Source organism: Ambystoma mexicanum, chromosome 4q (assembly GCF_040938575.1).
Source record: "Ambystoma mexicanum isolate Mex_15411 chromosome 4q, UKY_AmexF1_1, whole genome shotgun sequence".
NCBI lineage: Eukaryota > Metazoa > Chordata > Amphibia > Caudata > Ambystomatidae > Ambystoma > Ambystoma mexicanum.
In genome coordinates, this window is record NC_090928.1 from 376,799,581 (window position 1) to 376,943,759 (window position 144,179).

The window sequence follows — 144,179 nt, forward strand, 5'->3', positions numbered from 1 at the left end:
CATTGGGTAGTAATTGTATTGTTGCTGTGCTGCAGCTAACCAACCATCCACAACCTTTTGGAGATAAGCCTGCCGTTCCATCCAAGTTACCAAAATTGGACAAGATTTATTATTTGCTAGTTTATTAATGGTCTGGGGCTGATTGATGGTTTAGAAAACGATAGTCACCCCTGAACCACTGGTACCCCAGAAGTTGATTCATCACAGTTGCCTTCTCTTTTCAGGAGAGGCCACCTCCACATTTCTGCATTTCTTTTGTTTTTATGCTTTTTCTGAATCCCTGTCTCAAATTTCCTGCACGGCACAGACGTCCAATCTCTCCTAGCCCAACTCCAACAATGAAGTTGCCTGAAATTACACACTTTGAATGCAACACTGTTTCTGCATTCTCTTCATGTCAGTCATAACAAGGTGCATGCCCCATCATAATGTTGTTGCAATGTGAGCCCAATGCAAGATTAATGAGCAAGGTCAGGTCAATCTCTGCTGAATAGTAACCACTGCTACACCCTGAGTGGTGGCCCCTTGTGTGGGTGGTCACATAATTCTCACGAAACTGTTCTTCTGCACAAAAGGGTTTTATTTTGAAGTGCAGTGGTGTAGTAATACACTGGTATTTTTTAAAAAACATAGGACATTCACATTTGAGGACATACAAAGTGTAGTACCTAAGTACGAATGATCAAGTAGTCAATATTTAAGACATCTACTTGTACAGTTTGTTCATTCTTTATAGGTTCCTTGGGAAGGAAGCTTAGAGAATTCAGCGGAATCATAAACAGGTGGGGGGCCCATAGTGTGTGGGCACAATCAAGAGTTGAACAACAACATCTAATACATGTCAACACGACAGTGTTTTGGCCATTTTGCGTGGAGCTAGGTGAGCTCTAATGGTGTAGGCCTTCATCAAGTCTCTTGCATCCTCGACATTCGAGACGTCACACTGCTGCTTCAACGATCTTGGCAGCTGAATGCACTGACAATAGACGTGACCGCGCCTGTTGACAAGATGACTACTGCATCCTAAAGAAGTGGATCCTTCCACCTCTTAATCTGAGCCACTAAGCTCCTCGGATTCGACCACATAGGACCCTCCACTCGTAAAGACACTCCTGTCCTGATGAAGGCCTACACCATTAGAGCTCACCTAGCTCCACACAAAATGGCCGAAACACTGTCGTGTTGACATGTATTATATGTTGTTGTTCAACTCTTGATTGTGCCCACACTCTATGGGCCCCCCACCTGTTTATGATTCCACTGAATTCTCTAAGCGTCCTTCCCAAGGAACCTATAAAGAATGAAAAAACTGTACAAGTAGATGTCTCAAATATTGACTACTTGATCATTCGTACTTAGGTACTACACTTTGTATGTCCTCAAATGTGAATGTCCTATGTTTTTTTAAAAACACCAGTGTATTACAAAACCACTGCACTTCAAAATAAAACCCTTTTGTGCAGAAGAACAGTTTCATGAGAATTCTGTGACCACCGACACAAGGGGTCACCACTCAGGGTGTAGCAGTGGTTACTCTTCAGCAGAGATTGACCTGACCTTGCTCATTCGTTTTTTGATACTATTGTACCTACCTGGGCAGAGCAAGGCAGTAACCAGGTACCCTTCAGAATACTAACCCAATGCAAGATGGCCACCACACTCCTGTATGTACAATGGGATTTGGTCTGCCTTCTTACCTCATTACCCACATTCTGTAATTCTGCATACTGGGCTTGAAGAAAGTTGCAGCCCATTCACGTCAGTGGTCTACTCCCCCTGCATTGGTTGCTCCATGTTCAGCGTACCCTACTTAGCAGGAGACTCTGGAGCATTTTTATCTGCCGTCTGTAAAAGTGCCCTGCAAGATTCACAGAATGCTTGCTGCTCCTCACCCGCAGCATGTTACCCAGGAGGAGCCACAGGAGCCGCTCAACCCACATTTGCTCTGCCAATCCAGCTGTCAAACATCCTTGGGGGAGCCTGGAATGGTGCCCCTTTAAGCCCAGCTGCGAGTGGATCTATGGGTAAACAGAACAGCTGCTCGACAGATGCCCTGCACTTATGCAGGAATTTAAAAGAACAACCTGATGAATACTGGAGTGTCATACTCCCACCAATAGAGAGGGTGGGGCATGGAAATAAAAGAAGGATCCCTCTCAAAGGAGGGCACTACCCTCATAATTAAGTACCGGATGAGAGAGACGGGCATCGAGGAAATGGCAGTATAATTTGTAAGGACTCTTTGCAGGGAGCATATCCTCTTGCACATCAAAGAGCTGGTGTTGCCCCCACCGATCCCTGGTCAATGGAGAAACACCCACAGAAGTTACTTTTGTATACCACTGCACTAGGAGCACTGCTGGAGACTGGTACCATAGGGCTAGTGAAAACCAGCTCTCGAGTCTTCATGGAAAGATGTGTTTGTGAACATTCTTCTTACATCTGCTTTGTAACTCCTCTAAAATCTTCCCAACACAACAGGACTTCTCGGGATCCCTTGCATAGTACTGAAACTGTATCAGGTACAGCAAACCTCCTGGGATATACCAGTTCCATCATAATAGAAGTTTAAAAGAATGTTGAAAAGTTCTAAAGCCATAATATGGCACTTAAGCGACTGCTCTGCATGTCCATTCTGCTGGCTGTCCGCCTTGATGCCCCGTATACGACATCCCTTACGGCCTGAGAATGGCCCAGTTGTTCCTTGGCTATTCACTCCATGCACTCCTGCTGCTGTTCCATGGCATGGAGCCTCTCACAAATCGCGGTCAGGGTAATCTGGGGTACCAGAGATGATGTGGCAGGTCTCTGTTCTCTCCCTAATGGATGTGCAACATGCACATGAGTGCCATTGCCATCAGAGCCAGTGTTGGGCTCCTCTTCAGGTTGCCACAGCAGTGCACAACGGCTGGATACAGGAGATGGAGTGTTGGGGAAAGGGGTCATGAGGGAAGAGGCAAAGAGTGTGGCAGGTTAATTCCTTGTTGACTTTGACAGCTGCATTTGTATTGGTGGCAGTGACAAGTGAAGGCTGTGCCGAAGTGGAGGTTGCAATTGGCACAGTGGTGGTAAGGGCAACAGCCACTTGCTGCCCAGTAGTGGTTTTGCCCATAGCAGTGGTGTCTCCATCTGTGTCACTCATGTGTACGGTGGGGATGGTGCTGGTGGTAGGGGCATCAGGCTCAGTGGAGAGCACCGGCAAAGGGAATGGCTGTGGGCAACTTGCCTACTGTTGTCCCGTGAATAGAAGATCCCTGGCCTGCATCCTTTGATGTGTGGCCAGAGGATGTACTGGGCCCCACAACTGCTGCTTGGCTGAGTTCATTCCCTGTTGGGAGATATATGAGATACTGTCCCATCACTTTTAAATTACTATATTGTCTATTCTATGCATTTTGCCTCATTCATAGATGCTGCATGCCACTCATTTGGTACGATGTGCTGCTGTTACACAGGGGCTGTCTGTGAGCGGCATCCTGCCCTATGTAGAGGTGGAGCCAAGTACCCCCAGCCAAAGCTCCTCCCCCATTCTGCCTATATGTTGGGAGCCAGAGTGTGAGACACGTGCAGTACCGGTGAAATTACCTATGCCAAAGAAATTCCTGGAAGTAAGATTCCCATTGAGGAAGCCATACATGCATACACGACAATCTGATGGCCATTTCATCCTGGATGAAGTGAGAAAACTGAGCAAAAGAGAAGATGGGTGACATCATGAAGAAGCAGAAATGATGCACCCAGAAGAGATGCAGAGACAAGAGAACATACATATTCTATAGGCTCTAAAGAGGAGGTGTTAAAGATGAGAAACATTTCGGGATTGAGATGAAGATGTTCATGCTACAGAAATAATGAAGAAGATATCAAGTTATTTTACAATTGTACAGATGCAGTAACGCAAGTAGACAAAGTATTCTTATTAGTCGGGCTATGTAGTGAATAGATTGCGGCGATGCGTCAACTTATATACATAGGAAATGTAAGGACTACGGATGATTCCACAACGTACTTTAGCAGAGCTGGAGCCAGTGACCAGAAAGGCTTTTCAGTGTTTTGCAGTTAGAAATTGAAAACTTAACCATGGAGGTGAATCAAAGAAAGGCTTGGTTGGTCCAAGACCAGGAAGTCAAAGCCACTGTGGGCCTGAATGTTCGAGCAATGGCTACAGAACATGTGAAAAGAACAAATCTCCTGCCTTAAGTGAGGAGCGAGAACATTGAAGATGTCAGACATTCATCATTTAATAGTATTTTTAATGCAGCAAGACTCGAAAATGTGGTCTACATGGTCATGTGAAAATAGACCCTAGGACGAGCTGTATCGGAACCATGAAGACAGAGTATGCCTATACTCCCTCATATTCTCCAGTACAGAGAACATTTACAAGGCCAAGTTCAAAGCCTTAATTGACTAGCAGGCTGCAAGAGTGATGATAGATGACAGACTAATTGGTGAGAAACTATGGTCATGACCAGCACCTGGGTGCCAGCCTGCATGCTGCTTACGTGTGTGGAATATTACAGGGGGGTACAAGCGTGCCAACCAATTATAGAGGGCCACGTAATAGAGAGCCCTATAGTTTGTATAACCAATGGGATATTGTGTATTTGATGACGTTCGTAGAAACCTGCACCAGAGGAGGGCTTCATTGCCCCACCTGATGGTAGAGACCCAATCACCTTCCCTGACAAGTATGGAACGTATACCTAGATGATCCCTGTAAGCCTATCACATTCCCAAGTAAGTTTTTGTAGTTTGCATCGTAGATTGACGTCAATGATGACAAGCTTTTACTATGAAATATGTTTTTTTCATGATGTGTATTGAGTGTGAAGATCGAGCGAATTCGTTGATGTTCGTTGTAACTCCCTGTTTTAGATAATTGATATTAAATCAGTTCGCCATCTTCCTGAGTCAGTTCGATTATTGATGTTGGAGTATATTCTGCATTTCCATCCATCTCAAAGTATTGCTACCTCATCTTAAAGGGCTGGCTCGGACACCCCAGTTCACCTACATGCACATTTACCCTGCTGCAATGATATGTGATGTGGCGTCTGCCGCTTGTGTTTCACAAACAGGTGGGCCTGTGCAAATGTTGACAGGGTCATGTGCTTTGTCTACACAATACAGCTGCACAACCTGCAGCCCACATGTGGGTATTGAACATGTTGCACCAGACATTGCTAGCTACTTGTTGTGTTGTGCTTCGTGACTGATGTGTGTTTTCTCTTGCATTGCCCTTGTGACAAATGCTTGTAGCCAATGGCATTAAGGATGTCTAACAGACATGAGATGGCACCTTGGTATGTACGTTGTGCATCATTTGGCTGTCTCCCCAGAAGTAGTGATCAGAGGCCATTGTGTTTCTGGTGGACATGTGTTGGAGGTGGTGGAACCATGGTTACTAAGTGGTACTGGAGATCTCATGAACACGCTAGGTCAAATGGCATGCCATGTGTAATTTTGCTTAAAGACATTTGCAGACATAAGTTGGGAACTGCATGTCAATGTTTATTGCTAATGCCTTTCTACGTCACTAATTGCTGGGGACACTGGATTGATGGCAGACATTGTGCATGTCCAATGGTGGTAACAGTATGCAACTTCAGATTGTATATGGGTTATTTACTTTTCAGTAGGTTGAACCTTTACTCACCATGGTGTGCAGGTGTTCCGTACCAATCTCAGTCGCACCTACACCCTCCAGACCAGCCATATGGAGGATGGAGATCACTGTCTCCTCCCATGCGTGTGAGGTTAGTGGAGCTCAACGGTGCCCCCACCTGTGGCTACTGTCTCCCTGTGATGTTGCAACAGCAGTGACGTATCCTGGCCTTGAGCATGTTCTACCAATTTTTTATAGCATCCATGTCTCTATTTATAGCCCCCACTGCCGCCACCTCGTCCCGTACTTCACTCCAGAAGGCAGCCTTCCTCTGGTGTATAGAATATTTACTCTGACCACAATAATACTCCTCAGGTTAGTCCAGAAACCCCTCCGCCAGACCCGTCAGCTCAGCCCATTTAAACTTGGGTTCCAGAGAAGCTTTTAGGGTGCCTTGCTTCTTCCCTTTCCCCCAGACATTTTCCACTCTCTTTCACCCGCAGACGGCTACAGGAAATAGGTGATTTTTAATGGATTTAGTTGTTTAAGATGCCCGCTGTGCAATTTCCCATTTCATTTATGAAGCTATTTCCACTGCCGCCAATTCTGGCAAATGTTGGCAGAATTATTGTTCTGTATTCCTCCAAATTGTTTGGCGGTAACAGAATTTCCGCTAAAGAAATTAATTCTGGATGGTGGATTTAGGCGATAATTCCACAAGGCGGAACTACCGTTACCTCTGATGGTTGGAGCATGTACCCGTACATTTCTAATGTGGTGATAATTCCGCTGGACACATTGGCAGGAATGGTAATTCCATTTGACGGATTTACCGCCATTAATACTGCCAAACTCAGAACTAGTCTTTTCACTGTAAAAACGAAAATAATATTTGCTTAACAAATGCTTGTTTTGTTTCTGGAGGGTATGGCTTGTTACCGTGGTAAGGCTTTGCTCATGTGTGTCCTTTTCTCTACATTTGTAAAAGTGCTGTATGAGGGCAATAGTTTTAGCTCCTGAGCACTAACAAGAAAGAAGAACGATGGCATCCACTGCCATCATTCTTCTTCGCTGGCACTACCATTCCCTTCCCTACCTCTATTGTCTACTTGCTCGATTTATATCACTTTCATTTTAACCACATCCACCGTGCACGAGCCAACACCCCAAAGCTGAGAGCAGAGGTAGACTGGATCGAGCCTTCAAAATGCATGGCTGCCGCCCACTCCCAAAGCACGCTTACTTACTGCATCCAGTCATTTTGGCCACTAGAACATAGATATGTGGCTTGAATAGGCATTAGGATCTGGGGTGCGAGTAACAAACAACAATGGTATACAACCGACTATAACTAAATTGTAAGATTAGATGGATTTAAAAGCTACACATTTATGGATTTGTGAAAAGTAAATTGCAAGCATATACCATTTTATCTTGTCCACTTCTTTAAGAGCACCTTAACCCACACCACATTAGGGTGGTGGCCCAACAGAGGTATGCCCACAACATACAATGCCCTGTGGGTGCACAGCAAGAAGGGGTCTTTGTGTTCTGTGTAACGTCACTTCTAATGTACCACGTTGCCTGCAGTCACTAATCAGTGTGGCAACTCATTAATTTGCCCTATGAAGAGGCCAGACAAGGAATGGTCTGTAAATATATTCTTTAGATGTGGCCTAGTGAGGCTGTCTGTGGGCACAGACTGGTTAGTGCTGAGCCTGCGGTTACAAGGAAGTCAAGGGAAGAAAGATAACCCTACTAATGATGAAAATAGTTGCAAAGTGGCTGATCCTCTGCTGGCACTGACTTTTAAGCTAAGGTAGGGCAGGGATATGTCTAACCAACTGACTGACGGTCTAAGGCATGGATCAGAGGAGGTCACATAAATGATGGGAGCATCCATTGAGGCGGCTGCGATGAAATGACTTCTGCTCTGCAGGACTAAAACCTGAGTGGTTAAACCAGCAACTCAGCCCCCAGCCTCTACAAACCACAACAGTGATCTAAATCACGAAGGCTAAACAAGGCCACAGCTGGCAGTGGGATGGCTATAGTCTGAGGAGGGTTGTGAATGTGAGATAGTAGCAAGCAAAATATCAATAGTACAACTATAACAAAAATCCAAGCACCGTTCTATAATATGTTCTATGGGCACATTACAAGTTTGGCGATAATTTGGTGGTAATTCTAGCAAACTACCACCAAAAGCATTTACTGTTATCGCCACTTGGTCCAGTAGGGTTACCACGGGATTACAAGTGCTGGTGGGGTACTGTAGTTCCCCATTTTTGGAGTCAATTAGACTCCATTGGGATTTGATTGTTGGATGCAAAGTGGAGTATTTACCTCCAACAACAATCTGAAGGTTAATCTGCCATTTTTCCTCCAGAAATCGGAGGATTTACCATGCAGAAATTCTGCCGGCAGTAAATCAACCAAAACCTATATTTTGGTGGTGCAGGAAAAACAGTGGTTATTCCGTTTTCACCAAAAAAAGTGACCGTAATGGAATTACAGTCCCTTTTTTCTCACACTGCAAAACTTGTAATGAGGCCCTATGTCCTTTAATTATGAATCATACAAAAAACAATCAAAAAGCCACCACTGTAAAAGAATAAAAACAATGCACAATAGGAATGTTTCAGCACTCTGGATACCTAGTCATGGAGAGGAAACAGGCAAGAAATTCAACAATGTTGATTAAAAGAATTTGTATTGGTAGAAAAAGGTGCAAGATTGACTTAAGCAGTCTCTTGTGTCCCATAAGGTGTAACCGAGGGATGGTATCCCTTGAAAGTACCTGATTCCAATGTAAGGCGGTTCAGTGTCGAACCAGGATTTCGGACTGTTGCGCTTGCAGGTTGTACTGTGTTCAAAGGCTTTGAGTTGCATTGATCCCAGGTGAAGAGTTGATGTCGAGTCACATTTTAGTGGGTGTTCTGTGTGGTTCAAAGGCGACATTGAGCGATGCAGGTTGAGGGATCACTTGGAGTGCTTCAATGATTGAGGGTGCGTTGAAATAATGAGTACCGCCGGTTTGGGTTGGCAAATGACCTGATGATCCAGTGATTCAAGTCGACCTGCAATGTGAAGTTCTGTCAGTTTTATGCTTCGTTCGAAGCAGCAGTTCAAAGTCATTTGTATGGTGTGCTGGTGCACAAGCCGGACAAGTGCCAAGGCCCTAACAGATCAATGCAGAGTTGAGCCATTTTGATAATGCAAATGTTAAGGTGGCCCAAAAGTCCCAGGGAAGCCCGGGGAAAATAGTCAATCCAAATCAGCCTCAATGATCAAGTAGACAAAGTGTACGGCAAAACCCAACTTTATTCATTGAAACGAAGCTGTGACAGCATACAAGTATGGAAATCTCGTTCTCACCATACTTACCAAAAACAATTGCTTAAGTACTCCAAACTTGTCATCACTGACATCATAAAATAGTATCAGTTTATAAAACCTATGGCCTTGTGTGGCACCTCATGTCTGGATGTGCATTTAGGGAGTATGGCAGGTGTCCTGTCTGTTTTTGCTTCTTATGAATGTCCAGTGTTATACATTTATGAGTCACGTGTGATGGGACAATGTTTGGAATAGATTGACCTCTTATTATGGTGGATTTCAGTTAATATTAATGTGTGTGTCATGTTTTCTATTGCTACTGAGGACACTTTTGAGTTATCCTTTATAAATTATTTTGGCTTACTGTTGTATTGCACCTGGCTAGCAAAGGCTGGTTGTGCTCTTATAAAACATTAATTAATCTGGGAGTATAATGCTTGCGTCTTGGGAATTGCTATCTCAGGCCTTCATTCAGTCATACCAATCCTCTCTACTTTCACTCTAACGCTGGAGCTACCAGCTACTGTTTGAGCCATTCACAGGTATGTGTTTCTGTGGATTCAGCCTTTTGATTTTTCCCGAGGCTTTGAGGCCCATGCTCTTTTAGAGACATGTTGGGACTTCCATTTTAAAGAAGATGGCTGCCCACTTACACTCTTGTTTCTGTGTTAGCGAGCTATATTCATGTGCTGTTCATGTTAGATTCACCTTATACATCGATCATGTTACTGTTCATCATTTCTGCAGATGCTATGTTAGTATTCTTCATGTCTTAATGCATATATTATCTATTGTAAGTGCTCTTCATGTAGAATGCACATTTGCTTTGTGTCTAGCGCATGCTTTTCTACAGTTAGGTTAGTTTGAATGCTTTTGCCATCGTCAGCTCACATTGTTCCCAAACCCTACTGTACCTGTGGCAGATAAGAGCAGACTAGCTATCTCAGTGAGAAGCTCTGGATGGTATTCATCTGCCTCATAACACTCACCCATATTTTACTCACCACCCTCAAGCTACCTCCACCTCTCACGTGTTGTCTGTACTCCAGGTCATGTCTCAGCATTCCCCCTCAAAGTCACAATATACCCAATGCTCTGTATAATTGTGGGGTTCCTGAGGATAGGAGAATTGTGACCAAGAAGGTGCATTAGGGCTCTCCACTATTTGGGTATGGAGGAAGTCACCCGTTTGTGTATACTGATGCATGTGAGTATCCAGGTTTATCACTATTTTCATTCCTACTGCTTTTTTGGCAGTCTTTTTGCATTGGCTTTTGTTATTCTAAAGACACAGAATGCTAGTATTACTAGCACCACTAGGGCCACTAGTATTATGAACACATTAGCCAACCAAGTGGGTGTCCATGAGAACAGGTAGGTAAAGTAATCATCATCTACAATTTCTTCCACCTCTTCCACCATTTTTGTGTGCCATGCTTTCAAGGTTGTTGTCGCCTCTGTGAGGGTCCAATTTTGTCTTTCTATATGTGAGCATTCACTTGTGCAGACATTAAATTAGCTGCCCATGCCAGTTATTTTCTTTCAATTCCTTCAAGGCTGGTGCGTCTCGGGATTGTGGTACAGGCTGTCTAATCTCAGTTTCAGAAGGAGTGAAGATTTCAAAACTTGTGGATTTTCAGCCTGACAAACTTAATAAAATGTACCCAAACCAAGATGGCTCCTCTACTGTTCATCCATCTGCCCCTTGCACCTCGATTATCAAATGGTATGTTGAAACAGTTGTGCTTTTATGTTCACTCTCGTCTCTGCAACAGTGGAGCTCATTTTCGTATGTGGCATAACGTGATTGAAAGACGTAAAAAAGCCTTGACTAAGCCATTCAAATGCATTTGTATGGTGGAGAGGAGGATTGGAACGCAGCTTGCGTTTCTCTCGCCACCCTTCCTCATGGATTTTCATGCTGGTACAAATGCTGGAGATACCTATGGGGACCGCTACCCCAAAACAGTAATTCAGTAGACAGAGATATTAGGTAAGAAAACTGCATAAAAATCAGACAATACAAAATGTGTTTTATTACAGTTTTCAAGTGACTTGCTCTGTATCATGGAACTAGCCAGACAACCATCTTACAACTGGGGAGCCTCTGTCCCGCCTGCAGCAATAGTCTACTTGAGATAGATATGGTCTCCAACTGTCAATATGTATGCAAAATATTACGTACTAGCTGTATCCAGCATAAAATATAAAATATGGGGATATAGCAAATACTCAGGCTTATGCACCGGTAGTTCAATCTGTCACCTTCCCAACTGATAGGGTTTGGGGAGGCCTTGGAAAGGCAATGTGGCTGCCTGTTGTCACCCTGATGCAGAGGGAGCATAATGTGTCTGCCAGACAGAGCTCTGAATGGCTGTTTCGACACATATCTAACTGCTCGGCTGTGGCAGCCGACGGTGTTTGAGGGAAGCCGGTGTCAGTTCGTGAACATGGTAGTGCGCGTAGTAGACCTGTGTGTATAGAGGCAGGTAGAGGGGGGAGGAAGCATGCATTTCCAGAGAAAATGGAGGTAATCTGGCATAGGATTACCATCACTGCAACATAGGTGTGTGCGTGTGTTATGTTATGTTATGTTACTTTGCATTTATATAGCGCATTATGTACCATTGCTATAATCTCAAGGCGCTGGTAGGTTGAACGTCCTCGTGAACCGAAGTTCAAGTCAGTAGAGAGAGTAGAGAGAGTCAAAGGTGCGTGTGAGCACCGTATATGTGTGCAGCTGGTGTGGGTGTGCTTTTTTTATGTGCAGAGCGGCCATGCTGGGTTTCTGAACGCACTTACTGAGCAGTCTAATAAGCGCTGCCTCTCCCTGTGAGACTGTGGCATGTGGGAACCTGCAGTACTTCTCCATAGTGTTGCTGTGCTGACTTTGTCATTGTGCCGGATGTCTCAGTGAATACGCCATGTCGGTCACTCGGCTCGCAGTGGCAGACAGGGTGCTCTGCTCTCTATGTCATTGGGCCTCATTCCGAGTATGGCGGTAAGGGATACCGGTCACCGTTAACGAGACCGGTGCCGGTAATCCCTTGCCGCCACATTCCGAGTTCCCTTTGCGCCCTCGTCCCTAACGCCTGCTTTTACAGGCGTTAGGGACGAGGGCGCAAAGGGGCTTTTTAGACAATAACGGTGACCGTAAAGTACGGTCACCGTTATTTGCAATTTCCCCATTACCATTGAGTCCTATGGGGGCTCATTTGGGAATGGGGAAGAGCCATGGGTACGGGTCCGGTGCTGACCAGGGTGCTACTACCGCCAGTGGTTAGCGCCGAATTCGGAATGAGGCCCATTGTGTTGACAGAAGGGTTATTCTCGTTGTCAATGCAAATGGGCAGTCTCTACGAATGCAACATCTAACCTCCTGCAAACGCTTTGCACCACCAGCAAACTCTCTTCAAACATCCTGTCACTCAGTCCGCCTATGGATAATGGTGCTGCCGCTCTGCCATCTAGTGGTGAAAGTGTGTGCTTTCAAGCAGTAGCTGCAGACATCCTTCACATTGGCCTTGCATTGGTGGATAGCTCATGAATTCAATTGACTTTTTTTTTCCAAATGTTTTGGCCAATCAGCAAAATCAGATAAATTCTTCTATTCAGTGGGTAACCAAACTTAGCCCTACTTCAGAGTGTTTCGTACAGCAACAGATAGCAACTTGTTCTAGAAGAGATATGGCAGGAGTTAGGTTTATTTTAGGGGGCGGGCTATTTGCTATAGTACAGACATATCTCCAACGTATTATTACAGGAACATCCTAACCATGCTGTACTGAACAAAGAAAGGTACAGTGTGTATAGTGCATTGGATACTTTAGTACAGAAAGCATGATGTGTTGGGGAGGTGAGGAGATAACGCACACTTTTTAAAACACATTAATATTCCATCCCAGATATGTAAAATTTCAGGCGCTGGGAGAGAATTTGGTTTAAGCCAAATTACACAATTTGTTATCAAGCACGCGATCTGGAATTAGAATGGAGGTCTTCAGGATTCCAAGCCAGCTGCGTACTAGCCACTGGACTGCACAGCTTCCCTAAACGTACTCATTTAGGTCCATGTCATAAATGGTAATCACCTGTGCCAAAGATTGCGGCTTGTCCCTGGCTCTCCTGACACTGACTCCATGTATGTGAGGAGTTCTTCTGCTTCTGCCTCTGCCTCAGCGTCTGCCTCCTGGGAGGGAAACTTCCTGAATTCCCAGCAGTGTGGAACAACAAAGTACCCGAGGCTGTTATTCTACTTGGAATGCTGGAAGGCGCAACTGGGGAAATGATTTCTTGGAATCATATTGGGTCTGCTGTATTTGAGATGACCAGGTTTCTCTAAGCTCTCCAGCTGTGACTGCTGGGAAAGAGCACTTTATTTCCAACTCTCTGCTGGATGGCGGTTGTGTCCTAATAGCCATCTTTGTTTACACGGCAAGCAGGGGACACCGTTTAACCCAATATCTCAGCACACTCAGCTCCACCTCAAGGGCAGGGGAGTTCCCATTCCATATATTTCCTGATAGGGGATGTGGTGTGAGAGCCACCACTCTTGCTGCAGGTGGGACCATGATCACTGTTCTGATCTTGGAAATAATCATTCTTATTCTTTCTTTAGGCTGCAGCTGTGTTGGAGTGGAGTGGTGGAGTGTCGGTGCCCCTGCCAAAGGGATGTCACATACCCCCTTTGTCCCCATTCATACACATATGAATCCCACTAGAATTCCTCTAACATCACTTGGGGGCCCCTAAGAGGAAAACAACCTCTGAGCACCCTCAAAAGAAGGGAGTACTAAAGATTCGAAAATGCAGCAAACTCATCATATTCTATATACAAGCGATCTCCTCAGTCTACTGTGTGTGTAGTATATGCAACATGTGTTCCCCTTCATCCACTTGTAGATCACTACTATTGACTACTACTGACTCCAATTCGCCCCATTTATTGATCATTACCTTGGAAGTGTGTATGTACAAAACAAGTTACCCTTAATTAAAAAATACAAAGAGCAATACATCAATCTGGAACATCCTATCAGACACAATCAGCACTGTCACTAAGGAGAATGGAGTGGAAAATAACCATGGCCAAATACCACCAAGGCTGATCAACTGAATCACTGTTCCCAGCGTGATGTGTGGGATGGAGACAGCAGCCATCTTGGGCCAGAGGCATAGACAGGGTAGGGCCTGAGTGGGCAAGGCCCACCCAAAATCAGTAAATGCCCACTCTGCAGCACTGTGTGGGCATTTACAGATGTCAATGTCACTGCGGTGGGTCTAACGACATTAGCTGCAGGCCCAACTTGGTAGACAATCCTGGCTAGGCCTCTGGCGCTATTGCTTATAAAGGTTAACTCTGCTCAAAAATATCTCTCACTAGTGAAACTTTGGACCTGTTTGCAAAGAAGCACCCACCACGGTCTTGCTTTTCATCTGTTTTAAAATATATATATATATTTTTATTCACATATTTATAAAATGTACATAAAAGCAGAGAGCAAAACCCCCCAAACTCAAAACCCATCCACATAATCATAGGATTAGTACAAATCCAGAAACCTGCCCCAGATATTCTGAAACAGCTTGTTTTTCGTCTGACGTTCATAGATCACTCTCTCCATCCCTGCAAGTGTGGACATCTCATTAATCCACTCTTTCTTCTCAGGACACATCCTTGACTTCCAATGTTTCATGGTCAATTTCTTACCCATTAAGGAGCCCCTAAACAACCACTTCTTCTGTGCAACAGTTAAACCTTCTGCAAGGTCATCGTCACCCAATAGCAACCTCTCAGAATCATAATCAAGGGATCATTTAAGCACACTGTTAAACTCAAGGTCAATTTCTCCCAAAAATGCCTCACCCTTACACTCCCACAGCATGTGTTCCAATGTCCCTGCTCTGTGAGAACACCCCCAACAATCCATATCGGTCATACCGCATTTATACCAACACTCCGGCGTCCAATAGACCCTATTCGGGATGTTAACCTGCCTGGACCTCTCCCCCAATCTGATAGAGGAGAGAGCCACATTCCTACAGACATTCACCCAGCGCACCTCAGTCATTTCACTAGACAACCTTGATGATCCCTCCTGCAATAAAGCAGTATTGCCAGAGGTCAAGTCCTAAAAAGAAAAGTGGGGGGGACTCATGAATGTGGCATCACCAGAAATTAGCATATCAAGGTGTCCTCTGAAAAAAGTGGAGGAACTCCTGAAACAAGTGAGGGGACTCCGTCCAGCCGCGTGTACCCTCGACTTGGGCCCCGAGTATTGCTATTGGCTGAAAACAAAATCAGTTTGTAATACTTGCTCGCTTCATAGCCCTCAACCTCATCTTGGGCATTCAACCATTCAAAATCAGTCACTCCAGTCTCAGAAACATCTGTAATAACTTCATCTGTAACGGTTCTCAAAGTTTGCTGTTTGACCCTGTAAGGTATATGACCCAGCAGAGCAGCAGCCGCGCTTTGAAAAGTGCAGTCAATTTCCTGGCAACTAAACCGAGTTCACTGGTTTTGGTAGAAGCAGCAGGGAAGTTACAGTATTCTGAGGCTGCGACTTATTTACATCAGTTGTGTACATTTTGTTTCAAAGACTTAATAAGAACAAGCAAGCGCAGAGAAGAAACACTATTGAGTTCAAAAAGGAAATGTGAAACTGATTGTTTCTTCATTCTAACAGAGCACATTTGAAAGTAGTTCCAGTGTTAAATGCAGCCAGACCTAACAGGATGTGTGATGTGGGTCCCATTATTGTGCGCCCTGAGGCCCATGGGCATGTGGCGCTTTACAAGAAATAAAATAAATAATTAAATGTAAAAAATATGCGTCTGTAGCACTTTGCGTTCCTGATTTACATCCCACACCCATGGCCGGAACATCTGGTGCCGCATATTGTACACGCCTTACCTCCTATATCATCCTTGATGGCATGTACAGAGCTATGTTGCTGCCTCGCTAGGTATGTGCTATGCAAAATTCCCAAACACATGAAAACACAGTTTATCATCGGCTAAGACTACATTCCCTGCAGGTGCAGGGTCAGAATGGACCCTAAAAGCACTACTGTTCCAACATATGCTGGGAGTGGTTGGAGTCTAAACACTTTTGTTCCTAGAAGATGTTCTACTGTGACAGATTAAGGCCAAAGATCACTTCTGATCCAGCAGATGCTGGGAGGGTTTGGGAATTGAAGCCCTTCTATCACAGCAGGTGTTTGATGTGACATATTGGGATAAAAAGCAGTTCTGCCCAAACAGATAGCAGGAGAAGTTGGAGACAAAAACCCTTCTATTCCAGCACATTTTGAGAATACACTAAAAAGAGGTTGCTTCACCCTTTTTCTCAGCTAATCTCCCGGGGAGGAAACCCTTCAACCTTGGGCATATCCCTTGTAGACCAGGTTACATGATAACCCTCATTAGAGCTACACAACTATGTTTCAGCACGGTTAACCTTCTTCAGGATCACATATATTTATGCATTTCCAGATTCACTTATGCATCAGCCTATTCACAGTGAGGCCAAGAAGCATTGCCGCTTTGAATTATACAATTTGTACCGTCTTCTCTTTATCCACTTATTATACCAGTTTTTACACAATTTAATACATATTCCACTACTCCCTTGACTAACAATATTATATTGGACTATATCTTAATCCCAGCAAAGACATATCTTCTTGTGTAGTTGGAAGACATATCTAAAACCTGATCAAATCCTTTGTTACAGTGTCTCATTAATGAAACAAGTTCTGCAAGTGTGTTAGGATGACTGCTTGCTTCACCAGCACCAAAGCCTGTTATGTCACTGGATTTCATGTTTAAATTCTTTAATGTGAATCGACGCTGTAGAGTGTAGATTTTTGCCTATCATGTAATCACTTGCGAACTTGAAAATGATGAATACAAATGCATATTTCTCTGCATTTATATGAGGGGGGTGGTTTTAGGGTTTTAGGGTTATAAAAAAAATATAAGGGGCATATGGGGAGAGGTGCGGGGGTATCACCCCAAATAATTGCAGGCAAATATTCGAGAAAAAAATTGACATTTTCGTTTTCGGCATTTAAAGTTCACAGTGATCACATAGATCCGATTTTTGTCACTTTTATCTGCTGGCACCTTTTCACCAGATTAAGGTTCTCGTCCCTGGTTGAGGCAGAATTTCACTGTGTGATTTCCAGAGGCAGTGAGGGGGCACCAGGAGAGGGTCCCCTATTTCTCTGTTCCGGTGCCAGGAAGGATCGGTTCAGTGTTGCAAGTGCTATCTATCACTGGGATGAGAACAACCATCCAAGTCCCCCCATCCTGAAAGCTCTGCCCTGGATCTCACTGAAAGAATGATCAGGCTTCATAACCCTCTGCCTTGTGGCAGAGCACTGAAAGTTAAGCACTGAACTAGGCTTGGAAGTTGGAAAACCCTGAACAAACTGTATGCTCATCCTGTGAAGAACAAGCATTTTGATGGTAGTTCCCTGTACTCACAAGGTGCTAGGAACTCTCTTGCTATCCACTTTCAGATGACTAGTCGATTTGAAATACCAAAGAGGTGTTAAAGCCTAACGGTCCTGGTCTCCATTCAGACTGCAATTGGACATTTACTGCACAGCTTACCCACTATATGTGACTGTAGTGATGGCCTACATGCTACTGCTCGCTACATGAGTGGAGACGCTGTGGGTTTACACTCACGAAGCAGGAAAACACTCAGAGTATATTTCCCCCTCCATGCTCTGCTTCGTCAAGTCAACACAAGTACAAATGGCGTCCATGTTAAACAAGCATTGTCAATACCATCATTTAGGGCTTTTGTGTAGGCCATTGATGGTACTAGGTACACAATGAAGTTTTTATCTGAGCATCTAATATCAGTGCCTGACAAATGCCTAATATTTGTACATAAGCCAAAACTGTCGGCTTTGCCGATGCTTGTTTTTATCAGGACTTCGATAAAGGACACGCAGAGTGCTTAAAAAATGGAGTGGCTTAAGGCAGGCTGGGTTTACAACTCCAATTAAGTCATTAACTCTGAAAACAGCTTTGAAAAAACACTGGCAGGTACTTCAAGTGAACATTTGATGTTAAGGCTTGAATAAAGCAAGCTCATAGAGTTCAAATAGGGAGGTATTTTGGACGTGGAGGGCAGGAACTGGGGGGGAATGGCCATATGGATTAGCATGGCCATGGGAATTGAATTGGTGAGCAAATAACCAAACAATACCTACAAGCCTTGTGTCCCTCCTCATATGCCAGTTCTCCTTACCCTTACTCTAATGCAATAGTTTTGGCTTCTAGGTGTCGCGGGCGACATTTAATAGTGCAAACCTAAAACGGGCACCAATCCTGCTGTTTACTATCCGTGCCCTTTAAAGCCTCATGTAAAATAATCACTTGTATAGGCAAGATAAATATAATAATAATAATACTGTCAGAAATCTTAATTATAGATGGTTTACTATTTGTACATGTATCTAATCGTTGCACACTGAAGTGACCCCCATAGGGCACTTTACACATCTCTTCAAAAGTAAACATACAAGTTTGAAAAGCATTAGAAATATTTTTCTGGAAGACTGGGACACTGAGTTTCCATCTGTTACACTCCAGCGGATGCGGTCCTTTTCTTGCCGTATACTTCAGGTTAGGGATGCTGATTTAAAAGAGCCCCTTCGTGTTTTTCTCATTGGTACATGACATCCCTGCATCTGAATGACTTCTTGACTTGTGACTTTAGATCTTTACGTCTGTCTCTCCGCGCGTGATTGACTGTGTGAGGGGATGTTAAACTGTCCTAGATAAAGCACTTGACTTTTAATAGTCCGTTTCGAAAGGAGAACACGATTCATTCAGATGTGTGACCTTGTTGGCGCCTGGCTGTCTGGGCTCTATTTCTTTTTCTATAGCACACCCTCCATTCCTTGCTCTGTTAAGCTTTCAGTCCCTCATTGTATGCAGTGCCATCAATATCCCTCTGTACCTTAACCTGTCCGGTCCCCATCCTACAAATGAATCTTTTCATCAGATAGTTCCCAACATGCCTGTTGTTTCTCAGGGCATTCCCTGTTCAATGCGCCATCAGCTTTGTATCTGCTCGTCCACACGGTCAGTCCTGGATCACGAGGACAAGAGAAGCAAACATTATGTTTTTTAATCTTTTATTGGCTTTACATGGTTAAACAATACAGTCAACCTTTTGCCATTTTCTCATTAAACTTTTTAGAAAAAAAGAATTTTCTTTGCAGTTCCAGACTATCAAGTGTATTATTTTGTTCATTACAGTTCTTGTTTCATTTCATTAATATTTGAAAACATTCTTCAAAGTAATTTTACTAGCACCAAGGTTAATGGAATTTGATTCCCCCCCACCCCAAAATTTCAGTCCACCAATCCTCCATTGATTGTGAGCCGTGTTTCATGGTGAATATAAGTAGAGTTGTGATACGTCAGGTCAGTGCCATAGCCTCTTCCGCTGCCCTCTCCACTAAGATCATCAACAGAATTGAGCAGAAGTCGAGGTGGGCGTGAGCGGTCGGGAGCGGTGCTCCAATACTTTTTATTTTTCACTTTCACTTTTCCTATACTTTTATTTTTAAAAAGAAACCATTCTGGAACGGTTTAGTTTTAAAATAATAGTGTCGGAAGATGTTGAAGCTTGCATTCCCTTAAATAATAGGTGTTTTTGTTTGGGGATTTGGACTGTGTGTGGGAGGGGGCGCAGCGATTGTTTTGTGGAGAGTGGGGCAGGCCGGCAGGGAACATAGCTCCACTACTTCTTTTCGTACACTTCGACCACTGAAATTAAGCCATTCCTCTCAATCAAAAACCGTCTATCAATTGCTAGAGCCACAATAGGCTCCGAGCTTGACTACTGCAATGCTCTCTTCCTAGGCACTTCTGCCAAAAACCTCAATAAGCTCCACGTGACACAAAATAATGCCCGCAGAGCAGCTCCAAGTATTCCAAAAAGGGAACATATCTCCCAGGCAAGGAAAGATGCACACTGGCTGCCAATCAAAGAATGCATTCTCTTTAAAGCCATGGCTATAACACACAAATGCCTGTCTCTCACTGCCCCTCCCTACCTTTCTGAAAGAATCACCACCAACACCGCCTCCAGACCCATCAGAGCACATCCCTCTAATCTAATCTATGTCCCCACCTTCAAAAGGTCAAAAGCAGGAGGCTCCAGTTTTCAACATCTAGCCCCCAAAAACTGGAATGCCCTCCTCACAGCACTTAGAAATGAAAAATCATACCCTGTCTTCCGCAAAATGCTGAAAAGCAAACTGTTCAACTAAATGTGTCTTTATGCCACCTGCATCTCTCTCTGGCTTGATACACTGTTCTTCTGTAACCACAGAACACGCATATCCCTCTCTGCTTCTATTTTGTATGCATTGCTGCTACAACTATGTAAACCTGCACAAGTAACCTTTTCTGTAACAGCGCTACGATGCCCCAGGGCTGCTGTGTGCTATATAAATTCAAATAAATACATAAAAAAAATAAAAAATAGACTCCTTCTGGTATTCTTCATTGCTGGACAAAATAATACAAGATGTTTTAGGGTTTCATACGAATCCTCCCTCTGACACAGTCAACAAGTTCTTACATCTTTGGTACTCGTTCTTTGACTCAATATCTCCCTCCTTGGTAATAGATTTAGCTGGAACCTCATAAACTGGTCCCTAAAGTACCAGTTTGGAAACAGTGAAAGCTATTTAGGCAGAGTATTAAACTTTCTTGCTTCCTGAAAGGGCCTTCCATGCAATTTACATTTCCGATTTTCTTCGTGGGTTGTAATCCAGTCTTGGATATATCCTTTTTTTTAACCTTCTATGGCTTTTCCCACAAGGTAAATTCCGATTTGGCCAGGTCCAACGTGATTGCCTGGCATACCATTCTCCATTCTGATAATGGTATGTCACTATTTGCGGCCAGTGCTTCTCTCAGGACCTTGAATCCTCCTGTTTCGAGTTGTCCAAACATTTCCTATACAGGGAGAGAGACTTCCAGACAACTATTGTCTTCATTGCTGTAAGGCCTAACTCCATTCGGATGGCTTGAATTGGGGTGCGTTTAGGCAAGCGAAGCACTCTCTTCAAAAATATCCCCTCGATTTTAGACCAATTTTCCACAAACGGTTGTTACGGCCATCGATAAATTGCGCAGAACTTTTGTTTTAAATAATGTATCATTATTGGCATTTTGTTTCTCAAGAAAGGAACACTACAACCAATGGAATCGGACGGGCATCTATCAACACTCACGGGTATAGGTATGACTGCCAGGGAGAGTGTAAAGTGGACATCAGTGTCATCCATTATTTTCTCCAATTCCCTGGTACCTTCCAACTCCACTTGAAGCAGGTATTGTATAAAACAAGAATTGGCACTGCCAATAGTTTTGTCGTTTACTGCTGCAAGGCGGAGTGCACAGTTTTAAAGGAGGATGTGATAAGGGGTTCAGGTGTGCAAGAAAATGAGAATGGGAACAGAGCAAAGGATGAAGCCATTTGTAGAAGGTGCCATCGATGAAGAGAATGTGAAATATGAGCGAGAAAGGGTGAGAGGGTAAGAAATAAAGCACGAGTGTGAGAGGAAGGATGAGAGGGGTAGAGTGAGGAGGTAAGATAGGTTGGTAAGAGAATGGGGGGAATGGGTTGGGTGCGGCTGGAGAGCTAGGTGGGGTAGGGTGCGTTGGTGGGGGTTAAGATAGAGGGGGTAACGTATTGAGTGGGGTTAGGATGGGTGGAGGCAGGCAGAGAGGTGGATGAGGGTGGAAGGGGATAGAGTGAGTGGGATAGGGTGGACAGATGGGGTAGAGAGAGGAGGTAGGTAGGGGTAGTGAGAGTGAGGGTAGGGGTATTGGAAGGGGCAGTGTGGGTGGGATTGGTGGGGAAGAGTGAGTGGTGGTAAGTTGGGTGGTTGGGAGAAGAGAGGATGGGGTAGAGAAAGTTGGTATGTTAGTTGGGGTAGAGAGATTGGAGGTAGGATGGGTGGGGGTAGCAGGAAAACAATGAAATCAAAATACAACATTCCACCTACGTGTGCATACGATTCATCACATTTCAGAAGGATTAGTCTAGCTGCACGAAATTATTCAAGCTATACATTTAATTAATCAAGCAAGGTAGAGAACCAATCTAGCTTCAAACAATGAGTCTAGGTGGAACATGCAATGTAGGTGTGTGGGAGTTAATGTGGATGCAGAAGTAGTAGTCTGGGTACTTGAACATATTATTTAACTGCAACATTGAATTACTCTAGTTACCCTATGGGCTCAAACGTTGTCTGCTTCCAGTTCCCTCACCTCCACGGGGTGCCAGGAGAGGTAGTCTGCAGCATTGGCATTGCCCAGGTGGTGCACCACCTCAAGGTCACATTCCTGCAGGGCAAGTAGCCACCTCTCAATCCGAGAAGGAGGTTTGGAGGATGAACGAACCATGATTGGGAGAAGGTGGTCGGTGATCACTGACACTGATTTGCCATATAAATAGAGGTGGAAGTGCCTGCAGCCCCAGAGTACGACTAAGGCCTAGCTTAGAGAGTTCTGCTTGCAAACGCCACAGGGTGGCCATTCCCACCATCATCAAGCTGTGTCAGTACAGCCCCAAGACCAAATGGGCTGGTGTCCACAACAATTTCTGGCTTTCTTCTCTGGTCAAAAAACGCCATGGTGTCCTCTGCAGTTAGTGTGTTTGTTTATGCCCTTGAACGCATTCTGTTCTATGGCGATCCATTTCCAGTTGCCGTCCTCCTTCGTGAGATTGTGAAGTGGCTCCGTTAGGGTAGCAAGGTTACGTATGAATCTCACACAGTAAGTGACAATACCAAGAACACTACGAACCTCCGAAGCATTAGAGGGGTGTACTGCCTCTTGGATATCCTTCACTTTTGCAGGATCCAGAGAAATTCCACTTTCTTGAAACACAAATCCAAAGAATTCAATTCTCTTTTGTAGGAATGCACATTTGTCTTCATGTAGCGTGAGTCCCAGCTGCTGGATTTGACATAGAATGTTCCCTACCCTCTCTAAATGTTCTTGTTCTGAACTGGAACAGACCATGATATTGTTACTTATATTTATTGCTCCCTTGAGCCCTGGCAACTCACCGCAGATCATGTTCTGGAATTCCTCTGCATCTGAAGAGATGCCAAAGTTGAGGCGCTTGTATCTATACAGCCTATGGTGTGTGGTGAACGTGGTAATGTGTCGGGAGGCTGAATCCAGCACCAGCTGATGATCGCCAGATCTTAAGACCATTTTTTAAAAGAATTTTGCACCCTGTAAGTCAGCCAGAATGTCAAGCATTGGGCTGATGTCTCTTTCTCTTTTGATTGCTCTATTAGGGAGGCACATATCGACACAGATGCAAATGGGCTCTCGCTGTTTGGGTTTGCTGGCAATTACGATCGGTGAAACTCAGGGGTTAGCCCTTTTTCCTTCTTCAACCTCCTCTATGATGTCCATGTTGACTAAGTTCTCAAGTTCTTTCTCAGCTAATGCCCTTAGATGGAATGGCACTCGCCGGTGCATCAGTGCTCTCGGTTGTCCTGTTGGTTCAGTGTGAAGGTGGTCTGCATCTCCTGTAAACTTTCCTATTCCGTTTAACACCTTTCCATGTCGAGTCAGTAGTGATTGAATGTCCTCTACGTACACTCCGAAGGCAAAGTTCACAATGTGCGAAGCTTCTGCTGCTGCGCATCCTAGCAGTGTGACCTTGCTCACCTTGGTGACAAAAAACCTTGCTCTAAAAGTGGTATCCTCATGTCGAACAGGTGCTATGAAAACACCCTCCAGGGGCATTAGCACCTTCGCTCCGAATGTATATATTCGTACCTGTGTCTCCTTCAAGGGTGGAGCATCTATTAATCTGCGGTAATGTTCGCCCGCCGTAAGGCTTACAAGCGCTCCAGTATAAACCAACACAGGGATCTGGGAGTTGCAGACGTGGTCTATACATTTTAGTTGACGTCGCTTAGATGCCTTCAGCTCGATCATGCTGGAGATGAAGAACACATCTTCTTCGTTTGTCTCCTCCTCTACAAACTGTACTTCATTTACTTTGTCCAGAGGTGGCTGTTCGATTGATGCAACCTTCCGTGTTTGTCTCTGATACGGCTGTTTTGAGCCTACTTAACCACACAAGTGTGTCGTTGGTGCAGGTGCACTCAGACTCGGGCAAAGTGGTTTGCTATCCTGCATTTCCCACAGATACGACCTTTTGCAGGGCATTCGTTGGAGTGGGGCAGGTCATAGCCACAGTTGGAACACAAGGTTATATAATGTCCTCACCCTTTTCTCTTGTTCCCTGGGAGACGTTTGTCTGATCTGTGGAACTGCTGTCGACCTATGGCACAGGCTTCTTCCAGCTTGATTGATTTCATGGCGGTACACATCTTATCCACCATGAAATGTTGCAAACGGCCGGACCAGCTGAGTAGAGCATGACCACATTTTTTTTTCTCATCGTTGTCTTCCCCTGTTGCTGCAAGGAACATCTCTTGGCGTTTCACCAGGTGGACCACCTGGGCCCTAGGGTCAATCGGGCTCCACATGTATCGAACTCTTGCACGGGTGCAAGGTTCAGGGATGGGCATTGTGCCCTGGCACCTGCAGAGGCACCTCCGGGATCATCTACCATTTGAATGGCCAATCTGGGCTTCATTATGAACAGAAAACTTAGTGGCTAAGTTGGACGTGGCTACTGCTAGATTTGGCTGGTTACTGGAGCCAGTCACTTCCCACACAAACACAGGCCTCGGGAGCAGGGCGCACAAGCACTCTCATCAGGAGCTGCAACTCATGTATGGAAACTGTGTTGTGGGGTATCCCCCCTCAGTGGTACTGTGTGGACTCTTGTGTAGAGCTGATCATGTTGATACTTGAAAACAGAGTGCACAAGCACTCGATGAGGGAGCTGCAACCCAATCTTATCCAGGCCACTGTGGTTGTCACTTTCCATGGGTCTGTTTCTCTCTTCTTTTTTCTTCTCCTCCCACACACACTGAGACTGAGGACCACGTGGGAGGACTGGGTGTGTGTGCACTAGGCGTTGCACTGCCTGTAGCCCAGAGACAGTGGAAGTCAGCCTGACAGGGCTCGGCCTGAGGGTGCTGTTGCTGCAAAACCGACGCTGAGCTCTAATTGAGGAGCTCCACAGCGTACAGCCCGCATGATACAGAGACAGCATTTTCATCACAGAGGCCCCTGTGCTCACTGTCCATGTGACACAGGCCACCTTCCGTTATTTCCTTTGCCTCGTGACCTAACACGTCACAAAGTGCTTAAAGGGGCACGCACCACAGTACTGTGAGAAACCAGAAGGTGTCTCACCCACTAGTCTCTGGGGATTTGTCATCGAGGTGTCCAGGATGCGGCCATCACTTTTGAATCCAGTTCCTGGGGTTGGACCAGTTGGGGAGGATCATCTGGGTGAGGGGTCTTCAGGGAGTGGAAGTGGGACACCGTATGGTGAGACGCTGTGTCCTCTTCCCTATAACACCTTTACCCCATCCTACCAGGTAGGATATTTAGGAACTCTACCCCCCTTTTTCCAACACAAACACTTTCACACGGACAGCCTGCTATGCGAGAAAACAGACTAACACCTGAGCAGTATACCTGACGTGTCCCAATACAATAGTCAGGCGAGGTCAGGAAATTACTGACCATCATACACACCTGACTTTCATTAAGCTTCCCCACACAGATAAAAGGCAGAGCACAAGAGCACACTCTGAGTGAGGTAAAGCATACAGGGAAACAGCAGTTTTGAACCGGCAGCTGAACGAGAGATGAAAGACGGCAAAATAGAAGGGGATCACAAGGAGGGAAGTTCGGTTCACCTTTTCGACAAGGAACTGTTACTTTCCAGAAACCTCAAGAATAGAAAGGGTAAGACCAGGAAACCAGGCTGAAGAGTCCAGCATTGTGTGTTGGAGATACCCGTCAATAATCAAGGCGGGGAGAAGCATCAGCCCCCGGGGTACCGTCCTTGGCTCGAAGAACAAAGCAGCATCAGTGAAATCAACAAAGCCGGTGAGTTGGGGAGACCGATACAAGACTAGTCTGTGTTGAAGTAGAGGTTGCAAGCAGTAACATTGTATGGCGAGCACTAGAACGAACATTGTTAAAACGCGTGTAATAAGAGATGCAAGTAAAGTTGAACTGCTGATGAGTGATTGAAATTTAAAAGCAAGATACAATACCTTTGATTGAGTAGTCTGGCACCACGTGGATGCTCAATCGAAGGTCTCTGTAAGGTATGCAGCTGCGAAGTTGCAAAAGTGAAAGTGAGAAAAAGGTTATATCGAGAAGAGAACGAATAATTGTGAATTGAAGTGGTCCTGCGGCGGGTCGAGAAAAATCCTACACACAGTTGAAAGTCTTTGATTTTGATGAAATAGATACATTTGGTCCGAGCCTGGTGCGGGGAGACCTATTGAAGGTTTTGTGTTAAAGTGGGTTTGAGCCTGGCAGAGGGTGACCAGGGGCGAACAGTAAATCACCCGAGAAGTTGTACATTTGAAATCCTAAGTAGAAAGGAACTTTAATGTTTGTCGTGTTGCATCAGGACCTCTGAAATGAGAGACTTTGGCACAGAAGGCCCTGATGTTGAGGTTTTGAACTGCATCCTCATGCTAGAGAAACCAGAGAGTGTGCTAAGCTTGAGTGTACCGCCTTGTCCTGTGCTGAACACGTGGGGAAGGGAAGCCAACGCCTTCAATATCCTGACGTGTCATTTCTCGAACACTTTTCTTTTGCATAACATTGTTTCCCCCACTGTTTGTATTTAGAAGTAAGGATTGGCAATAGGTTTATTAGTATAGGCCCCTTTTATTTTGATGGACTCTACTAGGACTGCATTATTATTATTTGATGGTCTTAGCCTGCTCCCATCTTTAGATTTAGGATTAGATAGTTTTTTTTCAAACCCAATTGAAGTTCAATAAACACCCTTGAACTGTGACCACTTGTGTCTGTCTTACTGTTTGATACCGTGCCTTCCTTACATTACCCACTGAAGCGCTGCAACAAAGCCCATCGGGAGCCACACAGAAAGAGAGAAACGAACGAAAGCAAAATATCTCTAGTAATCAAAGCAAATCAGGAATGGTTTGTGGGAGCTGAGGGGAGGCACACAAGTGTTATGCCTGGACCCAGGGCACAGGGTCCAGGCGTATATGTGCTGGGGGATACCCAGCCAGTGCACACAGGGCAGGGAGGCACCCTGTAAACCCATAGTCATACGGGTGCTCCACTGGCCTTGGTGCAACCAGGCCATCATGGCCAACGTGGCCGTAGTTGCCCAGCAGGAGTACCGGCACACACATGCAGAGTTGCCCAGCAGGGGCTCTGCTACACATGGGGACATCAGAGACAGCGTTGTCCTCTAACGCACCTGTACACAAGTGTTTCTAGGTGCAACAAGACAAGACAAGAAAAGGGAGACAAAGGGAGGACAAAACAAACAATCTTACTAGGCCTTGTGTCATTCAGAGAGTGCAAGGGGGAAGGGAGAGGAGAAGTGCCAGGGGAGCCAGGGGGGAGAGTGCCTTTTATTACCAAGGTTACATGTGCACCAAAATGTGACATCCGCACAAGCCTTTAGCAGGGACGTGTTGCCCTTAAAGGGGCAGCACACCACACTCCTCCTTTTCCATAACAAAATAAAACAGTGACAAACTTTCACTGGACATGAATTCAATTAACAGTCATGAAAAGCAATAGTTGAAACCATAGGTGCAAACATTGACCACATACTTCGGGACTCAGACTGTGGGAAACACAAAACATATAGAGAGTACTATGTACAAATTGATGGTGACCGTTAGGTTAGGTGGACTGCTGGTGGCACGTTGGTAGTTCTACCACATTTTAAAAGAGCCTTTATTCACCTGGGGTGAGTGGCACTTCAATCAAAGAATTACACCATTGTCAGCTACTGGCACCATACAAAGCATGCTGACAGACTGTAGGAGCTCAGCTTCACATACTGTTTAACTAAGACCACTTTAAGCATGACCGGAATATGCAGGCTCACAGTAGATTACTGAGTCCACGTTAAGCATTTGCGAGGCTGCAGGAGACCAGTTCAACTTGCATTAGTATCCGTTCAGGACGGTTGACCTCACAGTTCAGTGGCTGTCAAAGCCACAACTGGGAGCCCCAGGGGGCACATCAGCCTGGTCCATTGATGGTCGGGGCAGACAGTAGGACTTGGAGGTCTCCCCAGGCAAAAGTACTTAAAACGACTACAGTGCAGGGCGCACAAGCACTCACATGGTGCTGCAACCCTCCAGTGTTCCCGAGTATGCCGCTGGCGGGCCCGCTTTAATTTTTCCTTTGCTCCAACATGGAGCATTTTACACACTCACCGCCGGTGGGCCTGGGATCTCTCAGGGCCTGCCGCCACACCATTCTGTAAACTGGTAGCAGAGCCACTCGCGGCCATCGGGCTGGGTCACACACACCTTTGGCTCGCTCACTAAGCAGGTGAGTACCTTCCTTTCCATGGTATGGACGGGTGGCCCACTCACCCCCATTTCACTCTCCGGGGAGATTTCTTTATTCATTTCGGCAATGCCACCAGCACCGCAGCATCGCGCTCTCCCTCCTTAACGCAGCAAATGCTGCTTCAGTGCTCTCTTCTTTAGCAGGCAACCAACAGCCAGCAAGGCTTTCTTTGTCCTCATCGCCATTGTTATGCCTGGACCCAGGGCACCGGGTCTAGCCTTACATGTGCTGGGGGTTACCCAGCCGATGCACACAGGACAGGGAGACACCCTGTCAGCCCATAGTCATACGGGCGATCCACTGACCTCGGGGGACCCAGGCCATCATGGCCAACGCAGCCAGAGTTGCCCAGCAGGGGCACCGGCACACACCTCCAGAGTTGCCCGGCAGGGGCTATGCTACACATGGGGGATATCAGGGAAAGCGCTGCCCAGCAGGGGCACTGTGTTGGTACAAGACCGTGTAGAGCAGGCCCTCTGCCTGCTATGCAGTGCCAGCATCGTGCTGCAGAACAATGACACAGCCGTCAGGAGTCCGTTGGTATCGACCAAGGAGGAGGATACCGCTCATCCCTTTTAGCATGACATACGCACAAGCCCTTAGCAGGGATTTGTTGTCCTTAAAGGGTCAGCACACCACAACAAGGGGATGGAAGGAAAGGTCTGGAAACACATTTCAGTGTTATAAACTCACCTCCCCTGCTGCCGCCGAATAAAATGGAATGCCACCAAAAGTAGCCCAAAAATAGCCCAACGGTACTTGAAATAGTTCAAAATAACCCAATAAGGCAAAGCACCTCACAGCTGGGAAAGCCTGGCTGACTTGCTTTTTACAAAGCTGCTGACTGAAGCAAATTTTGTCAGAGAGCTCCTCATTTGGGTAGTACGGCATAGGAGTTTGGAAAATAAATTGGACTGAGTTAGCCATTTCATTCCGTGGCATTGCTGGTTGCTATGCCACCAGATATTCTCAGTGTAAAGCCCCATTCACTCTCTCTCGCTTCAGTAACAATGGTTTCAGCAATTGCCACAAAAATTCACCAAAACCAAAAACTCCTGACCTATACTTTATTACTAAGTATAATTCTGGCCTATTTGCCTCAATTCTTGAACGAAAAACCTAAGTCCACACATCAAAAAACCCTTGTTTTATATTCCACTCTTGGGGCGACTCTTCACGAAGCTTCAATCTGCAGGGATGGTCGGACTAGGACAGAAATTACCCATGGGCACCAAAGAAAGTATCCCACATACACGAATCACAATTCATGTTTTTACAAAGAACTAAGCTTTTCTGGGGTGGCATTTCTTTTACAGATATGTGTGTGTCAAATGGTACATTTTAAATATTTTAAAGGTCCTGGAACATTTTGTAAAACTACCATCTGCCTGGTGAACCATGTAATTAAAGTGGCGCATATTGGCACAGAAAGGTGACCCACAGTAGTGCTTCCGGGCAGCCCTTCAGGAATTGCCCGTCCAAGCCTCCATATCAGACTCGTATCCAACTCTTTCTCTCTAGGCAGCTTCCTCTCTTGCCTCTGGATCATTGGAATCCAATGAGTGCAGGTGCCTCCTCCAGGTTAAAGAAGACACAGATGTCATCTCCGTTCTTTATCCTACGGTTAGAAGAGAAAAGATGCTCACCTTCAACCCCTGCTTCAGGAAAGTTCTCTTAAGTGTTTCACAAGCCCTCCTCTGTGATTTGTCCCCTTACACAAATCTAGCAAAACAAAATCCTTCGTGGAGATTGAAAGTGACATGGGGCCTCATTACGACCCTGGCGGGAATCGCCCGTCATTACCGCCATGGCGTAATGAGCGTTTACGCCGTGGGACGATGGCGTAAAGAGCGCCACATTACGACCCATCGCGCACGAGCATTACGCCATGGCGGTAATGCAATTAACGCCATTGCGGAAAAGGCCCCTACCGGCATCGTTAAGCGAGCAAGGTGCACTTCCGCCACCGTAAGTAGCGGCCACCGTAAGTAGCGGCCACCATAAGTAGCGGCGGCCGTAATTAGCGGCGGCCGTAAAAAGTCGAACCGGAAATAGCGTCATCGCGCCGGAACGGGAAACAACCCGTCGGACATCTTGAAAAACACAATCCATCGCCATCCTACCAAACAACACCAGACCCAACCCTGACACCTGTCCCAACCAACCACCCACCCATCCAAGTACCCGAAAATGCCTAAATCTGTGAAAAAGGCATGTGACCGCCAGCGCCAGGAGAGATTCAGCCGGGAGGAACTCTGCATGCTTGCGGAGACCCTGCAAGACAACGCAGGTGTCGTTTTCTCCCCGGACATGACCAGGACAGCGATCGGGAAAAAGAAGGCCATCTGGGCCCTGGTGGCTGAGCGCGTCAGCGCGGTGGGGACCGTACCCCGCACCCCACAGCAGTGCAGGAAGCGCTGGGATGACCTACGCATACGGGTCAGAGCCGTCATCTCAGCAAACCGCAACCTTGCCCTGGGTACCGGCGGAGGGTCGGAATCCCCCCTGAAACTCCAACCGTGGGAGGAGATCTGTGCAACCACGATTGGCATGGAATCCATTGAAGGCGTCGGAGGGATGGAAAGGGGAGCTCCGACATCAGGCGATGAAGGTAGGTGCCTCAAACAAGACATGCCATAGTCACAGCAGTCCAATCATGTGTAGCACAAGGTTGACCTAGAGTGTAAATGCAACACATATCAACACTGCCCATAGCCACATGCGAGCACCACCGTGCATACACTGCTGGCACCCGCATACCTGCATCCACATTCCACACCAAAAGGAGACAACCTGCATGGCACTGCCTGAAATCTTCCTCATCCACTGACCACAATAGTGTCAAAAATGTCATTCCAAAGTACGCAGACCCATCAATAACGCCCTCCCTCCTTTGCTCCACCACAGGCACAGATTCACACCCAGAGGACCAGGACACCCCTGCGCCAAAGAGAGCCAAGAAGGCCATCAACAACGGCCCTGCACCCTCAACCTCAGCTGCAGTGAGGCAGACCCCACAACAAGCAGGTCCCACTGCAGGCATACCGGAGGTCCCACCGGCAAGCACCCCTGTTGGCAGCAGGCCAGCAGCAGCTGCTCCACCTCCACCGACATTGCCTGCCACAGGAGGCAGGGGGTCAGCGGCCAGCAGCAACATCGGGGAGACAGCTGCAACAGCTGCATGTTCAGACTCGGACATGGAGCACGAGGTCAGAAGCCCCACTGACCTACTACATTCCCCCTGTTTCTCAGACGCCAGCCCCCATGAGGGTCACACACAGGGGCACACAGAGGTAGAGGAGTGGCCATCCACCCCATGCCCTGTCCACACTCCACAGGAGGGGAGCAGCCCCTCCATCACTCCACCAGCACTGGCCATGGGCCAGCACGGCCAGCAGTCCCTCCAGGACATCACTCAACGGCAGCGTCAACTGTCCGCAATGCTGGATGAGCATGCCGCGGAATGTGTGGGGGCTAGGTCTAGCATTGAACAGGCCACAGAGACCCTAAGGGCCGAAGTGGCGCAGAGCACTGCCACCCTGAGGGATGCCATGCAGGCCATGTCCAGGGACATCTGTGCAGAACTTGCGGCCTTGCGTCGTGCGGTCACTGGCCTCACCCACACACGACAGGACGTGCATGCACAGTGGCAGCCAGGGACATCCTCCACTGCCAGTTCTGCGCAGAGCAGCCCCGTGCGACGTTCCGGTCGTAACCTGCGCTCCACAGCCAGGGGTGCCCCGGGGGCCGGGAGAGGGGGCTTGTAACAGCCTGTGGCCACTGTCACAGGCATCTGTTGACACCTAGAGGGTGTGTGTTGGGGTGTGCAGGGGGGAGGTGGGAGGGGGTGTGTTGGGGTGTGCAGGGGGGAGGTGGGAGGGGGTGTGTTGGGGTGTGCAGGGGGAGGTGGGAGGGGGTGTGTTGGGGTGTGCAGGGGGGAGGTGGGAGGGGGTGTGTTGGGGTGTGCAGGGGGGAGGTGGGAGGGGGTGTGTTGGGGTGTGCAGGGGGGAGGTGGGAGGGGGTGTGACACGACATTTCATGGTTTCAATACACTTTATTCTTTCAAAAAAAGTAATGTGTGGACATTTTCATTGCGTATGTGTGCTTTATTGGTGTACAGTCCACAGTGTGCATGTCCCAGAGACACACAGTGCCCCAAGTGCAGTCTCCATGTGATAAACACCAGCCGTGTGTGCTAGAAGCAGTGGTCGATGATACTTTGGCGCATTGCACGCCCCTCCTGTGCATCGCCTCCTCCATGGGGTGCCGCCCCATCTGCACCCTCCTCTTCCTCATCGTCAGGTGGTTGCAGTTCTGCGTCAGGGGGCAGGGGCACATTCCGTCTGACGCACATATTGTGTAGCATGACACATGCCATGACGATCTTTGCCACCTTCTCATGGCCATACAGGAGTGCGCCACCAGACCTGCTGAGGCTTCGGAACCGTGCCTTCAATAGTCCGAATGTCTGCTCTATGACCACACGAGTACGTGTATGTGCACGGTTGAAGTCCTCCTCGTGCTGGTTCTGCGGGTTCCGGACTGGTGTAAGGAGCCACCTCTTTAGGGGATAGCCTGCATCACCTGTATGTAGGCGAGAATGTATGTGTCAGTCATGTTGTCTGATCAGGAACATGATGTTCCGCCATGGCTCGCATCCAACTGTTACTTTGGCTCACTTCTACATGCACTGATTGATTCACACAATGCAACCAGTATATGCTCATGGCTCCCATGGCCTGTTTTGCATGCCATCACCCAATGTATGCTGAGGGGTTGTGTGCATTGTGAGTGCCCATCCGCTGTCTCCGTTCTCTGTGTTACTCACAGCCAGGTGGAGTATGCATCATCCCCCCCCCCTTTCTGCCAGGTGAAGTATGCATCATCCCCCCCCCTTTCTGCCAGGTGGAGTATGCATCATCCCCCCCCCTTTCTGCCAGGTGGAGTATGCATCATCCCCCCCCCCTTTCTGCCAGGTGGAGTATGCATCATCCCCCACCCTTTCTGCCAGGTGGAGTATGCATCATCCCCCCCCCCTTTCTGCCAGGTGGAGTATGCATCATCCCCCCCCCCTTTCTGCCAGGTGGAGTATGCATCACCCCCCCCCTTTCTGCCAGGTGGAGTATGCATCGGTACGTCATTCACCTGCCCACTTCCATGACATTGGACTCACCGAGTAGCCAGGATCTTGGGCCTGCATGTCGCTCCATGTAGCGTGGTATTGTGGAGTTCCTCAGGACCATTGAATCATGGGTTGATCCGGGGAATCGGGCACAACAATGTGTGATGATCTTGTTGGAGTCACAGACCATTTGCACGTTGATTGAGTGGAACTGTTTCCGGTTGCGGTACGGTACCTCCATGGCACGTGGAACCACCAATTCCACATGGGTGCAGTCGATGGCACCAATGCAACCGGGTATGCCGGCTAGTGCATGGAAACCCACTTTGGTGTTTGCAATCTCCTGGGCAGTCCGTGGTAATGTGATGTGGTCGTCTGTGTGCTTGAGGAGGGCATCGAGCACTTGGATGAGTGTTCGTGAGAATAATGGTTGTGAAATGCCATGCAGGTGCCCCACTGTGTGCTGGTAGGTGCCTGTGGCCAGGAAGTGGAGTACAGACACTACCTTCAGTAGGGGGGGGGTGGCGGTTGGACTTTCTATCATGCTGACGATTTAGTTGTGTGTCATGTCTACGATGGCGGTGATGGTGTCCCGGTCCAAACGGTACAGGGTGTGGATCTGCTCAGCAGTGAGGTTGAATGGATTGGCTCTGATGCGTGGGATTGGGGGCTGCCTGCGTGGTGGCACTGGCTGTGCTGGTGGGGCTTGCTGGGCCTGCCTTGCCCTCCTTCTCCTCCTGCGTCTCCTCTGTGCTGCCTGTTGTTGTTGTTGTTGTTGCTGTTGTAGCACATGCATTGCTATCAGGTCCTCCAGCCCCAACATTGCTAGTCGTATTGGCATCATTGTGGAGTGTGACTGGGTGTGGGAAGGGGTGGGGTGTGCTCTTTTTGTGCTTCCCTGAGTCTGTATTGCCTTCACCTGTGCTGTTTCTGTGCACCTGTGGCAGCTGCATTCACTTAACATGGCCCTTTACGGTTGGTTCGCGATGGCGTTATTTGCACCATGGCGGTAAGGTACTTAACGGGCTGGGTGATGGCGTTAGGTGCATGTCCGCTTGGGTCGGCATTTGCGTACCTTTCCGCCATGGCGTTAAGTACGGTGTGGCCGGTCGCGTGCGCGCACCCTTGGCGCAGTTAGCGCCAGCGTTAACTACGATGCCGCTAATGGCATCGTAGTTAACGGTCACGGGTCATGATCGGACCTGGCGGAAAACGATGGCGGTAACCATTTAGCGCCATCGTTTTTCACTTAGCGCCAGGGTCGTAAAGAGGCCCATGGACTCAGACTGGTGGATAACGGTGTGGAACCCATGTGTGAGGAAAAGAACGTTTGCCCTTGCAGCCAATCATTTCAAAGAACTCATTAGTGGTTTAACACACGGAATGGCCACCATGCAATTGACAAACACACAATGTTCACTCGCTAGCATGTTGTCAGGCATCCAGTTTGAGTTGCTTCTAAAGCATTACATGTTCCTTCAGCAACTGATAATGCGCATCATGGCCGTGCCCGCTCCTCTCTCGCTGTTCCGTTTACAACTCGCAATACTTCACGGTTATTGCATGGTTCATGCAAAAACCCTTTAGCACTTCCCCGTTCCTTCCAACAACACTGGGGGTTGCCATGGAGACGTTGGTTGCCAATGCACCGTTGTTCCGGGTTACAGCACGTCCGACTTCATGCCGCTCTCTACAGGTCAGGTGACAACAATATAAACCCTGCTCAACTCCGGAAGCGCTGCTTCTGAATCTACATTCATTCAAGCTCTCACGTTCTACGATCTTTTGCTTTGCTTCTCGACCCATTTTGCTTAACGGAACTTCTTTGTGCTTAGCCTTGGTTATGTCGCTTGGTTTCTACTGATACTTTGTTGCTCTGACCTCAGAACGCTACTACGACCTGCCTCGCCTAGTGTCTCTGCCTGGATTCATTTGCTGTTTCTTGGTGCACGGAACGTTTTGTAGGATTGTCTTCTCTTCACGTCTTGTTTACCCCAGTATCTCGGAACTTTGTTGACCCTGGAACGTTTCTTGGATTATCCTTGCTTCCCCTCTGTCGGTTACTACGTACATTGGATTTTGGGTTTCTTTCCTACCAACCAGTGTGCTTGTACTAGAGACTGCCGTGTAAGCACCTTTTAGGCGTCCTCGTGCCGGTGGTGTTAGGTTTGTTTTCTTACTGAGACATTAATGGGATTTTGACGGTCACCTGGAGCCACCATTGGGACTGTTTGTGTTTTGTACTTGATTCATCACGGATCCTTTATTCCATCGGTTACCAGAACTCCTGTGGGTAAGCATTTTTGGTGCATCTTTATTTATGTTAGATGAGATGTTATCAGGTTCTTTCCTGTTCTAAAACTAAACATCATTTGTCTATATCTATAGGATCCCGCCCTGCTAATTGAGTCATTTTGACCATTTGAAAGACACTTACATACACGTGAGTTACAATTGGTACTTTATTTGAATTGTCCTTTTGTTGTAACCACCGTGAAAACTGATTGCGTGTCTTTCCTTGCAGCCAGCAGTCTTCTGGGGCGATATTCCATATTTCGGGCAATCCACCTTCCAAGATAGTCCTTTAGTACTATTGGAAGTTGTATTGTAGGGAAGAATTCTTCACCTACACTGCGTGGTCAACTGCCCATAGGCAAGAATTATTAAGGTCCTCGTGAGGGTCATTACACATGTGCCTACTGAAGGAATACATTCAGAGTTCTTGCCATCTTTCGCCCCCTGGGTTATGGTTTTCATAAACCATTCCTTTCAGGAAGGTTATGTTCCAGAGGGTATCAAAGAAGCATCGATGTCTGTCCTGTTAAAACAGGATAACCTTGATCCCAATGACCCTGCTAATTATAGATCAATAATGAATGTGTCATGATCACTGCTTCCAAGGAGTCAGGACCAGCCCAACGTCCTTGGAAGCAGGCCCCTAACCTTAATCCTAGGCACCAGCCGGTCCCCACTGGGACCTTTTGGACCTTGTCCTGGCGCCGGTGGCGCCAGGCTCATCAATGCCATCGGTCCCGGCACTGGAAGCGCCGGGCTCATAATCTATATGAAGATGCTTGGGTGGACTTACCTACAGCTTCAGTATTGGCCCGAGAATTCTTAGAAAACATCGTTCGGCTACACGGTTTTCCCTCGGTTTTGGTCTCCGATAGGGGAAGTCAATTCATCTCCCACTTTTGGCGAAGTTGCTGTCGTTTAGCCCAAATTGATGTGAGACTTTCAACCAGTCACCATCCCAAACTGACGGACAAACCGAGAGGACAAATCAAACTCTAGAGCAATATCTACGTTGCATGCTCCAACAAACTGAAAACCCTTGGAAGGACATTCTTTGGATCGCGGAGTACGCTTATAACAATTCGACTCATTCGGGAACCGGGAAGACTCCTTTCTTCCTATTATATGGACACCATCCTAGGACCTCGAACCTGGATCCTCCCCAAGAATTCGAAGCACCTGCTGTGGATCACTTGCACTCTGAGATCACTCGTGCTTTTAAGGAAGCCACTGCCCATCTGCAAGGAGCTAAAGCTCAATTCAAGAAAGGAGCAGATCAACACCGTAAAGAGGCCCCTCACTACGCAGTAGGAGATCAGGTCTGGTTATCCACTAAGCACCTGCCTCTAAAAGGACCCCACACCCGATTGATGAAACGTGCTTCGCGTTATTCTGCATCTGCAGCAGAACGCTCACCGAGTCTGTTCCAGCTTTTCTTCTATCCGGGCCCGAACCTGCAAGAACAATACTTACCATTCCTGCATCCAGTCTTCAGCAGAACCTGCAAGAACAATACTTACCATTCCTGCATCCAGTCTTCAGCAGAACCTGCAAGAACAATACTTACCATCCCCGCATCCAGTCTTCAGCAGCACCTGCAAAATAAGAAACTACAGGTTAGCACGGCAACCTTCATACGAAGCGCATTACTCACCTGATCCATCGGCAGCGACCATTTCATCACGCTGCATCTCCGCCTGTGAAAACAAAGGCATAGTTATTTCTTACCGGCACTCTGGGTCTCCAACGCTGCAATCCGGACCTGAAAGACAAAAGGAGAGACATTAGACAGGTATTGACTTACGCCCATCGCGCTCGCCATAATAGGACGCCTGCAAATACTCCGGCGTTTTCCAGCATCTCTTCAGCACGAACCCGCAGCTGCAAGAGAAAAGAAACAGTTAGAGCGCTTGCATTTATTCACGCATTTCCAAGCGCTTCATTCGCATTCCAAGGCTCTGGCTCCAGCTTCGGCTCCCTTCACACCATCTTCTGTCTCCAGAGCCCTGCAAAACAAATAGGAGAAAGCATTATACCAAACCCTGATCTACATAAAAGTGCCCTCGCACCTAAAAACTTTAAGGACAAAAGGTGTCCGGAAACTCACCGCTCGTGCAGTTAACGGCGGTAGCGATCCTCTGATGTTAAGAGGCCTACGTTTTACCCAGTGAAGGAACTGGCAACGGCACCCTGCACCAGACGCAGATGGAGAGCCCAGCATTCACCTATCTAAGGTGAGCATGTTGACCTGGGGGATACTACGTGGAAGCTGGGAATAGAGAGAGAGAGAGAGAGAGAGAGACACTCAACTGCCCAGATCATTAACCCCCATATTCTCTCACCTGCAGAAATCTCACCCTTCGAGTTCGGCACACAGTGCGAAGAGGCTCAGCCCCAGAAGCCAACCGAGACCTGCACATCACCTTTCGAGTCACAGACACCTTCCTGCCTAGACCAGCGCCTCCGTGGGAATCAGGTGAGCGTTACAGAATGTTCCTTACCTGTTTAAGGTCATTGATAAAGTGGCCTGCAATCAGTGTCAGGGCTTCGTTGAACAACAGGGAATTCTGGCTATGGGACAATCAGGCTTTCCAACAGAGCACGGTACGGAGACTGTGTTACTTGATTTGAAGTCTAATATAGCCAAAATCACAGATAAGGGAGGCTTAGCATTGATGTTGTTGCTCAATCCTTCTGCCGCATTCCATTTGGCGAACCATGATATGTTGGTGGAGGGGTTGGTTGATATAGGCAAATGCTCAAACCGAGCCGCAATATGGTTCAAATCATTCCTTGTTGCAAGGATGGCAAGAGTGGCCGAGGATAACTGCCAATCACAGCAAGTACCACTTAACTGGGGTGTTCTGCAGGGCTTCTGCTTGTCGCCATTGTTGTACAATGTTTATTCTAGACCACTGTGTGATCTCTTGGATGGTCTGCGTGTAAAGTTTGCAAACTATGCAGTTGACACCCCAGATCATCCTGGAGTTTCCAGGGTCGTGTGCTGAGGATCTGGCAAGGGTAAGTGAGGTCTTTGGTGCCATCACAATATGGATGGCTAGAAACTTACTTGCTCTAAATGATAAAAAGATAGAGGGCTTATGATCCTGGGCATTGATGTCAAACTGAAAAATATTGACCCCCCAATATAGTGCATTTATGATCAAAAGTAATTTGATCCGGGTCTCGGAACACGTAAAAACCTTAGGGGTTTATTTTGATCCCTGATTAACTTTCAAGAAGCACGTTTCATATCTAAGCTCTTCTTGTGCTTACATGACACATCTGCTTTGGTCAGATTTGCCCTTACCTTTCAGAAAAAAAACAGAGCACTGATTACAGCCACACGATAAATACAAAACTAGACTATTGTAATAGTCTCTTGGTTGGAACAACCCAAACCAATATTAAGAAGCTTCAAGTTATCGACCATAGTCGACCAAAGTCCAGAACGGGTGGTCAATACGGTATGTGGTATGGACTGGAGGGTGCATGTCTCATAGCCCTGTCAAAAACTGCACTGGTTTCCCGTTTGACAGAGAATCTACAATAAAGCTTCCAGCCTGGTTTGTAAATGCTTGGCTGGTGATGTTCTACCCTATCTTAGCTCACAAACCTATTGGGCGCACCTTACATTCAAACAAGGGTGACCTGTTGACCCAGCCACGCTATCTGTTGAAAAGGATTGGAGGATCTAGCTTTGATTCTAGGGCTCCTATTACACTCAGATTAGTCCCCTCAACTGCACAGTTTAAGAAGGGCTTGAAAACATACTTATTCGATAAATACTGTTCTATCTTAGCACTGTGCACCTGGCCACCCTCTGCCCTCCGGTCCCAGGTACCTGCTCACCCTGCCATTCTCCCTCACTACCTCCAGGCCACCCCTTTGCACTGGGGTCTGTATTTGTACCCATACAGTCCCACCCCCTTTTTCTTCCTGCACTTATCAGACATACCCTGTCTGATGCCTTAAAACCAGCACTTGCCACTTGCTGGCTGCACTACCACTGTTTGTTGCCTTTATTATTTATTTATTTATTTATTATTATTTATCTGTTTCTCCTTCCCCCTTCCATGCACTTTTGCCCTCCCCCTCTTCCATGCACTTGTGCGTTCTCAATGTCACTGGGCCTAGTAAGATCATTGTTTTGTTCTCCCTTGTTCCCCTCCCTTGCCTTGTTGCACTCTGAAACACTTGTGTACGAGCGCGATAGAAATAAAATATCAATTCAATTCAAAGGAGATGATTGGGAATCTAGGAGAACAAACTGTGTTTTCCTTTTGTTTGTTTCTCATTGTAAGTCTTTGTAAGCGCCCTGAGGCCTGCGAGTGTGTTGGGGCAATACAATAATCCTATAGATAGATAGATAGATAGATAGATAGATAGATAGATAGATAGATAGATAGATAGATAGATAGATAGATAGATTGATTCAGCCTAGTTATCAGGCATGGGTGGAAGTCTGTCTGTCAAAGCAATTGCAGGAATCGGTTTATGGTCATTACATCGGATCCATTGCATCGAGGTGCCTTTGCATTCAATTTTTCCCATCTAAAAAATGTGCATCTAATGCATTTCTTTTTGGGAGGGTCACCCTGCCAATCCTGAGGGCGAGGGTCCCCCCGCCAATCCCACAATTTTTCACCCTTAAAAAACCACCTAAACAAAAATTAACCCTTTACCCCCAAAAAACATGCATTCCATGCACATTTTTTAGATGTAAATAATTTGATGCAAAGCCATTCGATGGTATGGCTTTCTATGCAATAACCAAATACTGCAGGAATCTAACAGGCAAAATGTCAGCCTCCCTTTTAAGTGCATGGTCCATGGATCCTTGTGCAGAGGTGGGGACTCACAGAAAGCAGCTGAGGAGGTTAGTTGGAATATGAAGACAAATCTCCATTCTCATTCATGAAGATACACAGCTGAGCGTGGCTTGGTAATCGCGGGCCCTGCAGACACTCCTGTACAGGTATACAGTGTCCCCCCCAGCATCCGACACTGGGGGGTCAGTGCCAGTGGATGGAGGCAGAGCGGGAAGGAGGGGGAAAAATTGAAGAAGCAAGCAGGTGTTAGCAGAGAGAGAGATGAGGAGGGGAAGTGGAGGAAATACATTGGTGGTACAAAAGTAGAATGAGAGAAAGAATGAGAAGCAAAGGTGCGAGGTTGAGATTGGAAAGACCTGTGAGAGCATCACAGAGTAAGGAGGATGGGGAGAGAAGTGTGACACCAAGAGTGGGGGGGTGAGGAGTAGAAGAAGAGGAGAATGAGAAAAGAGTAACATAAAGACAAGAGGAGGGTGGCAAAGTAGTGGAGGAAGGAAATTGGGTGGTCTGGGAGCCAAGAGAGGGGGGCGCATGACCGACCAGTGTGGAACATCAAAGAGGTGCTAGGAGAAGGTATCACAGCAAAGAGAAGAGTAAGGAGCAAGGGGGGCAGGAGGTGGAGGTGTTGATGAGCCATCCAGTGATATAGTGGCCTTCTCACCCCACTACATTTCAAATGAAAACAAATAGGCGGAAGTTTATTTTTTCGGTGCAGGACACAGCTCTATGCAGTGCCTTACCACCTTCACTGTTTGCCATTCACAATTACTTAGTGCCTGATTATGAATGTGGCAGTAACGGTAAAATGCAGTATCAGCAAAAACTGGATGATTTACCACACCATACAATTGTAAATCAGTTACTGCGTGTGAAAATACCAGACGCAAAACATCCAAAAACAACGGATGCGTAACCATCCCTTAATGCACCTGCACCGTACCAAATGCAGAGAGTGGCCAATACCAGATGAGGGATTTACCACATGATCCCGACTAACATTACCGGGGAAAAAACACAGGAAATGACTGCCATGAAATAACAGGTGAAAATGAAGGTCAGTGTAGCGTAATCAATCGCAGGCAGGTGCACATAATCAGCCCTCCCAAGATAAGAAGCCTGCACAACACCACTCCCAAGCCAAACAGAACCATTCAGCCTAGTGGAGCACTGCCAACAACCTTGGGGAGCTGCACCTGCTGATGGCCATAGGAATACAGCAATCATGCAGCAAATGGGCCAAAAAGGACTGAGGAGAAGGCAAAGTATAAAATAAATAAATAAATATATATATATATATATATATATATATATATATATATATATATATATATATATATATATATATTTATATATAAATAATTAAAGGCCCCCAATTACCAGGATGAGAAGAGCACCATGGCCACTAACAGAAACACTAATCGTAAGTGTTTATCGGCTGCACAGGACAACCATAATCCACATGCTTAAACACAATCAGAATGACCTTAGGTGCCAACTTAGTTTACAAACTGTCATTCCTCACATATTGAAGTTAGTGACTGTACTCCATTTTCTTGCTACAGGCAGCTGCGAACACGCTGCCGGCATAGTGCATGGGATGGCCAAGCCACATTTTCAAGAATACATATGCAGTTGTTGGCTGCCCTACTACACCATGCAGCAGCACAGATTTCCCTACCAACAATCCAAGAACACATATATGCAATAAAAGGACACATATGATGTTGCTCAAGCTCTAAATATAATAGGCGCCCTGGACTGCACACATGTGCCATGTATGCCCCCCATGTGAGAGATCAAATGCAGAGGAACAGGAAGGAGTAGCTCAAATGAGCTCATTTGAATGATCAAATGGCGTGTGACACAGAAATTATCATCATGCATTTCTGTGCAAGATTTCCTGGCTCTGTACTTGACCCGATGGCAGTGGCCGAAGTGGGCGGGAGCGGTTGGGTGCTCCTCTACTTTTTATTAAATTAAGTTTTACTGTTCCTCTACTTTTATTTTAAAATAAACTGTTCCGGAATTGTTTCATTTAAAAATAAAAGTGTAGGAAGAAGTTGAAACTTGCACTTTCAGTGCACTGCACGGGAGGTTCCCTTAAACAGCAGGCGCATGTTTAGGGGTTCGTATTGCAGTGGCGATGGGGTTTGTGGAGAGCAGGGGCCGGCCAGTAGGGAACATTGTTCCACTACTTCTTTTCGTACACTTCGACCACTGCTCGATGGTGCTGTGCAACAATACCCTCCCTGCGTACATGGCCACAAACAGGGGACAAAGGGCATGGCTCCTAGGTAAGCACAACAACACTGTCACGTCCCACTCCAAAGAGGTGGTGTGTTCCAAAACGGCCTAAAGCAGCTATGAACAGCCACAAATGTACAACTGTGTCATCTCACAGACCCCATGCATATGCTCCATGGACCCAGCCATCCATACACAACATCCCTATATGTAGCTGGTTATGCAAACAAAATGCATGCATTGAGTAATATGTCACCAACAGCCTTGCAGTTGATGCCGTCTATCCACTCCTGCCATAGCTACTGTTTGTTTGTTTTATTCACTTTTAATGCGCACCAGACCCGTGGGTAACAGGGCGCAACAATAAGAAGATTCAAGGCTTCCCTACTGACCCCATTCCACAACCCCAGAGGCCTGCAGAGAGACCCCATAATGTGGCACACATCCAAACACACTGCACCATAGAGCAATCCTTCGGAATACAGGTTCCGTTTTCTACAGAGGACTGGTGGAGCACAGATGTATGCCCACAACATGTCTGGCCACAGCATTATAACATGTTGCATGCTCCACAATCTGTGTTTACTGCGTGATGTGCCAACGTCCCAGAGTGTCATCATCCCAATAGACAGGTGACGACAATACTGTGGAGGATGAAGCCCCAGCCATACTGCCGGCATGAGATGTGCGGGAAGGACAGATCACAAGGGTTAATTGATTTGCGAAGCAGGCACCAAATGGTTGCAGAGTGTTCCTGTCAGCTGCATTGCATTGGGTGCTGGCCTATGGGGAGAGAGATCCAGCAGTCTGGTGTTCATGAGGGTCCCTAGCGCAGCCGAATAAGCAGAGGCGCGTGAGAGTGTGCTCGTGTAACCTGTGCAGTTACCTATTTCTCAGCATACATTCCTGTGCAGATTAAAGTGATTATTTGCCATTGTATCTACTTATTGCAAAATAAATGCAAAATATAAAGCGTTTCATTTTATTCTGAGAGAGTTCATTGTTCTCACACTGGGTTGGTCCTAGTACACACACATGAGTCCCTTACAGTACAGGTAACAATTACCTCTTGTTGGCCAGTGGCTTCAGTGCTCGCAGCTGGCAAGTAGTGTGCAGGGGTGGCAGGTGCATACAAGGTTACATTTGTCTTTCAATATTGTCATGCCTATGTGAATCGGGTGACTACACTGCAGTGTCACTCTGGTGGATCATGCTGGTGTGCGTTTGCTCCTCGAACCCGCCCAAAGTACACATGCACTTCCTCACAGTGTCAATTAAATGCGTAATCAATGATCGCACTCTGGAAAGGAATTCAGGCATTGGGCCTCATCAGTTAGGAGTAGCTTGCGTCCCTAGGCCCAGTGGGCACGGGACCCACGTCTGGGCATACCCGCCCCACTCTGGGTGACAGAATCTGGGTAAGGCTCTCAAAACCAGGACTCGTGGCCGACATAGGGACTCCCAGGACACCCCTTGTTTTTTTGCATAATTAAAGTAACTTTGGTTCTCACCCTAACTTACTAGGGCAATCCAGGCATGGACCCTTAGAGAGGCACAGCTTCACCCTACTCATGAGGTCCAACGAGACCGAAACACGTGTCTGTTGGTACTCTTGTTCAGAGGAGAATTGCCTAGCATTTCGGTGCTGGACTGCTCCAGGGCAGGACAAAGACTGATATGTTATGGATATTTCTCCTCTGTGAAAGAGATAGTACCCTAAACAATCTGGGTAAGACTCTCAAATTCAGGACTAATGGCTGGCACAGGGATTCGCAAGACCCCCTTGCTTTTTTGCATAACTAACTTTGGGTCTCACCCTAATTTAGGAGGGTAATCCAAACGTGGACCCCTTGCTCATTGCTTTTAGATAGGCCACAGCTCCACCCTACTGATGGAGTCCAACCAGACTGAAACACGTGTCTGGGGTTGCTGTCAGAACTCTTGTTCAGAGGAGAATTGCCTAGCATTTCAGTGCTGGACTGCCCCAGGGCAGGCCAAAGGCTAATATCTTATGGATATGTCTCCTATGTGAAAGGGATAGTGAGCTAAAGAATTTGGGTAAGACTCTCAAATCCGGGACTAATGGCTGGCACAGGGACTCGCAGGACCCCCTTGTTTTTTTATCCTATTTTGGACATCAGGAAGAAGAATAAACCATTGCAGCTCTTTTGGAATGGCAGTCCATTTCAGAATCATCTTCCAGAGAGTTGAATGCCGAAGGCATCCAAGGCAGAGGAAATCTCTGCTCCATAACCACCCGAGGGCACATTGGAGGACTGCTGCTGAAGTAAGCCCTCAACTGGTGGCTGCACTGGAACTAGGACCCTGTTATTAAGGGCAAAGGAACCACCGGAGGTGACAGCCAAACTCCATGGATTAGGGAGGCATCAGAAGGACTTAGCTCGTCATAGATGCCCTAAATTGGCAATTGCAGCAACCATGAAGCACACGAATAACTGGAATCCCGTTTTGCCATTTTGAGATGTCTTTGAGCCGTCTCGGCCATTGTCGACACAGAACATGCAATGCTGCTTTTTGCACTCTAAGACAGCATTGAACCACTTACTGCATCTCTAGCCACACAGACGTTGGCTTGACCTATTACCATGGACAGTCTTGAACAACTCAAACGTCAGCCTTGAATTCCGAGGGAGCAACCGAGTCCAGGCTCAACTAGACATGCTGGAAGACATCGAACACGGCATCATGAACGCTAACTGGAGCCAGCAGAAGCCATCGTGCCTGTCACGTGCTCAGCTATTAGGGCACCGACACCATCCACAAAGGCCCCACACTCATGGGCCTCAACTTCACACAATGCATACCTCCAGCATCCCCCATGGACCACCTTGGAAGGAAGGTGGAGGCAAGCCGCAGGGGCATAGTCACAGGCTGTACAGGACCACGAAATCCTATTTTATGGAATCCCACGAGATTACGAAACCTCCCAGGATTCTGGGCTCTCGGCCTCCATGTCAATTGGCCTGGCTATAAATTCCCATGCCCATCCTTGAGCCGGTGCTTGGCATTCGAAAAGGCGATGCTACACCATGACCCAGCTCGCTATGCTCCAGTCAATCCTATGCTGGTCCTGGACCAGGAAGCAAGGAAAACAGAAGAAACTACAGACAAAGAAGAACCCACACTTAACAGGAGTGGCCAGGATTCCCAGCACGGGCCTGCTGCAGCATCTCATCAGATCCTCTCTGCAGGAGCCTAAAAGGACAAAAATAACAAGGTTATTCTACGCACAACGTGCAGATGCTTAGAGTTTTTAGTGTGCAGTTCTGCTTCTTGCCAAGATACTTGCTCGACAGAGCTCCGGTTCCGCCATATTCAGCGCTGACTTCTGGCATCGTCAACCTGTGAAGGAAGAAACAGCAGGTTATACTCTGCCACAGAACAAACTTGTAGTGCTAAAGACATTGAACCATAGACATTGAAACATTGCCACAAGGAAGTCGATGCCAGCTAGACTGTGTCGTGGGACACAGTGACGCAACTGGCCCCAAACAGCTTTCATACGGCTTACACATCCTACCAAGCAATGCACATACCCACAGAGGGCATTGGGAAAATAACCATAGGCCACCCTCTCATGCAACTGTCTTGCAGGAAACTTACACCTTACCCATATCATACCCATCGGGCAGAGGGAGAAACCCCTACACCTCCCGCGCTGATCCTGCTAGTACCTTACAACACACACATTGAGATCAGTGTGGGTGTAGGGGAACTTCCACAGCACCTCCTCAAGAACCAAGGCACAGGAGCACAGTTGAGCATTACAGAATGCTAAGCCAACAAAAACACCTTGCCCGTCCTCAGAGGTAGATGCTCGATCTAGGCTGCAAGGGCAGATTAGGGCTGAGGTACACGCGAACTAGGTCAGAAACCAACCCCTTATGGAGGTAATTGGTGGTGAATCTGAAGCGAACTGAAGACCTTCCACACGGTTTAATGAAGTGAAAGCCAGACGAACCCCCTAACTAGGTGATAATGCATCACCCACTGCGGGAATGGGACCATGGGGAACCCAACCGCTCCCACTATTCAGATGTTCGCACCAACCCCAGTCCTGCTACCGCCACCACAGCGGTTCCTGGTGTATCCGCAGAAGTATGCAATATTTATGAACGAGTGCCTGTTGCATTTCCTGTGTAGGCCCAGGGCCTCTCCCAAAAATGTCACCGAGGTGGCTTTTTTTCTTTCGAATTTGGGTGGACATGCTGCCAATTGGTCAGTACCATTGGTAGAAAGAGACAACCCTGTTTTACGGCACTTGCAGGGTTTTTGAGGGGAACTCGAGAAACTGATTACCCGGAAGACTCAAGCTCAGACACTAGATAGCAAACTGCTCTCATTGAGGCAAGTGTCCTAAGACCTCCTAGCCTACATTGCCACCTTTAATCACCTGGTAGCGGAAACTAATTGGCCAGAGGAAAAACAAACCACCCTGTTGCACCGTGGCCTTAGAGGAGAATTTAAGGATGTCCTGGCACACCTGGTGAACCCACTGAACAATTGCCCTGAGTTAATAGATCTTGTGGTCAATTTAGACAATAGGCTATCAGAAAGGACATCGGATTGCACCCTCTATGACCTGTGACACCTTTAAGTGCTTCAAAAGAAGACAGCCACACATTGCAGCAGTGAACATTCAGTAGAACCTATGCAGATAGGCGGTGTACAGGGGCCCCTTACTAAGGAACAATGTGGCTGTTATCCTGCTAAAATGCAGACAGTATGAAGCCAATGGGGTACTTACACCCTGCTTTTCAATCTTTGTCTCCCTACAGGAGACGGAAGTGCTCGCCTATACTGTACAATACAGTGGCATGCTGGAATACAAATTACCACAACATAAGCAACGGTCCTGAAGAAGATGGGCTAATTTTGTATGCCATTGAAACCGGTCGACCAACGGGTCATCAGAGGTCTCATTACCATTGTGATATCTCAGTTAATAAGGAGAGATACGTCATATATTAATTATAACTGCACTTACGTGCAGTGAGGTTTTTTAAGTAGTCCAAACTATATGGGCATTGTTTTTGAACATGTTTTTGAGCACAACCAATTGTGTTTGGTATACTTGATACCTGTGGGTAAATAAATACATTTATAAAAATACCAGGGTTCACAAATAGACATTGTTTCCATCAGTCAGTCAGCTATTACTGACAGGATCTAATATCCAGTCCTGTCTGACCAATAATAGCCGATTGGTTGTATCTCAGGTTATTTTAAATTTCTAATTCTAACAGAAGTCGATTTCATTCAATTGGTAAAGATTAGGGAGAGTTTCTCTTCCACTATCCGTGTTAGATAGGCGATGCACCATTCGCCATCTAGGGCTAGGCACTCCTGTCAGGGACAGGGTGTTCTTCTATTAGGGACAGCCAGGACATTGTTTACCACTGTTCTGTTTGGTCCATGTGACAGTATAGTGACCTTCAATTCATTTTGTCTCCCGAAAAACCGTTTTTGTATGCTAAAAGAATGGGAGCGCCTCCTGCAACTCCTGCTCTGTATTTATTGTGCAAAACCTGCTAATTTACTACAAGATTGCCCAAACTGCCCGGTAAGGCCATAGGGGCATTCAACAGTGCAAACCTATGCCCTGCTGGAAAACGATGGAGCCCAACAAATGTAGAGGTAAGTTTGTTGAGTCACAGGAAAACACAGACCTCTCACTTCATCATTCCTTTCAGAGTGGTGCTACAGAACCTGGCCCAGACAATGTTCGGATTGGAAGCCTACATTGATTGTGGGGCAGTAGGAAATTATATGGTGATAGAGCTAGCAAAATGTTTACAGGTACCAACCCATTCTAAAACCACCCAAGACAACATACAAGCAGTTGATGGAACCCGCCTTACCTCTGGGTCAGTAGCCTCCTGCACAGAAGACCTAACCTTGCTGTGCCAGGGGGTTGAATTTGACCTTATCAGTGCCCACCAGTTCTTCATTATCCTGGGGATACCTTGGCTAGAATTGCATAATCATCGGATAGACTGGAAAAAGAAAACTCTTGCCTTCCCTTCAACCTGCAAAAATACCTGTAACCCGGTGATACACAAAACCTCAATCCAACGGCTTGTTTCAAAAGTACCTCCGTGTGAGAGCCATACCTTGAGAATGATGGGGGGGGGGGGAGGGGGCAGTGGAGTATCGGGAGTCTGAAGACATGTTCCTGAAAAGACCAAGCTAATATTTTGCCGCCACATATTGACCTGGTGCCCAAAGTACAGATCCCATGTAGTTGAATCTATGCTCTTACGGCCCTGGAGAATGAGCACTTGAAGTAATATTTGGATGAATACCTAGCTAATGGCTTTATGAGGACATCAAAGTACCCGTTTGCTTTGCCTTTGTTTTTCATCCCGAAGAATAAGGGGTATCTGAGAACATGCATTGACTACCAGACTTTGAGCCGAGTCAGTGTGAAGAACCGGTATCATCTACCTCTTATCCCCCGTACTCCTAGACCAGGTGAAGGACATATAATGGTGATTATAGGGTGAGATTTCAATGCCAACATTCCTAATACTCTGGAAGATAGCAATTCTATCGAGAGATCTTGGTTTAGGGAAAATATAACACGTCCGATTTCGTCGCAAGGTAACTCTTCGCAAATAAAACGCTTGTAGTTCATAACGAAAGTTGTGATGTAGCAATTAATTTTTTTCCATTTTGGCACCCGCTCCCCTTCAGTTTCCTAATGCGGGGGACACCCTGCAACCCCAGTACCCTTACCAAACACCCCCCATTCCCTAACGTCTATTGGGTATGTCAAATACCACCACCCGACCCCCGATGTCCTTTTTCACGGACCGTCCCACCCACGCATAACATTCACACATACACAAACCCCCACCCCTTCCCAAAAACCCCTCCTTACCTTCCATCCCGCCTCCTCTTGCTGCCTCTGCTGTGCACATTAAATGCATACACAGTCCCTGACAGGCCGCCATTCGATTAAAGCAGCCTGGTGGGGAATTGTTTCGTCAAAATCAGCCGATTCTGAGATCTTCACTGATTGAAGAAAAAAGATATGATGGTAAGGGCTTAACTTCGGCAAATTTACTTCAGTTATATGGATTTAAAATGCTTAACAGATATTGTAAGGGGACAGACATAGAGCACACACACACACACAGATGGAAGAAGTGTGTCTATCATAGATAACGCGTTTGTTAATTTTTTGTATCTTATCTAGATAAGGTAATTGACATGGCGATCTGTCCACAGGAGGAAAGTGATCATCTACATCTGTGTGCCATTTTGCTGTTTAACAAACCGGTTTTAGAGGTGTTTAAAAGTGATGATATCAAGGTGAACCAGGGAACCAATCGGATTATCTGCAATATTAGGAGTTTAAATAAGGTAAATAGACTTATGTGTTGTGAATTGATTTACTTTATAACATCCTGTGAAGTATTACATTATGAGGAGGATGAAGAAGCTGTGATTCAAAATTGTGAGTCATTGCTAAAGTCAGTGCATTCACATGGGCATTATCACACCCCAAGAATTATGGTGGGAAATTTTGGCCTCAGACTAGGTCCAATTCTATTCCCAGGAGGAAAGAAAAAAAAGAATCTTAAGAAACAACTTGCAGAACTTGGTGCAAAGTGTAAGCAGAATAACGTTTGGGTGCTATAACAATAGTTGGAAAATTCTTTAAAAAATTAAAGGATAAATGTAAGCTGCAAACGTACCAAAAGAAGAATAAAAAGGATGTTTGGATGTGTGTGTGGTAAATGTGGCCACGGAACAAAATGATTGCATGTTTTGGAAATATGTGAACATGAATAAAAAAGGGGGGTTGGTCCTAATAAATAGTGCATCATGTGCTATTTGGGAACGGTATATCTGCAAAACTCTAGGACACTTAGGTGATCCTACTGATATTGGCGGAATCAGTTGGTCAAAATTATTGAAATGCTAAAGGCATCAAGGGCAATGGGGCCTGATGGCACTAGTAATGCCATGTTAAATATGTAACCGTGATTGTGGGAGGAGGCCTAGTTAAGAGTGTTTAAAGCTATAAGCAGCACAGGTAGAATACCTATAGGTTGGAGAGAGTGTAATGTTGCCAGTATTCAAAAAGTGGACACAAAATGAGCCATCACATTACAGGCTCCTAGCTATGTTAAGTATTCCTTCTAAAATATTCGCCATGGTTCTCCTTGATGAGCTAATTGAATGGTGTATTACAAATAATGTTTTACCTTATAATCAAACTGGTTTCAGGAAGGGAGAGAGTACAATAAGTAACTTATTCATGTTAGTAAATTTGATTGAGTACTCCTGGTTTAAGAGGGGATATCCAGTATATGCTGCATACATAGATCGAAGGGTTGCATTTGATACTGCAAAAAGAGTTATCTATTCTAGCACCTTGAAGTGTCTCTTGTGCTAGGAGGCAATAAAGATCTCAGACCAAATAACCGGACAGACTCAAGGAATATGGCAAAGTACTACTTTATTCTCAGTTTAATAAAGAAGGGTCAACTGGAAAACATCAGATGGATGCTTGCACGCTCACACACAAACTTGAATACACGGAAGTCTTATACCCCAACATGCATCATCTATGACATCATCCTTCGTGGCAAACCATAAAACGTATTAGCGGGAGGGATTGGTTAGGGGATCATATCTACCTATATTATGTATATGGGTTACTACTTCATTGACTGTCTCTTATCTGTAAGACAACGCTCAAACTACTTTTAAATACGTATAATACTGATTATAGCGAGAGAATGGCAGCGGATTGGTCTATGCAACATTATATAGCAGATTGACCCAGTGATTGGTTGGCATTCTCACCCAAACTTGGACTTTTGGCTCGGCTAACAGCACGTAATAGAAACCGAAACCAAGGTGCTTGAATCACGCCAGATTACTCCCTACTTTCCCAATTAGTCAATCATCTCTCATCAGACCGGCCATGAGCCAAAGTTTCCCGTCTTTAGTTGACATTGTAGCCTGCTCTCTGTTCTAGGACATTCAAGGGAGTGAAAGCACATTACTATCTTCATACAAGGCTTAATGAATAGCCCTTTTATTTTTTTACTTCTGAGTCACATGTGAGGAGACCACAAATTTCTCAATTTTAGCCATACTGGGTGTTATTGCTCCTCTTGGCCTCTAGAGACTTGCTCACTCTACCTTGTATAGACTTTATACACTTGTAATTGTCCAATACTTGGCTCTTGCAGATGTTTTCTTCTTTTTTAATCTAAGAGAAATATGTCTCATCGATGGCTTATCCGTCGACCTCCCTTCAGACTTTGCAGCTATTCCTTAAAAGTAGCATCCTTGATCCCAAGTCAACATTGACTCCTCTTTCTTTTGCACACAAAGTTGTTCTTCCAGCGTCTCCTGACTCTGTAAACCTGATCGGCTTCTGAGGTAGTTGAATTGAAAATGTACATGAGCCGGCATCCATTTTCCAACTATGGCTGTCCTTGCCACGTTATATATTCCTCTACAACAACCTTCTATGTATCTTTTCTACCATGTGTTACTGCATATTTACACTTATTGGTCAGCAAGTTACGTTGTCTTCTTTTGCATTCATGATTACTTTATCATTTTGTACATGTTTCTCTTATCGCTTCAATTACATCATCCCTCTTAAGTATTTCATATGGTTTCTGCATGGATTCATATAGCTTCTTTATGACATCGCTGTGCCCTTGTCAGATTTCACTCAGCGCTACATGATGTCCAATGGTGCGTGCTGGCATCCTTTGATAGTGCATCTTTCCACACTTTCACTGCAAGGGTACATTCGATACAGTTGTCTGAGTGCATATCGTCTCTTGTACACTCAATGAGGTATAGGCATAACACATGGAGTCTCATATTGGGCCTTTATACTGCTTTTCCAGTATGATGGTTGTGAGGGGGTGGGAGTCCTCATTTTGCATCTGCTCACCAGTTCCAGCATCTATATCAATCATGATCTTCATCCCATTAGCTTTCTTGACTGTCTTCTGGCATTGTCCCAAGATGATCCTTATGAAATGAAAATCCTAGCAATACTAACACTAGTACTGTTCCTGGTCATTTGAAAGCAATTTCCGACCAAGTTGGAATCCATGAAAACAGAGATGAAAATCAGCCATCCTCTTCGGTCTTGTCAACTTCATCTTCCATCTCTGTATGCAGGGTTGACATCATCGTTATTGCTTCTGTCAATGTCCCATTGTGTTCATTATGGGCAGATTAAATGTACAGCAAGAAGGCCCGATCTGGGCGCACACACCTTCTTCTATTGCTGTAATTAAGTCCAGGACATACCTGTTCTGGAGGGCCATGAGCCTGATTGCCCTCAACTCTTCTCTGATCACATTAAATCCTTTTATTGTCGTGTTGATCGTTTGCAGAATATCCCATCTGGTGATTTGCCGCCACTTGGCGTTCACTGCAGTCTGAATTCCTGGCAGAAATATAGCTGTAAATATCACTGTTGTTCTGCTGAATAATGCATGCTCTCTGCTGAATAAAGCAGGCTCATCAGGAATGTCATAATAGGCTTTCATTGATTTTGATGAGAAGTAATTATATCTCCTCTGTCTGCTTCGATAAAACAATCTTTTGTTCCTCAGGTGCATGTCCATTTTTGGGAAGTCTGTAATCTGCAGGTCACTTTGTGGTACTACTAAGGCTGGTAGGCTTATGAGCACCAATGAACAAAGTCCTTCCCATTTTGATGGCAACTTTATATATGCTCTTGATCCACAGGCCCAATAATGGTCCATCAGGGCTGTTGTTCCTTCCTTCATGTCTGGTTCATTGAAAACTCGGCCACACTTACGGTTTTCTCCAACGCTCACTGTGCCATTATTTCTGAAGCATAAAGACATATTCCTCAGGTGTAGTATCTGCAATGGTCCTCTCTCATGTTAACAAACTTGCAATCTTAGGCCATTGGGTTTTGCATTCCTTTTCTGCATTTGCCACAACTGCTTATCCTTGTCCTGTTAATACTGTTGCTTTGCACACAACCAATCCTTCAGCCCATCCTTCAGGAGTAAGCACTGTTCCTTTAATTTGTGGTTGACTTCTTTCCCAGCCTTCTTGTATTTCCTTCCCATTCTTATCCTTGCATTGTAACGTCTTTTTTTTTTCTTCAATCTTAATTCCTGCTCCATTTCTTCTAGGCTGTTTGTATTTTATTATTTGATGCACTGTTTCTGGCTTCTCTCTTGACTTTATACCTTGCACATAATTGTCTTATCTTTGAGATGACACTTTATTCACCCACACTACGGATGCTGTTCTGCTTTGGAACTGTCCTCTGGTTAGTCAAAGTGCAAGGTGTGTCAGGTAACGTGTCTTTTTCACTAATACGTCTGTTGCTATGAATATATTAGAAGTTCCCAAAGAAGGGAACAGACATAGCAGCTTTCATCTGATGACTCCTTCCCACCTTTTTCATGTGCTGATGCCATAGGATATTCCTTAAATGAGCCAAATTGTCAAGCTACATATTTATACATTCATGATTTTCCCCAACATCCCTTTCAAATCGAAATAAATGCATAGTAAGATTATAAAAATTCTCTTCTTGATTTCATCAGGGGCAACAGTAAATGTTTCATTGTCATCTATAATATCTGTATTGTTTCTTATAACTTTTCTAAATGTCACAATAATTAGGAGGAAAACACAAATCATGATGCAGAATGACACCGCAATTATTATTCCATGGAAATTCCTCGATTTTCTTGATGGCAATGAGCCTCTTATATTCGGAAACCTAATTTTTGCTGAAACCTTTAATACATAACTCTGTAAGTCTCTATGAATCACATCTTTATATAAAAAAAACTGCAAGATGATTGCAACAATTATTCTAAAAATAATATGATTGCTCTTAGGATTTTCCAAGAAACATTGTGAGATTGACGTATCTTCTTATTAGAGCTGTATAAGACTGTAATATGTAGGTAAAAACGCATACAAGAATGTGTGTAATATTATTGCAAAAGGTAACATAAATATGAAGAGGGCTTTTCTTCTTTCAGCTCTGGTACCTCAATGCATTGTCTCTCAAACCTATCTAAAAAGTTCCAGCATAACTGCAAGTCTGTTTACTCCTTGTCAAATGTTATTTGCTTTTAGTCTAGGGTGCTGCTGTGTTCTTCACTTTACTTATCTTTACACTTGACCATAGAAGCCTGCATACATGAAACATCTTCTCTTGTTTTACTGTGGGTAGTTGCAGGAGGGGTAAATGTTTCTCCTTTACATGGCTTGATGTCATGAAAATGAAGCCAGGCTCTTCATCCTTTTTGCTTGGCTGCTGTGGGTATGACTTCTTCCACCTCATATGGACCTTCAAAGCGGGGAGTGCTCCAAGTGCAAACAACCTTCGTACCAGCACCTGGTCTCCTGGGTTTGGAATGGGTTGTTTTAACAAATACTCTGCTTCAATGGGTTGATCATCTTTGTCACTTCTCTTTGACCCCTCCCTTCGATTGCTGTCCTGTTGAGATATGGAGGAAACACTTGCAGTCATTGTTGTTATGTAATCATACATCTCATCACCTAAGGTCTTCTCTACACTATGGGCATCAGTGTTTAACCTAGTTGGAGGAGCAAGGGGGGCTCTCATGCAGTGTGCAGTCACCAACTCATGAGGAGTTACATGGTGATCTGAGTCAGCCTGATTCCTTAGAGCATATAAGGCAAGGGGTAGGCAATGTAGCCATCCCTTCTTTAGAGTCATCTTGATCTTTGCAATCCTTTCCTTCAATAATCCATTTAATCATTCACAAACAGCAATCGCCTGTGGGTGATAGGCAGAAGAAAATGTATGCTTAATGCCTAATAGAAGAACAATTTGCTCGAACAACTCATTTACAAAAAGCTGTCCATTGTCAGACCACAAAACCTCACACACCCCATCTTGGGAACACTTCACGCAAAAGGAACTTGGCAGCACTCGTGGCATAGACCTGCCTCGATCCACCTAGAAAAAGGTCATACCACGACGAACATATATCTGTAACCGGTACATGTCTGCAGCATATCTGCATATTGTATATGTAGGTGCTGAAATGGGCCATTGGGTCTAGGAATTGCTCCTATCACTCTTCGCAAAGTGTTCCCGGCAGTACATTTCTGGCACATGATGCAATTTACAATAAACTGTGCTACATGCTCTAAAAGGCTTGGCAACAATCACTCTTCGGCTATTGTAGTAACTAGACACTCTACAGTCAAATGAGCAGCGTAGTGGACCTGCTTCAGTGCTACCTTCAATAATTCTAGAGGGATAACTGGCATTCCAGTACTATCCTGTCTCCAAATTGCCTCAGCGGGGGATAAAGGACTCCCCCACTTCTTCCATAATACCTTATCTTCTTGTGGTGCTTGCTCTTGTATCTCAATTAACTGGGCAATAGACAGCATGTTTAAGCCCTCCTTTAACAACATGCATTGTCCTGTCATCTGTTTAACAATATCTATTCAAAATTAGAAATGGTTGGAAAATAGGCTACGTTTTTGGCTTCTAAATATGTGGCTTCATTTCTGTGAGAAATTAAACCAGTCCTTTGCATTTTACGACTGCTATAGTCAATGAGAGTGCTAATACCTCAAAATGTTTATCCAATAAGGCTGCATGTTGCACTCGAGTGCCGTCCGCACGGAGGAAGCCCCTCCATTTCCGGCAAAGCAGACCTGCATGTACGGTTGACATCACATAGGCGGAGTCAAAGTACACTGTCACTTCCTCATCTTCGAATCTCTGAAGCACTGTGATAAGCACCACTTATTCTGCAGCCTGTACTGAGCAATGTAAAGCAATCTTGCGCTTGTGACTACCTCAAATTCACCCTCTCGGTTCAGCTTTACTACTGCTGACCCAGTATGCCTTTCACTAGTCGTTTGATCAAGTTTTGAAGAACCATCAATAAAAACAATCAATCAAAAAAGTAACTTTATTCGGCCGCCGGCCATGAAAGTACATCCTAAAAACATTTCTAAAATTGCCAATACATCATTTCAACCAAAGTAGCAAGATGGGAATACAGAAAGAAAAACAAACACATTCACAGCTACACGTTCATATGGCCACTTTAGTTCCCAGATTACCTTTTTCCCAGGGCTATACAGTTCGCTCCAGACAGGACATTGTTGGTTGTAACAATTCCAGGGGGCCCAACAGCTCCCAGATAGGGATATGAGCTAATTACAATCCCACTATTCGGGACATACCCGTGACCCCCAGATCTTTCGAGAACATCCCCGGCCATTTGCTCATTCCTGAAAACCAGTTTGAAAAGAGTCTATGGGGTTTGCACCCTCACTAGCCATTCTAAGGCACCCCACCATTGCTTCCTTGGTCACAAAGGGACAATTCCCAACTGTAACGAGCCAGTGGAGCCCTTTATTTGAAAGGGCATTCCTTGGTTCTCGCCTCCCCAGGGGCAACTTAGGTGCCCCATGAAGAAAAACAGTAGCAGTTCTTTGCCCCCCATATACATGGCGCTTGGGCATGCACACCCTTGGACGATACCTACGTGCACTGATCCCTCTCTCCCTAGGGGAATTGGTTCTCAGAGGTCTTGGGGAGCATTCCGCAGGCATGATTGGCTTAGTGTACTTGGTGGGAGTTTCCCTGTCTGCGTTGGGATGCATCAGCTGCTCTGCCCAAGGCTGGCTCATTGATGCAGGAGCAATCCTTTCACAGGGTGCAATGTTCAAAAATGTGTATGGAGGGTAGGACCCCTTGTCAACAGGAGGCATGCTGGTAGACTCCCCAAACAGATCCTCTCCTCCCTTCCCCTCCCCACTCGTCCCCTGGGCATCGATCAGTACCAAGAGCAGTTTTTTGTATGACCGCCAATTCGGAGAGTACCTGTGCACAGGAGCAACTTCCAACAGTATGAGCCTCCTTATGTGGTAGGGCAGAGGAGGGGTGACTGACATGGATAGAGGGCTTAAGAGCCCTAAAGGTGGTTAGGCAAATAAAAAATGAGTCCCTGAGGTCATTGCCAGCATGTTCTCGCCCCAGGAACTGGAAATGGGACTGGGCAAGAAGCTTGTCTTTGTTTGCTCCATCGTTCTCCGTGTCCATTAGGTCCAAAGCAGCAGATGCTGTAAATGGTACAGGGAGGTCTAGAGTGGGTCCCAGTGTGGACAGGAGAACAGGGACCGAGCATAGGCTCACAGAAGGAAAACTGAGTAAGGGGCAAACAGGCACAACAGGTGCTAGGGGTACCAATGGGAGAGCTGATGCATCACAAACCCGCTCGGTTCCAATGCCAGATACAGTGACCGAAAGCAAAGTGTCTGGGTTCCCTATGGTGGCAGGCAGGATTTCATTAGTGGCTGTTTCTCCTTGGTTCAAGCTTGGGGTACTTCCATCAAGACTCCTAACTGGATGGTTTCCCCCCAAAGTGGAATCCTGTTTTATCACCCACCTCAACGGGGATGGACCACCAGAATACATGAACCTCATTTATTGGAGGGTAGGCCACCCCTTTGAGAGTAAAAGAATAGCTTGCTTTCTCATTGGGTAACTCCCTGGTTTCCCTGGAGACAAAGTTAGTGTCAAGCGCAAGGGTAAGCAGGCCCCTAACGCATCTGGGGGAAATGTCAGTAGCACAACCACTGCCAAGGCTCAGTAGATGCTCCGGTCCTTTCCTTCACACTACCAAGATCTTACGTTGGGATTTTGACTCAGGCTCTGGGTGGGTTTGCAGGTTAGATAACAGAACAGACTTTTAGAGGTACATCGGGAGAAAGGGAGATGGGATGAGGCTCCGCCACTTCCACTTCCAATTCCACTTTCATTATAAATCCTGCTGGGATCAAAGTGCAGGGTCTTTCAGGCGTCAATCACCCTCCCCAATGGAACAAAGGGCCACAATCCCCCCACCAAATACCAGCCTCTCCTCGCTCTCACCTCAAGGTTAGATGAAGGGGTGGGTGAGCCTTCAAAGCCAGCCCTGGTGGTCTGCTAACACCCCTCCGGGTCACCAACACCTCACGCCCCTGTCCCCGCGGGCTTCACCCTGGCGTGAATACCCTGGCGTCCTTATGGGTGGAGGGGGAATGGCCTGCAGAGTCTAGGAGAACGGAGGCCTTCCTGGGCCAAAAACAGTTAAGCGGGTCACCAACACCCTGTGCCCTTATCCTAGCGGGCTTCACCCTGGCGGGGAATCCCTGTCATCCTTATGGGTGGGTGAGACATGGCCTACAGAGTCTTGGAGAACTGGGGCCCTCCAGAGCCAAAAACAAGTAAGCGGGTCGCCAACAACCTACGTCCTTGTCCCTGCCGGTTTCACCAAGGCAGGAATACCCCAGCATCCGTATAGGTGGAGGGGGTGTGGCATGCAGAGTCTTGGCGAACGGAGGCCCTCCTGGGCCAAAAACAGGTAAGCGAGTCGCCAACACCCTGCGCCCTTGTCCCTGTTGGATAAAAACAACTTTCCACCTCCCAAGGGCATTTTCTCTAGCTTAGGGAATTTCATTATAGTTCTCAGTATGCGTTGTGCAATCACGTACATAATCATCCTTTCTTACTGGTTCAGCTATGAATGCTGCTGGGTTCTCTGTCTTACATCTGACAATTTTAATTGCACGGTTCGATATTATTACCTCGTATCCTGATGCTCTCGGTGTGGTCAATGTACTTTTGGGTTTCTCAAAAATCGCAAATAATGCATGCTCAACAAATAATGTTACTGAACACCCCATTGTTATACTTGAAGCTTGTTCAATCGTGAATGCAACTGCAGCTAAATACTGCTCACAAGGATAATGCCCTTTCACAACTGGATCTAAAATCACAATATAAAATGCTAATGGTTTGTGTGCATGTCCTAAAGCTGTTTTTCTGTGTAAGGACTGCTGTCATGACTTTGAATGAGAAAATAAACACAATTCTACAAGATAATCTGGAATTCCCAACTCAGAGACTGTACTGATCACCTTTTTTAATCCTTCAAATCCTTCAGTCAATTCATCTGTCCCTATTATTTAACTCTTGTCCACCTGTGTTTCTTTAAGTCCTTTTAAAAGTGGCCGAACATAAGTACTGTAATCGAAAACTCATGCCCTGCAATAGTAAAATATGTCTAAAAATTGTTGCATTTTCCTCAATGTTTTAGGCTCTGAGGTTCGTATCTGAAATGGGTCAAAAATTGGGACATTGTAAATAGACAAGTTACACAAACTAATGGTGCGAATTTTATGCTTTTACAGGGAATAACGGGGGACACTCTGTTCGCTCTATTTTAACCTTGTATACATCTAAGGTTAGGTCAATAATGACATATGGAGTGGCAATATGTCGGGGTGGGAGTTCCTGCAGAAATTGGAAAGATTGGAGGCAAACATTATTTGGGAAACGGTAAGAACTGCACCGTGACTACCTATTGGCTGCCAAAACCGTTTTTTTTTAAGTATGGAACCAGGGATAATTGTAACAGTGATCAATTTCTAGAAGACTATTTGGGGCATATTGAGAAACCAGCATGCCTTAAAGTCTATCCTCACAGTCCTATGGTATGGATGCATATGATTATTAAAAGTAATGTAGTACTGACTATGGAAATTCTGGGAGGACGGATTGGTATCCCTAGACAAGATAGGCATTGCCCTCTGTGTGGCGAGCTTGTTTTACAAACTATAAAGCACCTGGTAATGGTATGCACAAGTCTTGAAGTGTTAAGGGGTGCTATCTTAGTAGATATAAATATGAAAAAGAAAGTTTTTGCATGCAAACCTTACGGGGGAATATTTTAAATAATAGTGCTTTTCATTTAATGTATTATATTGTGAAATTATGTGATATGACTTTTAACATACTTAAGGAGTTACATACAACAGAGAGTGACGTATTGTCTCATACTGTACATATGCATTTTGTATAATCTGAGTATTTTATTTGTGGAGCTAGTGGATGTAATGATTTGTTTAATTCGTATAAGGCCTTTTTTAATAAAGGCCATATGTATGCTTTAATAATAAAAAATAATAAACTATACCTTCCCTGCTCCTCAACTGTGCAAGCTTCTAGATGGAGCTGTTGTTTGCACACATGGTATCCTATTTTATCTTATTTACTCTATGCTCTACGTATCCTGTTTTTTTTTAGAGGTACTCCAATTTACACAGTGTATTCGTCCACTGGCTGATCTATTTTGTCTGACGGTTTCTTTTGTAGGACTCTGAAACCTATTCTCTGTCTTAGGTTCCTGTCCCGTATTTAAACACTTTCTTTGTAACAATCTGTCTGAAGGACCCCAGGTGCATATGAGAGATGGTAAGACCTGTAAGTAACACTTAGAGTATTCATGCAAGTTTTAAAGAGAAGAACCTAAGTGTGTTGTTCTAGGATCTGATCTTCTGTCAATCCATTTTTGTCATTTGACATGAGCCTCCATTAATAGGATACTATTGTTGGGTAATTAGAGTCGAGGTCACCCTCTATGGCCTTGCGCCCCTGGTAATGTCATCAATGATCGTGTCACGTCTGTGTGAAAAAGATTTTTTGGAGGAACCACTACCCCTCCTCCGAGGCTTTAGACAAGTTGCTGAGAATTTCACACTGTCACTGCGCCACTTCTATCGTTGAACTAATTTGAACCACTGAAATAATGTACTAACAACAATTCCATGTCACATGTCTTCCGTAGGAGACCCTTTTAATATTGACACGTATTTCGGCTCATTCTGAGCCTTTCTCAAAACAGGCATATAGGTCGATCTTAAATCACAGCATTGTGATTTTTCAAATGTAGAACAAGAAATGAGAATCTTGCACGTTAGTCCCTGGGTTCAAATCCCACCTGCAAAATGCAGCAGCTCCCTTATCCCATGCGTAGGCAACTCCAGATGCATAAGAGAGATGGTAAGACCCATGAGTAACACTTAGAGTATTCAGGCAGGTTTTAGAGAGAAGAACCTAAGTGTGTTCTAGGTTCTGATCTTCTGTCAATCCATTTTTGGCATTTGACATGAGCCTCCATTAATAGGATGCAATGCTCATGCATTATAGGATACTTTCAATATGGCATAAATATATTAAGTTGTAGTACAGCAGTAATTTATGACAGTGGATTGTGTCATAGTAGCATGACATTTTCTACATGCCAATATGCTAGAGGAATAGGACGATGAGTCATGGTTGGAGGCTTGGAGCAGCGCTTTTCCTGCAGAGGAAGTGTCTTGCCGGTGCTATTGGCATGCTGCAACATTGGAGAAGGAGGCGGAGTGGAAAACTAGTGCCACACTGGAAATTGAGCCAATTGTGGTTGAACAAACTAGTGGAGACATTAGAATGTGCTGGGGAAATAGACAATATTGAAATCTGCAGCATCAGAGCCCATGATAATCACGAGAGGCAATGAGTTAACGAGGCAATCAGATGGAGATGTGGTTGGTCTTGACTGAGTCAGGTGTTGGACTTGTCAGCAGATGGAGTTAAAGTTAAGTACTTCTCTATTGTAACTGTTTTGCGACCTCCAATGGCTATTGGCTTGAAGATGTTTTGACTTTGCCCATTAGTGATGATCACCATCATCACCATTCCGTCTGGTTATTCTGAGTTGCTAGATAAAGGCGACTCTGATGAAGTTACTCAAAGTTTAGCTGTTGTCTTTAGCAAGCTGAATTCTCTCTTCAGACTCGCCATTCTTCTTTTGGACCAATTACCGGCCCTACATAGTGTGAATAAGTCCCCTGCCTGGGCATGCGGTCCACCAAGGTGATGGAGTGGCATTCAAAATTGAGATGTATAATCTGGATAGCCTGGTATCTGCCAGATAGTTAAGTTGTGAACCATTTCTGGACGGCACCAGAGAAATTCATCCTGTGTGCATGGAGGGCGAAAAGTGTGGTGACCACGTCCCCCTTGAACTACAGAAACTGGGACATTTGCACCACAGTCTTGAGTGGTCTACGAATCTGGAAGTGCCGGCGGCCTGGGATATCAGGCGGTGGATTCAGACTCCACGGGAATGGATTCACGTAAGCACCGGCACCGTTGTTGCGTGACAACTCTGCTTTCCGGGGCCTTTGCGCAGCGGCTGAGCGCAACAGCCCCAGAAGGCAGAGTTGTAGTGTGGTGGTCCGGAAAGGGTGCCGGTACCAACACACTTGTAATGAGGCCCAGGGTCTCTGAGGGAAAGCGACAGAATCCCAGTTGATAGAATCACCAGTCTTCTGTTTTGTTTAGGAAGACCACATTTTCATTTGAAGTGCCCACTCTTGTGACAAATCCGCCAATAAAGGTAATGAACTATGACCTATGGTCTCGGCGTCACTCTTGGTCCCCAGGTGGCCATTCATTTCTCGTTGCTTTTTACTTAGTTGTTTTCTTTGTTCTCATTGCTGTTTTAAGTGCCTTCTTGTGTTTGTTAGTTTGATTTCTTGCACTTTCTCCGTAGCCAAGAGACCTCCTGGAAACGTGGGCTCCATACATCATAAAATCAAATCAAGAGTATTTTGCTGCTGTGCTTTGTTGACGTGGCTTTACATTGGGACCAAAGGGGCGTTTTATATTTGTGTTTTAGAGTCAATGCAGTATTTTCCATTGGGAGGCATATTAGAGCAAGATTGAAGCATGTGTTAATGACTTCCCCTGCAGTTTCATAAGTTACTTCTCCATGCGGCTGGAAGTTTTGACCAGTGTTACTGAATAAATATTCTTTGCAATGCACAATTTGCATCACGTTTTATCAAAAACCTCCTCCTTGGGTACTACACAAACGGCGTGGGTACTGCTCAAGCGTCTGTCACAAAAGGAAGGAATTGCCATTTGCAACTTTGGGCCACTTTCTCATTGGCGCCTGGGACAATTGTATGCCCCAGTCGACGCTGGGGAGAGGGGGAGAGAGTTGGATTTGTGAACGCTCTTCCCAGCCATTCATAGTAACCCAAGGCGGTCCCCTTATAGCCCCTGCTATCGTAAAGCCCTGGTGAGGTGAAATATGCTGAGATTCTGAGATATAACTAGCCAGAGAACAAACCAGCCTGTTCACGGGCCACCATTTCTTGCATGTCAGCAGAGGGTGTTCATATCATGCATAAAATATGCATTGCTAATTGATGACAAATTAAATATCCCATTAGAGACACCAAGAGCACACAAATCTGTCCACTGTGCATCGTTTCCCTTCAGCAGGCAAACCAATGAGCCCAACAGAGTGTTCTGCGGCTCATTGTGCGTGCGCCGCAGATGCCATCAGATTTCGGCACAGTGCTTCCTTATCTGCTCTCCGCATCGAGGTGCTAATATCATTGTTGCCTACCATTCTTAGGTGCATTGTACAGTTTATCAAAGGCTTGTGCACTTTAGGACTGTTTTGCGTGCACGCCTCCTTCCCACAGTGCACCAGATGTTGGTGAGTGCATTAACGTTGCTGGGACCCTGCAAAGCAGCAACATCACTGGCATGGAATCGCCATCGTTTTTGGCAGCTACCCTTTGGCCAGAATACATAGGAGCTCGTTTTCCACATGGCGTGGAGTAAAATGCATTTGTAAACATTTTACAAATTGAAGTTACTCCATGCCATATTTTCATTCATTTGTATTGCAGAGAGGAGGGGCAGATCGTAAGTCTATTCGGCCGCGCCATTCCTCTCCACCATAAAAATATGCCATCATGTGCACCAGCATGCATTTTCATATTGGAAAAAAGCAGTGGATTCCCATGGACACCAGTGTAAACGCTGCCTGTCATGCGTACACACTGCAGGTGGCATTCGCTCATTTTGCATGGCAGTGTCCCAAAGGGTGGTGCACAAGCGACTACACCACCTTTGCACAGTGCACTTTTGCACTCCGCCATGCACAAATGGAAAATTACGCATAGGGGACCTGCCTACGCTAAAGTATAAATGTAATGGGTTCCCTGTGTAATTTATGGGGAACTCGAAAATGAGCCCCATATACTTTATTGTGCCAGTGGCAGGTAATTTTGCACTGATTCAGAGAAGTTTTGCCATTACATGACTGGCCAGTTAAAAAATGCTATTTGTATTAATCGACCAGCTCAAGTAAGACATTTACCAGTCAGTTTGTGTGTATATCCATGTTAAAACACTCAGAGGTTTGTGTTGGTCAGTGGCGTAACATGATTGAAAAGTATAAAAGCCTTGAGTAAGGCTTTGGGGCTCATTGAAGTTTCCCCGGTTCACAAAAAATGCTGGTAAAAATGTTGGTAATTCTGGCACTGGCATTTTTTCCGGAACAAGGGAACACAAGTTTGCCAGAGGGGGCCACGCATCTGCCCCTCCCCTCTCATGTACTGTCTGTGCACTTGCACGATCTGAACACACCATGCCTTGAAGATCGTCTGTCTATCTCCCTGTCTATCCTCCTTGCGTGGTGTCGCTTCAATGCACTTGGAAAAACTGCAGAATCATCGTCAGACCTATTTGCTGTTATCTACACTGTCAAATGTATTAATGCACTCACTTTGCCTGTGCAAACTTGTATCGTTCAGAAATTCAAGGTCTCTGAATGTTGTTTTTCCCGTCTTCCCTCCCTCCTTGAGCGCTTTGAAACACTTGTCTTGTGTATAGGTGCTTTACAAATAAACATTACCATACCATACCATACCTCCTGACCCGGCCTGCGGGTAGATCAGACCAGCAAAAAAATGCTGCAATTATCGGCACTAGTATTGCGGCAATCCCCTCCATGGAGTCCTATTCGGCGTTACCAGCGTTCCCACTGCCCGTTATATCCCAGTAAAACTGGCATATCAGGCAGCGGGAATGCTTATTCCATTTTGGTGGCATCCCGCCACAATTACCGGTGGGATGCAACCAAACTCAAAATGAGGCCCTTTAACATCTTTCAATCATGTCATGCCGCATTTGTATGCATCTGTATGGGGGAGAGTAGGGGTGGAACGATATATACATTTCCGCTGGCTGCCTTCCTCTCCATCATACAAATGCTGCAGCATTTGTGCCGGCATGAATGTTCATGCCAGCGCAAATGCTGGAGATCCATATGGGATCCGCCAGCTTTATGCGCAAGCATAAAGCAGGCCGACGCCATAGGGATCCATCGGACATGCTGCTTCAGATGGCAGGCAGCGTGCACAATTACAATTAAACCAGCCCGGGTTGCAAGTTTAATTGTATTTGTGAACGCTGCTTACCATGCTTGCATGTCTAGCAGGGTTTCATTGTAATTGTGAGCACCAGCATGCCATGGCAAGCAGCACTCACATTTAAAATTAAAGGCTGCCTGCACGGCAATTTTTACTCACATTGCACGGCGGAGTACAAAAGTGTAGGGCAAAAGGTGGTGCACAGACAGGTATGCCACCTTTTTCCCAGCAGTTTTGCACTCTGCTGTGCAAAGGACAAAAATTACGTTTTTAATGAACATGAGCTCTTCTACCTGGCAGCAGTGGAAAAGTGCACAGCACTTGAGCACTTTGCGTAAACTGTCCCCTTATGTACGGCTGAAAAGTGGTGATATCATCAGCAAAATTGTTAAAAAGTGGTGTTTACCAAACATTCCGCTCTTCTCTAAAGTCATTATTCCCCAAAAAGAAGAGCCATCAAATACACCATGGCGTTGGAAGACTGTGAATGCCCACGACTCACTTCCACTTTTAGCAATATCGAAAATGTCCCAAACGGAAATCAAAATCAATTGTTTGAACACGGTACAAGATTAACTAAAATCTCCACGCTCAAAACACGTGCAGTCGGAAAAGCAATCACAAGAATTGAAGAGCCAGAGAAGAAAGCAAACATGGTAAAAAATAACAGTTTTGGATGTTTGGGTATTGGGTCATTATAATGGGGCATAGGTTTGGAGAGGTGCAAACGTAGGGAAAGCACTCGGCATTAAATAGTCAGTGTCTATGTTAGTGGTGGGTGAGTGTTTTGGGGGATGTTTTAAGGGAAAAAGAGGACTGCTAGTGTAAAACTTTTTTTGTAGACAAGAATTGGAAACATGAAGTACTAACGTTTATACAGGTATGAATATATCATTACTACAAGTATGGAAATGGTAGGCTATCACATATATGAAAAATGGAAGTCATTTAAATATACACTTTAAATAGAAAATATAAAAAAATACACTTTAAGTACGTCAATATTCTTTTTAGGCATGCACTGGTGTGTAAATGTGCCTTTAAACATGACATGAAATGAGTCCAGTATTTCTGTAATCTACAGTATTTTTCATAGCAAAGTTTGGTCTCAGATTGCAATGGTAAATGGTCTTACATTTTGTTTACATTCTGCTCCCTGTAGTAACAGATTTATAATGTAAAACGTATCATAATGCGTAGGGAAAAATACCCAACTTGGTGATCCATAAACAGCTCACACGCAGTGGCCCAAGAGCTATGATTACCAAAGTAATGGCGCCACGAAAAAACACTGTGGCTCTTTGCGGGTTTGGCAGTAACTATGGTGGTAATTCCTCCAGGACGAATTACTGTTACCGCCACTGGGTCTGGTAGAATTGCCGCCATATTATCAGTCCATGGTCATGTACCAATCCACCTGGTGGTAACGGCAATTCTGTCTGGTGGAATTACTGCCAAAATCATCTAACAAGTGTTACTTCCGCCAATATTGAGCATAATTACTGGTAGCACCAGGCGGAAATGGCGTCACTATGAAAACGTGAAGCTCCACAGGGTCCATCTTTAAAAATCCAATCCTGTGACTCCACAGGTGCCCTGGGTTTTCCAGCAGCCATCCAAGGCAGAATGTCAAATCATGTGGGGAGACAAATCCTAAGCAAAATTGTCACAGGTTAGGCTGCACAAGACTAAATTCACAGAGGCGGAGCTCACTGTACTTGCGGAATAAGCAGTAGCTCATGCTGAGCAGCTTTTTGGGGGCAGCCATCACAAGAGCGCACACCAGTGGAAGGCCGCCATCTGGGTAAAGGTGCACGACAAGGGGGTGGATGTTGGAATCTTTCCTGACCCCCTGGGAACAGACTGTCAGCAAATCCTCTATATGGCCAGGCTGTAACGTGTTGGATCCACTGAGTCTAGAACTGGCAGCCAAGCTGGGCCCTCTCAGAACATGATACTCGATTTCCGTATATCACAGTTAGTACAGATGTTCAAGTCTTAGGCCGCTTCTCAACCTGCTGACTCTGGGGCTGCCAATTCACATCCACAATGGAGTAAAGCAAAACACCGGGCACCGGGCAGTCACACCCCAGAACAGTTGAAGTACCAGAACAGTGGCATGAAGGGTGTGTCATGCAACCCAAATAGGCTACTAACCCCCCAGTCCATGGACCTGCAGCATCACTCATCCCTCTCACACCAGGTAGCCACAAACATGAAATGTAAATGGTCACACAGACATATGTGGACACATGTCACCTATCCATGCCCCAGCAAGTAACAGCGAGGACTGTGGAGGATGCATCACACCTTACCACCCTGAACACTCCCTGTGCTTGTTCCACTATCTCTTTAGCCTCACATCAACCAATCCATGTAGGTAGACAACAGACATTCCTCATACTGTCAGCACTACTAAGATCCTATTTCCACAAGAACACTTGGCTTGCCAGCACATCCATAGTAATCCATGCCATACTTTCACTAGTTTCATGAAACCAGGCTATCAAGTCCCAGGGGTACACTGCATTGCATGGCCCACAAAACGCCGACATGCAATGCGCTACCAAACCCTCTGCACATAGCAACTTATAGCACTTTTCTCTTAACAAGTATCTATGCCAGCCAGAAAGAAGAAGGTACCAGCTCAGCAGGCACCTCCAGCCCCACAACATCAATCCTGGCACCACCCTCCTGTCACACCTCCAGAGATGCAGGGCAGAGTGCTTGCAGTGTGAAAAAAAGCAAACAGAAGTCTGAATCTCCTACCAACTTGCCAGAGGGCCCTATCACTCACTCAACTGCATCTGTCATCCCACAAAGCACATGTGCCATTCTCGACTCTGGCAGCTGCAGATGGCGGGCTTCATGACCCACCATATCCAGTGCCCCAAAACACACTACGTTATACGGCATAAACTCAGCCAGATGGAGCAGAAGCACGTGGAGGTCATGGCACAGGAGATACTGGGGCACTCTCAGGCCACGTTTGATGCCTTTCAGGGGGCTTCAAGGAGGCTGGCATCAGCTGTGGAGAATCAGAGCAGGAGACTGGCAGATGCCGCAGTCGCAGTAATGGCTCAAAGGGTGTAGGAGTTGGGCAAGTTAATTTCCTCCAGCAATGAGCCGCGATGCGGGCCATAACACTCACTCTGTAGCATATTTGCTTGCAAACAAGGGTGACACGGCCAGCTCCATCTTGGCTACAACCACAGAGGACTCTCTCGCCAGCACCCCGTTGAAGCACTCTCATCGAAGACCACCCCCTAACCACCTACTACGTATTGACATGGCAAGACCCAATGGAAGTATGGGACGCCATGCCACAAACACAGTTTAGGGGGTGCAGGCGGGCATGTGTGTTTGGGATGTGGTAGGTGGGTGGCCGGGGGTGTCGGGGATACAGGATATGTGTTAAAAATAGTTTGGAATAAGCTCCTGACATATGATGCATCCTTCCCTTGCATCATCATGTCCACCTCAAGGTTTTCTCTGGTAACCTGCATCATCTGAGTCTGACTCAAGGTAAGTGATGTCGTCCTCTGGAGGACTGGAGAAATTCCTCCTATTGCATATGTTGTTCAGCATTACGCAGACCATGACAATCTTCCCCACCTTTTCCAACCACTCGCCAGTGGAGGGACCAGAGTCGTCATTGGAGCATCCAAATGTGTGCTCTATGCAAGCCCTGCTGCATATGTGTGCCTCATTGTACCCCAACTCCTGTGGCATTGCAGAGGTTCTGATGGGTTTCATTAGTCATGACATCCGCAGCTAGCCAGAAACACCTGCAATAGTTAAGAGAAGGGTTTTATATGTAAGTAGATACCATTATACCATGCTGCACAGCTTTCCTTTTCATCGGGATCATAACCAGACACAGAAGTATTCACAATAAGGCCGGATACTAGGCCCTGCCCTACGGAGGCAGATTACCAGAGGAGTGGCATTTTATTGCAGTTTATTTTCAATTTACTGGTTGTCATTTTTGAAATATAAAGCCACATTTGTTTCTCTGAGTCTGGCTCAGTAATTTTAAACTGGTAGTAGTCATTCCACTCCGACAGCTAAAGTCTTTGATGGCCAAACTGGAATACATGCTTGATATTTGCTAAGTTGTTATTTTTAGGGTGACTTGTTTATAAAAAAAGTACCAAACCCAGCGTGCTTTAGGCATTCAGCGATTCAGTCAAACAACTATCACAGACATATATGACAGATATAAAGCTCTTTGATCAGTCTTATCTTACCAAAATGCTCTTTAATTTGCAAAACAGTCGAAAACTCATTGGTTTTATTGGTGCCACTTCAAATTATCTCAGGAGTTGTTTCTAATCAAATCACACATACACTGTTAAGCAATCACTTTTATATTCAAATACACGACATTTGGGTTTTCCCTTCAGAAAAGTAAAGGTTAAAATGATGCATCATTGTACCACATTAAACTCATGCCTATGCTTAAGCCAAGCAAGGAGTTATGCAAAGAAGGTGTGGTATGAAACAGTAAAACAGACACAAGTGATCACAGTTCAAGGGTGTTTATTGAACTTCAATTTGGGTTTGAAAAACAACTATCTAATCCTAAATCTAAAGATGGGTGCAAGCTACAACCATCAAGTAATAAAAACGCCGTCCTAGTGGTGTCTTTTCAAAATAAAAGGCCCTATACTAATAAACCTATTGCCAATTCCTACTTCTAAATACAAATAGTGTGGGAAACCATGTTATGCAAAAGAAAAGTTTTCAAGAAATTACATGTCAGGATATTCAGGCTGTTGGCTTCCATTCCCCACGTTTTCAGCATGGGACAAGGCGGCACACTCAAACTTAGCACAGTCTCTTGCTTCTGTAGCACGAGGATGCCGTTCAAAACCTCCACGAGGGCCTTCTGTGCCAAAATCTCTTTGCCATTGAACTCATTTATTTCAGAGGGCCTGATGCAACACGACAAACATCAAAGTTCCTTTCTTCTTAGGATTTCACATGTACAAATTCTCAGGTGATTTTCTGTTCACCCAGGGCTCCCCTCTGTCAGGCTCAAACCCACTTTAACACAAAGCTTTCCATTGATCTCCCTCAGCCGGGCTCAGACCAACTTTGTTAACTTTGGCAAGTTTTCTTTACTTCAAGACTTTCGACTGTGCGCAGGATTTTGCTCAACCCATCGCAGGACCACTTTGATTCCCAATTACTCTCTCTCTTCTTGATATAACCTCTATCTCAGTTTCAGTTTTGCCACTTCTCAGGTTAATACCTTAAAGAGACCTTCGATTGAGCACCCATGCGGTGCTGGACTACTCTGTCAAAGGTATTGTATCTTGCTTTGAAAGTTCAATCACTCATCAGAAATTTAATTTTGCTTGCGTCTTTAATCATACGCATTTTAGCTATGTTCATTCCAGCGCCATTCAATGTTGCTGCTTTCAACCTTGGCTTCAACACAGACCGGTCTTGTATTGGTCCCCCCAGCTCACCAGCTGTGTAGATTTCACTAATGCTGCTTTGTTCTTCGAGCCAAGGTCGGTACCATGGCAGCTCGTGCTTCTCCCTGCCTTGATTATTGGCGCAGGAGGGTATCTCCACACAATGCAGGATTCTTCAGCCTGGTTTCCAGGTCTTACACTTTCTATTCTCAAGGTTTCCGGAAAGTAATGATTCCTTGTTGAAAAGGTCAAAGGACCTTCCCTCCTTGCGACCCCCTTCAGTTTTGCCATCTTTCTTCTCTCGTTCAGCTGCCACCTCGGACTGCTGTTTCCTCATGTGCTTTGTCTCACTCAGAGTGTGCTCTCATGCTCCGCCTTTTATCCGTGTGGGGAAGCTTAATGGACGTCAGGCGTGTGTCATAGTCAGTAATTGCCTGACCTCACCTGACCATTGGATTGGGACACGTCAGGTATTCAGCTCGGAATTGTACCATAATGTCGCCACGATTGTGGCAACATTACTACAACTGCGGCGGAGTGCGGCACGAAAATCCTGACCCCCATTACTGCGCCCAAGCAGATCAGGGCACTCTCCTTGGAGGCAGTCACGGGAGTCAGGTGTTGCAGGGATGTCCCCCGCTTACCATTACGGTAAGTGGGTGGATAAGACATTTTAAAAAAGGACCCTGCAATGTCAGCACTGCCCCACGTAAGTGGGAGCAAGGATGTCAGCCGCATACACAGGAGTGTGCCGCAGTAAAGGTAAGTGAAGGATTGGCGATTGTGGGCTGGGGCAGCCGCAGGCGGGCAGAAGTGATCTATCTGATCACTGCGCCGCACCGTAATTGCATTTGACATTTTCATCTGCGCAATTACGGGTGGCGCAGTGATCACATAGATTCTACAGCTCGGATGTTAGTCTGTTTTCTCTCATAGCGGGCTGTCCGTCAGAAAGTGTTTGTGTTGTAAAAGGGGGGGTAGAGTTCCTAAATATCCTACCTGGTAGGATGGGGTAATGGTGTTATAAGGAAGAGGAACCCACGTCCCACCATCCGGTGTCCCACTCCCTGAAGACCCCTCACCCAAGTAATCCTCCCACATCGGTCCACCCCCAGGAGCTGGATCCAAAAGCGATGGCTGTGTCCTGGCCACCTGGATGACAGATCTGGGGGGACTAGCGGGTGACACACCTTCTGGTTTTCACAGTTCCCACAGGTGGCACTAACAATGTTCAGAAGCAAGCACTAATTTCCCTCCCCGGCACCATGTTTCTGTCTGTCTGTGGCCGCCTAAAAGGTGCAAGCATGAAATAGATAATAAAAAAGTTAAAATTACAAAGAGTCAATCTGAATGCACAAGTGTATCAAGAAACCTGTGAAAGGATACCCAAAGCTATAGAAGGGTGAGAACAAAAACAGCTGTAAAGGTGTCCCGTAAAGATATCCATTGAGCCATCTTTACAGAAACTGCTCTGTGCTAAGCAGGCAAATGGCATCCCTACTGGGTTTATCATGTGTCTTTGATGATATTATGCTGCACGCTCAGTACGACCAGGAGAACCAACTGAAAAGTATGTCACACAATGCATAACTGTGATGCTTATAAGTAATCTTTACATTAATTATATTTTGAATACAAGGTAGGACGTTTACTGTGAAACAGTACTTCAAACGACAGCAGGACATCTATAGCTATAGCCACACATCTAAAATTGTTCCTATGTATTGTACAGTCCAACCAACTCTACGAGTTAAAAAACATTGAAATTACTTGAAACGCAAGCTGGCAAGACCCATATCTTAAACCACACCCTCAAAGGTAATATTGTGCTGGATCGCCCGATCCATTGCTCAATTTTAGTCTTGTATGGTTGGGTATTTTGAACAATTGCACAAACAGCAATGATGTAAACCGTATATACCACTTCATTTGTTATAAAAGGTGCCTGCATTGTCCAGCTACGAGGAATGCTGTTGCTTCCCACACATGAATGTTCAGGGTCACACGTATCCATTAGTCCACTGTGAGAATGCACAGCCAAAGATTCCAAGAACCTTCTCTAACTGTCTTTAGTCGCCTGAGATGTTTATGCCCAGACAGAGTTTACAAATTTGGCCATATATTAATGGTATTCCAGCCCAAGGAATTGGAGGCACACCTGCTGCAGCATGTAACTTGCCTTATTTACATTTTTGCTCCTGCTGACACCAGAGCTGTAACCATGAGAAGGGGGTTGAGTTCTTTTTATTCAACGTTTTTATAAGATGTGCCTGCACCACTTGCATATATTTAATTTGCAAACTTTACTGTTTGACATGACCAGATGTAGAAATTCAGTTATGTTGCATTAATATTACAGATCAGTCTAGGTGCTTCCATTTGCTTCCAAAAGCAGGCCATTTGTGAGAGGAACCACATATTAGCATTGAAACCAAAATTCCCCATTCCAACCCTCTCTCACTTGTGTCCCGTTGGCACACAGCTTATGTTCGGAACTCCTTCTCCAAAAGATTGTTTTCAGACTTAACCAAAAGTAGACAATTATTAGCCGTAACAATTACCTCTAGTTCACGCAACTGCAGAAGACAATGGGGATTATTATGACCCTGGCGGTAGCCGTGCCAGTAAATACCGGCATGGCTGCCACCGAAGTCATGAATTTTCCAGCACCCGGCAATGGGGACTTACCGGTGCATTACAGCCCGGGCGGTCCCAGTAATTCCCATTGCCGGGTGCGGGAAAATATTACTCCCCATTCCCATTTGAGTCCCATTGGACTCAAAGGTAATGGGGAGGCTGGATGAACCAGCACCATTCATGAATGGGTCTGGTGCATCCGTCGTGGTCGGCGCACGGGTGCTGTTCTGCCCGCCAGGTAAGACCTGGCGGGCTGAAAGGCACCCGCTCGCAGAACTCGTAGTTTGCCGGTCTGGAAACAACGGTACTGGCAAGCTTACCGGTACCATTGTTTCCAGACCGGCAAACGTATAATGAGGCCCAATGCTTTCTCCAAATCTTGTGCAACAGTGATCTAAAAACACTCTTGCCGACTAACATAAGATAGAAGATGACAGGCTGGAATTAATAGAAAGGAAGCAATAATGTTCTAATCCCTGCAATCTTAAAACATTCTTATAATGTTATGGAGCCAAAATAGGGGCAGAATGGGGATGAAGGGACGTAGTTTGGACAACGTGGACAGAGTTGGCCGGAATCTGGTGAAGGTGCAGGAGTCTGGCAGATGTGGAATAAAGTTGGCGGGGTACATGAGTTTATTCTCGGCTAGGGCAGCAGAAAGCCTAAATACACCACTGTCACCAGATATACATGGAAGCTATCACTCTGCAACATTATGGGTGCCTGGACCTTGCAATGCATTATAGCCATGGTGTACTAATAATTTTGCTGCATTGTTAACAGTTTTGCCAGTCTTTTCATCTCTCTATCCCAACTGAAACATCTCCCTTCTTCAATTCAAAATTCCTTGCCTGTTGCCCCTTTTCAATGGTACTTGTGATGTGCATTGTTGGGTGGTCTTGTCATTTGTATTCCTTTCCCTTTGTTACATTGTGGTAGTTATTTAAAAAATGGTGGAGCATAAGTGAGTGAATCCTGTGTAGCCTACTATTATGCACACTCATGTCACACTGTGCTTGGGCGAGAGGTATGTTGGCGATGAGCTGTTCACTCTGAGGTTTAGAACGCTGTGCACCATGTAGGCTTGCATTTTTTAACTCACATGCATCATGTACTGATAAGTGTTTGATCATGCAGGACATGTGCATATACAAGTGTCTGTGTCCTGGCATGTGTCCTGGCAGAGTGCTGTTCTGCAGAACCTCAGAAAGGGTCACAGCAGTGGCTCACCATCAGGTTGGCAGCTTGTGTAATTTGGATATTAATAGAATGGTACTGATTCCTGTTGCTGTGCATTGCTCCTGTGCTGCAGTGGGTCCAAAGCTGCATACGTGGAGTCCAGTGCAGCAGCCACATTATGGAAGTGGCATAGAAACGTGCCTGGTTGGCATGCACCTGATTCAGGGTGGGCAGCATTGTAATGTGATGTGATCCAGTGGATGTCCCATTTGTTGGGAGATAGATGAATTCATCATTAATAGCTATTGTGTCCCTCCTGGCCCAATACCGCACAGATGAGAAATGTTACTCAATAAGTCAACCGTACAACCCATATCCCAGGCAGGTACAACAGGAGATAGACATGATCTAAGCTAAAGATGGCAAGAATAAACTAAGTGACAACAAAACAATACTTATACATTCATTAGACACAAAGTAAATGTGCACTCAACATGAAGAACACAAACACTAGGTAATACATGCATTTATACATTGAGAAAATTAGCATGGCATCCATAAGACATGAAGAACACTAACATAAGCAATAAATAAGCTGAATGCAACACAAATGATGCATGACTATAGCTCACTAACATAGAAACGTGAGAGTAATGGGCAGCCATCTTTTCCAAAATGGAAGCTGCAACATGCTTCTCAGTAAATGAAAGGCCTCAAGACTTCATGAGAACTCAAAGTGTTGAAATAACAAAAACACAGATCTGTGCAGAGCTTAGACAGTAGCTATTACCCAAGCCAAGGTTACTATGCAAAAGGGAGGATAGGAATGTTGCAGTGAAAGCATGAGATAACGATTCCCAAGACGCGAGCCATATATTCTTTGATTAATTAAAAGAACAACCAGCCTTTGTAAGCCAGGTGCGAGTGAACCATAAACCTAAGAAGACCCCTCAATGAATAACTCAAGAGGGTCCCCAGTGGTAAACAGAAACCATAACACTCGCACTAATATTAGCTGAAATCACAATAAATGCAGAGTGAAATAATTCCAAACGTGGTTTCATCACACTTGACCTATAATTGAAGAACACTGTCTATTCATTAGCAACAAACACAAATAGGATAGGAGACCTGCCGCACTCCTCACACATATTCCCGGATACAAGGTGACACACAATGTCAAATAGAAATAAATCACTCTGGCTCAGGGCATAGGAATGAGGGATGGTATTTTCTTTAATTGACGGCAAAGCAGTCCACAGACCTGTATCCCCCCTATTCCTGTCTGGCTCATGTCTTGGTGACTTGTCAGTTGCCCAAAGTTGGTCAGTAGAAAGCCAACCAATCAAAACCCCCAATGTTAGGCTGCCCAGTACATACTATGCCAACCAATAGTTTATTATAGAGATGTCTTTTTTCTATTATCAATTTAGAGGTGGTTTCAGAAAGTGCCATCAGATTGTTGTTACCCAATCAGAAGTTTAACCTCGAATGTATACGTAGTCAATCCCCTTAACCAATCCCTGTAACCCATAGGTTTTGTAAACTGATAGTATATTATGACATCATTGATGACACATTTGTAGTATTAAAGCAACTCTTTTTGATAAGCACGCTGAGAGCAACAACATTTTATGCTTGTATGCTGTGCCAGCTTTATTTTGATGTCAATAAAGCTGGGTTTTGCCTTGCACTTTGTTTATTTCTGTCATTGAGTCTGGGTTGATCTGGTTCCGGAACCTCTGTGTAATTTTGGTACTTTTCAGGCCGTTTTAACAGATGGTAGCAGAGGTGACGGTTCGTGTTGTAAGCTTATCTCTGGTGGTGATGTCAGGGAGAGAGAGAGAGAGTGTTCGGGCCTGTATGCGTGGAGGATGACGTGCAGGAGTTCCGAGGAGTGGCGGTTATTAGTTGCTGGTTGAAGTGATGGATGGTGGGTTCCCTACCAGTACTCTTGTGACATCTATGCAGTACTGAGAGACAATAAACACATATGAACTTACCTGCTGGACCTGTTCTCTGTGTACCATTACACTTTGTTACAGTTTGCTCTCGGATCCACAGATGTAAATAGGACATAGGCCCGGCAAACAGGGTTAGGGGATTGTTTTGTATATTGGATGATTTTGTTCAAATAAAGAGATAAGAGATTAAAGCAATATCTTCTGGCAAAGGCCAGGAAAGATCACATGGTACACCTCGGTATGGTGTAATGATAAGGGAAGGATAACCTCAGCAGGAGTTGGGAAGACGACTGTAGTGTATTTATTTGTGTAGTGGTTGCTGGCGCCAGCTTCATTTTGCAAGAAAGCTTAGGTTTTGTGAAAAGTTAACTTTATTTGCATATTGATATATATTGTGGAGGACGTGAAGTTGTGGTGTGGACCGAGGAGTGTGGTCTGGTGTGGGAGCAGCAAGGGGGGGCTGCTCAGAACGTGAGTGACGGCTGTGGTGTCACTCAGAATGTTTGGAGGGAACAGGGAGGTGGGGCTGTTCGCAGCATGAGGGGTGTTTGTGGTGCCGCTCTGGCGCATTGTGTTACACAGGAGGCGTGGTCGTGGAGAGAGACGCAGAAGTATTAAGTATAAGAAAAGTATTGTTGGGGAAAGGTGTGAAATGGAGGTAAAAGAGTGAGTGAACATTGAGATAGAATTTGCTAAGTATTGGTAAGTTAAACTGTGATTGTCATAGGAGACACTCTCATCATTCACCTATTCAAAGCATTACCAGGTACAATGACAAAATCCTTAAGTACCACAACCAGTGGGTGTGGGACACTGTGAGCCAAATGTTTATGCCCTATATGCCCTATAATAAACTGATATTATATTATGGCATCAGTGATGACACGGTTGTAGTATTAAAGCAACTGTTTTTGATAAGCATGCTGCAATGATGACATTTTATGCTTGCATGCTGTCCCTGCTTTATTTTGAAGTCAATAAATCTGGGTTTTGCCTTGCACTTAGTCTATTTCCATCATTGGGTCTGGTTTCATTTGGCTCCAGAACCTTTGTGTAATTTTGTTACTTTCCAGGCCACCTTTACAGATGGTAGCAGAGGTGACGGTTCGATAGAGTCCTCGGATTGTCGAGGGTTCACTGCTGTGTCCCAAAGACTACAGAGGTGGCCTCTGGAGAGCGTTATTACACGCAAAAGAAAGAGGTTGACAGGAGCCCCCTTGGAGAAAAATTCTGTCTGGTCCCCACAGGACGTCCCATAGGGCAGACGGCAGCTGGCAGTTAAGGGAGACTCAATACCAAAGCGGATCTACAGATCTAAATAGGACATAGGCCTGGCAAAACAAGGGCAGGGGATTGTTTTTCTATATTGGGGGATTTTGTTGAAATAAATAGATAAGAGATTAAAGAGATTTCTTCTGCCAAGGGTCCAAAAAGATCACGTGGTACACTTCTGTATTGGGTAATAATAAAACAAGCATAACCTCACTATGAGTAGGGAAGATGGCAGTGTTGGGTGTCCTGACCCACGTTTAAGCTATCCTGCTACAACATTTGGTGCTGTGGGCTTAGGAAATTCAAGATGGCGGAAAACCCACATGTGCGCCGAAATCCAGGAAAGCTGCGCAGTTTGTGCGCCCACCAAAATGGTTGCCTCACTTGCCACCCACCAGTGCGAGAATGAAAGGCCGGGTTGCCATGAGGGAAATGGGTTGCCAAAGGAAAAACAGTAGCGCCGGTTAGCTTCAAAGCGCTTTAAAACCACCATTGGACTACCCGCACAGTAGTCTGAAACCATTGGGAATGGCAATGCTGATTGCCAAATGCAACCTAGAAGTGTGGGGAATTCATTTCTTAAATCCCAAAAATGAGTGCAGTACCAGTACTCACCACTATCCAAAAGCCGGCGTTTTAAAACCACTCTGTGTGTTTTTCTGAAGGCAAGCAAAATGCCTATTTCAAACCTTGCAACATGTGCAAAATATTCACTGAACACCAGCAGACATTGGCAGAATGGAGTTTTGTGTGCCTACAGAATCTGGGAAATGAAGATCATAAGACAAGGTTTATAACAAGACTGGCTGAGCTGTGGATTGCAGCAGTTTAAGTTGCACTTGATTTAAAGACACTAAAATCGAAAATGTTTAGATTAAATGAGTGACCTATGTTTGGTGTCACATGCCTTTGTAACTGTTGAAATGTCATAGTTTTGCACTTAGAATCAGCATTCTAGCTGCATGTGTAAAATTACAAGTTATTTTAAAAGCAACAAAAAGTTAGCTGAAGGTCTGGCTTAAGGAACTTGATTTTGCCTAGCAACTAACCCCCATCAGGAGTGTAACTTGAGTCACAACTGTGTTCCCAGGCCAACCTTCCTTTTGCTGCCCAAGCTGAGGATATGCCATCCATCTGATAATTGAATTTCCTGTGCTCTGCCAGAGAGTGAACAAAGCCCTCTCCACTCAGGCAAAGGTTTTTTATTACAGACGTCGTAAAAAGTGGCTTCCTCCTGGAGAAGCTGGGAGGAGCACTGCCTGTGAGAAGCAAGCTGGCTTGGCAGAACTGGAAAGAACCAGAAATTCAACCTTGTGCTGAGGGTAAACCACACCCCTTTGGAGCCAGAACATAACTTTAAAAAGATGAATAACTCATAGAGCGGACATGTGAAAATTTTATAAATGATACCATAATTCTTGTGATTTTTCTGCCCACAGTTTAAGACGTGGTAGGAACCGGTGGTATGTTCAGGGGGGTTTTAGCGGAAAAGTGGATATTACTCTAAATGTGTGCATGTTAAAAATCTGAAACTTCATCAGTTAATGTCCCTACCCCCTGCACACATGTATGTAAAGTTGGGTCCATGTCGGAAATTGGAAAAGCAGTTAAAAAGTCAATTATGTACACTCTTTGAATGCAAGCTCCGAGAATGAGCAGATTTGGACATAGACATGGCTAAATTCAGCCACACCATGTATATGTAATTTTAAACAAATGTGTACCTGTGCAAATATGTTTTTAGGTCAGATATAGATTGTGTGTAAAGTTGACAGGGGTGGGTTCTCTGTATCATAAACAGACCTCATCATGATGACACTTCATTTCATTCCCCCAATCAAGTAAGGGATGAAAGCTGGACCAATGACGATTGAGAGGGGCGAGTCTAGTGATGTAACAAACACACCCATTCTCAAGAAACAGATAAAAGCAGAGAGTCAGGACACATAGAGAGATTCATTTTCATCTGCCGCTGAAAGCTCTGCCGGAAAAATCCATACTTACCTCCATCAAACTCCAGAAAGCCAAACTAGAGACTTCAATCTATCCAGACCAGAGAGAAAGCAGTGCTGTGCCCAGCTGAGACCAGACTAGAGAGAAAGCAGTGCTGTGCCTAGCAGAGACCAGACCAGGCGCTGTGAGCAGAACCCGGAAAGACCTGACCAGACTGTTGACCAGATCGTGACAAAGCCGCTTTCCGTTTCAAAATCTCTTGTGAGTACTTAGCAAAACTCAGAACACATCTCTTAGTTTAAATTCATCTAATTCAATCTATTTAACTAAGTAGAACTGCCTCCTAGCTGTCACCTGTCATTCTAGCTGCAAAAATTTGTCACTTGTCATTTTGAAAAAGTGTGCGTTTAAAATTTACAAAACCAAAAACGACCTTTACTAAATTACTCATATCTCCGCAACCGTTTGGGCTAGAGACTTGCAATAACTTTCATTTGGAAGCTGAGATCCCAGGCTTTTCTAGGACCCCAAAACGGTAGTGATAGTCCTTGCGGTTCCTTTGTAATAGCGCTCGGCGCATCCGCGAATTTTACCGCGATTTGCAATTTCTTCACATGTAAAAACTGCTGCTGTTTGCTTTCCATTGGCCAGAAATTCGTTTAACCTGCTAACTATCCCGGCATCATTGCTAGTGTGAGCCTGGACTAATATTAACTAGATACCACTCGCCCTGAACCTCTATAAGGGAATTAAAAGCAAATTTAGCATATTTCTCATTCATTGCCAGCACATATCCAAGCATTGCCTGTGTTTTCAAAACTCCTATCTGTTTTCTGTAAGCTTGCTGGGATTGAACTGAATTACAGTTGATTGCATTTCTGAGGACTGTGTGTTTTCCTTCCATTTCCTTGCATTGCATAAAGAGGGGGGGAGGGATCGCCAGAGAAAAGTGATTACATTGTTTTGTTGAAATCATATTGAGTATTTCTATACTGCATTTCATTCATTCAACCTTGCATCCATTTGAACTCTATAAAACATTTTGTACCACCTTCTTCTTTTGTTCCTATTTACCAGTGTGCTACCTTATCCATTTCATGTCCACTCATTAGTGATTATAAGAAGTGTGTTAGTGCCAGATTCTCCGTTGTTAATCTTCATCATATCAGATAAAGTGTGCTATTCAATTATTAATTTATTATAAAGCGTGATATAATATATATTGTTTAAATTATCAAATAAACCTTTTCAACTTGCAAAACAGAACTACTTCTTGGCTCAGTGGGGTCAGGGGGATTCCAAGAGAGGGGTGTTATATAGGGGTAGTCATCCAGAACGCATGAACTGGACCTAAAGATATATCAATAAGGGTTTTCATTCAGTATTATAGACTAGGCGTTGACTTAGCTGTAGTGTTGAATTGAATCCTCTTACAAATTGGGGGCTCGAGCCGAGACGTTGGGTTAGATTTACCATTTGTGCGGCTTAATACAGTGTGCTAACTGACGGGATACATATATCCGGTCGGATCACCACGCTGCATTACGCTGTGAAGCATTCCTCAAAAGGGACACTCCAAGAAAAGTTCTGTTCTGCAAAAATAAATTACTAACCTCTGTAAGTCAGGACAGAGACCAATCTCTAGAATGACGACCTTAGTAGACATGAAAATGGCCAGAGAGCAACTCTTGCATAAGCTATTTGTGAGAGGTGAATGGACCGAACAGGGCCAGGATGCGTGGTTGCAGGCAATCACAAAACAGGTCACTGAAACAGGGTCAGATATATATAGAGATCAGGGTCCATTACATGTGGCCCTGAGTGAACTATATATGGCTCCTAAAGCCAAAGAGGAACACAATAAGATTGCCAGGATAGCAGCATACCTGTACCTATATATGGGAGACATGCAGGATAGATGTGCTGAAAGCCAAAATCTGGCAAATAGGCAACAGATGGCGTTAGAGAAGGTCCAATCTGACCTGGTCTCTTCTGAGCAGAGGCTGCAGAGGAGCCAGGAGTCAGAAGATGATAGTAGGCAGCACATCATTAAAATAAAGAAGGATATGGATGTGCTGCAACAGGAAAAGGTAGAACAGGATACCAGATTTCTGGCCTTGCAGAAGGAATACCAAGAAGGTTTGGACTCCCTACTGCAAAACCAGAAAAAGCTGGAGCAACAACTGGACTTCAACAGGGTATGTGCTGAGCAGGTAGTCACCCTGCAAGGCCACCTAGATAGAGTGAAGGCAGAGAGCAATAAACTAATTCTGAAAGACCTGGATACCCAGGCAGAGTTTGATCAGGAACGCCAGAAAGCTGGTGCCTTTCAAAGGCAGAGGGACGACCTGGCGGCACAAATGCAGGCTCTTAGTCAGGAAAGAGACGCCTTAGGCCAGGAAGTCTGCCATTTAAAAAGGAAAATGGAAGAAAATCACCTGGCCCACCAGGGGCTGGGTGACCTCCAAAAAGAAAACCAGAACTTGGTAGAGCACACCAGAAGGGTGGAGGATGCTCTAGCAAGAAAGGAGCAGGCCAATAGGGACACAGCTCAGGAGGTAACCCTCCTGCAGCAAAGACTGGCCCAGTTCTCCAGGACCAACCAGGAAGCACAGAGGGAAAATGAGGCCCTCTGTCAACACAATGATAGGCTCCAACAGCAGGTAGCGATGCAGGAGAAACTGATAGAGTCGAGTAAGGCCTTAACAGAGGAACTGAAAGCACAAATGCAGGCTCTTGCATTGCAACAGGGAGCAGGGGCGGATAGAGATGAGGTCCGCTGGGAAAGAGAGACTCCTGACCATAACCGCAGGAGCCCTAACACCAGGGGCCTTCATCTTCCCCAGTCCCTGGACTCTACCACCCCCGTGTCCCCTGGCGCACATGAGCACAGGGCCACAGGGATGGCAGATTACTATCCAGCTAAGAGTATGGGGCTCATAGGCCAGTACCATCCAGGAATGGAGGGGTGGGCATCCGGGTATGGGCACCCAAGTACAATACAGTTCAGTGGGGAACCCCAGGAGAGTAGGCCCATTAAGGGCATCCTGAAAACCTCTGCCCAGTTAGGTCAGTGGAGGGGGTACCCATCAAATCCTGGCAGCAAGGAGGAATCTGAAGACTCCTCTGAACTGCGCAGGACACAGGAGACCAGGTCCCCACATTCTGCCAGCCATTCCCAGGCTCGCAGAATCCGGGAAAACCTGGAAGAACAGACGGGAACCTCTGGGAGCAGTGCCTCCGAGTCCGAGGACGATTGGACCAGGGTTACCCGAACCAAAAAGGCCAATAAGGCAAAAAGGGCCTTGCTTAAGGACCCCTTAAAGCAGATTAAGGCGATCAGGAGCGTCATCACGCCTTACCATAAGAACGCTAAGTATTCTGTTTGGGAGCACTTAGAGTTGTTTGAACAAATGATGGAGACTTTCCATTTGAAGGACAGCCAAAGCTGCATTCAATATGTAAAGTGGACCTTCTCCCCGGAATACTCCAGTTTCTTTGCAGGGCTGGAGGGCCAAAATCATTTAAGATGGTCCACATATAAGGCGGCCATCCTGAAACATTTTTCTGTTCACAGAAATCCTCAAGAGGCTCGCAAGGCGGCCTACAATTTGCAATGTGGGGAGGATCAGGCCCCACGAGAATTTGTGCAGGAGTTAAAGCGTGCTTTTGCGCAAACCACCAGAAGGGTGCGCACAGATAGTAGAGAGTTTGTCAATACATTTTTCCATGCCTTGCCCAAATATATAATGACCCAGCTCGTGAGAGATTTTCATGAGAAAAGATCTTTAGACTGGGTCATTGAACAGGCTACCCGGATCTATGAGGTGCAGAAGCCCATAGAAAATAAAAGCAATGCCCAGAAAAACCCCAAAGCCAACAGCACCCCTGCTGCTGTCAAGGTGGCAGAGGTAAAGGTCACCCCCGTTTTGGATCTGGAGATGGGGGGGCCTAAAAACCTACCTGCACCTAATAATGCTAGGCCCAGAAGGTCCTCGGGCCAGTCACAGACAGGGAGCCAGGGAGGCAGCCCCACAAATGGGGTCCCTCGCTCTCCTGATTACGTAAGTCCACGTTACAAGGGAAATCGACCCATCCTGGGTTATGTGTGGACCCCTCCAGCCCAGAGGGGGGGATCCAGCCAAGCACCTAACCCAGGGAACTTCCCTCCAAACTTCCCACAGGAGGGCAGAAATTTACCAAACCCTGGGCAGAACTTTTTCCCCAGATATCCTCCCGACTTTCAGCCCCAAAACCATCCATCCTTCTTTCCCCAATTCCCTGAGCCCAGACCACTGAATCCGGGAGAGGGGAGGCCAAGGGTGGAGGGGTACCCAAATCTTCCCAACCCGGGGTATTACCAGAGGAGGGACAGCTACCCTTCCCGGGATCAGCCCAGGGGAGAAAACAGGGCCCCGTATCAGCCTGAGCGGGTTTCCCAGTTAGAGCGCCAGGTTCAAAACATGGCGCGGGATATGGGTCATATACTGAGGGCACAGCAGAACCCTCAGATCAGCATGCCGGCGCAGAACGCACCCAACTCTGGACCTGGTGCTCCAGAACAATGACGGGGGCAGCACCCCGATAAATCACCGGTTCCCAGGGAGGAGGCACAAAGGGAAGGGGGGTGTAAAGCCTTGGAGGAAGCTTCCTTCCTCACTTGTAAACAGCCCCTGGAAACCCAGGAACCGGAAACAAAATCTCTTGCCCCTGAAAGTCTGCCTCCTAAGGAGCAGAGGGGGGGTAGGAGAAACAAAAGACCCAAACATACTCAGTTTGAGGAGGAGGTACAGATCTTCCAATTTGAGGGAGAGGGATCCTCAGAGGATCCTGGGAAAAGGATCTTCTCCTTCAGAGAGGGGGGAACTCCTCCCAAAGAAAAATGGGTCCTTAGGGATGCAAATCCAGACTGGGGAGATGTGGAGACTGAGCTACCGCCGCCCACCATCTCATCCCAGAACCAACAGCAAGAAAATCCCCGGGTTCAAACCCATACTGGGGACTGCCTCCAAAAAGGGGGGGGCAGCCCAGAACCGGAACCAGGGGAACCCACAATGGCTCTGATCTCCAGTTGCCAACTTTTTCTTTCAGATTCCCAAGACTCTCCACAGAATTCTGCCCAAATCTCTTCGCTAGCGATGTCCAAAACCAGAAAGTTAGCCCACCAGTTGTCCAAAAATGTACATTATCTGTGCCCCCTTGAGGAGAAGGAGGGAAGATATTATGCCCCGGTACAAGTACAGGGGCAGGGTACAATCTCGGCACTGATGGACACTGGATCTCAAGCTACCCTTCTGTCCAGAAGGGCCTTTGATGAACTGAATGCAGGAAGGGGAGAGAATTACCAAATTCCTCTCACCTCTCTTCCTGGACAACTGCAGAACTTTGACGGGAAGGAAATTCCCGTCGAGGGGACGGCAGACTTGGACATTAAGATTGGGCGACATAAGTTGAAACACCCGGTCATAGTTGTGACCCCAGAGGGCACCCCTTGTTTACTAGGGAATGACCTCCTGAGAAGGTTGTCACCCCTAATAGATTGCGTAAACAAGGTCCTCTGGACCCAGACTAGCCGACCAATAAAATTAAAACAGAGTGTCAACCATGTTAGTTTAAACGGCACATGCCACATGGTTGAACAAAAATCTGACCAAGTAGAATTTCACTTCCAGAACAACCAGATTCCAGACGTGACAGTAATAGCAGTAGGACAACAGACTGGTGATGGGGGGTCCTCTCTATTTCTGAAAATCAACCTTCCTTCCAGTCTAAAGTGGTATTCCACGCTGGAAGGAAACACTCTGAAATTCTATACTAATCCACAATCAGAAACCCCCACTCCTATAGTCCAGAAAGATGTGAAATCAGCTCAAAGCCTGGCTGATATTCAGCAAATTGGAGAGCAGTTGTTCATCCCTGTTCAGTTAAATGATGGGAAGGACTCTGTTCTCGCTCGAGTGTGTGTGAACAACGGTAAGAGCTTCATCAGTGAAGCCATGTTTCGCCAACTCCCAAAAGATCCAGCCATTCCCACCTTCAAACTGATAGACAAGTGGGAAATGGACCTGGAAGCACCCAATTCAAAACATCTCCTGCCAAGCAGGTGTATGCTCAAAATCTCCATTGGCAACAAGAGCATAGTCCATAATTGTTGGGTCGTGCGAGACGTCACTGCCGCCTTTTACTTAGGCAGTGACATTCTCAATCGCTTTGCCATTAGTTTGGACCTAATAAACTTCAAAGCTTGGTCCCGATTAGCGGATAATCCCATGGGCTTTGAGGATCCAGAAAAAGCATTTAGGTCAGCTCAATTGCTACCTTATGCAGTTGAAATTCAGGTTAAAGAGGAAGTCACCATCCCAGAAAGGACCCGACAATTCTCCCTGGAAGTGAAAGTTAAAAGGGGACAAGAGTTGAAAAACCCTGATGCTTACATACATCTAAATGCTTCTCTCCAACAGCAAGGGTTGGGGGTAAACCCCACTCCATTAGTCAACCTAGAACATGACACCATTCTAATAGAGGTGGATAACAGCGACTTAAAGAGTATTACTCTAGCCGCAGGCACCATTATTGGAATGGCGGTTGATGACCGACATTTCTCCATTGATCTTGTAAATGAACTGTTAGGACCCATCCCCAAGGACTGTTTTGACAGTGACAGTGATGACAACGCAACACCAGACAGGATTTTTACCCGGCATGGGGGGAACTTCCTGGTGTACACTTCCTGCCCCTATGGTAAGGAAGATGTGACCTGTGACTTCAGGAGGGATGAGGTGATTTTCCAGGTCCATGAGGGCTGCCTTTCCCACCTGAAGCCTCCGGTCCAAATCAGCACTCTGACCAGGGACTTCTCCACCCAGCTGGAGGAGGCCGCTGAGATAGCCAAACCAGAAGTCTTTCCAGGCTTCAGGCAGATGGTGGAAGAGAGAGTCAACCTAGCTGATGCCTGTGTGACTCTGGAACAAAAGCAAAAGTTGAAACAAGTTTTCTTGGATTTCCAAGATCTCTTTGCGGTAGACTCATATGACTGTGGTCGTACTGACATCCACACCACAACAATCCCCACGGACCCTGGCATGACTCCTGTGTTTGTGAAGCAATATCGCTTGCCTCTCGCATCAATGGAGTCCCTTACTGAAATAATTAAGAACCTTGAGTCCCGGGGAATAATCCGTCCAGTCCACAGCACCTTCAATAATCCGGTGCTGGGAATATTGAAGCCAAACGGCCAGTGGAGACTCTGCGCTGACCTCAGGGAGCTCAACAAACGGGTCCACACTTCCCGATGGCCTCTTCCCTACATTGACCAAGGGCTGGCCCAGATTCAGGGGTCACAGGTATTCACTGCAATAGACCTGACCAATGGATACTGGACCGTGCCTGTCAGTAGGGAGGACCAATACAAGCTGGCTTTTACCTTTGGGGGCCAGCAGTACACATGGACCCGGACTCCCTTCGGATACCTTAACTCCGGTAATGAGTTCAATATTTTCCTACATAAGGCCATGCCCGACCTGGGTACGAGGGGTAACCTGGCTTATGTAGATGATGTCCTCATCAAAAGTTCATCTGTGGAGGAACACATAGCAGAGATCCGTTATGTTCTGACACAGTTGAGGGCCGCCGGAGCAAAACTTTCCTTTCAGAAAGCACAGTGGTGTAGAACCCGTGTTAATTTCTTGGGGCATGAGATTACTCCTCAGGGTCTCTGTCCCCAGGAAAAGAAAGTGGAAGCACTTCAGAAACTGAAAGACCCCACAACTCTGCGGGAACTAAGGAGCCTCCTTGGACTGACTAATTACAGCAGAAAGTTCATTGAGGGCTACGCAGAGATCACCAGACCCCTGATTCATCTCCTGAAGGGGGGGGTCAAGTGGGAATGGGGTCCAGAACAAGCCGAGGCAGTAAAACAACTCAAAAGAAGCCTCTCACAAGCGCCTTGCCTAGCTTACCCTGTCAGAAACAAGGAGTTCTTCCTGGAGACGGGGTTCTCTAATACGTGCTTGACGGCAGTATTATATCAAAAGCATGACAAGGTCAATAAAGTAATCTCCTATGCGAGCAAAACTTTATCCTCTGTGGAGGAAAAATTCAACGATTGTGAGAAGGCACTCCTGGCAACGGTGTGGGCATTGAAGAATTACCGCCCGTTTATCCAGGGGGAACACATCATAGTGGAGACTCCACACCAGCCTCTGCAATATCTCCAAAGTGACAGAATCCGGGCCGGAAATGTGAGTAATTCCCGAATTACTTCCTGGATTCTGTCAATGCAAGGCTTTCCTGTGGAGGTCAGATATGGCCAAAACAAGAAGAGTCCCCTCGCGCAAGGTCTGGCTGACTTGCATGATTGTGCCAGAGAAAACTGTCTCGAGGACGAAAGTCTAAAAATAAAGGACAACATGGAGGCATACCTTAATTCCCCCCACCAAGTCTTTGAAGAAGACAAGTGTGAGGGAATGCCCACTGTGTATGTGGATGGATGCTCTTACCATGTCGACAACAACGGGGAGAAAGAACTGGTGGCCGGCGTAGGGAATGCATGGGTGAATGAGTCCCCAGAACCCTCCGCTGGATACAAAATTGGTCCCCGAAGTAGTCAGGTGGCAGAATTGATGGCTGTGCATCAGGCCATCCTCACTGCTGTCCAGCATCAACTCCACGAACTGGTCATAATCACAGATTCGGATTATGTACGGAACGGGTTCGTGGAGCACCTGGTTAATTGGAAGACCAGAGGCATGGTATGTGCTAACAACAAACCCTTGAAACATGGGAAGTTGATCCAAAACATTGATGATCTGGTCACCTCGAATGGGATGACCATCTATTGGAAGAAGATCAAGGGTCATTCCAAAGTAGAGGGACCAGACAAAACTGGAAATGACTTAGCTGATCAGCTGGCCAAAACCGGGGCCATCCAAGGGGATCTAATTGAGATTGAGTCCCTGTTGGGGGAAATCCAGGTCACTGCCATCACTAGGTCCCAGACAAATGCTCACAACGACCTCTCAATTGCACAATGGAGTAAGGAGACCCCTGATGCTGATTTGATTACTGCTCAGAAGGGGGATCCAATAATTGGTAAATTTTACCAGCACCTTGAGGACCCTGAGAACTTTCCCCTGACGGATACCGATTACATTGGGAAAGAGGACCTAAGAGTGTTGATGAAATGTCCCAAAATGTTCCAGATCCAAGACGGTTTGTTGGTAAGGAAATCCAAAGCTTGCCACGATCAGTGGGTGGTTCCTACCTCATTCCGAAGCCTGATGTTAAGCCACGCCCATGATGCGGCCACTGCCGGTCATAGGGGGTTTCACACAACATTGGAAATCTTAAGAGAGGTTGCATACTGGCCACACATGGGCCAGGACCTCAACCAATATTTGAAGGGTTGTCTTGTGTGTGCACAATTTCAGCCATCATCCCTCACGCACCGGGCGCCTTTACAAAAGCGGGGGATGACACTGCCATGGTCAGATTTACAAATCGACTTTGTAGGCCCTGTGATTCGCTCGGCTAGGGGGAATAAGTACATGTTGACCGTGACATGCTTGTTTACCAAGTGGGTGGAATGTCTCCCAGCCCCAAATTGCAAGGCAGAAACTGCAGCTGCCTTGATGATTAACCACATCTTTTCCCGTTTTGGTCTACCTCAAAGGATTGAGTCAGACAGAGGTAGCCACTTCACCAGTGAAGTAATGACAAAGATGTGGGAGATACTGGGGGTCAAGAGAAAGCTGCATATTGCTTACAGACCAGCTTCTTCTGGGGCAGTAGAGAGATATAACCGGACAATTGTGAGCATATTAAAGAAGTTTGTGGCAGATTCTGGGCCAAGTTGGGATATCCGATTACCACTGGTCCTAATGGCCATCAGATCTACCCCTTCATCTGCAACCAAAATGTCACCATTTGAGTTGATGACTGGGCGCAAGATGGTGCTTCCGCAGCATTTGCTCTACAGGACCCAAGAGCAGACACTGATAAATGCCTCCACTACTCATGAGTATGTAGAGAATTTAAGGAAACACCTCCAACATGCTTTTGCTTATGCTCAGCGGAATCTAGAAAGATCGACTGATAGCATGAAGACCCACTATGACCTGAAAACTTCCAGGAAGGAATATCAGGTGGGAGACCGGGTCTATCTATACAACTTCCAAAGGAACCAGGCCAAGCAGCGCAAATTTTTGCCTACGTGGAAGGGACCCTTTGAGATCGTCGATAAGATCTCCCCTGTGGCCTACAAGATCCGCATCCCCAAAGGCGGTTCGGCAGAGGGGGAAGACAAGTGGGTCCACATAAACCAGTTGAAATGTTGCCATCCCAGGCACACTCTGCAACAACTGGAGGAATCCTCTGGAATCCTAGCGGGTACTGTATCAGACTAATTCAGTTCCAATCATAAAACCTACCACATCTAGTCTCTAAAATATTGTGATTTATATGAAACTGTCTCTTAGTCATACTGTTTTTATTAAAATAAGAATGTAATGTTTCGTTATGATAAAATGCATATGCTGCCCCACTATCTCAACAGTGGTGGAAAAAAATCGCCTATGAGTAGATATTGCCGCTTTTGCTTTATCATCCTAGGAGAGATGAAACCATGAAGGATGACCAAGAAGGACGATCCGGAGACCGGGAACGGAGATCCAATGGGCCCAGTGGACCGCCCAATACTCCCATCAGGACCGGCGAGGAGAACCGATCGATCAGTACCGGATGGAGAAGAAGATGCTGAACTGTGCCATCTACAGAAGAGGAAGAAGATTATGCGGACAGACCGGTGCATGGGTCAAAACCCTTGTGCACGCGACTCCCCATCGACTCAAATTCAAAGTGCAGTCGCGTGGGGGGGACTTGTTGGGTGTCCTGACCCACGTTTAAGCTATCCTGCTACAACATTTGGTGCTGTGGGCTTAGGAAATTCAAGATGGCGGAAAACCCACATGTGCGCCGAAATCCAGGAAAGCTGCGCAGTTTGTGCGCCCACCAAAATGGTTGCCTCACTTGCCACCCACCAGTGCGAGAATGAAAGGCCGGGTTGCCATGAGGGAAATGGGTTGCCAAAGGAAAAACAGTAGCGCCGGTTAGCTTCAAAGCGCTTTAAAACCACCATTGGACTACCCGCACAGTAGTCTGAAACCATTGGGAATGGCAATGCTGATTGCCAAATGCAACCTAGAAGTGTGGGGAATTCATTTCTTAAATCCCAAAAATGAGTGCAGTACCAGTACTCACCACTATCCAAAAGCCGGCGTTTTAAAACCACTCTGTGTGTTTTTCTGAAGGCAAGCAAAATGCCTATTTCAAACCTTGCAACATGTGCAAAATATTCACTGAACACCAGCAGACATTGGCAGAATGGAGTTTTGTGTGCCTACAGAATCTGGGAAATGAAGATCATAAGACAAGGTTTATAACAAGACTGGCTGAGCTGTGGATTGCAGCAGTTTAAGTTGCACTTGATTTAAAGACACTAAAATCGAAAATGTTTAGATTAAATGAGTGACCTATGTTTGGTGTCACATGCCTTTGTAACTGTTGAAATGTCATAGTTTTGCACTTAGAATCAGCATTCTAGCTGCATGTGTAAAATTACAAGTTATTTTAAAAGCAACAAAAAGTTAGCTGAAGGTCTGGCTTAAGGAACTTGATTTTGCCTAGCAACTAACCCCCATCAGGAGTGTAACTTGAGTCACAACTGTGTTCCCAGGCCAACCTTCCTTTTGCTGCCCAAGCTGAGGATATGCCATCCATCTGATGATTGAATTTCCTGTGCTCTGCCAGAGAGTGAACAAAGCCCTCTCCACTCAGGCAAAGGTTTTTTATTACAGACGTCGTAAAAAGTGGCTTCCTCCTGGAGAAGCTGGGAGGAGCACTGCCTGTGAGAAGCAAGCTGGCTTGGCAGAACTGGAAAGAACCAGAAATTCAACCTTGTGCTGAGGGTAAACCACACCCCTTTGGAGCCAGAACATAACTTTAAAAAGATGAATAACTCATAGAGCGGACATGTGAAAATTTTATAAATGATACCATAATTCTTGTGATTTTTCTGCCCACAGTTTAAGACGTGGTAGGAACCGGTGGTATGTTCAGGGGGGTTTTAGCGGAAAAGTGGATATTACTCTAAATGTGTGCATGTTAAAAATCTGAAACTTCATCAGTTAATGTCCCTACCCCCTGCACACATGTATGTAAAGTTGGGTCCATGTCGGAAATTGGAAAAGCAGTTAAAAAGTCAATTATGTACACTCTTTGAATGCAAGCTCCGAGAATGAGCAGATTTGGACATAGACATGGCTAAATTCAGCCACACCATGTATATGTAATTTTAAACAAATGTGTACCTGTGCAAATATGTTTTTAGGTCAGATATAGATTGTGTGTAAAGTTGACAGGGGTGGGTTCTCTGTATCATAAACAGACCTCATCATGATGACACTTCATTTCATTCCCCCAATCAAGTAAGGGATGAAAGCTGGACCAATGACGATTGAGAGGGGCGAGTCTAGTGATGTAACAAACACACCCATTCTCAAGAAACAGATAAAAGCAGAGAGTCAGGACACATAGAGAGATTCATTTTCATCTGCCGCTGAAAGCTCTGCCGGAAAAATCCATACTTACCTCCATCAAACTCCAGAAAGCCAAACTAGAGACTTCAATCTATCCAGACCAGAGAGAAAGCAGTGCTGTGCCCAGCTGAGACCAGACTAGAGAGAAAGCAGTGCTGTGCCTAGCAGAGACCAGACCAGGCGCTGTGAGCAGAACCCGGAAAGACCTGACCAGACTGTTGACCAGATCGTGACAAAGCCGCTTTCCGTTTCAAAATCTCTTGTGAGTACTTAGCAAAACTCAGAACACATCTCTTAGTTTAAATTCATCTAATTCAATCTATTTAACTAAGTAGAACTGCCTCCTAGCTGTCACCTGTCATTCTAGCTGCAAAAATTTGTCACTTGTCATTTTGAAAAAGTGTGCGTTTAAAATTTACAAAACCAAAAACGACCTTTACTAAATTACTCATATCTCCGCAACCGTTTGGGCTAGAGACTTGCAATAACTTTCATTTGGAAGCTGAGATCCCAGGCTTTTCTAGGACCCCAAAACGGTAGAGATAGTCCTTGCGGTTCCTTTGTAATAGCGCTCGGCGCATCCGCGAATTTTACCGCGATTTGCAATTTCTTCACATGTAAAAACTGCTGCTGTTTGCTTTCCATTGGCCAGAAATTCGTTTAACCTGCTAACTATCCCGGCATCATTGCTAGTGTGAGCCTGGACTAATATTAACTAGATACCACTCGCCCTGAACCTCTATAAGGGAATTAAAAGCAAATTTAGCATATTTCTCATTCATTGCCAGCACATATCCAAGCATTGCCTGTGTTTTCAAAACTCCTATCTGTTTTCTGTAAGCTTGCTGGGATTGAACTGAATTACAGTTGATTGCATTTCTGAGGACTGTGTGTTTTCCTTCCATTTCCTTGCATTGCATAAAGAGGGGGGGAGGGATTGCCAGAGAAAAGTGATTACATTGTTTTGTTGAAATCATATTGAGTATTTCTATACTGCATTTCATTCATTCAACCTTGCATCCATTTGAACTCTATAAAACATTTTGTACCACCTTCTTCTTTTGTTCCTATTTACCAGTGTGCTACCTTATCCATTTCATGTCCACTCATTAGTGATTATAAGAAGTGTGTTAGTGCCAGATTCTCCGTTGTTAATCTTCATCATATCAGATAAAGTGTGCTATTCAATTATTAATTTATTATAAAGCGTGATATAATATATATTGTTTAAATTATCAAATAAACCTTTTCAACTTGCAAAACAGAACTACTTCTTGGCTCAGTGGGGTCAGGGGGATTCCAAGAGAGGGGTGTTATATAGGGGTAGTCATCCAGAACGCATGAACTGGACCTAAAGATATATCAATAAGGGTTTTCATTCAGTATTATAGACTAGGCGTTGACTTAGCTGTAGTGTTGAATTGAATCCTCTTACAGCAGTACTGTATTTATTTGTGTAGTAATAAATGGCGCCAGCCTCATGTTGTAAGGAAGCTTAGGTTTTGTGAAAAGTTAACTTTTTGTGAATATTGCTATATATTGTGGAGTTCGTGAAGTTGTGGTGTGGACTGAGGAGTGTGGTCTGGTGTGGGAGCAGCACGGTGGGGTTGCTCAGACCATGAGGTGTCACCCAGAAGGTTTGGAGGGAACAGCGAGGTGAGGCTGTTCAGAGCATGAGTGGCATTTCTGGTGCCGCTCTGAAGCATTGGGTTACAAAGGGGGTGTGGTCGTGAAGAGAGATGCAGAAATATGAAGTGTAAGATAAGTATTATTGTGGAAAGGTGTGAAAGGGATGTAAAATAGGGTGAGTGAGAATTGAGATCAAATTTGATAAGTATTGGTAAGTTAAACAGTGATGTATTATCATGGGAGACACTCCCATCATTCACCTATGCAAAGCATTACCTGGTACAAGGACAAAATCCCTAAGTACCACAATCAGTGGGTTTGGGACACTGCAGGCCAAATGTTTATGTCCTGGCCGCAGGAAGGCACTCGTTCGTAGTTAGTACTGCAATACATGTGCACATATTAAAATGCTGCGTATAAAGGAAAACAGTTACAGAATCGACAAGCCATTCTGGAACTGTGGAAAATGTTTGGGGAAGAGATAGAGGAGCCACACGTGAAAAAATTGAGGCTCAAACAGCATAGCACCCACTGCTCCTCCTCCTCCAGCTGATCTGCTGTTCGGAAGCACAGAGATGATATCCATTAACCAGCATTAAAACCAGTGGCAGGGGGGAGGCCACCAAGGGGCTCAGGCAAGCTGGCTGCCTGACTCTAAAGCTCCATCCCCAGGCTTGGAGCAAACGAGGAGTTATTGTGTCCAGCAATCCCGTACATGCTCATGGAGCTGTAATTCATATGCTGGAATATGAAGCCACCCGGGGGGTCTGAGAGAGGAGTCTTGCCGCAGGCCCGGTACTTCTAAGCCAGCATGGTGCGTGTTAGAGTCGCCCCTGCCTGCAGCGCTCCACACTGGAAACGGAGCAGAGGAGGCAGGCTCCTGGAGCTGGATGGCATGCGACAGCCTGGACCTGAACCACAAAGGAGATGAACTGCAAGCAAGGTGGTCCTGATGCTCAGCTGGGACTCGGGGTGCGCGCCTTGCCGGGCATCACTCCTGGCATAGGGGAATAATCGCGGCAGGCCGAGGACCAAGCTGCCATCTGTTAAGCAACAGGTGAGGAGGTAAAGGGGGGCCCAAACCCTCAAGGGGGAGGCAAAACCGGAATCAAGACACCTGCGGCATAATTCAGAGAGCGGGTTGGTGCCTCAGGAGATCCCGGGAGCCCGGCGCTACATGTTTGGGCTAGCTGGCGGACAGAGACTCCATATGAGGTTGCCCTTACACACCGGCATCTCCCCCGCACGTCTACTCAGGGAAGGTGAAAGGACACTGGGGACAGTTCCTCGTGGGAGCTGCAGTAGAAACAGACTCAAGGCCCATAAAGAGATGGCCACAGAGAAATGCCACACTTGACCAGCTGAACAGGAACGTGGGACACAGGCCGTTAGGACCAGATATTAGGCAGGCACAGAAGACCTCTTTGAGGTGGGAGATAAAGGGGCCCTGAAGTGAGCTCTCAGGTTGGGAGTATCCCCAAATACAGGAGTAAGAAAAGGACTAGAGAGGCTTTTGAGGGTGTGAAGGAGAGGTCCCCTGCGGCATGTGCTCCACCTGAGAGGCATCCACCCTCCTGTTGGACAGTTGGAAAAACACAGAAACATAACCAGGAGGCGAGGGATCAGCTCGGGGGTCACTTTTGCTGTGGAAAAGCTGGGGGGATATCCCCTCCTGCGCCATGAGACATCCCTAGTGATACCAGTGCCTCCTGTCCAGCCCGAATACATTGGTGCATAGCCCAGGGGAGCAAGAACCATCGCTGAGGGGGGCACCTGAGGATTGGTGGAACCTGGTGAAATTCCACTTTCATACTGAGGATACTACGATGGAAGCCAGAAGTGCACCTCCAGCGCCTGCAGAGCTAGGCTCCATAAAGTCAGACATACAAACTATCCTGGAAGAGATTAGGGGATGAGAACGGACATGGGGGTGAGGCTGGTGAACTTTCTGCTAAGGTGTCTACGCTCAGTTGAGGCAAACCAAACATCCAATGGGCTCCTGGAAACACAGATGGAGACCCCCATCATGGAAATGGAACAACGCTAATGGGAGCTATGCCTCAAGGTGGGCGACATTGAAAACTGTGAGAGAAGGAATAATCTCAGGATCTTTGGACTGTTGGAGGCAGAGGGGGAGACCCTGGAGGGCCTGGAGCACAGGGTGCAGGATATAATAAGGATGGTCCTCGGCACGGAGGAAGGTGAAAGGCTCATGATAGACAGAGGTCATAAAGCGGGCGGAGGCGCACAGTCTCCACAGTCAGTACTAGCACGGATGTACTACTATAGAGACAAAGTCCGGGTCCTCGAGAAAGCAAAAGCTCTCAGGGAAATAAACTATGGTGACTCAAAAATGGCTATTTTCCAGGACCTCTCTGCCCACGCGTTGTTGAGGTGAAAGAAATGTGGGGCCCTTACTAAATGACTGCAGGAAAAAGGGGTTAAATACCATTGGGGCTACCCATTCTCAATGGTTTTCAAGTGGGAGGCTTCATTTGGTGGCAGAGGAAGACATGCAGAGAATCACGGAAGATCTAGTTGGCAGCCGGGGGGTCCTTCATGGGAGCATAGTGGGCAGGGGCCAAGTCCTACTCGTGGACCAAGAGGCCCGGACTTGATGCGAAGAAGGCTTAAGGGAAAAGGAGGCCACATGTTTCAAGAGTTGAACACTCCCCCTCCGCAAAACAAGGACTCTTGACGGGACAAGGCACAGAATTATGTTGTCTACATATGTGATACCTTTGAGTGCTGAGAAGCCCTGAAAGAGCCGTTTTGACATTGGGGGAATCACGGTTGAGTTGTTCTTTGCTGGCGGGAGGATGACCAGCTGTTCATTTTGTTCACTTTGTTTAAGTTTTCAATTGCTAAGAAATGAAGAATGCCTTGCGGGTGGAGGGCACACGGATTGGGGGACGTTTTTGGGGCGGCTGGAGGCATGGCTCTGGCTCTGTTCGGAACTAACAGTGTTTAAGCGTTCCCCCCGACTGGCTCAGGGAGATAAGAGTGGGAGAGCTGCTTCAAACGATATCCAGGGCAGGGGAGGACCCCTGATGGTTTGTTTATCATCCCCAGCATGACTGGGAGGTGGGGATGGAGGCCTCGATCTAGGGGAAGGGTGGGAGTGGTGTTTGGGGAGGGTGGAGTTGGGGGGTGGGGTAACAGAGGAGGGGAAGGTTGGGAAGAGGGGGCCAGAATATGCTACGGATTCCATACATTGGGGGGGCCATGGGCGACATTGGGCGTAGGGGGAGTAATGGGCGAAGGGTGAAGAGGGGGAATGGCTCAGGCAGTAGTTGGTACCCTGAACCTAAAGGGTTTGAATTATCAAAATAAACAATCTCTTACTAGTAATATGTTCCGCAAACAGAAACTGATGGTCCTCTTCTGGCAAGAAACGCATTATTGCTAAGGGGCGGAATCACTGATAAAAGAAAAAGAGATAGGTGGACATTTCTGGGCCTCTCATAGAACCTCCAAGAAGGAAGGGGTGGTCATACTATTGGGTAAGTCACTCTGTCTGGAAGGGATTGAGATTAGGAAGGGTTTTGGGGGGAGTGTTCTGGGTGTAAAAGGTACATACGAAGGTACACAGATCACGCTTGCCACCCTTTACTCGCCCAATGTTGGACATATGGGATTCCTACGCCGGGTGTTTAGGGTGATGGATGGGTGGGCAGAGGGAGCGATGTTATTGGGAAGAGATTTTAATCTGATACTGGACCCCCTGCTGGACTGGTGGTCAGAAAAGGGTCAGGTGCCAAGAGGAGTGACGAGAGATGATCTCGCAGTCAAGGATCTTCTGCAGGACCACTTTTGGGTAGATGTGTGGCATAGGTCATGGCCGGGAGCGGGGGGCTATAACTTTTTCTCCCCCCGCATCAGTCATATACACGGATTAACCTCTTACCGGTTCCAAGGGAGCAGGAGGGTGAGGTCAACGTCCCTAGGGTGGAAGCTATTATGTGATCAGATCACAAACTGGTGATAATGACCTGGCAATTGCCAGAGACCCAGCAGAGTTACAGGTGGAGATGCAATGACACCTTGTTGAGAGACCAGGGGTTTTGGGAATTTTTGGGCAAATAGGCGGGGGCTTACTTCAAAACTAACGCTACCGGTGAGACGGCTATAGCGACTGTATGGAAGGCAGCCAAGGCCACATTCTGGGGTTTGCTCATTGCAGAAGGAGCCCGCAAGAAGCACGAACGGATATGATCGAAAGCAGGATTCGAGAGGATCTGAGAGTAATGCACCTACAGCTAAATCAGATGGACGTAGACAGGCAGGCACTACTGAGTGATATGAGGGACAAGAGACAAGAGCTACACATGGTCCTGATTGGGGAGGTAGTTAAGAGAATGAGGTACACCCGGCAGATATACTATGAGAGGGGGGACACAATAGGGGTCTTCCTGGCAAATTAAGTTAGGGGTTGTAGAGTGGAAAGGAGGGTTTAGGGGTCAGGGATGGAGGAGGGCAGGTCCAGAGGGGGACTCGGGGGGGGGGTGACTGGGGAGGAGGTGCTGGAAGCCATCAATAGTTTGAAGGTACGGAAGGCCCCAGGAGGGGACAGCTTCAGGGCCCATTTTTATAAGCAATATTAATCTCTAATGGCAAAACCTCTGGCCAAGCTACTTCATCTAATTGGGGGATGGATACGATACCACTGTCATTCCTCCAGTATAGCGGTCATACCAAAACCAGGGAAAGACCTGGATGACTGTACCTCGTACAGGCCTATTTCCCTCCTTAATATGGACGCTAAGATTTTTGCCAGAATCATGGCGATGCGTCTGGAAACATACCTCCCTCGACTGATTCACTTGGATCAGATGGGTTTTGTGTTAAACTGGCTAGGAGCAGAGAGTATCCATAAAATTCTCTATGTTATGAGCTCACAGGCGGTACGGAAGAGGGGGCGCTTCTATTGTTCTTGATGTCAAGAAGGTGTATGATCGGGTGAGCTGGGCCTTTATGGGGAAGGTCCTTGCTTCTTTGTGAATGAGGTGGATATTGGCCTTGTATTCGAACCCACTGCTAGAGTTGTGGTGAATCAGGGCTCTTCCGTCTGCAGCGGGGTACATGCCAGGGGTGTTCTTTGTCCCTGTTGATCTATGTGTAAGTGATGGAGCCTTGGGCTGCGTCGGTTAAAGATAATGGGGAGATCAGAGGGGTTGAGGTGGGTGGGATACACTGTAAATTAAGCCTTTTCGTAGGCGATTCATTACTCTGCATCTCTGACCCGTCACACTCGGTCCCCCATGTGTTGGAAAGCCTGGAGGTCTATGGGAAGGTGTCAGGTTTTAAAGTCAACCTGGGGAAATCAGTGGTGTTCGCAATTGGGGGATTATCGGATGTGGAAATGGACCATGTGGCTGTGTTGCCATTCAAGGTGCAGAAGGAGACGTTCCGCTACTTGGGGGTCCAGGTGACACGAAATCCTGGGGATTTCTTCCACTGTAATTTCCTTCCCCTCTTGGCAGCTGTGAAGCGAGACATGGAGAGTTGGGCGAGGATGGGTTTGTCCTGGATGTTGAGGCTTAACTCTATAAAGATGGTGGTTCTCCCCAAATTCTTATTCTTGCTTCAAATTATGCCGAGACCTGTGCCCATGTCTTTCCTACTTGAGGTAAAGCGGACATATGTTGTGGTTCCTCTGGGCAGGGAGGAAACATAGGATTGCCTATGAAACGCTAACTCGGCCTAAGGAAGAGAGGGGAGTGGGATACCTGGATTTGGTAACATACTACAAAGCGACCCTGTTGCGTGTCTTGATAGACCAGGTTCAGGGAAACAATGGGTGGCAATGGATAATGAGGTGCTGGCCCCGGTCTTGTGTCATGCTCACCTGATTCCCACGGAGGTGCAGGTCTGGCTTCGAGTGCTGATGCTTCTTCAATGGTGAAGCGCAGGACTCTGAGGATGGACAGGTAGGACCCCTCTACTCTGGCTTCTCTGGCTCGCAGGAATATTCCCCTGTGCGTGAAAAGGGAGTATTACCTACTGACGGAATAATGCTCAAGCCCCCCACTCCCTTCCAACCCTCCACGATACCCTTCCACGATTCCCTGTGAAGTCTCACCTTAGGGTCTGGAAGGTTGAGTTCTCCATCCTGCTTCTGATGCAGGGGCGCGTTGAAACCCAGTTACTTCACTGGATTGAGGTTTAATGGGAGTTCAAATAAGCTTGACTATTCAGGTAAGGCGCTGTAAGAGTTCTGTAGCAAGTTCAAAAGTTCAAGCTTAATAATGTTCATTGTCTTATTGCAGCAAGCGCTAACGCTTATGTCTTTTTCCCCTTAGGGGCCGGGGTTCGGAATGCCGGATATGGCGCCGACCCGAAGTAAAACGTGCAGTTCCAATAAATGACAGGTAAGTTCTGGATGAGCGTTGGGTAATGTCTTTGCATTCGCTCATTCAATGTCTTTGTCTTTTTTCCCCATAGGGGCCGGGGTCTGGAATGCCAGGAAGCGGCAGGACCCGAAATGAAATGGGAATGACCCAACAGGTAAGTCTTAGAAGGAAACTGAGCTTTTCCTATTCCCTTCCTTCTCTCACCTTGTGTTCTTGTCTTTTTCTCTCTAGGCTCTGGGAAGTGGCTGAGGATCCGGATGATCGCTGCTGAAGATGGAGGTGCCCAGGAAAGGTGAATGAAATGCAGCGCTGCAGCGATCGAAGCGAAATGCTTTTAAAAATGATGTCTTCCCTTTCAGGATCGTCGGTGTGATGTCTCTGTGATGCAGCTTTAGCAGGTAAGGTCTCCTTTCTCTCCAATTCTCTCTTATCTCCCTTTGCAGGTGACCCAGGATGCTGACAGGCGTGGCTGAAGTCCAGATGCAGGAGCTGACACGGTGAGCGTCCAGCTGCGAGGAGCAGAACAACGCGAAGCGTGAGTTGCTGATCGGGCATGGTTTAAATAGCTTTGGCTGAAAGTTCCAGGTATGTATCCTTCCACCGATCAGGTATGTATCCTTCCCCGACCACACCCAGGTGGAAAGTAGTCCCACAGGTAAAGTAGTTCCATTCAGGCCTCAAGAGGGCCTGGATGTAGCAGCATGGTCTGCATCAGGTAAGTGCACATTAAAACACTTGAACATATGTCTAGCTTTATGAGCCTGGCGCCTAAGGCGCCGGGACAGGGGTCCAACTTGAGCCTGGCGCCTAAGGCGCCAGGACTGTGACCAAAGGGCCCCAGCTTGGGCCCGCTGGCACTTCCCTGGGGGGAATGGTGCCTGCCTCTGGGGTTGCTGGGTCGGACCTGGCTCCTTGGAGGTAGGCATCATGACATCTTGCTGGACGAGTAGTTGTAGGTTCCCAAAGCATGCAGTCCTGCACCACCCAGTTTTGGAGCTTTTGTGGTCTGTCTGGGAAGAGGGAGGGGAGAACAGGTGGCTCACGACATGGCCATCACCTTTGAGCTCCATCTGGGAGCCTCCACTCTGGGGTGGGATAGAGGAATCACTGGCATTTCAATCATGGTACAAGGCGGGGTTCAGCAGGGTGTCACAATTATGGGTGAGAAATGCTTTTATAACTCTGATGGTACTGGAGGAGACCTTGGGTCTGCGCAAGCTGTAGCCCTTCCGTTTTTTCCCACAATTAAAGGGGGCCCTGTCCCAGGAGAGGTGGGGGGGAAAATCTTAAGAGAGAACTGACGAATTTAGAGAAATTCTTGATTACACAGACGGGGTCCTAAGGGCTGATAGCGGGATTATACAAATTACTTCTCTTGGCAATCCCGAGGGTGCCCCCCTCTTCGAGAGTCAAGTGGGACGGGACTTGGGCAGGGATATTGGGGACACGTGGGTCCAGATGTGCAGACGAGCCCATCACTCTGCCATGTCTCTTCAGTACAGATACCAGGCCCCTAAACTCCTGCATGGGAGGCACAACCCCCTTTGGATGATGGCACGCATGAGAGATGGATATGACCCGCACTGCTAGAAATGCCAGCGTGAAAGGGGAGACTATATACACAAGTGGTAGGGCTGTTCTAAGGTGAGGACATACTGGAGGGAGGTCCCCTCTTGGATTAAGAGGGTTGATGGGATTCAAAGGGACCTCGCCCACCCCATGGTTCATTCTCTTAGGGATAAGCGTGGAGGAGGAATCTAAAGCAGAACAGGGTCATATGTTTCATATTATGTTGGTTGCAACAAGATGCTGCCTGGCCCAACTGTGGAAAAGCCTGCGCTAGCCTGCGGAGAAGGAATGTGTTTCCAAGATCCGCACCATATATGATATGGAGTACCTGACCAACCTTTTGGCAGAATCTAGGGTTTACATTGAAGGGATTTGGCTACCTTTTTTAGAAAGAAGGAGACAAAAAGGAACAGGAGGAAGGAGAAAGAGATAAGAAAACAAAGAACAGAGAGAAAGAAAGAAGCAATAAAGAAGAATGAGAAAGAAGAAGCGAGAGGCAGCTAGAGAAATGAAGAAAAGACGAGAAGAATAAAGAAAGGGAAAGATGAAGAGATGAAGAAAGGGGAAAAGAAAAGCAAAAGGATGAAGCGAGAGACAGATAAAGACAACAAGAGGTAGAAAGAAGCAGGGAAAGGCAAAGAAAAGAAATCAATGATAATATTAGGGGACATACGCTCCAAGACAAAGAGAGAGACCGGAGAGAAGAACAGAGAGAAAGAGAGAGGAGCTTAGAAAGACACTGCAAATAAGTAGATAAGATTCTTAAAAAACATACTTTTCCAGCTGAAGGAGAGGAAGGGGCCATACAATGGAGGGTTGGTAACCTGTATAGGAGCAGGAGGGATGGTACTAGCAGCATGATGGGGAGAAGAAGAGGGTCTCCACAAGATGAAGGGAGGAACATATGGAAGAAGTGATGAATGGAACATATAGGATGAGTCCCGTTGGGAGACTAGATTTTGAAGACACAGAAGATGATAAAGGTGATGAAAGTGACAATGCTATGTTTGAAGATGAAGAGAGAGAGGAAAGCGGTGAGGAGGAGGCTACACAAGCCCCTTCTACATGGGGAAATGGAAGGATATAGCATTGTTAGATCTGGAAGAACCAGTGAGGAGGCCGGAGCCTGTTGAATATCCTTAACACCCTAAAATGCAATCAGATAGTTCAGAAGTGAGAATGCCGCACGTGAACAGGTTGAGGAATTTACCAGGACATAAGAGAGTTAGTATGACAGTTGCAGTGACAAGGACGAAGGGTGTGACTGCACTCGAACAGGGGGCTGGGATCACACAATTCTCCTTATTAGAGAAAAGGGAAGGACTGAAGCAATATATTGTGTGGCCACAAATGGATAAAAATAATTTGGTTTGTAAATTGCCATCACTGACATCAGGGGCAGGCAAATGGATCTATGAATTAGAGAGAATGACAGCTGGAATTCCCTTAGCAGTAGGTGACAAAAAAGCCTGCTTGCTGCCATATTAGGTGAGCAATCAAATGACATTTGGAAGTGGCAGGCTATTCGGAAGAGATTGCACAAAATACAGACCATGAAAGAGCACCCTTTAGTAACTGTCCAGCTAACACATGGAGAGCACTTAGGATTCAGTACCCAGACTTGTCAGACATGAGATTTCTGACTCATAAAAGGAGAACGGATTAAGATCCGACGGCATATAGTCAGGATATTCAGGAGGAGTGGAGGTTAGAAACCAGAGGACCATGGGACAAAACATAACTATTTTCTATGACATTTTATGCCAGGAACTTCCAGAGGAAGTGCAAAGACAATTGAAGAAGAATGTGGGAATGGAAGTGAAGCCGTGGGAGAAGATTCAACTGACGACCGTTCACCATTGTTGGTTAAGGCAAGTGAAAGGCAGAAAGAAAACTGAGAACAGGAATATTGAGTAAGCAAGATTAGTTCAGAAAAAGCTGTCAAAATTCTCAGTGGAACGAGCAGTATTGACAGTAGAGGGGTAGGTTTTAATGTACAAGGGACACAGCAGGTACAGCCAGCAGTGAATGGACATTTTGCAGGAAGTGAAGAGTATAATTATTTTCCAGAAGTGTGAGGGTTCGCACCCAGGGGCAGAGGGTTTGAATTTCAAGATCCACAAGGAGGAGGGTTTAATGGGTGGCAAACTAGGTTTGGGGGACAGACACAGCAATGTTGGACATGTTGGAAGATAGGGCACATTTCACATGTATACGGAAACAGGGGAGGCAGGCCACAGAACTGGCAAGCAGCAGATCCAAGAGGGGGACAGCATACCTCCAACCATATAGTGCAGAGCCATCTGAATATTAGGCCCAAGATCACACACAGTATCAGGCACAAGTGCCACAAATACAACCAACACAAAAAGCAGTGGCAGCCAATTACTTAGGTGCCACCCACCACCCCCAGGGATTGTGCAGAGATTAAACAGTGTTCACTTCTGAATCTGCATTTGTTTTTTTAAGAGCAGCGCGGCGTGGCAGCAAATGTGTACAAAATAAATAAATCATTATCTTACATCATGGCTGGGCCATGACCTCACCACAGAGTTACATCCCATTCACACAGTTTTCATGAATACTCCATGGATGGAGCTCATAGTTCCACGCACTTTACTTAATCCATTATCTAGCATATAATCTAGGAGGCTGGTGGGGTGATAGATCGGTGGCCCCGCCAGTACTAATCTGTGCACAAATAGCACAGTGAGTCAGTAGGATGGATCTGATCTTCTGCATACATTCAGTAACAGCATAGCAACAGAATTTACTGAATGTTCATTGGCTGTTTGCGCTCATTAATGATGAGTGTGGGTGGGGTGAAGGGCACATGTGCGCTGTGCCACCTTCTCACTTAGGTCAGTTGTTGGGCAGTTCACTGCAGTGTAGAGCGAGGGCATGGTCGACCACCCAGAGAACAGTAAGCAGAGCCACAGCCCACGTACACAGCCTTGCCAACTCCGAACGATAAATATGTATGAGAGAAGAAGAGAAGTGTGCCCAGCCCCGGTTGGACTATGGACAAGTAGTATAGCCGCAGTATGGCCTCCATTCCCCAGGGCATACCAGGGCTCCAGGACCTAGTTTTCGATGCTCTCCGTCTCCCCCTCTGACTATATGCCCTTGGTTGGAGGGAGATGGAGAGGGGTGAACCAGCTCTCACTCAGTGGTCCTAGCTCTTGCCTAACCTTTTTCATAAAAAAAGAAATGGATAGTGGTAAACAATCTGCATTTATCTGTATTTAACAAAAGAATGAAACATCATAAAGTGGTCCTTGCTTTTATCTTAACCACTGCGTTCTGCATGTTGCATCTATTTATGGGCTCTTCATATCATTGCCTCATCCCCCCCAGAAAAGGGTTCCATGTAATAATGTCGCCACAAAAATCTCTCCATGCAAAAATATCACCGAAGAATGGCCGTTTTTTGTGGCGACATTATTGCATAGAAAATGCGGTGGACACCCCGGCAACCCCTGAACTTTTTTTTTCTTTTTTTTTTTTGCCTCTATCCCCATATATATGGTCACCCATATAATATCACCATGACCTTTTCCCGGAGATATTATTTACAGCGACCATATATATGGGGATAATATTACCTGATACCCAGAAAAGCCTACCTTGTTATCCCGCTAAAATGCAACAACAATGCGCACAATGCGCTGAGGCCTTGCCCGGCCCATCAGTACACTGTTGCTCAAAACACCTTTCTTATTTTTCTTCACAAATGCAGACCTTAAAGGGGAAGTTCGCTCAAAAATGTGATTGTCCAGATCTTTCGGGCATGTATTTTTAAGCATACTGTAATCAATCTTAAAATGTTTTCCTATGCATTTTAGCTTGGTTTTCCTCACGTTTACACATGCGAAAACAACGTTTTGGGCATAGCCAGCTTGTTCTAATCTTATCAGTTGAGGCATCGCACTAACTTCAAGTGCACCCGCAGCAAGAATACACAACGCCAATGCACGTCTTGTGTCAACGTTCTCTGTGCTCAAGCTATTGATGTTTCTCCGTGGAAATGGCAGGATTCCTCTTTCCTCAACAAGTTTAAACAGACCGCTTCTCATCAGACAATATCAGAGTTGCTTTTTCAATCGTTTCACTGTATTTTATTTGGATTGCCTGTGACTTGTTTCTGCTCTGTTAAGCTAGCTCCCTAGTTCGAAGTCCCTGCAAACAGATACACTAGCAGAACTGATTTCAATCGTTACTGTGTTTTATTTAATAAGGTTTGGTATAATGGCAACAATACAGCCCTACTAGTATGAGCCTGAGAGGAAGTAATTGAAAGAGAAAGATGCGGAAATGATGGGGAATCGAACGATAGTTGGGAAGATGAATCACCAGATCATGAGCCTGAGCCTAGTCGCATGACATTTCCACCTGGTGCAACTGCAAACGTTGCAAGGTCATGCCAACCGAGGTGGAGAACTGCTGCTGCCAAGAAAATTCTGGATGCTTGGCCTACATATCAGAAGAAGACACACCACTGCTATGCGTTACCGAGCTGCATGACTTCTTGGCAGCCTGCCTCACAAGGTCTGTGTTGAGGATTATGATGGTGCTTATGCATGAACTTAGCGCAACGGTTCGCCATTGCAATCCAAGTGAGTAACATTTCATGTTTGTCTCCTACATTGTCATAACTTTGACGATCACTGACGAATTAATTTAGTCTGCAAATTGAATATATTTCTCTCGCTATTTGGAAATCAGAGTGTTCATCGTTTACGTGTCTTTCACTTTCAACTAAAAACAATATTTCTCTGTGGCCCAGACCATTATGGATTGAATGGGTGTTAACTTTTGAAATGTATTGATACTTCAAAGTTCATTTTTCCATGAAGAAGGGCAACTATGCCATAGAATTTAGGATGCATTTTCAAGTAAGGGTGGTACACTTATCATGTTCATTCAATTACAGTATGTATGTTTCTCTTCCACAGGTGGTACAGGCTGGTGGCCTACTGTTTGTGTCCCTTCAGCAGTCTTCCGGGTCTTTTGCGCTCTTCCGGGCCTTTTGCGCTCTCCTCATGCCCATCCATGCCCCCTCCAGTATCAATGGCAGTTTGCACATGTGGCCATGTGCTATCAAGGGAGCTGGGAGGATGGGAACGCTCAAGGTGCCAAACAGCATGTACACTTCAAAGGGATCTTCTGCACGATGACCATTGTTCACATGGCCTCCCCAGACCAAGTGTCTCCACACTCCCCTCTTCAAGAACCCACCCCTGCAATACACATAAGTTTGAGTAAATTCAGCAGTGTTCCGGGCCTTTTGCGCTCATCTCATTCTCATCCATCCCCCCTCCAGTGTCAATGGCAGTTTGCACCTCTGGCCACGCACTCACAAGGGGGCTGGGAGGATGGGAGCGCTCAAGGTGCCAAACACCATGTACACTTCAAAGGGATCTTCTGCACAGAGACCATTGTTCACATGGCCTCCCCAGACACAGTGTCTCCAGACTCCGCCCTTCAACACCCCGCCCCTAAAAGTTAATTCAATGGATAAGTAACACGTTAGGATTTGCGGTATATCAATCAATTCTGTAAGAAAGTTATTGCCATGTTCATTCGACTAGGTTACACAGGTTTTCTTTCTTTAAGTAAAACAAAGTTTGCAGACAAAGCTGTGTTATAACTCCTTCAATCACATGTGTACAGTATTATTTGTTATAATTATTTATATTTTTTACACAGATTTTACAGACTTTTCAAGAATGCGTTCATGTATTGTTATTGGTTGCCTTTCTTTGAGCCATGCCAAAACTCAGGGCACAGTCCTGCATACATTCCCGATGGATATTGATTCAATAAGAAGATGGATTACAAATTGCAGTTTTCCAGTGGACGAGAGTGAAAGTAGAGCCCAGGCTGTCTTGGACGACGTGAGGGCCAATCAATTCTGCCTCTGCAGCCTGCACTTTACCGATGATATGTACAAACAATCAAGTACACAAAAAAGCGTTGACCCAGAATTCTTTGTAAAGTGCTTCCAAATGCAATTCCAACTCAATTTTGGCACACGCTGGCTAAGGTCAGTACTGGATGATGAATTTGTTATTTTTGTTGGTATGTAGGATGATGGTCTGCATAAACAAGGATTATCTATGATCTCTCAATTAAAGTAGAGTATTGAAGAGGTAACTTCATGGACGGGTTAGAGCCTTCGTGAATGTTTACTTAGAATGTGTCTTACTCAAGTTTCCACAGTTACCAGATTCTAATGAATTTTAAAAGAAATGTTTACTTTACTATACTACATCTGTCCCCGCTTTCCGGAGCCTCTCATGAATCAGTGAATTGTGAGCATTAGTAAAAAATGCCATAGTGCCCTTTAAAAGTCGCATAATGTTTTTTGAAATCTGTTACTTGACATTTCCTTTTTTCCGTAGAGCACGCTGATGGAAGCACAGACCCTCACAAGTGACAAAACCACCAACACGTCTAGTATCCCATTAGTGAGCCCTATCGACATGCACAAAGGGATATTTTAGAGCGTTGGATCTGCCCACACATCTAATACTAATTTACCTTTTCTACTATTTTCTGACATTGTACTGAAAATGAAAGAGCAAGATTCGGCATCATTTACTTTTCCGGAGTCAACATCAAGCTCACTCGCCTATCAAGTAATTATATTGTACTAGTCCTTTATGAGAATATGTTATGTTTGGAATTTCCCAAAAATTGAAAGTTTGTATGTATAGTATTGGTTATTTACACATCTATGGGTGTCTCTCTGTATGTGCTATCGTCTGCATCTCCATGTTTCAGTTCCATTACGCTTTTTTCATCCGTACTAAAACAAGTACTGTGTTATAGGGGGATGCTGGAACTTAGACTACAATCACTTCCTCCTTTGCAACAGTTCCAGAGTATGAGGTATGCATACTTACAGTTTCCTTGTAAGAATGAAAGTAAATCCTACAAAGGCTATCATTTGAGACTAAAAATGCATTTAGCCTTGCACCGTTTCAAACTTTTCTGATTTTGGTTCTAACGTTACACTTCCTGCCTAATGCAGAATAGATTTGCAAAGCAAACTACTTTTGAAGGTGACATTACAATCAGTATGTTTTCCACTGTGATCTCAGATCAAGAACATGTGTCATCTCGGAAGGTTATCAGGTGAAATCTGAAATGTATATTATGACCAAATCACGTACACTGTTTTCGAGGGTATGTTTATAGGCATGTTTGATTTGTGTTGCTACAACAAATCTTATAGTATATGGTTCGGAATCATTTCATACTACTTTGTGTGTAAGTGCTATGTGCAATCTAAGATATTAATTTCCAGTACGATTGACATTTTTTTCTTTTTTAATGAATATTCTATTCAAGGAATGTACCCAAGGTGTTAAATTAGAAGAGGAGGCACATGAACCAGAGGTATAAATAACCTAATATTGAATACAATTGGGCATCACATTGCATTTGGAATACATTTTTATAATGTTGTAATGTTTTCAAGTCTGTCAAGTAAGTTCTATTTGTCGATATGTGCATATGTTTGTGTGGAAATTAAATTTGCTTTATTTAAACCTTATTAAAACTGCTGTTTTTTCAGCCTGATGGTGCAGTGGGCAGAGAAAGCCATGGTTTCAAAGCAAATTAAGAAAACAAGGGTAAAGAATGAACAAGTTTGTTTTGGAGATGTTGTTAAGCAGATGTTTAATTCACATTAGGTTTTTAGTTTGAAAATGGTATCTGCTGTATGTGTGCTGTACATTGAGCATGTTTTTCTACACATCTGTTAGAGGCCCAGAAGGAAGAGAAGTATGAAGACTCAGACAACAAATGAAACCAAAGATGTCCCTTGCCAAACAGATTTTACAATGGAGCAACTACTATTTGAGGCACAGCGTGGTCCAGTCAATAATTACACTTGTGATGCATATGTCCAGTGGTCCGGAAAATGAATGGAATCTCACCTGCAAACCGTACAAAGTTTCCATGGACCATCGCTACTATGTGCCAACACAACAAGATGAAACCGAAGACAATGAAGGTGCATTGCAACTGCTTGCAGACCCCTTGACACAATCTACACCCTCTAAAAATGTTCCACCCAAGAAACAATCAATGTACACTGTTTCTCCAATTCAATATCACAGCCTAATCTGACAGAGGCTGAAGCTTCAATGCAATTGACTGAGGAATTTGCTCAAGATCTCGACTTCAGTTTGCCTAGTTTGGGGGAATTGTCCACCACCGTCAAGTCACAAAACACAGTCATGCCGGACGATTGGCTATTAAAGGAGCAAACATACATTGTATTCGACAGCTGCCTGCTAGAGATTGTACAAATGCTGAAATTTATCCCTACATTAAGAGGGAACATATTGGTGAATGTGTCTCGTGTATTACAAGGCACCAACCTAAAAATCCATGCCTACTGTGTCGACCTCCATAATACATTTTCATTGTCTGCTCAACTGATGCTGTGCAAAGTGCCTGCTGGAAATCTACTATGTTCAGCAACTTTCCAGTTTGTCAATTTGTGGAACTTGAGTTCCTTGCTAAAAGTCAGTACTACAAATATCAAAGGGAATTCTTATTCCCCGCTATTAGTCAAGCCTGAAAAATTGAACAGATATCAATGGACACTACATTCTCTGGCAAACGTTTCAGGCTAGCTGGCGACGTACAGTGTGACAGTCCAGGACTTTCCGCAAGGTACCGCACATACCACTTTCAAGACATGGAAAGTAAAAAAATGGTTAGTTCGGTGATCGTGCAGGTGTCTGAATGTACATCGTCTGTGGTCATGGAGAAACATGGTTTCATTAAATCTGTCGAACATCTGGAATCCAGGATAATGCAAATAGACCTGATATTTATTATTTATTTATTACATTTGTTATACACCCAGTCCCGGAGGTATCACGGCATAGTTACAGACAGTGGGTAAGTATAATCTTTATCTTATTGCAGAAAACACAATAGGACAATGGTAATGTTAAGTAGTCACAGACAGTGGGTAAGTACAAACTTTCTATAATGGCAGAAAACACAATAGAATAATGGTAATGTTACATACAGTCTATATACAAGTGGAGGGTGGAGGTCTAGTCAGGATGGGTTGGTGATCGTAGCTAGGTTTAATATTGGTTGAAGTTTTCAATTATTTTTTTAATTGTGGGTAGGATGTTTCATTCTTGATATTAGTAGGTAAGGAATTCCAGTGTCTAGGAGCAAGGACTTTGAAGCTGCTGCTCCCCGCTTTCTCTCTCTTGTATCGTGGGATTTCGAGGTGTGAATTGTTGTTGGATCTAAGAAGTCTGGTCTGAGATTTCTTCATGACTGTGTTGATGAGATATTTGGGAGCTTTGTTGGCAATGCATTTATGTGTAATGCTTAGGGTTTTGAAAAGAATCCTGGCTTGGATGGGGAGCCAGTGATTGTCTCTACTGATATTTGAGATGTGTTCAGAATTTTTTATAACTAGGGCAGCTCTGAGGGCTTTATTCTGCATGAGTTGGAGTTTGGCTATATTGGTTTTGGAGGTGTCAAGGAAGAGGATGTTTCAGTAGTCGAGCTTGGAAAGTATAAGTGTTCTTGCTAATCTAACACAGTTATCAAGGGAGAGGAATTTACGACTTAAGGAGATGAGTTTGGACGTATACGAAGTGGAGGAGGCTAGGGTATTTACTTGTTTTGACATAGTTAAGGTAGCGTCTAAATAGACACCAAGTGTCTTAACTTGTTTGGGTACTGGGATCGTGGTACCATCAATGATGAATGATTTATAATCGGGCTGAAGAGAGTCAATTTTTGAGGATGAACCTAAGATGAGTAGCTCTGTTTTGTCATCATTGAGACAAAGGCTATTGTTGCCTATCCAATTTTGGATGAGAGAGAAGATTTGGTTAATGAGCAGTGAGTCTTGCTCGTGATTGCCTGTTAGTGGAATGAGGATCTGGGTGTCATCTGCAAAGTTAGTGTAGATAACACCCATGGCATCCAGTTCTGCAAAGAGCAACTTGGTATAGGCATTGTACAATGTGGGAGATAGGCGGAACTTTCTGGGACACCTACGGTAACTGGTATAGGGTCGGCTGATTCTATGCCGATGGACACTCTTGATGTCCTGTCTACAAAAAAGCATTTGATCCAGTCAATGGCATTCTTAGATAGATTGAAGTTGTTGGCTAGTGTGTCGCAGAGTTTGTCATGGTCGACCAAATCGAATGTTGCCCAGTAGCATAAGTAGGCAAAGTTTGTCTGCTTCTGTGGTGGCATCCATTTGGATCTTCAGATCGAGGAGGGCTGTCTCTGTGCTATGGTTAGGGCGGAATCCTGACTGTCGGTCCCCCAGTAGTTGGTGATGCTCTAGGTGGTTTTGTATTTGGGAATAAGCCATTTCGTCTATTCTTTTCAGGAGAAACGGGACCGTTGTAATAGGTAGGTAGTTTGTGAGGATAGATGGATCAGGATCGTTTTTTTAGGGTGTGGGAGATCACCCATGCTTTTTTTAATGCTGGTGGGGACTGTGTTGGTGTAGAAGGAAGCATTAACAAATTCGGTGATGATGATTGTTAGGGTGGGGGCATAGAGTTTGACTAGGTGGGATGGGAATTGGTCTTCTTTGCAGTTGGAGGCTTTGACTTTGGCAATGGTGTCTAATACTTCTTTGTGTGAGACTGGTATGAAATGGAGTGCCAGGAGTGGTGTTAGATGAGTTTGCTAAGATGGTGGGTGGAGTTTTTTTCGCTAAGAGTGTTATTTGCTATCAATTTTCTTTTGTAGTATTAGGATTTCGGATGCTAGGGCGTCTTGTATTGTGGTACACCAATCATTGCTGGCATTAGTGGGTACTATAACTTGACATGAAGTTTCTGACACTCTAAGGATAGAGAAGAGTTCTTTGTTGTCTGAGGAAGCATTAGTGATGTGAAGGTTAAAAGCATTAGCTTTTTGGGTAATTATAGCTGATTTGTATTTTTATTGGCTTCAACAAAGGCTTGAGCTGATTCTGGGGTATTACTTTTCCTGTGGAGGTGCTCGAGCAATCTTTTTATACGTCTCAGGGACACTAGTTCTTCATTGAACCAGAAACAGGATTGTTTATCTGGCCTACGAATTTTGGTAGTGATGTGAGCAAGTAGGTCAATAGTATGAGTGAGGCTTTGTTGGTAGCGTTCTGCTAGGTAAGCAGGATTGTTGGTATCTGGTGTTGTATTTGCTAGTGCTGCGTTCAGAGCGGGGGAGAGGTTTTCTGCTGCAAGCTTTTTGATATTTCTGGTTTCAAAGGTGTCAGGTTTTTTGGGGATAGTGTTGTCTATGATGTTGTTGTTCAGTGTGAAATTGATAACGAGATGGTCTGACCAGTCTACTGGGAGGATAGAGTCAATAGTGGCTTGTGAGTTAAGAGTGAGGAACCAGTCCAGGGTTCTTCCTTTGAAATAGGTTGGCTCGTTTATCAGCTGTACGAAATTCTTATCTAGCATAGCTGTGTGAAATGCTGATGCGTCAGGATCTAGGGGATCACTGAAGCCTAAGTTAAAGTCTCCGAGGATGATACATTTAGTGTTAGGCTTGATAATGGGAGTTAATAGTAGAGGGATGTCCAAGTTGGGGTGAGTGTTTTTATTAGGTGATCTATTCACTACCAGGAAATTGGTGGTAGTTTTTGGGTTGGATGTAAATGTTACTAGTAATAGTTTTTAGCCCTGTATTTGTTCCATTGGGCAGGCTCTGATTTGCAGGGTGGTTCTGGCTATTAACTAGCCACTGACAGGCAATTTTCAATAGCCAAGGCCATGCGACAGTAGTTTCCACACATTCAGCATCAATTTGATGTATGGCACGTTGCAAAATCAGTCAATAAAGAAATTACAACTGCTGGTAAAAAAAAGGGTTCAGAAAATATTTTAAAGTGATGTCAGTCTATCAGCAACCATCTTTGGTGGAGCTCCAAAACTTTTGATGGATCTGTAGACATTCTACTTGAAAAATGACATTCATTGATGCACTACTGTTCCAAAGTACACTCATGGACAGAAAACCAACATTTCCACGAATGTGCACATGGACCTTTATCGAAGGAGCAGGAATGCAAGAAGAAGTGGTCGGTGCCATGTTCCCCTCCACACAAAGCATTTGAGAAGACTGTGTACAATAAAACGCTTTCAAGAGACCTGAAGGGACTCACAGAATTCAGTCATACCAGAGATTTGGAGGTGTTCCAGAATATGGGCCTCATTACGACCCTGGTGGTATGGGGTAAACAGCGCCGTAAAAGGTGCCGGCGCCGTTTACCCCGTACCGCCTCATTACGAGGTCCCCTCGCGGGACCCAGGAAGCAACGCCTGGTCAAACCAGGCATGCTTACCGGGTCCCGCGAGGGGTAGAGGGAGCAAACAACGGGCCAACTCGTAATAGCCCGTTGTTTGCTCCCTCTCCCATTCCCATTCAGTCCTATGGGGGCTGAAATGGGAATGGGGAAGGACCGGGTCCGGGTCCTTGGAGGGAGTAATTACCGGGCCTTCCGAACTCGGAATGGCCCGGTAATTCCTCATTCTGAGGACCCGGACCGGACGTGATTTCGGCGATATTCTACTCAAATAGTGGGAACCAATTCTTCATTGCCTCAGACCCCTTCCTGACTTGCTCCAGCCTTCACAAGAAGAACCACTTTTTGCTCCACCGGCGCGATCGTGCACTTTCATGCAATACTGCAATAATGCAATGTTGAGCACAAGGCTACCCATTTCTCAGGGCTGGACTAGAAAGTTAGGGAGCGACTCCGAAAAATTGTCTAATGCTCCTCCTTGCTTACCCTATGCACTTGCATGGCTAATTGGCACATGGCCTAGTCAGAGCATTAATGCAACTTATTTGGTATGGGCACGCAATGTCACCTGTCTCGCATGAAGGTAGAGGGCTGCCTCAAGTGCACAAGGGAGTATGAACGGACATGCATGAATTATAGTAGGCAGCGTGCAATTGAATGCTGTGCCCTGTTACGCTCACAACAGAATGAATACAACCCTCTAGGGAAAGAAGACAAGAGATAGCTTGCAGGGATAACAAGGTTTAATAGTACAGAATACTAAAAATATCAGCAAAGGTGTCTGCTGTTCAACAACGTTCAGATTCCAGAATGAATGTTGTTGCCTTTTGAGAGGCCACAGCGTCAGTAATGACATCACATATAGGGTCTGAACCCACACTAGTGATCGGTAAGACAATATACATGATCGTGCTCCATTGGTGGATGCCATCCTACAATTGTTTTATTTATCAGCCATCTGTCGATTCCCACGCGGGTCAGCTGGGCTCATATCTCCATGGAGTGAAGGTCAGGTTGTGGGCTGATGCTTGTGAGAATGGAAGAAATAAATCCACTCACACTGATGCGTCTTGTCCGGTCTGTATTATTATTGTCGCATTCTTTCACAATATCGAAACCTACCTGTCTCTGGCTTCAATCACTGAAAACAAGCTGCTATTGTTATTTGGCCTTGAGCGAAAGTCAGCAACCGCTAGAAGGACACAAGGTGTTGAATACTCTCAAAAATCATAACATTTACCATATTGAAAGTGGACATTAGAACATTTTGTTTTAATTTTTGCAATCTGTTGTTCGGAGAGATTACTCTGCGGGAGACCGAGAAAATGGAACTTCCTAACATTATGTAAGTTCAACTATACATAATAGTTTCGCGATTAAAAACGGCATGTGTGCTGTATGCACAATGAATAATTCAGTGACTTGCGAATGTGCGATTTGATGAAAATAATGGACACACTACGTTGTTATGTTGAATTATATTCATACTGCGCATTATGAAAATCTGAGTGCGTAACTCACGGTTTGTTTATATGTTTAGTAATAATTGTTACTTGTGTATAGTTTAAAGAGGAGTGAATAGAGGTTTGATTTTTTGGGCAGAATTGCTTACTGGCCTTGTTATGGGTTGTTAGCTGGAGCATATTGTGACGATTATTGATCGACGACCCGCAACCACAACCTGTATGCAGGCTTGTGATATCTAAACCACTTTGTCCCATGGAATATCTGGGTATGCTGTCACTGTTTAATCCTTGTGCACCATAAAGTAGGTGTGGGGTGCAAGTGCTGGGGGCTGAATATTTTCAGAGGGAACATGGTTCGCTTTTCGATCAATAATCTTCCCAGTTTCGTTAGAATGCCATCTGTCTGTAGTTCTCCATATTCATCTAGTTCTCCATCCCATTGGGAGCTAAACCTACTTCACAGCGCTAACTCCTCCATGTTGTCATGTGTGTTTACAGTATGTGTGGTTTGTGTTTATGATTAGGTTTCATCCGGTGCTGAATTATACGGTAAATGGTTATATTCGATTAAAGAACAGGTACTAAAATATATTTTTATTCTGTTATCTACACAGATATTTTGTACGGTACTGTGTATGCAATAGTTTCCAGCTACCGTCGGATGGATTCTTCAATCAACATTGGCGGATAACCATAAACAGTGCTTATGCATTACCGTTATGTGGGAAGACAGACAGGGATCGATCTGCCCTTTGGCAGTACCAGCGGCAAGGAGCAACCTGTCATCGTTTCCGATGTAGCAACATGCTGAAGCAAAAGCATTTACATTCACAAATTGCCACACTTAGTAAACCAAAACTATAAAGAAAACTAGCTGCTCAAATTAATATACACCATGATTCTGCACAGATTATGTTTCCTTATATCATGGCTGCTATAACTACAATTTACTTGCAATTATTACCTTTTTCAACAGTCCTAGTCTATATATAAAATTGAGGATTGCATATCTGACCTTTTTTCTGATGGAATGATATAGTAGCTCCCAAATCCGGGCCATAGATAGATCACATTAGTCCTCAAACAGAGGTTTAAAATGCATAGTTTGCAGTGATAATAACATCACACTTTCTGTGAACAAATGCTTCAGTGTTTCAGGCACCATTTTACAAAATCGACATTGCAAATCACTTGCTGTAATGAGCTTGCATATATATAAAACTTCATGTGTGGGCCACAAATTCATACGAAAGCGTAAATAATCATCCCTCTGGCGTGAGTTGGGGAATCTGGTTAGGTAACTTTCCACTACACCATATCATTTTAGTGCAAACGGGTTGTTCATGAAATTCTGATATTTGGAACAAGCACTCCTTGTCTGTATCCAATCATATTCCCATATGCGCATCTTGGCTTTATCTGTATTCTCAAGTAATAACTTTAGCGAGAAGCCTGTGTTATTAATGATCTTCTGCGCTTGCCCTCTCCAAGTGACAGGGAATGAATTCAGCGAGTTTAATAAGTAATCTGCCATTAAACATAACAAGCCAGTTTTGTGGCAGCTAGAACACATTTGCGATAAAGACAACACAGTTTCCAATTATGCATTGCATACAATGATAGAAGGCCCAATTCATACCTTACTAAACATATTGATTTGGAGGCTGGCAAGTTGAGTACTTGTTTCCAGTACCTGCCTTCCAATCTCGACCAGTAATTGTACGGTTTCCTTACTAAAGCTTCTGATCCATACAATATTACTGGAATTTATTTTTGCTTGTAATAAATTAGAATTGGTGAGATGGAAAATTTGCAGAATTTTGCTTTAATTATGCGGGCTTGGGAAACGGCTCTGTGTAGTTTTTGTTTAGTGTACAGTTCAAAGGCACTGCTACCCTGTTGATTGGTTACAAGGGTACCTAGATATATATAGGATGACAACGATGTCAAGGATACTTGTTGAAGAGGCCACTTGTACTTGGTAATGCGTTGTTTAGCATTTCCAAACTGAATTACCTTAGTTTTCATTACATTAATTGAAATGCAATTGTTCTGGGTATACTTGTCAAGTGCACCCAGCAAAGCTCGTAATCCGTTAGGGGTTTTGGAAAACAATACCATGTCATCTGCATAAAGTAGAAATTTCACCTGCACTCCATTAATATTTGGGGAATCAGCTCTGATGTTGGTGAAACAACATCCAACATCAGAAATAAAAAAATTGACATGGCAGACGCTAACAGACAGCCCTGCTTTATCCCACGGGCAGTGTGTATTGGGTCCGACAGTAAGCCATCATTGGATAATTTAACCTGAATAGAAGTATCGGTATGAAGGTCGATCACCCATTTCAAGATGAACCACGAACATCCTTTATCCATCAGTTTTTTGTATAGCAGCTCACGTGGCACAGCATCAAAGGCCATGCAAAAATCTATAAGGGCAGTGTATAATGCTTGGTGACGTTTCTACGCTTGGAACAAGATGCTATTCAGAGTTATAATATTGACAGCTGTTTCCGAGGCCCGGTAAAAAACTGTTTGAAAAGGATCACGGTAGTTGTTTGCATCTAACCATAAGTTAAATTGCCTCAATATTAAGCGTGCAAAGATTTTGTCTGGGCAATCTAATAGTTCAATGGGTCGGTAAAACTCAGGCTCGTCCCTTTTGCCCTTTTTAAAGATGGGGAGAATGATAGACTGTTTCCACGAACTGGGGACTCGACCCACAGTAAAAATGTGCCTGAAAATCTGATCTGATTAAAATCTGATTAAGTATTTCTGCCCACTCTTGAAGGTAAGCCTTCATCATGCCATTGTGCAAACCGTCGGGCCCCATAGCACGTGATCGACTCATATTATTAATACAATGAGAAATATCTTCTACTTCTAGCGGGAATGAGTGAGTGCGTTTTGCCCAATTGCATTCCACTCTAAATCAGCCCAAGGGTAAGATCATCAAGCATGCCCAAATGCCACTCGTAGATTTGATTAGGATTTGATTGAGCATATACTCGTTATCACGTTGGTGCTGAAGATACCTCCGCTTTTCAACCAATTCAAGTCCCACAAAATAAGTGTGTGACAACCCAGAATCCAAAAGTAGTGTATCTAGAATTAAAAGCAAGTGTTTAAAAAACAGGTCTACTACTAGTGTTTGCTTGCTCCAATATATGTTAACAATGGCAAATGTTGTTGTGCCTCTAGTTACCGTCACGACTTGAAAACAAGACAAGGGAGATGAACAAGAGACACTAGCTAAAACGGAGGCTTTTTTACTGCTAGTAATAGCCCACCCATTGGGTGTCCCATTAATTTTTTGGTGGCAAGTGTAGTGATAATCGTATGAGACGCCCATACCGGCGCTCTCATAAGCCAGGTTTACTGCAGCGCAATAATGGCGCATATCCCCAAATCTTTTTCCCAGGAGTTGATGATTTGCTTGTGACCTCTCGTATTCCAAGAGATCATACTGATAACGTTTTCAGGAATCTCACACTGTTCTGATCCAGCATCGTATGTTTGCTTTACTGGGGAGTAGCTTGAGAAGTTCTGTGCTTTCTCGATTGCAGCCCTCTGGGTGGGTTTATAGATCTTGATTATCGACTTCTTGACTTGTTGTGCAGGTTGCATGATAGCTCCGGTTAATATAAAACCCAGATTGAATATAGCCATCCTGGCTTGCCATAGTATATTGGCAACCAGCCCTGATCGAATATAAATCCTTGCCTCTGTCAAATCATGACCATTACTAAATTTCACTAGATCGATGTCTGATGTTACCAGGTTCCTTATCGTTGGTATCTCAGCAGAGATCAATAGGCTCGCTCTGTTGAGGACATATTGAGCACCTGCAAATCTCGACATTTAAATGTTAGACAATGATGTTTTTTTTGTCCATTTATAATCTCATTGTTTGTCTGGTTTTTGATGTGAGAGCCCATAGATGTTATCCGGGTTTGATTCATGGGGATAGAGAGAACCATATCTGTTCCTTGCGGCGGTCTATCACATTTAGGCAGAAAGGTGGGACCCCGGAGCAATGCGCTCACGTCAGGGAAAGCTACTCATTGGATATTGCCTTCACCATGTGTTCTGTCTTGAGTTTCTGCAATGTAGGAGTCAATGGACATCTTTATCATGTCCGTTATGTCCTGCGACGTGGGTACTACCGCATTAGTTGGCATTGTGGGAACCGCTTGTGTTGGTGCAAGCTTATGGGCATCTTTGATTGAGAGGGCAGGGATTGAGATTGTACTATGTTGCCCTTCTCTTACCTGGGAGTCAAGGTTAGTAGATGGCAAAGTCCTATACAGATGGTGAGGATTTTATGTGACGATCAGTGTCTTCCTTTTTAGGGCTGGCCATGGTTTTACTGCCTCAGGACCGGAGGCCGGGGCTATGGCAGTGACCGGAGGAGGCCTTGCATGCTCTATCTCTGATGAATTTTGTGTTACATAAGAATCGATGGAAGCTCGAATTTCCTCTCTAAGTGTGGCAATGGTTGGGTGTACCGAGTTCATAGCAGCTGAGTTGACTGAAACTGCTGATAGTGTTACAGTATTTGCGGTATTGGGGTTGGAGGACATTGATCTCATAGGCAACGTGTCCTGGGGTTTTTGGTTGGCATTGTTTATTCCCCCACCCGGAACAACTTCCAAGGAAAGAGCCACTAGGTCGTCTAAGGGTTTATATGCCATAGGCATCAGAGTGGTGTTCTTTGTGACCTTGGTGGCAGCCATGGTGACTGGAGCATCTTGTTGTCTCACTAGTCAACTCACAGCCTTGACAATTCTTCTCGCCCTCCCTCTAGACTGCAGTTGCCGAATTTTCTTGGCTGACTTCAAACATTTCTTGAGGCCATCGCCACAAGTGTGTGGCAAGCCTATTTGTCCTGGCGGTTTACTTCCAGTGGCACAAATAGTTCAAAGATGTTGGCTTTCGCAACCGCCACCACTAGCACTGAATCGGTGGGACTGTTATTTTGAGAATCACCAAGTCGCAAATTCGGTGCCTCAGACGTTCCCCGGGTAGCCAGGTTGGAGCAATCTCAAGGGAATGGGTGCGCCTGGGTGCCCACTGTCTCCTTTACGAGAGAAATTAAAGTCCCTTGATGGTTAGAGCCACCATCAACCTGCGTGATTACTATCAGTAGATGCTGGGTGCACGTCTGGGAAAACTTGTAATGGAGACAAGTTAGTTATTTTATTAGAATTAAGAAAAGTCTCAATCATACTCACATTTCCAATTAATTGTTCTAATATTATGGTTTGCTGACTTATTTTCCCTTCCAAAATCACGTATAGTTTTGCCACAGCTAATATGGTGTGTTCATGGCACTCAATGTATTGTTGAAGGCGGGGGCTTCTGGAAAGGAAAATTGTGTTGATTGACTTTTATGAACGAAGAATTCTGATTCCTGCGCTGCCTCCTGGAATCTAGAACGTCTTGGTGTTGGGGCTATGAATGAGGGTGATTCATCTACGAAATGGATGTGGGTCTTATCCGGTGCCTCCGGTGTTGAACTTTTCGTTGGGGTTCTCTCTCGGATCGTTGTAGTGTTGTGCGACTCATGTTCAAGGTGTGTCGAGATGTTAATACGCATGTGATCTTCATGCAATTGTATTAGGTCCCCGGAATTGGAGCAGATATACAGAATATCCTGGGAGTGTGAACTGGATTTGTTGGATAAATTCATAAACTCCAGCGTGTCCTTGTCACTCTCACCTGCCAGAGTGAGCAGTTCGTGAGCCTTTCGGAGTTTCTGTTGAGCCGCTACCGAACACCGAACTGGCTCCATGACTTTGCAGGGGCTGGTCTGAGCCAGCATTTGGATCACGCCATTGGGCTGCAATTCGCCTGCTAGGCAAGCGGATACCAGTGTTGTGTCTGTAACTTTATCCAGCACAAATGTGGCCCCAGAGTCAGCCCGAATGGATGACTGGGGGTCGTCATTATTAGATATGGCAGCACTCGATGGTGCAGTTTCTGGTGAATCTGTGGTTGTAGGGGGGGGCCTGTTGGTTGCTCGGATCCACTGGTTCACTAAGGCAATTACTTGGTTCCCTGTCAGACCGTGAGTCCGTGTGGACCAGTTTCTGACCAGTGGATTTGTTAGAATAAAAGGTACGCATGTCAGATGTAATTGACATTGAGCGAAAATACTTGATACCTAGGTGTCTATCGGCGCAGGGTGCAAACTTAGTCCGTGGACTAGAAATTTTGGCGCCGCCATTTTTAGGTGATCTATGGAAAGCGGCCGTGGTGGAATTACGAGCAGCATGCCAGATTTTAAACTAAACCTTTCAGCAACCATTGTACAGGACACAAAAGAATAATGATACGAAACCTGCAAAATAAAAGTGGGTCATTACAAAACTGTACCGTGCAATCTAATAGATCAGCCTACGCCGCCCACTCGACCGCTAGACAGCGAGATAGCAGGGCAAAAACACTTTGCAAAAGCGCATGCTCACTGCCTTTGAGGATTCTGGGAGAGGAGGCGGGATCGTCACTGTGGAAAGGGAAAAATAGGCATAATAACAAGGTTGAAAAGATCAAATGGCAATTGGCAGTCTATGGTCCAGTGGCCAATATGGCATTCTATGGGCTAGATGTCAATGGGGAAAGTTTGTATTCTCGTAATAATCCAATCCAATGCTTGGCTCAGCCGGGTAGTCACGTGTTCTCACGATGACTGGGCAAGGGAATATCTTTTTGGAGATCTCAGCACACAGTGAACACAGAGACAGCAGGGCAAAAACACTTTGCAAAAGCACTCGCGCAAATGCGCGTGCACAGTGGTTTTGAGGATTCTGGGAGAGGAATCCCAGAATCGGTGCATGGCTCAGAGGTATAATAGCCTTCGGATGGTAGTGCACTGACAAAAGGGATCGTGGAAGTGCTGCTCAGAGCTGCATAAATCATATGCTGTATATGCATGGTACAGTGGTGCAGAGGTTTAAATAGGGTAGGCCTGAGCGGGCAAGGCCCACCCAAAATCTGTAAATGCCCACTCAGCAGCACTGTAAGGGCATTTACATATGTTAATGTCACTGCAGTGGGCCCAACTACATTACCTGCAGGCCCCACTTGTTATACAATCCTGGCTAGGCCTCTGCAGTGGTGGCAGCGTGTTGGCATGGTTGAGGCACACTGCACAGACGAAAACTCTGAAGCCACTTTTTTCCAATTTGCTAGTATGCATGAATGTTATTATTGACATCCTGAAGGTATTGACACGATTACAGCTGCTTGGTCCAGCTCTTTCCTTTGTCATCTGAGCTGTTGAACAATATTTAAAAAAACTGGCCCCTGAAAGCCCAACTGACCACAAAAGTGATGGGTGGAAGGTTTCGAATGAATCTAAACCACTGGCAATTGCTCTGGGCAACCTTCCACACCACCGTTTTTTAGCCCGTCTGCGCCATTGCAAAAGGGGGCCAGCCATGTGCAAATCAGTCAGCAGCTGCCGTCACCGAAGGTAGCAGCCCAGCCGAACTGCTAGGCCAGGTCCCCTCTGCACAGAAAACCAAGCAACCCCAGACATGTTTCAGCCTTGTTGGACCTCCTCAGTGAGGTGCAGCCTGGTTCCCTGTGGCGCAGCGAGCAAGGGACCCACGTCTGGGCATACCCTATCTCACAAGGAGAAACAAACTCACCACAAAAGTGATGGGTGGAAGGTTTCGAATGAATCTAAACCACTGGCAATTGCTCTGGGCAACCTTCCACACCACCGTTTTTTAGCCCGTCTGCGCCATTGCAAAAGGGGGCCAGCCATGTGCAAATCAGTCAGCACCTGCCGCCACCGAAGGTAGCAGCCCAGCCCGAACTGCTAGGCCAGGTCCCCTCTGCACAGAAAACCAAGCAACCCCAGACATGTTTCGGCCTTGTTGGACCTCCTCAGTGAGGTGCAGCCTGGTTCCCTGTGGCGCAGCGAGCAAGGGACCCACGTCTGGGCATACCCTATCTCACAGGGAGAAACAAACTGACCACAAAAGTGATGGGTGGAAGGTTTCGAATGAATCTAAACCACTGGCAATTGCTCTGGGCAACCTTAAACACCACCAATTTTTAGCCCGTCTGCGCCATTGCAAAAGGGGGCCAGCCATGTGCAAATCAGTCAGCAGCTGCCGCCACCGAAGGTAGCAGCCCAGCCCGAACTGCTAGGCCAGGTCCCCTCTGCACAGAAAACCAAGCAACCCCAGACATGTTTCGGCCTTGTTGGACCTCTTCAGTGAGGTGCAGCCTGGTTCCCTGTGGCGCAACGAGCAAGGGACCCACGTCTGGGCATACCCTATCTCACAAGGAGAAACAAACTGACCACAAAAGTGATGGGTGGAAGGTTTCGAATGAATCTAAACCACTGGCAATTGCTCTGGGCAACCTTAAACACCACCATTTTTTAGCCCGTCTGCGCCATTGCAAAAGGGGGCCAGCCATGTGCAAATCAGTCAGCAGCTGCCGCCACCGAAGGTAGCAGCCCAGCCCGAACTGCTAGGCCAGGTCCCCTCTGCACAGAAAACCAAGCAACCCCAGACATGTTTCGGCCTTGTTGGACCTCCTCAGTGAGGTGCAGCCTGGTTCCCTGTGGCGCAACGAGCAAGGGACCCACGTCTGGGCATACCCTATCTCACAAGGAGAAACAAACTGACCACAAAAGTGATGGGTGGAAGGTTTCGAATGAATCTAAACCACTGGCAATTGCTCTGGGCAACCTTAAACACCACCATTTTTTAGCCCGTCTGCGCCATTGCAAAAGGGGGCCAGCCATGTGCAAATCAGTCAGCAGCTGCCGCCACCGAAGGTAGCAGCCCAGCCCGAACTGCTAGGCCAGGTCCCCTCTGCACAGAAAACCAAGCAACCCCAGACATGTTTCGGCCTTGTTGGACCTCCTCAGTGAGGTGCAGCCTGGTTCCCTGTGGCGCAACGAGCAAGGGACCCACGTCTGGGCATACCCTATCTCCCTGAAAGCCCAACTACTGTATAATTTTCAATGCACTTTAAAAATGTTCTACTTTTGACGAAACCTCACACAACAGGGACGAGGTGAGCTGGGCTACTTTCTACAGGTGCTTCCCGTCAGCCGGAATGCACACTCGAAAGAATGGGCCTTAATGACAACATCTAGGTAGGTGACCATACAAATCATGCACTATGATGTGCAAAGAGCATATATGTTTAAGGTCAATCCATGTTTGCACCTGTGCAATTACATGCAAAATACCACAACACTGATGAAAGGTTTCAGTAACATGGGCCATCATGCATAGCAATTTACCCTTGAACAGCGAGCTCTGCCGGTCACGTGTAAAGTCAAATGGGCTTTGTCCTCTGCACTAGCACACACGTGCAGTTGAGGCCATGATTCGACTGAGGCTGTAGACCATCTTGACTTGAGCCAGGGGTCATGTCCTAAAAAAAGAAGTGGGGGACTCATTAGCATGAACAATGGGAAGTAACCTCGCCGGAAGTGACCTTACCGGAAGTGACCTCACTGGAAGGGACATCAGTTGCACTCTGTGCTACTGCACATATCTGGCCACAGTAGACTGCATTTCCTGTGGTGCATCCAAGCCAGCGAAAACATCAGTTTTCACCTAAACCAAAAAAAGGCATTATGCAGGAATTGGGAGTATGGCATTCATTACAGTTCAGCAGACAAAAACACTCACCCAAGAGAAAAAAATACCTATTGCATTATTTTTTTCTTTTGTATTTGTATTGAACTTCTATTGAGCTTAATGTAACCAATGGTACAATTTACATGAACAGATATACAGAAAACCAAAGATCAACAAGGAGATATGTTTTTAAACAAGACTTGAAATGAAGAAATAGAAGGAAGAGGAATAGAAGTCCAGGTCTGGGGCAAAAAGAGCAAATGAACGAAACAGCCAACAGAAAAAGATTCAGCACTAAGTGAATAAGCTGGAGAATGACAAGAAACTACAGAAGAAAGAAAGAGGGCAAGGCTCTAAAGGCACTTCAAAACAATACAAAGAAAATTAAAAAATAAGTGATTTCAAAGGAAAGCCAATTCAAGGAGTGGAGAGCAGAAGTGATGGATTAAATATCGAGGAGCAAGAGTACAAAGAACTTGAATAGAAGAATGATAAATGGAGCAAAGAGGCGCAAGATGAGATGCAGGAAGACCAAAAAGAAGCAAAGTCCAGAAAACGCTGAAAAGGATATGAGAAGCTTAGCACAAGGAAAGGTAAAAAAGCAATGAGCTTTTATAATAATAAAGAGTTGGTAGCAACAGGAAGGAGAAAGAGGATATGAGTAGAGAAAAGACATCAACTAAGCTTGGTTTTAGTTTCATGTACTAGCATTTGGTGCTCTATTATGGAGTTGCAGTCATGAACAGAAAGAAAATTAACAGAAAAAATAATTTCTATGAAAATATCTAGGACGTTGAGTTCGTAGCGTGGTTATGAAACAATCCCTTTATTGATTTGCGTATCAACAAATTGCAGACAATAGTACTTTAGCATGTTAAAGGGAAAAAAAAGGAATTGCTTGACTGGCCAAGATTTTGTAAAATTATCCAGGTCAGTGCAATATTTATCTGTATGTAGCTACTTCTATCAATAGTTATTGGCCAATGCGTGCCATGGTTTTACCTATGCAACTGACTAGTGCTGATGCCGCCTCCGCGCTGGGGAAGGGAGGCAAAGTGTTGGTGGGGCCAATGCTTGATGGGACTCTCTGATGACCTTTGTCATCTCCTGGCTGGGCTCACAACCAGGCCCTCTCATGCTGCGGAGGACGATGGTCCTTTGCAGAGACTTCTAGGTCTTCGGGGATATGCATGAGGGCCTACATTTGATTGAGTTACTGGCCAAATAACCTGTTAAAGTGCATTACTAAAACACTAATATTTTAGAGTATGAAAGCTATTGGAATCTCTGAAAAGATCCCCCTTTCCTTGTAAACACATTATATCATTACATTTCTTATTTGCAAATTAGTTTATCCAGTAATTCCTTTGTACGCATGTTTGTTGCTTCACTGCCAGTTTCACTGCCAGCATAGTTGCTACTTTCCCCAAGAATAACTGACATTTCCAACACATTGAGAGTGAGCATTGAAGGTTCCATGTTATGTAAATTGGAATTGATAACTTCATGAAGCATCACCTTACTATCTCCATTCCAAATCATTTTGCCAATGTTTGTCACTTTCTCCACTACTGCTCTGCACCCACAAATCCAACCCACAAATCCAAGCTACATAGCTTAAATGTAGCCCCATGCGTTGCCGAGACTTGGCTGTCACTGCAACTGTCAAATAGCCACCTGTGACCTCTGAGCCTGCTCTGTGACAGTGGAGAGCAGGCATTGCAGATCAGGATACTGATGCAATAGGACACAGGTAGACACGATAGCTATCAACCTTTTCTATCCCTAGGGTGGGTAAAAACACCCGATTTTGTATATGGTGGTTAAGAGTCGATTAAAGTGAATGGGCGAGTAGGGGCCTTTTTGGGTGAGTGAGCTGTTTCCAGGGCAGGTGACACCCACCAAAAGCTTGTGAGTTGAGACATATGTACACACTATGCTTTTGACATGCCGCTAATGATAGGGGATATTGATCTGCTAAGTACGCTTTCAGTAATGGAATACTCTCATCATTTTATTAGTAAAAAAAAAAAAAAACACAACCCTGCCAGAGGGCACCTCATCAGAGTTGGTATATTTTCTCCATTTAATTATGTTGCATTCTGTGACATTATGGGTGAAAGGTCATGAAATGAATCTTCCTGTGTTGTCATCAGTTATGCCCATGAGTCCAATCACACAAAAACTGGACACTGCTTGCACGACATTCAAACTCGCAATGCCAATTCTAGTGATAATTGCCTTCCTTGATACCGGTTTGTGAGTTGGACTCGGCCAAAAAAATCCATAGTATGATAGTATTGGCAGTGTCTGCGATCATTCATTTAAGGTGAAAAAAATATGGAAGTGAATGCAGCACTTATGTGTATTCAAGCTTTCTAATACACACATATACCTCCTGAGGTATTGCCAGATACTGATAAAGAAAGGGTGATCCTTCACTTGTGAAGGGAACGGCTTTGGGCAAATGGGAAGTTAGTATAAGTGTGCCAAAGCACCAAATGAGGGTAAGTTAAGTTATTTTAAATGGTTCCCATTTTCAACAACTCAAGAGATATACAATTCTTTTTGGGGCTTGGAACAGTTTTAACAGGTGAGGCTTACTCTAGAAAGTATTAGCTGAACAATGATAAAATCACATGCATCAAACTTGGGAGACCTGGACATGGTCTGCAAAGATTGTAGGATAGTCGAGGGAGTTAAAGTGCCTGCTGCAGTGATCGGACGGAATTCGAAGGTTCCTGGGTTTGGATCACAAAGGGTTGTCATACTGTAAGGCCCGGCTGAAGATGTGTGGGGGCCCATTTCACATGATGGTCCACCTGACCCTTTTGTTTAGAGTGGAAAGCAGTCTGAGGTACCTGTGGAGGGCATACATTATAATTATAATTGTTTTTTTATAACGTGCTTAATACAGAAGAGGTTTCTGAAGGCAGAAGCTGGAATTAAACCTGTGTTGCTCTTTGTCATCTTGCTTCCAAGACAAGCACGTCGTCTTGCTTCCAAGACAAGCACGTTGCCACTGAGGGGATAAAGATAAGGTTAATAGCCGCCAATTATCACAAGATGGCGAAACAGCAGGGAGCTGAAACACTGAATGGCTGCTGAATAGCTATGGATCCTCCTTTGTAAGCAAGTGGCTGATGTGGAGCAACCAGTGCTGAAAGGCAACAAGGTGATAACACTTCTGTTATCCCCAATGGAAGTGACAGGGGCACGGGCACTGGCAAATGCAGCTTGTAAAGCGAACGCTGCAAAGCACACACTGTAAGCCACAGAACGAAGGTGATATATAAAGAAATATATTGCCATATTATTAGACTGCTGACTGGCAATATGGATTCAGTTGCTGGCGGTTGGGGGCCTGTGGCTCGAGGCCCCTTTCATTTGCAAAGGTTGAAAGGCGTTGAGAGTCCCTGCATACCTTTATAATTCTCCCATGGGCACTGTACGAGTACCTCCTGTAGAATGAACACAACCACTCTCACAATGTTACTGAGCGGAAGGAGATTGGTTGCTTCTTACTGTGCACTGGAAAAGCATGACCATCAGCCCAACCTGCTGGATACCAGAAATTCCTGTGCTTTCATACCCACGATTGGTAGGCAACTGAAAAGCCATGTCTTTTACTCAAGGCTTATTTTTTCCAACCACTGGCTGGTAAACACGCTCAAGTGCGGCTCCTGGATGCTGGCATTGCAGTGTTGCATTTTGCTGCTCTGCAGATTGCCTTGAAATAGATGTTTCATGCATTTTAAAAGAGTAAGGCCGGCGGCCGCGCTGTATTAGTGTGCAGGATACTCGCTGCACATGACCTCGAGCTGGAAGCAAGACGTGTGGCAGATCTGCTTGGTCGGATGCGAGAGTCTCTTTCTTCACACCCATGCTCTGTATCAGTGTGACACTGGGGTGTCTGAGTAAAGAGGCTGCCCGTTTCTTAATCTTCACTCAGACACTCCATGCTTTGTGACTAACTGCCTGTCTCTTCACTCTCCCTCTGCCGATTGGAACTAAGCGGTTTCTCTTGTCGCTCTAACAGTGTACAGGTCTAGGATGCAGTCTTTCTTCACAGCTCTCTTTACTTTCTTTTACCATCTCTACTTTTCCAAAATGCAGTTTCACATGGGCCACTGCTTGAAGGGTGTGTGTTGGAAGTGACAGGAAGCCTGGGGTGGGGGCGGCTGTATGTCTTCTACCAAAGACTGGCTGATTACAGGGAGGGGGGGTGGGGAATTTCATGAGTATCTGTCTTGCAGCAAGGAGGGGGGCGCTTACAGGGGGGTTTGCGGGCTTTTTATTTGGAGGGGGAGAGAGGGTGAATACCAGCCAGCTTGGGTGGATTCTCAGCACATTTCTCAGACCTGACTATCTGCACTTCATAAGGAAACACAGGGCAGACTTAGCTCTTCATCCTACTGAGGTTGATACATTGCGGTTGATGATTAGGTAATAGGAAACTCTATTCTTACAGTCTTTGGTGGCTAGTGTAACCTAGTAACAGTGCAAGCAGTTTAGTCACTTTTACAGTACAATTCAATGAGACAATAATACAGAAATAAAAGCACTCAATGCATTGTGCCATAATTATTACAATACAAGCGTTGTTATGCTCCAAGGTAGTACTGGTATGCTGTGTGTGAGTCCTTTATTTATTTAGGTCCTATTACTCTCGTTTGGAGACCCATACCTGGTAGAAATGACCGGCTGCCTCAGTCGATAGGCATGACTGTGCCACTACCCGCACAAAACGTGGCATTATGTTTTCTGGGCCCATCACCTTCTGGTACTTGTCTGTTCCGTGGTATCATAGATGTCCAGTAAAAAATGTCATGTCTTCCCCCTAGGCCCCCCAGCACCAATTGCAAACTTTTTGGCTATTTACCCATTTTTTTTTAAAGTATGCTCTACAATGGAACATTTAACCCATTATGTAAAAAAAAAAAAAAAATGGGGGGAAACCCCCCCCGATCTCCCCTTGATTGGTACAGGCTCCCTCACTGCGCTTGGTCGCTTGGGTATTTTTGGGGGAAATAGTTATGCCCCACCACTTGAAAAAATTCACCAGCCGCCACTGGCCCTCGGACTGTGTTGGGAATGGGATGGGGGGGAGCCCAGGGACTGTGGTGGGAGCAGGATGGGCGGGAACCATGGGATAGTGGTGGGTGCAGGGTGGGGAAAGCCCATGGTGTGTGATGGGGTGGGGAGAGCCCAGAGACTGGGTAGGAGTGGGATGAGGGAACCCAGCTACTGTGATGGGGAGCAGGTGGGGGAGCCCAGGGGCTATACTGGGAGTAGGGTCTGGTGACAGCGTGCAAAAGTGGTGACAGCCCGGGAGGGTAGCTCAGCGGCAACGTGCTCGCCTTGGAAGCAAGACAACACGAAGCAACACAGGTTCCATCCCCTGGTCCGGGCTTAGAAACCTCTGGGCATTAAGAGCGTTATAAATAACCTATGATATCATACATACTGTCCATTTGGTATTTTTGGGGGGTCCCGGCCTGCCCAAACTTTGCTCTGGGGGAGCCCCGGCCAAAAAACTTTGAAGACCACTGCATTAGTAGGACAAATGTTGCATTAGTTAGTGGTAAACAATGCATATTTTAGCTTAGCTCCTCCCCTTTCAGATAATGCCTAACATCCCAATTGAGTAAGCGGATAAACACATATGAATGCCAGTATCAGCATGAGAAAATGATATTTTTCCAGCATTGCTGGATATATAATGAATATCTTTATGCATATAACATAGTACCAGCTATTCTCAATACCAGCTTCTGTAAAATGCACCATCACACCTGTACTATCATTAGTATCTCAAACCTAATGCGTGTTAGGTCATGTATGTGAGGGTTTGGACAGTAAATTAAACATTTTGGAAGCCATTTTTCGAAACTTTTTGCGGGTGGAGAGCCCCCTGAACCGCTCTTGATGTGAGTCGGGCTCACTCACTGCGCTGCACACTGGGAAATTCGCCCTGCAAAATGTTCAAAGTCCCCAGCAGCCACTGTTTGCCCTGTGTCCTTATATAACACGCCGACTGCGGCACCTGTGAAAAATGGAGCTGATCCTCGTATGGATTTTTATAGCATATTTAGCAGCTCATTGCTGCCCATAGTTCTTTCTATCTTTCAGTCCTCGTCTGGGATAATGAGCGGTAAAGCAAAGATTGAAAAAGTGTGCAAACCTGCGAGCAGTTTGATTAATGTGCGGTCGTGGCAAGAGAGCCAGGAATAGACATTTGAGGAAGGGACCAGGAAGAAAGAGAGGGAGTTGGAGGGGATTCGAACTTCCAAAATGGCACACTTTTAATGAGCATGTCAAAGTCCAAATATATGCAGGCCTCTTAGTTTCAGGTTTCTCATAAAGGCTGTCAGAAGTAGGGGATCTAGATACGACGCAAGGGTAAAGGTCATCTCGTTCTACACGTCACTCTCTCACCAGCCTGTGCCCTTCCAAAGATGGGAGAGAACAGGCCCACTGGCCAGAGTCTGTCATCGACTGGGCTGCTTATACATTTTAGGTGTGTCTCCATCTTTGGAGCCGGAAAGCTCCTGCCTGGGGCAAAGTAACCAGGCTGTGGCATAAGGGGCCCTGAATTCCACTGGGCACATTTTGTCACATTAAATGAAGGGCATGGGATGAGTGTCTAGTGGGATACTGCTGTTATTTAATTTACTTTAATAGTGATTACATCACTGAAAAGTGAACACGTTTAAAACCCTTGCAAGTTTATTTTGAGGTCTGTTTAATTGACACAAAAGAAAGCAGTTTGTTTTTTTCTAGTTTCAAATGTTTTCTTTGCATCATGAATAACAATCTGCAAACCTATGTCAAGCAATGACTATAGACAGGTAAACCTATCACAAATATTCTTTCATTGGGTGCGTGTAAATTGTTCAAATACCATAGATAACCCAGATACGATATTCCAAGTTCACTTTACATAAGATTCTGATACTTGTAGTTCTTCCCGTTATGATGGATAAAATAAAGCTACGATCATTCTCCTTTTGCATAGATTTTTAACAAAGAATACTGTCGTATTGGTTTATTATGTGATTTGTGTACTTTCCAAGTCAGATCTACAAAACCGTGCACCTTGCTATTTGACAAAAGAAGGGAAACATGCAGTCAAGTGCCAAAATTGTAGACTGGGTCCAATGTGTGTGATCCCGAGCAACTCATTCAATCTCCGTTTGACTGACCTGTCAAAATGGCTATTCCCTAATATTGCAAAATCGTCAGCCCCTAAATATAGTTTAGTTCTCGGGGTACACACTTCACAAAAACCACACTCACTGTTTAAATGGCCATAGTGTTGATTAGTATATAATATAAGTGGCCATTGGTATATTGCATCCCGCAGTTTGATTGTTGGCACACACCAATTAGAAAAAGCATGGCCTCTTCTAGTCTCAGTCTATGTTCGGATACGTGAAACTTCCTAGTAATTTCTGACCTGAATCCTCCGCCTATTCTGTGGTAGGTCTACATTGCTCCTTGCTTCCAATGTTAGGATGCACATTGGAGTTCTCTACCTATATGGGGGCATCTATGGGGGAACGGCTCGACTCTTATGGGGTCTTGAGGTCCCCATGAGGCTGGTTTAAGTCTCTGACTGCACTCACCCTTGTGGGGGCTCTCAGTCTCCCCTCTAATGTCAGGATGGAGGATGTGTATACGCAAATATAGTCAGTGCATCGCCTGCTATCCTAACATCGTTCGCACATGTTCACCTCTGGGATCTGCATTTTTGATCTGGGGCATGGTTCCAGATGGGGTCCAGTCTGTAACTGCAGCTGTCTCCATATGGAGGCTTGTGTCCTTCCAGGCCTTTTCCCAAATGCGCCCCCTATATTAGCACACACACTCGATATATGCAATCTCCGTGGTCATAGACACCTCTTTGCCTGTGTGCATGATTCGGTAATGTGAGCGTGCACACAGGGAAAGGGGAGTCTTTAATTTGCCTGGATGCAAGCCCTTCTACATATTCAGGAATGACCACTTTCCAATGTGGGCAACAACAGTGGGCATGCAATTGGTATTTCTGAAGAAGCTTAAATACCGAAGTGCAGAACCAGGAGGCCAAACTGCACAATGTGCAGATATAGAAGTTGTTGTTGAGATTGCAAAGTCACCATTGTGAAAAAGAGACAATTACACATTGTTGTGAAGCTCCACTTCCATGTATCGATGCCCTAGACAGGCTCAGAGTAGCCAACTAGAAAACGTATTAAGGGTTTGAAATCTCCAGCATTGAATGGACGACCTTGTGTGCCCAAATTCAGGTCAGTTCTGGCGTAGGTCGCCAGGATGTACTGCCAGGCTGGCCAGTACAGTATACATGCAGTGCTAGTGCAGGGGCTCCCACAACACAAAAAGATCTTTTTATTGTAATGGGGTATCTTTATATATTGTTTTGTATTCTCCCACAGATAACAGGAAAGCTTGCCTTGGATATCTTTATATATTGTTTTGTATTCTCCCACAGATAACAGGAAAGCTTGCCTTGGGTATCTTTAGATATTGTTTGTATTCTCCCACAGATAACAGGAAAGCTTGAACTTAGCCCTGGGAACCCTTATTGGCTCCCTGCTCGTCCCGCATAATCCTGCAGGAACAGCAAATAGCAAGGGCTGTATTTGGTTTGAGCAGCGCCACCCGTAGCGGTAATTTATACATCTCATGGTCACGTGAGGCTCTATTTGGATGTGTATTTGTATCTATTTGTGAACAGGGTGCCATTTTAAACGGAAATAAAATACAAACTAGCCCATGACGAAGAGCAGAGGCAGTCATAGGGTGAGGTGCCTTTACATTAGTGCATTATTGAATTGAATGACATATGCAGGCTATTGAAGGGGTAAGAAAAGTAACATAAAACATGGACAAGGCCTCAACGACAGTAAAACACGTGCAACCATAAGAACCTAGGGCCAGAATGAACATAATTAAAAAAGGCAAAGGCCCTCATTACAACCTCGGTGGTAGCCATGCCGCTATTGGCAGCACGGCTGTCGCTGAAATCGCGTCTGGGTCCCCAGAATGAGGAATTACCGGGCCATTCCGAGTTCCAAGGACCCGGTCCTTCCCCATTCCCATTTCAGCCCACATAGGGCTGAATGGGAATGGGAGAGGGAGCAAACAACGGGCCATTACGAGTTGGCCCGTTGTTTGCTCCCTTTTCCCCTCGCGGGACCCGGTAAGCACGCCTGGTTTGACCAGGCATTACTTACCGGGTCCCGCGAGGGGACCTCGTAATGAGGCGGTATGGGGTTAACAGCGCCGGCACCTTTTAGGGCGCCGTTAACCCCGTACCGCCAGGGTCGTAATGAGGCCCAATGATTAGTCTTGAAGGCAGAATGCCAGAAGAGGTGGGTTGGGTTGTTAGATTGGCTAGAATGGTGGGAAGGAGGCTTGGCGCTTCCTTCCTTTGCTGGCAAGTGAAGCTTGAACCTTGTTCCAGAGAGAGAGAGCTTTCAAGTAGAGGGAGGAGAGTAGGGAGAGGGAGCACAAGCAGACCGATGCACAGTGGGAGTGGTGGACTGATAGATTGTGAAGAGATGAAGAGTGGAGAGTTCAAGATGGAGAGTGCAGCAACATGCATTCACTGCAGTAGCGGGGAGCAAGACCATGGATGGTTTCCTATATGAGCAGCAGGAATGTAAAGAGAATAATTTTGCATGGCGAGCCAGCCAGCTTTGTGATGGTGGGTAGAGGTGAGGTAGAATCTGGATAGTTGAAAAGGCTTTGCGTCTCACGGTTGAGGACATTGTTGAGGAGAGCATGTGGTAGACCAGTTTTCTGAGCAGAAGAGTAGAGATAAAGGTTTTAGTTGAGAGGTACATGATATGTGGGTGGATTTTCCACATTTTAAGGAGGTTGAGTCAGGCTGCTACGGCAGTGGCCAATGATGAACTGGTACAGTTGCAGGTCACTATAAAAGAGAACCTTCAGTGAGGAGTAAAACGGGTAAGGGGGCAAAGATATAAGAGAGGGGAGAGTAGGGTTGGCGTTGCAGGCAGAGACAAAGATGACTTCTGACTTTGAAGAGTCTAGCACGAGGCAGCGTAGTACCATCCTCTGGTGGATGGAAAGTAGGCAGTTGGATACATGCTCAGAGATTGCATGGTAAATAGGGGATCAGAGAAGAATATCTGAGTTTCATCAGTGAAGAGGCGCTGGTTAAAGCCACAGAAGGACATTATTTTTCTGAGGGAAGAGGTGAATAAGGTGAAGAGGTGTGGATATAGCACTGATTATTGAAGAGCAACCACAGGAACGGGTGCTGGGGAGGAGGTGCTGGAATCCCATCAGATTGAGAAGGAGCGGTTGAGAGATAGGAGGATACCTGGGGGACTTCACTGACCTTGAAATCAAGGAGGGAAATAATTTGAAGGAGGGAGAGATGATCCACAGGGTCAAAAACAGCTGACAGTTCTCAAAGAGTGTACGAATGCCGCCCTGCTGATCTCACCTCTCCTTGCTACCTGGGGTACACCCACAAAACTCTGTATGACCCCATACCTCCTCAGCAGCCTCACCACTCTACAGCCAGCTCCCCACTTCAATTTGTTTGGGGGATACCCAAGAACTCTCACCACTACCCCACCTCTCACCAACCGCCCCACTGCTACTGTCCCCTCCTCTTGCAATGCCATTTGCTCCCCTCCCTGACCCACTCCCCTCTTCCCACTTGCAGCTCCTCTCTGGTCTGCCTTTGCTTTCTTCTTTAGGTAATAGACCTTACGCTCATGTTATGTGCTTAACTTTCATTTCAAAAAGGAGAAAGTGCACCCTTCTAGAAGAATCAGAATGGAGAGGGGTGAGACTGATGGGCAGTGGTAAGAGAAATGGCAACGTGAAAGAGGGAAGTCTCTGTGGAGTGTAAGGACCAGAATCCAGATTGGAGGGGGTCAGAAAGTGAGTGTATCTTGAGTTTGTTGACTATGGGGTGAAGACAACCCTCATGAGGATTCTAGAGAGGCAGGGAAGGAGAGGGACAGGTCTGTAGAATGAGCGGTTGTTGCCATCAGCAGCTGCTTTCATTAGGATTGGTATCACTATAGATGTTTTGTAACAATCTAGGAACTTGCCATTTGAGAGAGAGACATGTTGAATAAGGTTGGCAGGTGAGTGTAGGTGACAGGTTCAAGTTTCTAAACAATTTGTGGTGAAAAGGGATCAACTGGCGCGCGATGGTTTGGCAGAGCAAAGGATGAGCAGCAGTTCAGTGGGAAGGGTGAAGATAAGCAAGATAGAGAGGAGAGTGTGGGGAAGATGGGTGGAGGGGGGAATAAGGGAGAAGTCGGAGTGAACGGAGGGTGGACATGAGTCAGATTTTTTGGTGATTTTAGTAGAGAAGTAGTAAGAAAAGACATTGGCTGAGGAGGAGGCACAGCCGTTCTTAGGGGCCGTAGAGGGGCATGGATAGTTTTGAACAGTGCCAGCAGGTAGACATTGTAGAGCTGAAATGGGTAATTGAAGGTTCAACGGAGTGTGCAAGTGGAGGAGAGAGAGCTTGGAGTGAGATGTTCACTTCATTGAGGTAGGGGACCTTGTAGTCAGGCTGCCATTTACATACAGTGATAGATGTGGGAGGGGGTTGGAGCCTGTGTACATAACAGAGATGGTGAAGTGAATGAGACAGTGTTCAGAAAGGGAGGGGTCACTAGTGGAATAGACATGTGATTGAGAGAGTTGCCTTGGGTGTAGGTTGGAAGGTTATGTAGGTTTATTAAGTAGTTACCAGAGAGAGTGGATTCAAGTTGGAGCTGTTGGGCCACAATCATGTTGAGAGGTTGCAGCAAAAGAGACATCAGCTGGGAGTGTTTTGTATGAGAGAGCGAATAAGCTGTTACGGGTGACAAGTGGCTGGGAAATGAGAAGGATAGTAAGAGTGGTCAGAGAGAGTAGTTGGACCACAAAAATGCTGTGACATTTCACCAGGTCTTGTCACTTCTCCCCATGGGGAGCCCTTTACCATAAGGCTACAGAGGTGCGGCTGCTACACAATAGTCCCCCTAAGGGTGGTTTAATGCAGGAGGGCCTTATGGGGAGGGACTCCCCCTCTCGGGATAAGGACAACCACCTTGGGTACCACCCACTGTACAACACCACACCACCACATGCCTTAACCCCCCACCATTTCAAACCACTATTTTGAAATAAATAAATCTACAGCAAAACCTGGGAGGACCACCTGTTTCACTTATATGAGATCACCTGCACTCTGTGGCCAGCCGGATTTACTGCTAAACCCACAAAGTATCACCTAGCCCAGTCAGTGATCAAATATCTGGGCTTTTTGTGAGAAATGGCTTAGTCCAGCCCCAAGTGGAAAAAGTCAGGGCTGTGCAGGAAACACCTCACCCAAAGACCAAAAGAGGCCTGAGAGCCTTTTTAGGCCTTACAGGGTATTACCGCTAGGCCCCAAAATCTTCACTGGCAAAAGAAAGAACAGGCTAGCTTTAATACAATAAAATACATCTTATGCAGTGAGCCCACCCTGAAGGTTCCTAATTTCAATGAAGAATTCATCCTTCAGACGGATGCTTCTAAGGTGTGGATAGGAGCCGTTTTGTCCCAAGAATATGAAAGGATAGAGCATCCAGGTTTATACATCCGTCCGAAGCTCAACCCCAGAGAGAAAAATTATGCCCTGGAAATCAAATGGAAGGATGGTTACATAAAATACTATCTGACGGGTAGAAAATTCAAGTTAGTGACCGACCACTCTCCACTCACAATGGCTCAATATAAGGAAAGACAAGAACCCACAAATAATGCGCTGATTCCTTGATCTCCAGCCTTTCTGGTTTAATCTAAAACACAGAAAAGGCAAAGAACAGGGAAATGTTGATTTCCTTTCCCGATTCCCCTCTGAGGGAGATGGGCAAGACAGCAGCATTAGCGGAAAAGTTTGAGACGATGCAGGAGGTACCGTCACTTCTCCCCAAACAGGGGCCCTTTCCATGAGGCTGGTGGGAGCAGCAACTACCGCATAGCCCCCCCTAGGTATAGTTTAATGCGGGAGGATTTCTTGGGGAGGGATGACCCCTCTGGGGATAAGGACGAGTGGTCGGATCGAGGAGTTGGACTGCAAAAATGCTGTGACAATTCACCTGGTCTTTTCACTTCTCCCCAAGAGGGAGCCCTTTATCATAAGGCTAGGGAGGTGCGGCTGCTACACAATAGTCCCCCTATGGGTGGTTTAATGCAGGAGGGCCTTATGGGAAGGGATAAGGACAACCACCTTGGGTACCACCCATTATATAACACCACACCACCACATGCCTTAGCCACTGCCACCATTTCAAACAACTATATTGAAAGTAAATCGATATATTTCTGTATTGCCAGGGGTACAACTAAGAAAGTACTAGGACGAAGAAGAGCACAGAAAATATGAACATTATTGACTGTCCTAGTACTGAGATGAGGTGGCTCACTGGAAGCATGAGGAATTCACAGGTGCCATTGACAGCACGTGGCGTATGACCCAGAAAAAGGAAAAAGAAGGACACAAGGTCTTCACCTTCCCTCTGTGTCAGAGAACCCGGGAGTTTCGAATTCTGCACTCGACCCGAGGAGAGTGCTCTGCAGAGGACGCCCGTGTGTGGCTGAGGGAGCATGTGATGGGTCCTGCATTGGCAGGGCCGAGTCCAGCTGGAAGCAGGGTCGAGACTGCAAGAAGCCACAACATGCAGAGCCGCTGCAGAAGCAGTGACGAAGCAGGTGGCTGCAGGAAGCAGGAAAGAGACCGATCCCAATCCCTGGATAGACCAGCGTCATGCAAGCAAGTCCCGGAAGATAATGGGAAGCACGGGGGGATTCGTAAGGATGTGGGGGCAGGAAAGAGGTCTCTGCTTCATCCCGCAGCAAGTATAAGGTCTAGTAGATGGCCATCAACGGTCTGGGACCCCAACTGAAGAAAATAGTGCCTCAGAGGAAATATCCCTCGTACCAGTGGCTGAGATAAGCCCACTGACCACCAGAGAAGGGTCTGGGACCTGAATAAAAGCGAAGAGTGCTTCTGAGGAAATATTTCTCATACCAGTGGTGGGGATAAGCCCACTGACCACCAGCGAAGGGTCTGGGACCTAAACAAAAATGAAGAGTGCATCCAAGGAAATCTTCCTCGTACCAATCAATCAATCAAACAATCAATTTATTTGTATAGCGCTCTATCACTCAAGACACCATGGTGCTCAAACAACTGATAGTCAGGATAGATGGAAACAAAACCCAGGTGTCAAAGGGGGTAAGTATCTCTGAGCTTTATCTAAAGAGAAACATTTTGAAATGCTTTTTGAAGGGTGCGAAATCTTCATTTTTTCTCAAATTTTCAGGCAACGAATTCCAAAGCCTGGGGCCGGCCACTGAAAAGGCCCGGCCACCCAAAAGTTCTTTCCTGTACTTGGGTATCAGAAGGAGTGCTGCATTTGAGGATCTCAAAGAATGCAGAGGGCTATATCTAACCAGTTTCTCCTGGATGGCTAAGCATCCATTTCCACCTGGCGCATGGTGCATAATGCAAAGCACATTAAACTGTACCCGAGCTTCTACCGGGAGCCAATTGGGAGATTGTTTAGCAGTCATTACTCCTGCTCTGGCTGGCAGGTGGGTAACCAAACGTTTTGTAGCACCTGCAGGCCATAAGAAAGGCAGGCTGTGCCAGGTAAACAGCATCACAATAATCCAGACTCTCATTAACACAAGCTGCCACTACTTGAGCATGAAATGTATCTGAAATATCTGCCAGTGGCAGCGATAAGTCCACTGACCACCAGAGAAGGATCTGGGACCCAAACAAAAGAGCAGAGTGCATCCAAGGAGATCTTCCTTGTACCACTGGCAAGGATAAGTCCACTAACCACCAGAGAAGAGTCTGGGACCCCGACAGAAGAGGGGAGTGTTTCCGAGGAAATCTTGCTCCTAAAAGTGGCAAAGACAAGAACACTGACAACCAGAGAAGGGTCTCGAACCATGATAGAAGTGGGACTTGGGACATTGTAGATCCAGTAAAAGAGCACTGAGATAAAAACCCAAGTTCTAGAAGAACTCACCATGAGTAGGAATTAATTCTCCTGGCGAGAAAAAGGAATACTTTTAAGTACGTTGAAGGGGCACCAGGGGAAGGGATTCATTCCCCCTAGCCTTGTTGTGACCTTTATTGTAAAGTGCAGACCAGTACCAGGAGACAGGAGGCATTCCCCTGGTCCAGAAGATTGACTGTGCAAGGTGCTAAAAGTATCAGCCAGGGAAAGGGAGTCATTCCCCCTGGCATTTGTTAACAAGATGACATTTTTGGGGACACTACCCATATACCAAGAAAAGGGAGTCATTCTCCTGGAGAAATAACTTTGTGTTAGATTGCTACGAGCCAGGGGAAGGGAGTCATTCCCCCTGGCACCCTGTTGCAAGAGAACATTTGGGGAATGCCACCCGTATACCATGATAAGTGAGTCATTGCACTGGAGATGGAACTTTCTGTTGGTTTATATTAGTCTTTAGTATAAGGGATAGAAGTAGGTTGTGACACAGCATGGCAGACTTTTATTTACATGGACATTCTGACAGATCCTTTAGTATTAGTTTGAGACAGGAAATCCCCTCATAGATTTGGAAATAGTGAGGGTTTCTTTTATATCAATAAAAGTCTATAGCAACAAACATGCCACTCTTGTGTCAGCTTCCTTCTTCAACATGCTTACAGTGCTCAAACGAGGAGGAAGTGAAATTATTGTGATAAAGACCATCTGTAGTTACTGTTACATTCACAACCTTACACACATATATAGAGAGAGTATATTACAATTAGGATTGGTATATACCATTGTCATACTGCAATGTTCATATACATAGGACTAAATATGACAATCAACATTAGAATACGGTTGGTATACTGCAATCACGTATGCCATGGTCATAATTTGAATAACTGTTATTGACATATGGATATTGATGAATTATACTTACACTACATACATAGATACTAATAGTATAGAATCACATCTGCTAATTCTCATAACCTTAGAAACAAATCTGTCTCCAGATCAACATATTTCTGTTGACAAATGATGTCACATGTCAAACCTGATGATGTCATAGACCATATATCTACAAGAGTTTCAAAATGGATCTGCAATATGGATGGAGTATGCCAGAAACTGCCAATCATACTGTCATTTACTCAACTGGGGTAAGTCAAATATCCGAGACTTCCTAAAGCATATAGCTATCTGGATCTAGAATATGTAAATCGTTAACTTAGGTGTCTTATTAATTAGGAATATGGAGATCTAAATTGACATCACTATAAATCAAGCATGCTAATGTTGGTGGGAATGGAACTACATTGAAATTAGTATGTAAGTATGGATGATAATAATCTTATAAATTTTAATATAACAAACTGACTTTGTCATCGCGCATTTGAATATCCTTTCAATATATACAAACCTAATTTATTTTCAATATTGTTGGGAAATCAAGAATTTGCATAAGACATCCCATATATCAAATATATACATTTGAAGTTTAAGACTACAAGCGCAGTATAAAAAGCGCTTTAAGAGGTGAGCACCAACCTGACAAATCTAGTTTTGATTTAACAATGATTCAAAATAGAACTAAAACATGCATCACTAACTGATTTTCTTTGTTTTATTCTTCCTTTTCATTTCCTCCACACCCCTAACACCATTATAACATTATATATAGCATGTTTATTTCATTTTTTCTTTCCTTAACCACACTACAATAATGTTACTATATTGCTTTGTTACTGTCACTGTCCAATATTAGGAAAATAATAAAATATACTGCATAAACTAAATGTTGAATATGTTTTTGGTATAGTGAATTTAATGACTTGCCTTGAAAAAGCTATGAAGGCGAAACATATGGCCATGATTTGGGCTAACCAGATACAATGTACATTAGAAATGAGCAATTATTGAATCAATCTGATATATTGAATATTCAGCAGGTTAGAGGATTCTACCGCGTTGGAAACATTGTAAATTAACAATGACGACTGTTCTTTGATTAAACACTATATCATCTATTTAAAGTAGATAACATTATTTCTTTACAAGTTTCTTTATATTTAAGGATATTGGGGTGCTTGGACAGTGGCCAACCAGTTTCTTCTCAAATTGATATAGCATAGGGTGGTATGCTACGGCCTTTCCTACATAGCAGACTGATAACAATACCTTTTTCTTTTCTTTTATGGATATATGAATTTGCAAGGTGCAGCAGTATAAACAGACAACCCAACAATGTGATTTTGATTTTGTTGATTGTTTCAAGTTGTTATTCAATGCCTGTGGTCGTCTTGACCATCATTAGGATTTCATCAAGGGTGTTTGTTTTTTTAATAGCTTTCTTCCGAAGCTCGTAGATTCAGACTGTGCTAAGATTTGGGACTTCATGGCCTTTTAATTGGAATAACAATGGAAGTTGTAGTGTTTCACTTGGCATCTCATGACAAAATTGTATATTGATTCTACTTTGTCTTGCTTGGTTGTACGAACGATGTGTCTTTCATAATCCTCATTTTCATGTCACGCAAAATATTAATTGAACTTCTGCTTCAATTCATTGCATGTGTTGATGACATCTTCTGGTAATTAGTAAGTTAAATTATGTACCCATGGGCCACCTGTCAGCATGAGAATGCTTTTCATGCGTTTGTCATCCTGGATGCCAATGAGATCAATCTATACTGTAATCTCTTTCATCCATCTGTGCCATCCAGTGCTTAAATTGCTTGCATCAGTCATGTCAAAAGGTGGTGGGGCTTGCAGTGGTGTTTCAAGGGCCATGTGAAAGAACAATGTCCTGGGCGTGCCCCGACCTGTAGAAGAAATGCCTTAATCAGACGTGATTGGTGCCTCAGTTATGGTGTGTGTTGAGGTGGTAGGACATATGATTGCATGTTTAATAAATTTCTTTGTTTTAGAGTTCTTGGTGGGCACATTTGCTGGTGAGTCGTGGCATTGCCATGGTGTGGCAAGTGGTAGTGCTTTCTAATATGGTGTTGCATTGATTTGCTGCAATATCATCTGTATAGGCCTTGTGGTCCATAATTCAAGGATCTAGATCAATGTGTGGT